Source organism: Motacilla alba, chromosome 1A, assembly GCF_015832195.1.
Source record: "Motacilla alba alba isolate MOTALB_02 chromosome 1A, Motacilla_alba_V1.0_pri, whole genome shotgun sequence".
NCBI lineage: Eukaryota > Metazoa > Chordata > Aves > Passeriformes > Motacillidae > Motacilla > Motacilla alba.
Genome location: NC_052031.1, coordinates 65,405,483 through 65,549,661, shown reverse-complemented (window position 1 = coordinate 65,549,661; position 144,179 = coordinate 65,405,483). Strand labels below are relative to the sequence as shown.

General features: G+C 41.3%; 4 protein-coding genes across 13 annotated transcripts in view; 2 read left to right on the top strand and 2 right to left on the bottom strand.

The window, feature by feature from the left end:
• The window catches only part of KIAA0930 (KIAA0930 ortholog), a 59,086-nt gene extending 9,122 nt beyond the window's left edge, over positions 1-49,964 (bottom strand). Inside the window, exons 1-8 of one of the 2 annotated variants that reach the window (XM_038153348.1) lie at positions 49,635-49,964; positions 23,472-23,620; positions 12,210-12,314; positions 10,829-10,906; positions 6,026-6,127; positions 5,456-5,596; positions 3,121-3,315; positions 349-511 (exon numbers count right to left, since the gene is read on the bottom strand). In XM_038153348.1, coding sequence (XP_038009276.1) covers positions 349-511; positions 3,121-3,315; positions 5,456-5,596; positions 6,026-6,127; positions 10,829-10,906; positions 12,210-12,314; positions 23,472-23,620; positions 49,635-49,758 — 1,057 coding nt within the window. In that variant the 5' untranslated portion in view covers positions 49,759-49,964. Of the gene's footprint in view, positions 1-348; positions 512-3,120; positions 3,316-5,455; positions 5,597-6,025; positions 6,128-10,828; positions 10,907-12,209; positions 12,318-23,471; positions 23,621-49,634 lie in introns of both variants that reach the window. The other variant, XM_038153347.1, reaches the window with a different exon arrangement.
• A 31,587-nt stretch (positions 49,965-81,551) lies between these two features.
• On the top strand, positions 81,552-92,513 carry FAM118A (family with sequence similarity 118 member A). Of its 6 annotated transcripts, none has more exons than XM_038153281.1 (9): positions 82,197-83,194; positions 84,488-84,554; positions 84,653-84,708; positions 85,927-86,179; positions 87,582-87,803; positions 88,415-88,543; positions 89,278-89,563; positions 90,852-90,884; positions 92,288-92,513. In XM_038153281.1, coding segments are annotated over exons 1-9 (1,146 nt in total). In that variant the 5' UTR covers positions 82,197-83,192; the 3' UTR covers positions 92,386-92,513. The 6 variants fall into 6 exon arrangements, with proteins under 6 accessions (XP_038009210.1, XP_038009209.1, XP_038009213.1 ...); XM_038153285.1 differs by having other exon boundaries at positions 82,197-83,217; XM_038153282.1 differs by lacking the exons at positions 82,197-83,194; positions 84,488-84,554 and adding an exon at positions 81,552-81,778.
• Positions 92,514-93,530: 1,017 nt separating this feature from the next.
• On the bottom strand, positions 93,531-124,436 carry SMC1B (structural maintenance of chromosomes 1B). 2 transcript variants are annotated; one of them, XM_038153271.1, is made up of 25 exons: positions 124,301-124,436; positions 122,312-122,500; positions 121,667-121,779; positions 120,736-120,939; positions 120,098-120,336; positions 119,366-119,624; positions 118,258-118,398; positions 116,406-116,488; positions 115,696-115,903; positions 113,322-113,507; positions 111,559-111,738; positions 110,644-110,790; positions 109,921-110,058; positions 109,319-109,435; positions 106,739-106,845; positions 105,858-105,999; positions 104,957-105,102; positions 103,311-103,464; positions 101,852-101,950; positions 100,801-100,957; positions 99,916-100,070; positions 98,396-98,547; positions 97,925-97,994; positions 95,310-95,420; positions 93,531-95,070 (listed from the first exon to the last, which is right to left on the bottom strand). In XM_038153271.1, exons 1-25 carry the CDS (start codon positions 124,407-124,409, stop codon positions 94,960-94,962), a joined length of 3,717 nt encoding a protein of 1,238 aa, XP_038009199.1. In that variant the 5' UTR covers positions 124,410-124,436; the 3' UTR covers positions 93,531-94,959. The 2 variants fall into 2 exon arrangements, with proteins under 2 accessions (XP_038009199.1, XP_038009200.1); XM_038153272.1 differs by lacking the exons at positions 97,925-97,994; positions 98,396-98,547.
• Positions 124,437-124,818: 382 nt separating this feature from the next.
• RIBC2 (RIB43A domain with coiled-coils 2) lies at positions 124,819-139,340 on the top strand. Of its 3 annotated transcripts, none has more exons than XM_038153280.1 (7): positions 124,819-125,201; positions 128,576-128,657; positions 130,066-130,410; positions 130,982-131,100; positions 134,703-134,930; positions 136,285-136,451; positions 137,565-139,340. In XM_038153280.1, exons 1-7 carry the CDS (start codon positions 125,085-125,087, stop codon positions 137,644-137,646), a joined length of 1,140 nt encoding a protein of 379 aa, XP_038009208.1. In that variant the 5' UTR covers positions 124,819-125,084; the 3' UTR covers positions 137,647-139,340. The 3 variants fall into 3 exon arrangements, with proteins under 3 accessions (XP_038009208.1, XP_038009206.1, XP_038009207.1); XM_038153278.1 differs by lacking the exon at positions 124,819-125,201 and adding an exon at positions 125,261-125,555; XM_038153279.1 differs by lacking the exons at positions 124,819-125,201; positions 134,703-134,930; positions 136,285-136,451; positions 137,565-139,340 and adding exons at positions 125,261-125,555; positions 131,547-132,110.
• The last annotated feature ends 4,839 nt before the right edge of the window (positions 139,341-144,179 follow it).

Here is a 144,179-nt window from a genome sequence, read left to right as displayed (position 1 = left end):
ACTCAAAGAACTTGTTCCTGAGAACATGCCCAGCCCCACTATACCTGGAGAAGTGCCCCCAGAGACTGTGGCATCTGGGAAAGGGGGAGGATTTCAGCTGCTCCAGTTTCTCTCAAATGGGTCCACATAAAAGAAACAAGTTTTAATGTATTCAGGAGTTGTGGGCTCCAGCCTTCAAAGAGATGCTTAAGCCTATGAAAAATCTCACTTTCAGAGAGGCACTGGCTGTATGTGGAGCTCATGCTTTTCCACCCTGCAAACCTTCTTGAAAACCCCACACTGGGATCCCTTTCCACAGCTCTGTACCCTGTCCAGACAAGTCTGTTTGGCTGTCACTACTTCTCTCACCTCCACCATCATCATCTCTGAAGAACTCCTCGCTGTCATTTGCTGAATGGGACTTTTTCATCTCAGCAATTCGATTTCGGGGCACTTTTCTCTTGAGGGATGGGGAGAAGAAGGACGGGCGGTTGTTGCGCTCTGGGGTTGGTGGTGTGCTGAAAGAAGTTACCTGAAAGGGAAATAAAAGAAATGCTGGGGAAGGTCTTGGTTTTCCCTCCATGTGCCACAAGGCGATCACGTGTGTAAAAATCAGAATGATAACTGGTATCTAGCTCCATTTTATCAAAGTGGCTACAGAATTTAAGCTGAACAATCACCTCAAGATGCTCATCAAGGGGAAAATATTTTGATATATCACAAACCTCAACTGTTACATGAAAAATGAAAAATCTCTCTCTTCAGATGGTCACTTTTAACAAGGATCTACAGTCATAACAGCACAAAATTAGAAGTTTAGGCACCAAGAATGTCAATCTTATTTTTGCATGTTGAAATGCAAAAGACTTAATAAGAATGTACTGTATTGAACACACTCAAAATGTGCATCTTCATTTCTTTGGCATGCACAAGGCAGCAGTTTCCCTGAGAAATGGGAAGGCTGTCCCATGGGATCCTTGTGGAAGGTCAGGGTCACAAATTCCTGAGCCCAGCCCACTGATGCAGAAGTTAAGTCAACGTTCTCATTTATGTGTGTCGTGTTTCAATACTGGAAGGAGAAAGTGAAGCTGTGATGCCTCAGAAGATTTGGCTGGTCCAAGTGATGACAAATACAGGGATGGAACTGTCTGTGGTGAAACTCAAGCTAGAGACAAAACTCAAGTTAGAGACAAAACACCCTTCCTTCAGAGCAGTAGTTGCCATTGAGTAAACTACAATTAAAGCCAAGTACACTTGTTTTGGAGAGAACTGAAACATAGTGCTGATGTACTGGCTTTGACTATTTTAATAGTTTTAAAATGAAACTGTTTTAATAGTTTCATTTAAAAGGGAAGAAAATAGGGATAACTACTTTGCTAATGGATGTGAGTAACTTTGATCTTGCCCTTCTTTCTTCACACAGTCAATTTAACTATCCCATAACCTCCCTGAGCTGGCAAATGACACTGCTCATATCTGTCCAAAGAAATGCAGAGGGAGGTGACCTGGAGTGGTGATGGCAGCCAAACCAGGCTGAGTGCAGAAACACAACTCACTCCATGTTGTACCTCTATCACTAATGCTAAAAAAATAAAAGAAGGACATTGTAACACCCAACAGATCCTCTTCCCAGCACGTTTCATTTCTAATTTGTGCTTGTCTCTGTATTTAATTTGGGAGTAATTTCATATCACACTGTGGAGGGAACCAGAAACAGACATATCACCATTAAATCCATTAGCAAAAAAGCAGTGGTAACACATTAGCAAATCTAATTTTACATTTTCCAGCTGACACTGAAAGCCTTGGAGACAAAAAATAATGTTCTTCCTCCAGGCCTGATTTCTTCTGGTTATGTTTCTGTGGTAGAGAGCAAGAACATCCACTTAATGAGTTCTGTGCTGGTAGCTCATGTTGCCTTTTACCAAGTCAGAAACAAAAACCACACTGCCTGCATGGAGACCTCTAGAAGCTGTTCTGCAGACCTCTAAATGATACAGGTTAGCTGCACTGCACAGAAAACCATGCTAGACTCTATCAGGTACTGACCCAGTCCAGGTTTGTGCAGTTATTTTGAAGACATGTTGCCTAATCCCCATTAACCAGGTAAAATGCCTTAATGGAAAATAAGGCTCAGGATTGAATAAAGGCCAAATCAGCATCTGTGGTCTGATTCTGTTGGCATTTTATTGCACTTGCATTAAAATTAAGCATATATATGGATATGATGCTGCATCTGGATCCATGACCTTTGCTTTAGCATTACACAGGCTTGCTGTTGGCAGTATTCCTCAGTGGCACAACCTAAAAGCACCACTTCCTATGAGGTTTAGCAAGCAACCTATAGAAAACACAAATTCCACATTTCTAGGTAAATCCCACTTTGCACAGAAGTAGAATCTACTTTTTTTTTTTTCTCTAGAAAATAGGCAGAATCATTGGTTTCCCTGGCATCAAGATTGCTGTTGTTTCAACAAAACACTCCTCCAGAAGTATGAATCATCCAGTCATCTCTGTATTCAGCATTTGCTCAGGGGAAAACTGCATTAAAGAACCCATCTCACATACTCAGCACAACCAAATTACGCACAGGCAAACCTAAGTGCAGAGCCTCGATGGGAGTTAACCCCAGCTCCAGCCTGCTGTGGCATTCACACGCTCTGAAAAAATTCCTTCCCCCAGGGTTTTTCTCCTGGGGAGCTGAAAGGCAGCGAGAGAGGCCTCAGAAAAGGAAAACAATTCTTATCTCATTTGCTTCTCCTGTGCTGTGCTCATCTAGAATGTGTTTGGAGATTGTTTACCCACAGGTGATTGCATGATTGGATTCTGGTGTGAGTTGTTTTCGCTCTTTGGCCCACCGGGGCCAAGCTGTGTTGGGACTCTGGAAAGAGTCACGGGTTTCCATTATTATCTCTTTAGCATTCAGTAAGTATCTTTTCTGTATTCTTTAGTATAGTATTCTTTAATATAAAATAGTGTAGTATAACAAAGTAATAAATTAGCCTTCTGATAGGATGGAGTCAGATGCATCATTCTCTCCCCTTGTCGGTGGCCCTGCATTTACAACTTCCTGCCCTCCTGTCTTTGGAACAAAGCATGTTCATGCTTCACCTTAAGAGAGTATTTCTGTCTGCTACTTACTCTCTCATGCACTGGGGAGTCTGGATTTGAATCCTCTTCTGTCCCATAGGGTGAAGTGTCACCGGTGGAAACTCTGCTCACTGCCATCTCTGCATGTCCTTTCCCCTGTGGTCCTTTCATTCGGACAAACTCCATGTTGTTGTATTTATAAAAGCCAAAAGACATTCTCTGAGCCATCTTAGCTGCAACACTCACCTACAATGCATGAAGACAGGAGACAAAAACATGTAATAACAGCTCTACCACTTGAAAATAACATCCTCTGAAAGCAGTTATTTAAGAAAAAGTCAGAACCATAGTGAATAATAATTCCTAAGAAACATTTTAAGCCACAATCTGAAGCAATCTCCAAAAAGAAAGTTATTTTACAGAGACAAAAACAGGTTCTGAGAATAAACAACTCCTTCAGCCACACAAAAGGCAGAGTTAGCAGTGGCACAATGAGAGAAAACTGGAGGTTTTTATTCAGGTCCACACACTGTGGCACATGAGAGCACAGGCAGGTGTGTGCTCAACTCAATGCAGCCTGTGCTGGGGCACTCATTTGAGTCCAAAAAGCAACAGACATACACACAAGATTCCTCAAACCAGCAAAGCACACCCCACAACTGGGTCACTGCTTTGTCCCAAGTAATTTCTGATGTTTTTATGTTCCCACTGTTGTGGCCAAAAAATAAGGAACCAGCCCCATGCACAACTAACCTGCACTGCATGGCTCACCAAGACACCCTGACAGCTTTAAATCCCCTCAACAGACACAGGGGCTCAGTTTCCAGTCAGCACAACTGAACTGAAAATTGAACTGAGAACTGAAAAAAGGAACAGACCAATATGAAAACAGTCGAGGTTTTGCTAAGTGAAAATGATGCCTTACGTTTTCAGCTTTTATCCATAAGTTTAAGTGATTTATTGCAATTTTCACCAGTTTATGAAAAGGCCAAGATGCTCATCAGCTTGTATTGTAGTGAGAATTACAGAATCCTGGAATAATTTAGGTTAGAAACAACCTTTAAGATAATTAAGTCAAATAATTAACCAAACAATGCCAAGCCCACCACTAAATCACGTCCTTATAAGTGTCACATCTACACATCTGATAAATATCTCAGGGGCTGAGGACTCCCCCACTTCCCTGGGCAGCCTGTTCCAGTGTTTGACAACTCTCCCAGTAAAGAGTTGTTTCCAGTAAAGGAATTTTTCAAAATTCCAGTAAAGGAATTTTTCCTAGTATTCAATCTAAACCTTCCCTGAAATGACTGATATAAAATAAGCATAGAGATTACTTCTTCAAAAGCATAGAGAATACTCCTGTTCTGTAAAAGGAATGGTAAAATTTTGAGTTTTGCCTCTGGCCACGATGAAATATTTGAAGAGTTAACAATTTTACTTCATCCAACAAAATAATGTCAAGTAGCTGTGTGGTCAATCAGGACATTCCTAGGCTATGAGGTGACTTTACCACATCAAATCTTGTCTTTCCACTGCAGGGCTTTCTTTTTATGTTGTCTTCAGTGATTCTGCATTCCCACTTATTAAAATAACCCAGCTGCTGACGGTGTGAGGCCACAAGATTATGGTGGGAGAGAAACAACTTTTCTTTCATGTTCTCTCAGAAACCTGCTGGAAGAGTGTAATGGCTCACATTTAAAACAGGGAGATGGGAAATTATTCAGGAACTCTCCTGACAAGGGTAGAAACAAAAAGAAATTCAGAAATACAGTAGATATTGTGAGAATTTCTTTTGTTTGTTCCTAAAAACCTCTCAGGATTGTCTTCATAAAAAACCACTTGAGAAGTTTATTGACTCTTGATTTCAGCACTAAGTACTGGGTTTGAAGGTGAAAGTGCTAGTATTTGATGTCTCTGTAGAAAGCAAAGAAAGCTTCTCTCAGTGGCAGTGAGACTACAGGGTTTTTTTGAATACAGCCAAGTGCAAAATACAATGAAGAAAAATAGACTTGATCACAAGGTAGCTACCAGAGTTTAAAATCTCCCATGAAATCGTACTTTCTTTGAACACAGAAATACCTATGACTTTTCAAGAAAACGAAGGGTCTCCAAGAACTGTTGCTCAGGTCCATTCCTGTGTCATGCTCTTGACTACATATCCCTACCTTCCCTCCTTCTGGCAAAGAGCAGAGGAATATATCCCAGTCTGAATATTCCCAATTATCTGAGCCAAAACCAGCACCTTTCAGCTAACTTGCAAAGCCAAAAAAGACAGACTGTGATGTAGCTGATCTAACAGGACAAAAAGCTGACAGCCTCAGCCACAAAGAAAATCTAATCAGAGCACCACTGCTGCAAAGGATGTTGTCTTTCAGAAGCTCCTTACCCTGTTGTCATAGACCTTCTTGAGTGCTTCATAGCGGATGGACCCCTGGAAAATCACCCCTTGGAAGGTGTTGCTTTTATCACTGGCCACTAGCTCCACACAGACCATTTCTCCTTCTCCCACAGTCATGTCACTGAAAACCTGCCAAAGATGCAAGATGAAACACTTTGATGCAAAGTTGTTCAAATCAAAATACGTTCAGATTCCCATGGCTGTCCTTGCACCCAAGGAAGTTTCAATATAAATTGAAAGGGAGCAGAATGTTCCACCCCAGCCTTTCAAACAAACAGACTCCAGGCAGTGCACACAGCAATTCACTTGTTGAGATGAGCAGCTTTCACATCTGCCTGTCATGCTTTAGCCCATCATCGACACCGATGCCAAAATCCAGCTTTAAGATCAGATTTCAAACATTAAAGAGAGAGGAAAGTTAAATAAAAATAAAATAGGATCTAGCAGAAAATAACCCTCAACTGGCCAAACCCATTTGTTCAAAAGGTACAAGAAAGCAGCTAGTCAGACATAAGACTAGAACAGGACAAAACTTTGCTGCTGCAACAAGGAACTCACCTCCTCAAAGCTGTCAATCATGAAGAATATATTGGGGTAGCTGATCTTTGACTCCTCTCCCTTACTGTCCATCGGGTGTTTGCTCGGAGACGCAAACACTTGCTGAGGAAGATGAAGAAGAAGATGTCACTTCTCAGCTAAACGTGCTTGGGAACAGACACACCACACACTAGGCAAGTAATTACAAAACACTTCAGGCTGGCACAGCTCACTTACACCAGAGGTGCTGGACATCCTGCAAGCACAGCTGAGCTGGTTTCTGACTAAAGCCAGATTTGCAATAACGGCACTTGAGAAATCCTTGGTTTTCACATGCAAGTAATCAAAAAACTTATTGCTTCACAGTAAATGCCCCTGTGTGTACCTGACCTCTCACCATACTACAGTACACCATCGGACCTTTTCATCACCACTTTCAGGTGCCTTTAAGTTGCTGCAATGTGCTGCAAAGTAAAATGCCACAGTGCAAGAAAGTTACCATGAAGCAGCTGACCCAACACCTCTACTTTAATTTGCTGTTGTTTACTTAGTACCACACTAAGATCAACCTCCCTCAGAAAGGGTAGCACGGCTGTCCTGGGGTGATTCATGATATTATTCTATTCCACATCTATCTGCACCCCAAAACTGTTACTGTATCTTTCTGACCCTACAGCTGCAGGCCTTGTTTGTGTGGGTGCTATAGTGGGCATTTTTGAAATTGGTGTGGAGGCAGGTTCCAGGCTCCTGGCTGTGTAGTATTCACTTCGCAGGCTACTCGGTCTTTGTTCAGGCAAAGACTTTCATTCCTGTTTTTCATCCTGTCTTCATTTTGTTTTGTTTTTTTCCCTTGTCTAGGGGAGACTGCAGTTAGCGATACTGGGCTGTCAGGGAACAAATTCCACAGGTGCCCACCTGTAGCAGCCCTCACTGCAGTCCAAGCCATGCCAGGAGAAAAGACAGCGGAGAATCTCTCTCTTTCGTGGCAGCTTTAGGTTTGCAACGATAGCTACTTGCACAAATTGCATTTTGCAACTAGAAACTATTCCAAGTGAACTTTGAGAACTCTCCTGGCAGTGACAAAAACAGTGAGTGATTTTGGGGGGCCAGGCCACCCTGTGCCAGTGCCCACAGGCCGGTTCTTTCCCCACCCCACAGCCGGGTGCAGAGCCCACGAGCAGCACGAGGAAGCGGCTGGCGAGTCTCCATCTGCCCCTGGAACTGCTCTGTGGGCTCCTGCCTTCCTGCTGGGGGTTGCCACTGTCAAAAATAGGTTAGAAACTGTTGTAAAATAGTTAATAATTGTTAAGAATGTGCTGTTAAAAAGTTTGGTTGTTATGTTGTAAAAGGGGTAAAAGGGTAAGAGATACAGCATTCAACATACTGTATTGCACCTAAGTAAAGTGCACCACTGCCCCAAGTGAAAACGAGCCAGCCTGGACAGAACTGTAAAGGGCCAGTCAAGCACCTTAACCTTCATGCAGATGAAGGATCCCTACAGAAACCAATCCAAAAGAATAAAAAACAGGATAAAAAGGGGGCATCCGAGTCGGTGAGACTGTGGAACATGGGGAACATCCCTGCTCAAGGAAGGAAGAAGATCCAGCCCCGGCTCTGCAGCATCCTCGCCTGTCGGGAACGCTGCTGCTCGACCCGCGGGCCCTCTGAGCTTTAGGCCTTATAATAAAAGCTGAAATCACTTTCGTTCCGGGAGTGTGCTCCCATGTACAACCCCACCATCTTGTCACTCTATTCCTGGGACACACGGTCACCTGGGAGGCGCCATCCTGGCAGGGAACAGTGTGACGCCATCTTCCCTTTGTCCCTTGGCCGCATGGCTGCTTCCTGCACGCGCCACTTTGGGACCAGGCGTTTCTGGCATTTTGGGGCTCTCTTTGCTCCCATGGGGTTTTGAGTTGTACCAGTTTGGTATCTAGCAGTTATTTACTTTTCCCCCCTGACTGTTGGTGTCTGTTTCATAATAGAATGTTATTTTTTCACTTTAACCTATGAGTATTTCATTCCTTATTGGGGGAAAGGAATTGGTTGGAACCAAGGGGGAGTTTATTCATTTCAGAGTGCCCAAAATTAATGTCTCAAACTGTTGGAAATGATACCAAGTTTGAAATTTTTTTATATAACTTTAGTCAGGGGTTTTGTTCGCCTTTGCCCTGGGGCAGGGGGGAAGGGAATTGAATTCAGGGGACTGTTTCATCACCCAAGGCCTGAGGAGCTTAACATCTCAACAGACTAGAAAGATACACAGAAGATAACAACCATTAGCCAACATCACCCCTGGTGGGAGATACCTGGTCTGGAAAAAGAGAGATAAGAGAAGGAGAGTCTAATTAACATCTAAGGGGAAGAGATTGATAACCAATAGGGAACCAAATACTAGGAGTTGTGTAATGTGTGACCAATGGACATTGAAATAATTTCCATGGGTTTTGACAGTATACGTATGTGGAAAATCTAGTAAAAATTATGTGTGATGGAATGATTTTTCTCTGCACAATCCAGGCAATGTGTAGGTGAAATTATTTCTGTTGCACATCCTGGCCAGAATAAAGTAATGCTTTGATTCTCTAACACCAAAAAGGTTTTTGAAGAGTTTTTGCTTTCCCCACAGTTTTGGTGACAAAACCAAGACAACGGCTCACAGGAGGACTTGGTTTCTCATCTGCATCTTGTGCTTCTGTTTCTTTTCCTATCACTATGCTTCCCCTCACACATTTCTCTCTCCCAAGCAGGTCCTGAACTCCTTTAGTGACTTTGTTTGTGACTTCGTTTAAACAGATAAAGGCTTTAGATTTTATCATTCCAAAAAGATTAATGAGTAAGTGAGGAGGGAGAAGGAATTCATACCAAGCAGATTTCTTTGCTTCCACATTTGTTTACAAACAAAGCCTTGAATTAAATCAAATCTTAGCCCACTGTGAACATGCCAAAAGCTATGGATCTGACCAGGCTTCCAAGCTCTGACATTCTTGCTACAAACCATTCAACACAAAACATAATTAAGGATATTAGATATTCATGAGAGGGTTGCTTTTCCTTATTTGTACTTATGCAGCCTTTATGCACATTGAATGGAATTAAAAAGAATGGTTTAAGACCAGAAACAACATCATTAGAAAGCAATCAGACTTCTCAAAAATGCTACCTGCACCAATGCCTGAAACAAGAGCCTTTTCCAGGCATACTTGCTCTCACACCAGACAATGAACAACAAATTAAATTAAACAAATTAATCTCCAATCAGGCACACCTGAGGAAAATACAGTTTGTGGAGATCTTATTGTCAAGCCAGCAGTTTGCAAAATAAAGTCATCCTTTTTCATAGTGGCTTCATGCCACAGGCACTCATGTGTGCAAGCACAGTAGATTTGTCCTAGGTCTCAAGTAGGACAGCAAATCTTAGCTCATCAACATCTGGCTGCATATGGGCAGGAGAAGACACATTTTCTAAAGCAAGAACCGTCAGAGCAGAAATGCAGATCCAAACCAGCTGGATGTTCTTCATTCAAAACCAACAGCCTCAATTGTAGATGTGACAAGGAAATGCCCAACTGCAAACATGCTTTCACAGCATATGAAACTGTCTTTCTCTCTCTAAGATGAACATGATGATGCTGAAATGTTACTGGTATGTACTGGCAAGTTTAATGTGGAAAAGGGAAGACTACAATTTATAAGCAGTCCCACAGCAGAAGAGTCTAGAAATGAGGAACAAAAAACTTCCTCTTCGTTCTAAATACTGCTCACATGCAATAAGGGCATATCCCTCGTCTTGCCCTTCCTAGTTCTCAAATCTGCAAATAATATTTACAGATTTTTCTCAAAAACATTTGCAGAAGTTAACTCGTGGCGAAATTTGGACTAGCCAACAGAGAAAAAAGCAATAAGAAATAACAGGCTTAAATCAGCAGTGCAAAGTGGCATCTCAACAGCCTCTAAAGAAAAAATTATGTGTAATCAATGTAAATCACAGAGACAATAATCAGCATTGCTAGTTCTGTTTGTAGGCAAAGCAAAAGTTCTTTTAAAGTGGTTAAACATAATTAAAAACTAAAGAGCGTGGGATTATTTAAGTAAAGTCACACAAGCAGCTGCATGAACTAAGGGAATGGAAAGCCTGGGAGAAACAGCCATTTAAAAACAACAGGAGCTTTTTAAAAGAAGAATTTCTGCTAGCTAGCAGTAGTTGTTGCAAGGCCTTCATTGCAAATTGAAATTGAGTGGGGAAGCCTCAGGTTTCTTGTTCCTATGCCCTTTATGCTTGCTACTCAATCTCTTCCACTGTACTAAACCTTGGATTAACTGCACATAAAAGATAAAAGCCTATGGAAGGAATGAGCAGTTTAAGAGACTAAAAATCCTGTAAAATAATAAAAACCCAAATTGATAATCAGTAAATTGCCTGCCGTTTAGCAGCTCTGCATTAGAGACTTACCCTGAGGGCTTCTCATATTCCAGATCTCATACAATTTCAGGTTTAGTCCCAGACTGGGGAACAGTTGGGCATCATATTCCTTCCTCTCCCTGGCACCTTCCCTCTCTCCCCTAAATCCAGCAGGCAAAGATATACCCCCTGAAGCATGCAGGAGTCTTCACAACTCTTTAAAAGGGGCTAGAAAGGACATTTTGATCTCAAATCTAGATAACTTGCAAGAAATGTCACTATACAAAGACTTGAGATGCTTCGGAGGATGAATCTGTCAGACCACAGCCTGAGAACCACTGCCCCAGTCCTGGAGCAGATTTTAGGATTAGGTAATACTGGATACCAACCTCTGATCCAAAGCAATAAAAAGGGAAGCTCACCTGAGATTTCTTTTTGTGAATATGAATATCTCCTCCATCAGAGCGTGTGCACACAGCACAGGTCACCACATAATCCAGCTGGAACAGGGCACCAGACAGATAAATTAACATTTAGAGTTGGGAAAAGAAAACATTCATGTGCATGAAGCAGAACACATTCTGACTCATTTTTTTAGCTGTCTGTCTAAAAAGTAAGGTATTTTGGTGTTGCCATTTTCTTTACTTTCTTTACTATACTGGACCACATAAAACTTAGTTATTATTTTCACAATAAAATGGTTGGTTTTTTTTCTCTTATACCTATTAGTATTTCATTCCTTATTGGGGGAAAGGAGTTGGTTGGAACCAAGAAGTTTGGAACCAATTGGTTGGAGCCTGTGTTTGTTCATTAACTCAGTGACACCAAAATCTCTTGTACAGCTCCTTTTTGAAATGCACAACTGATGGGTAAGGGAAGTCCTGCCAGTATTGTTTAACATGAGCTTAATTTCAGCTGGGGGAATAAGCAGCACACACACACACACCCCCACAAACCCCTAAGCACACTTTAGGATAGAAATGTTAAAGATTTCTTCCCTTTGAACAGGAAAAAGAGACACTAATGAACACCAGTAACATGTTAGAGAGGTCAGAAAACACTAGCACAGCCTTCCAAACAACCTGAAAAAACTTATAAGGAGCAAGTGCAACAGCTCTGGACAGCAGTACCCAGCTGTGGTAACATCTCTGAATTCTGACTGTGGCAAATGTATCCTGGTTTTATTTGAGCATCAAATAAAGGCAAAAACTGCTCTCTGCAGAGAAGTTCTGCAAAGAGACTTCTGGGAGGAAGGAGAGAGAATGAAAACAATTTATTTTCCAGGATGTGTGCCTGAGCCAACAGCTTCCCATTCTGAGATCATAATGAGCAAAACCTTTAAGGGATCTCAAATGATTACAGCAATATTCAGCTTTCCTAAGCCATAATGTAACACACGCAATAACCAAACAACCTGTAAGTCAATTGAAGAAATAATTAGTTCTAGCTTCATGTTCCTATCCCCAAATATTTGATCAAAGTTCTGTTGTGAAGAGCAGTACCATTTATGACGTTGCGTTTACACTCTTCTCTCTTAGCTGCACCAGTGATATTTACTGGAAATGTTGCTTATCTAAGTCTCATTCATTCTCAAAAAACATTAAACTGGATGAAGCCTTCCTTTTGCAAAACTTTGTTACAGAGCATGAAACTCAGCCTAGCTTCACTGCATACAGTTAAAGTTTTTTGTGGAAAGCTATTCGGACTCTATTAAAAAATAATAAACATCTCAGTTTAGGTTCACTTAGATTCTGAAAGGCCAAACTGCATAAATGGTGCAAATTAGGTAAGCATCACTGTTACCTTCTGCAGGATGAGGTTCAAGTAGACACTCTCTTCCCAGTCAATGTCAGGGTCTCCCAGGCCAGGAAGCTTCTTAGAATCTCTCCGGTAAACTTCAACTTCCACCTGCTACGAAAATACCACATCTCTTTGAAAACTACTATTTAGAGGTACCTATTTCCAACCATCAGACTGGAATCAGAAGCTGTACATCACACAGCTTCCCAGTTTTCTGTCAGGATCAGATTTTGCTGACGATGCAAGGCTTTGAGTGGAAATGTACTGGGGAAACATGGGATGTGTAGGCAAACAGGGAAGAAAGGCAAGAGAATCTCTCTGTGCAGGAGATCCTGTTTTGGACAAGAGCTTAATTTATTTCTTGTAACAGGTATGTTTCAGCAAAAATGAAATTAATAAAATCAGGGATGCATGCACATCCGTATTTGTCTTAACAAAACCCCTCAGAATCAAGCATGTCACTTCACTAACACAGTCCAGACCACAGCTATTGCTTATTTTCCATTGGCATGGGAGTCTCTGGGAAGACAAAATCCAATAATTAAATCTCAGAATAGCCAATTTAGAAAAGAGCCACAAAGATCATCTGGTCCAACTCTTGGCCCTGTACAGGACCACACCCAACAGTCACATCATGTGTCCCTTGGGGATGGTCCTGTGCACTCCATAGAGGATATTTTGGAAACCTCTTTTTACCAGGCTTTTGTGGCCAGGTTTTGGTAGCAAGGGAGCTACAGAGACAGCTCCTGTGAGCAGCTGCCCAAAGTTTCCCTTATGTGTAGCAGAGCCAATGCCAGGCAGCTCCAGGATGGAGCCTGTCCATGAGAGTGGCAGCACCTCAGGAATAAAAGGTTTAAGAAGGGGCAGGTAGATGCCAGAGAGAGTCTGTGACCCTGTGGAGAATCCACAATGGAGCAGGTTCCTGGCAGTATCTGAGAGAGAAGAGCCCAGGCTGGAACAGGTTTGCTGGCAGGACTTGTGACCCTGTGGGGGACCCACATGGAACAGCCTGTGTCTGAAGGACTGACCCTGTGGAACCTGGAGCAGTTCCTGAAGGACTCTCCCATGGGAGGGACCCCACTCTAGATCAGGAAAAGAGTGTGATGAGCCCTCACACTAAGGAAAAAAAGGTGGAAGCAATGTGTGAGGAATTTACCATAACCTCCACTCCCCATGACCCCGAGTTGCCGGAGTGGGGAAGAGGTAGAGAAAACCAGGAAAGAAGGCCAGGAAGAAGGGAGGGGAGAGGAGAAGGTGTTTTTAAGATTTAGTTTCATTTTTCATTGGTAATAAATTAATCTAAATTCCCTAAGTTAAGTCTGTTTTGCCTGTGACAGTAACTGGTGAGGGATCTCTCCCTGCCCTTATCCTGACCCATGAGCCTTCTGTTGTATTCTGCCACCTGCCAGCATCAACATCCTGACACTTCTTCTCAAGGTTTCACACTGCAACTGCCGGGACTCACCCCCGGATTGGGGTGACCCCGAAAGATGGAAAAGTCTCTCCTCCAACCCGTGCCTTCAAAGAAAGACTCAGTAGTCTTCAGTCATCAGGTCTCAAGGTAGTTTATTGTTGGTTATCTAAAAGATTCTTTTCCTGAGCTGCTGTGGCCCGTTCAGCAGCTCAGACAAAGGCACTCTGCCCTCCCAGGGGGCTGGTGCCATCTTTTATATCACACATTACGTGTTACATGTTTATACTTTTTCCCCAATGCCTATTACCTATATTGAATGGTGACTTTCTACTCTAAACCAATCTGTGAGTGCCAACATCACCAAAGACATGGAGGCTAGGAAGGAGAAAGAAGGAGGACAGGGCACACCCAAATCCCTCCATCTTAGAACTTCTGATCCCCTGTACAAAACTTGGACCCCTGCGTACAAGGCCTAAAACCCCCCTGTACAGCACTCAAAAATCCTTCCTTTCACTTTGTGACCACTTCTACTACAATACCTAAACTTTTGTGACTTCTTGTTCTTCCTGCAAGGTTGGTAAATTGTTCCATGGGTCAGATTCAAAGCCACAGGGGTTTCGGTTTCTGGCTGCATGCCAGGGTCTTAGATGCTTCTGACCTGGACCTGGAACATCCAAGAATGTCTGAGGAACATTCTAGGTTCCGACATGCAACTACTGATTGGATGCAACGACCTGCAAGATTTTCAGCTGTACCAAAAAACAAGCAAATGAAAAATCACAACTAATCTCAGAACATAGAAACAACTCCACCTATCCTAACAAACTGAAGCAGCTGAGACAAATATAAAATGATGAGGTGGTACACTGAGCTGACTGTAGTTTGACAATTCCAATACAAACTAGAATAAAAATAAATAAAGCTGGAATTCCAAAACATAGTGAAGAACAGGAAAACAGTAAAATTTCAGGATTGGCACTATCATCAGATACCATGAAAGCTAAACACGCTGTTCTTAACCATTAATTTTTAAACTCAGAAATATTTTTTAAAGGTTTGTAGACATCGTTCCTCTTTTGATTTGTTTTTATTTTTTCCAAGGTTCCCATCCATTATTTTTTTATTGGCAATATAATTACACAAACTAATGACAGTTGCTGCAAAAAACTAAAGATGTGAGCAGATGAGGGAAACAATCTAATTTAGATTAATCTCCAAAGAAAGGTAATAGGTAATATTTGCAGTTCTGTGCCTAAAGGCACAGAAACATGACAAGAACAAAATTCCAGAAATATCCTGTGATAGCCATCCTGTCTCTGAAGGAAAGAAGCTGTGAGAAAACAGGGTGAAGGCAGGACTGAGCAATGGAAGAGTAAAACTCCAGCTCTAAGTAACACCAGGGAAGGCAAAACCAAGTGCACAGTAGACACCTTTTCAGTCTCTCCTGCCTCTGTATCCATGGAGCCTTTATTTCAAGCCAAGAAGCAGTTAATCACCTCATATCACTGAAGTTTAAACCTCTCTCTGCAGAAGTCAGCCACTAATTCTTTCTGCCGGTGAAATTCACTCACACATGAACAACTTCTCCCCAGCAATTACAATGCCAGTGCTCAACAACTCTTTCATGGAATGCCTTGCAAGTCTGTCCCAGATATTGACAGGAAAAGGGCTTTCTTTAACCACTTGTTCCCTGTGCACTAATTCCTTGGTGCACATCCTGTGGGTCAGGGCAGAGTGGATCTCCATGAATCACAGCTCTCCATGGACTGGAGAACATGCTGGATTTCAGGAAAACATGCTGGATTTTTGTTTTCAGGAAAACAAAACTGCCCCAGCCAGGCACCCAGGAGACACTGGGCCTTTTCCAGGTCTGCTGCTGACTCACCTGGCCAAGCCTTATCTTTGTGCTTGCTTACCTGGCTCTACATCAGACATGCCCTCCGTGAAAATAGAAACAACTATGTAAAATACTAATTATTTATTCCCAGTGAAATCCAAAATCCAAGCTATATATTTGCTCATCCAAATCAGTGACCCTTCTGGAGCTGAAATCCATTATGCCACCTTTGTATCAAGTTTTCACAGGGATCCTGAGCTACAGCTGTAAAGGAGAAGGATCTCAGCCAGGCTGACCACCCCGTGCCACGGATATTTTACCACGTTACTTCCTCAACAACCCCAGTTAAATGACCTTTGGCTGGACAGTACCTGGGAAAATACCTTGCTTGGAAAACTCATTCCAATGATTAATCATCCTCTTGGCTCTAAGTGGGCAACTTCATTTAATTCAGCTGCTTTCCTTTTGCCAGCCTCTGGATCTTGTCATACCAATTTATGTATTTATATATATATGAGGAAGATCTTGAATACTCAGTTTTGGGTTTTTTAGTTTCGTGCTCGGGCTTTTGGGGTTTTTTTCTGTCATGTATTAATCTTTGCTAATCTTTTAAATAAAGCAGACAACATACTTTTAGGACACCTCTGAGCCTCTCATTAGGCAGCACCTCAGAACTTGTGCTCCTTTGCCCCCCACCTCCAGCCATGGAGACGCCGGTCATTCCTGGCTTCCCTCTCTATACACATCAACAGCACGATGCAGTTAGGAAAACAAAGACTATCTCACGAGCTGCCTGGACCCTTTGGCAGAGGAAAAAGGCATTTTCTCACACTGAGAAACCTCAACAAACAGCATGTCTAATATCCCAGGACTTGTGCTGCCCGTGTTTTAGCAAGCCAGGAAGCCCCAGACATGCAGAGCCACACTGGGTACCCAGCAGTGCTGCAGAACAGATACTCAACAGGACACAGGCTGGGCTGGCCAGTTGGCCATCAAAATCCATCTGCTCATGCATCTGTTCTCCAGTGACATCCCTAAATGCTAAATGGGAAGGAAATCAAAGGAGCCTGCTATTTTCTGGAGCATGCAGAGAAGCCCTGTGGGAAGGGTGCACTCCCAGTCCTGTCACACAGGGAAGCTGATGTTACAAGCCTCCACTGGAATATTTATATCCAAGATAATATTTCAAAGGGAACAACTGTATTCAACAACACAACAATGTCCTAAAATGAAAAAGAAAGATTCTTTCAGATGTTATATGGGGAAGCTTTCTTAGGATTATGGCTACTGAAATTTTCACTGGTGGTAACAGAAGAGCACAGTGTAAAGAATGGCCTCCGAGACAAAATTCCTGTTCCCTTTTTCTGGATACTATCAATTATTCAGAAGTTGCACCTGATCCTCCTGGAACACACTCTGGAGCCCACATAAAGGCAGCATAATGCCCAGTAGCTATGGAAACTCGACACCCACCATAGCTATAAAGCTGAAACAAAGCAACTGCAATAAAGCAACTGCAAACTGTGCAAGAAGCAAAGTTCAGCTGCAGAAAACCCACCCACTTTGAAAAATTTGCTTCTGTGTCAATTACTTGATTTCTGTGCCCACAACCCCTCTGTACAACCAAATGATCACAAACTTAGAGAACTTCTCCTTGTGCTAGTGTCTTGGTTTAGAGAAAAGTTTAGGAGAACATCACTCTGGAATGAGTGTTTCCACTAACAAAAAAGGGTTCCAACAATCCCTTTCTGCTCATGGATGAAAGTGAAAAAAAACAACTGTTTATTGACAAACAGAGTGCCAATATGGGATGGGAAAAAATGGTGAATAAATGCTAGATACTGAACTGTTAGACCTGTCCCATCAGAACAAAAAAAAAAAAAACCAGAATGCCAGGGACAGAGGGAAAAAAAACTATGACAGCCACAACATGGTGGGGAGGAGGAAAAAAAATTGTATTGGCTTTTGTCTCAGAGAAGGAAAAAAAAAAAGGTCCACACAGCAGCTTGGCCAAAAACAAATCGGAACCTGATGAATCTCTGATGTTGGTCTCCTCTTCCCAGCAGATGAAGCTGGTGAACTTAGGCTCCTTTTGATAGGGAAGGTGTCTTTACAAACAATGTGATGGGTGAAGGTATGGGTATTACCGTCTTTGAAATGGGTCTCAATGTGTCTATTAACTTCAAGCAGCAGGTTTGTTGCACACAGTCTGACTCCTAAAACAGACAGGAGGTTTGGGAAGGCTTCACCTTCAGAGTATGTCAGCTAATGGGGAAAGGAAGAGGGCAGCGTGCGGCCGGGAGTTTAGGATAGAAGAAGGCTCCAAAACCTCAAGAGGGGAAAACCCCACAGGCATGCCCCAGTGGACACTCCCTCCTTTTATTCTAATAAAGTTGCAGGACTCTTCTGTCTCCTTTCTGGCTTTTCATAGTGTGATTTTCCATGTGCTTTCTTTTGCTGGGGGGCTGTTCTGAGGTCGGGGGTGAGATGGAGTGGCCCCTCACTTCCTGCCCGACCCGTCAATTCTCTGATCTCGGACCAAAACCAAACCAAACAGCTCAGGGAAAAATGCTCCATGGATCTGCTAAGTCAGCTTTCCAAAATGAAACTAAAAGACACATGTGTGACCATTTAAGCACTATCAAACGTGGTCCCAGACCATAGAGTAACCTGCATTTTCAGGGCTGAAACAAGTTGCTCACTGTTACCTCATTCCTGTATTGTTATTTTCCAGCCTTTCTGGAGCTCCTAGAGAAGCCACAAGTACCTGAAGCAACACACAATGTGCCTTCTGCAGTATCCAGTCAGCAGGCTTCAGGAGGATATGTTACATCCATAGGCAGCAGACACAGTCATGGGAGGAAGAACATTACAGAATGGTAATAAATCAGTGTGTCTCAAAGCATCTGTTGAATACAGAAATTCATAAACTGGATTAGTGACCAGAAGACAGGGTGGGCGAAACCGTGGTGCAGACATCAAATAATGTAAGTTCTAATTACCAGTGTTACTACAAATGTGATGACGATATTCCAGAGCTCCAATTCAATTGCATATTAATTTCAACACTGAACCCAGACCTTCACATACCTCTAATAAGCAAGTTGACCAGCCTGTAACCCACAGATCAAATCCACTAGGTGCTCTGATAAACCAGTGGCTTCATGAGGCTTTTGGGGAGCTCCAAGCAGACACTTTTAGCTTTTCCAGGATGCCAGCCCAGCCTTGCAGTGCCCTTCTGTCCCTCAAATCCCCAGTGACTCAGACAGATATGATGCATTTCTGATACTGAATTATTCAGCACAATTGATCAGATGGGAAAACTGGGTCTGGGCTTCTTCCCTTCCCAGTGAAGTTGCTCTCTGTAGCAGAGAACAGAGCATCTTCTTGGCAGCCAGGTTTCAGTGTCATTCATATTAAAATCACATCTGATTCTGGCTTTCTTGTCACCCTAATTGACTGCTTAAGAAGAGTTCTTCAGAGACTGGAACCAATATAAAGCAAGTCATTTAAAATGTCCCTGCAGCCCACACCTCTTCCTGAGTGTGGAATTTTGTGACTGTGATACTGTGAAAGTATTTCAGCTGTACACTTGCTCACACATTTAGACAATCAAAACAGCACAAGAAAGCGCAGGGATTTCTAGCAAGGGGAGCTGCAAAAGAAAGGTCTTTACACTAAAGATGTTGAGCTCCTTACAAAAAAAAATAAAAAATCAGAGTATCAATCTGACAACGCCAGGGTTCCTTTTTCATGTTTCAAAATGAAAGCATTGTGTGGATGTTGAACTCTGCAGGAGCCAGTGCTCCTGCTCACTGCAACACCTCAAGTTCAGCACAATGGAAGAGCTGAGGCACAAGAGCTGATTCGGTATCAACTTGGAAGTGTTGGAGTAGTTGTTCCCTCATCCTACCCATGAATGAGGAGAAAATCTATTCAGCAAAAAAAGACTCAATTTTTTGGCCATTTGTTTTCTCTTCAGCATTTGGGTGGTGGCATGGGACTGCCATGAAGTTCAGCACAGAGCTCTTCTGGAGACACTCTGTTTGCTTGCAGTGCTGAAAAAACCCCTAACACTGGAACAGAGCCAGCAATGAAAGATTCTCAAAACTTGCATTTTAATTAGATGCTGAGTTCAGGTTGTTGAATCTTCCAGGCAGCCAGACAGTGATTTAAAGATTCAGTTAGGAAAATCCTGTTATTTTCTGTGCGAGTCATGTGCCTGAAGTAGTTTAGGTTGGGAAACTGACTGGTCACACCACAAGCAGTATTTGTTGAGTCACAGGTAACATGTGAACCACGGCTCTGTTCAGTTCTGTCTCTGAAGCTGCAGTCTCAACATCAATGGCTTAAGCTTTTTGGAGTCTTCACAGGCCTAATGACTATCCTGTGCATTTGGCAGCAACTCTACTCCTCCACATTCATAGGATGCTGAAGAAAATAGGAACCACTCCAATATCCAGGCAAACTCAGAACATATGCCCAGGGTATCTTACATTTATCTTTTTTACTGCTTTGCCCTATAGATACGGCACCTTTTCAGGTGACAAGGCACAATGAAAGGCAGAATACGACTTGCTGGTCTATCACTGAAGTTTTATCTTTCTTTCCCAGCTGTCTGTCTAACGCTGTATACTTGCATCTTTTGGAATCCCAGGAGAAAGTAAAGCTGCTCTCTACAGAAAGATCAGAGATACTCAATCTTGACCTAACAGCATTTTAAAATCATAATCCTAAGTCCAACCATGTTAACCTTTCAAACCTGCACTGTCCATGACCCTTTGGAAGTGAGGATCAAGGCTTACATTTTCCAGTAGGTCACATCAGCTGGCACGAGAGGCAGCAGCAAAGCTGTTTTTGAGTCTTGACTTAATAAAGAACGACAAGTCAAAGGGATTCCACTTTACAAAACCCTGCTAAATTCCTTAACCTAGTGAAAAGCTACACTACACAGTGCCTTGGTCTGCAAAGAACCTGACACAAGGCACCAAGAGAAGACGTATCTTCAAAACTTGGCAAGAAAAACTGTCAGGAGTTACCGTGACATGCCAAGGAAAGACAGAATTAAATGTACTTCTCTGGGATCCAAGAGTCTGTGTAGTGGATATAGCCCAGAATTCAACACGGCAGTTCTGCCCTGGCATTCACATATTAGGAGCTTAATTGCTGTTTCACCCATCTATGCTCAGTTTAGAAATTGGTGGGAAGGAAAAGAGAAGCAAATGGGAAGTCACTTAGACCAGGCAGAGTGCAAAGCAGATAATTTAAAAGGCCTTTTAAAATAGAATTTAGGATGGCAGAGAAGTTTACCACCAGCACCTACTGGACATACCAAATGGTACAATTTATTACTTTAAGCTGTCATGAATCATCCAAAGCCCTTCTCATTCAGTCTTAAAACTGAGCAGAACATCTAATCTCGATCTTATCAGGTTTTTTCTGCTTATCCTCTGTTACACTTCAGTTTAAAATCAAATGTTATTGCCAACACTCTTCCAGCTCCTGTAAGCACAGAAAAACCCAAACCCCCAAGCAGGAGCTACTTTTAATCAGACAGTTCAGGCACCCAAGCCTGGGAACCACTGGATTCATTGACACTTGTTTCCCACTGACACACACCATCACGCCAGGGCATGGAAATGACACAAACAAACACCAGCATTGTCAGCATTCAGACAAACAGCATGTCCCCACTCAACCCCTTTTGTCATTGCCATCACTATGATGACTGCTGTCCTCAAAGCTGCACAGATCTCATTTTCATGAACATAAACTCATGTTCTGAGCTGACATGGCATGGAGTCACCTCTGCCAGCATTCTTCAGCCAAAACCTGCAGCAGCCAGCGAAGCACAGAGCGCACAGGTACGAACTTGCTTCACTGTGCATCCAGACTACAGAGTCACCCCCAATGTGGTCCGTGAAGGAATCATCACCAGACCATTTGACTCAGCCTGGCATAAAGCAGGAGCCAACAGCACAGCTCCAGTTCTAGTCCTAAATGTCCCCAAACAACTCTGAACTCGCCCCTTCATTTACGAGAGCACAGCTTGGTGGGTGGCAGGGAGGCTTGCACTTCTATCCAGCTCCTACAGATACCAGTCTCCATCTCCCTCCCCTTTAACAGGATGACTTTGGCATTTTGGCATCATTTTTCAAAGAAGAAAGTCCAAAACTAGAAAGTAAATTAAAAACCCATGTAGTCATAATTTGATGTGTAGGAGTAGCTGTTTGGTGTCTCACTGCACTGGGCAGGCTCAAAAGATAAAAGAGGAGTTGGAACTAGAAAGCAGTCAAGTGAAATCTAACAGGAGAATAGCTGAACAAGTACCAATGAATCACCAACTATGAAGTTTCACAAAGCAATTGAAGTACTTCAAAGTCACAGGAAAGGTTCAATTCTCAGAAGCCATGCAAAATACAGCCAGCCACAGGAGAGTTACAAAATGCTGAGTGTGCTATTAAAGCCCGCTCCCCATCCCAGCTGTTATCACACACGATTCACTAACGCTGATTTTGTGGTAACCACCACTTATGCAACCTCCTCACAAATAAAAATTATTTATGGTGCTTTTAAAAAGCTTAAATAATGCTCTGAGAGCAAGTACAAGGGTTTATGTCACTGTCACCTACCCACAAGAGCTTCAGACACTGGAAGCTAATGAATCAGTCAGATTGATCAGTGGTCTGTGAATGGATTTAAGCAAGTAGGCTGTCTCTGAGATTCACTTTCCTTGTTGAGAAGGACAAGAGGTTAAACAACCCATGCTTTTACGAGGCTGAATAAAGCCATAATATTATTTGATGTGAAACAGGAATGCTTTTATAGTCACTGAAACAACCATCAGCATGGAAGTTTCCCCTACAAGTCATAAAGCTCCAAACACACTGGCTGAAGACTAAACCACTCATCTGATAGAGAAAGAACCATATTTTTCCATCTTCTCCTTAGTGGTTGTCATGATGGAAGTTGGAGGGCCAGGGAGAAGAGAGAAAATAAGTCTGTCCATTCTCTGTATCTTCATCAAAAGTGTGGGAAAACCTTCTGGAATCTTTTTCTGAAGGGAGCTGACATTCACACCACCACATATGAGCCCAGAGAACTCTCGTATATCTGGTTACAAACACTTTCACAGACACCATGCACATATAGCTGTGATTCAACAACACTGTCAATTATTTGCATGTGTCAGTAAATCAATCCCCATTTTTTCCTCCTCTATTTATCTTCCTACAGCCACCAACCTTAATTCCCAATAAAACCACCCTACCTCGTGCTTCTGTTTCCCCCACCTAAGATGAAAACTGCCATGGAATGCTAAGAAGTTTCTCAGATGTCTCATGGGAAAATACCTGTGCAGCAGCACTAGGATACCTGACTGTGCTTGCAAGGAACAATAGTTCTTTATGAGGAGCACATTGTCTTAAACGTAGACTCTGAGCATACAGGAGTTTCTCTGCTGTTTGTCACTGCTGTATCCCAGCTCCAGGAGGCTGCTTGTGTTCTGCTACTGAGTACACCCAACAGATGTTCATTCCTGATACTCTGGTAATCTCAGCCAGTTTTCATCTAGAAATACCAGCGTGACTTCTCTCTTCTCCTTTTTTTCCTGTCTTCTACAGACTTGTGCTTTGAGTTTATAAAGTATCATCACTGAGAAGCAAAACAAAAGTCAGCTTTCCAAAAAGGCAGGCAAGCTTTCTGGTTGTCTCAAGTCCATAACAGAGCACCTCATTTACATTGCTGCTGATGTTACAGAATCACAGAATCGTTAGGGTTGGAAGAGACCTCTGGAGATCATCCAGTCCAAACCCCTGCCAAGGCAGGGTCACCTGGCATTCACAACCTTAACCATGGTATTTCCTCAGGGATCAATTTAGTATAACCTCTTGTGATGAGCAGAGCTGGAAATTCCTCATCCTTGGTTTGCAATTCTTCTGATGTGTCACGTACCCCACAACACCAAATCCCACGCTACCTCAGGCTTCCCAAGTTAAAACACATCCTTACTCACCTTTTTCCCCTCTGTACTCTCCCCACTGACATAGGACAGCTTCCGGCGGACGTAGAAGAGCATGTCATCCTGCCGGGGGGCCCACTTCTCCATGAAATAGGTTGAAAACATCCAAGTCCAGAACACAATACGGTCATCTTTGAAACACCCTAAGAGACACAGGAGAAAGGAGATAGAAGAGTTGTGAATGAGGATGTCATTTTTGCTTGCGCTCAACACGACACTAGAACTGTAGTGCTACGTTCTTCTGTGGTGCACAGACCCGGTGCTGTCACTTGGCCTGAGCCCACAGGCTGTCTTGGGACATTGTCAAGCACATTCCAGCAACCAATCCGCCCCTCTGCCCCACCAGCAGGGCACAAGGTCAGGGCCCACGAGCAGACCCAGACCCTGGCTTGTGGCATTCACATTCTCTGAAAAATCCCTTCGCCCAGATTTTTCTCCTGGGAAGCTGAGAAGCCTCAGAGAAAAATGAAAACAATAATTATCTCATTTGTTTCTCCTGTGTTTTGCTGCTTTGGGATGTGTTTGGAGATTGTTTACCAACAGGTGATTGTTGCATTGGATTCTGGTGTGAGTTGTTTTCACTCTTTGGCCAGTCAGTGCCAAGCTGTGTCAGGACTCTGGAGAGAGTCACGAATTTTCATTATTATCTTTTTAGCATTCTCAAGTATCCCTACTGTATTCTTTAGTATAGTGTAGTTTAGTATTCTTTAATATAGTATAGTATCATAAAATAATAAATCAGCCTTCTGAGAACACGGAGTCAGATTCATCATTCCTTCCTTCATCGGGGCACCCACAAATACAATACCCGGCTCTGCTTGTGCTATGAAGAAGTGCACTGAGGGAGAACACATCAAAGCCACACTCAAAGCACTTTCAAAGACATGTGGTGACAGTACACGCTCCAGTTAATGACCTGAAGCCACAAGGTGCCTACAGGTTTCTTATAGGGTCTTGGGGATTACAGCCAGTCCTTCAGGAATGAACAGCTGATGCCTTCCTTAAACCAATACCCAGAAACAAGAAAGTACCTGTGACTGTAATTCACCCTCTCTCTGACAAAGGAACAGAATCCAACTCAAGGAAACAATGAGTTCACAAGCCTTGAATCCCAATTACACAACAAAAAGTGGCAGGAGAAGGACAAAATTAGGAAGAGGAAGATGCCACAAAGTCTCACTCAAGGAGATGAATGACATCAGCATCAGCAATAGCACTGCAGTTGGCCTCTCCCCAAGAGAAGGAGGCACAGCAGAGGTGACATCTCATTTTGTGAAACTCTTCAAAGCTCTTAGCTGTAATAAAACAGCAAAGGGTGCTGCACCTTTTGTATTGTTAAAGATAAGAAGAGAACACAGCCCTGTGCCTGGTGATAGGGGAGCTGATTACTGCTCCATGGAGTGATTGCATCCCCTCCCCAAAGCCCACAAAGGCTGTAATAACCAAGCTGCTTTAAACATGCGAGGAGAGAAACACTAAAAAACCACAAATAATTATATTGCTGACAAACAACAAAAACCTGCAATAGTTACTGGGGATAATGGATGGTTATTATGTACAAGACAGCAGGACAGGTGGAGGTGTATGTACACACATGCAACTGCCAACCCCTCCTCCAGAACATCTACCCTTTACAGGACATCCTCAGCACATTTTCCTACTTCACCCCCTGTGCAGTATTTGCCAGACAAATCTTTCTTCCAATCTTTAATTACTGGGGAGGGCAGAAGATTAGACTTTCAAAATTTTTAGGAGATAGATGTGCGACTGAAAGAAAAAGATTGTCTCCAAACTAAATAAAAATGCAATATTGAAACCACAATAAAAATCCACCGATGGACCATGCACAGAATATGTTAATTGACATCAAGCAGGACAGTATTTGAAAATGTGCATATAGCTGATTTAAAAAAAAAATGGAAAGGCTGAGGGAGAACAGAAAAGGGCCAAGGTAGTTAGTTCCCAGTGCAGGTTAATTCCAGGCCACACTGCAATTACTTTATTTGCATGACTGCAGTGAAGTAGTTTCAATTACTTAAGGCAGCATGGAACATAATGTGCAATCCTGAATAAAATCTGCACTAAATACTTGAGTACTTAAGGACTATCCATTTTTTTTTCCAGTGGACAAATGGAATCAAGTGCTGGGGAGATCAGATACAGGATCCTGGGCGTCCTCATCACAGGAATGTCTTCTTAGAGCACAGATGAACAGGACTGTGTACAGCAAATATTTATACCTGAGAGAATGCAAGAGTGGATTCCAATGTGTTCAGACCCACAAAACCAGTGTGAAAAAGGACAGGATTATCACTGGTCTGTATATTCACACAGGAATATCAAAAAGAGAAAAGGAACTCCTCAGGTTTAAGGATAAACCCCGCTGACACAAGGCCAAATGGCTCTAAACTAGCCACTGACACATATGCAGGCTGGAAATTCAAAGCTGATTCCTAAGCATTCAAGCCACAAAGCTCAGGAGCAGCACCCTCAGCTGGAATAGTGAAGGCAAAAATCCCTGCAGCTAAGACAAAGCTCAGCTTGGTTAAGAAAGTTCCTGTGGTACCCGTGACAGCCGAGGACACCATGACCCAGTCCCACCTCTGTATTTAGCAAAGAGCAGAAAATGGCACACATTCATCGTGATTAACTAATAGCCTCAAAGAATCTTTTAAAATCTCATGGGGTTAGAGTACCTGAATTCTCAACCCTTAATTAGACAGGGAAGGAGGAGGAAAGAGGATTGCCCTGAGTTCCTCTGAAGTTCTAAGAAAGACAAAGGAAAAACTAAAAAATGAATGTACATTCTGTAAGAACCATCTCTGAAAGTGCTCTAGGGTTCAAAAATACTTTGCTTTGGTTTGCTCCATAGACAAGGAAACAAAGTAAATCTAGGCAAGGCGCTCCTCGATTTATATGCAAAATCAAGTTACCTAAATCCAGCACTGTAAAAAAGGGTTTATTCATCACTTCTAGATTCTAACAGCACATGCAAAACTCTGAGAAACTGTCCATGAGCTGCTGACACCATCAGGTGTGTTTTAGGCTATAAACCACAGGAATTCACTATGCTCACCTAAGTATTTAGGGGTGGTTATAGCATATATATTTAGCATATATATTTAGCATATACATTTCTGGGTGGTTATACCTGCAGGAGAACAGAACTGGGTAGAATACCAGGACCTTGTGTGTGCTTTTACCCTTGCTGGGGAACACAGAACAAAGTGATTCCACGGATCCAACCTTAGTCTAAACAGAAAACCTGGGAACAAAAGTGCTGCAGCACTGAACCTATTTCAGCACTGCAGCACAATGCAGGGGAAAAACCCTGGAAACCCTTGGAGCCACATTAGATCACCTTCAATTTCAAGCCCACCTGCAGCTGATGAGATGTAAAACTCCTCTCCATGCTTCAGAGATGCTTGCAGATTCTGCTGTAATTGAGACCAGCCTAAGGATGCTGTGGCTGCTGTGACTGCAGTGGCTGAAGGACTCGTCTTGAAGCCAAAAAGAGCCAAACCACAGCAAAAGAGCTGCTTTTTTTTTCAATTCTAGGAGAAGCAGCGAGGATGTGCAACAGCACACAAGAAGAAATAGCCTTTTAAAATCTACTATTAAATTGCATTAACCTGCAAAGGAGACAAAACATTTTTATTTGGGACCAGAACTTCTTAAAACTTGAGAAGGAGAAAATCCATTACAATTTAAAGCCTGAAACGGCCAGATCCAGTATGTCCACTCAGGAATGCCTTCAGCTATTAGATCCCCACATTACAGTAATTTTGGTCATTTACAGTTTCTCATGGGAAGTCTTCCAGCTTTGCTAGGAAGAAGATTGGAAACATCTACAGCTGAGAGCATGCAGCAAGTCAGCTTCCTGAAAATGCCCCTCCCCTAGCAAATCCCACTTCTAAAGGAATAAAATGGAATTAGGAGTTCACACTATAAATCTTAATAAACCCAAAGTTGGTTATATAATTATGAGACCTTTGTCATGAACAAATCCTAACTACAACAATTACTGTAATTATTCATTTACATGTATTTTATCCTCATTAGAAGCAAAATTTATGCCAACTGCTATGCAATAAATGTCTTTCTTTTTACCTATTAGGTTTTTATACTGAACATTCATTTCAGGGAACTGACTTCATATCCACATAGGAAATCATGAATTTATTTTTTAATGCCTTCCAAAAAATCATTGGATAAAAGGAAGTGTCAGGTTATTATTTTCCTTCAAAAGAATAGAATAAAAGACTTCTCATTCAGTGGATAATCATTTTTTTCAGCATGTACCACTCAGAGCTTAGAAGAACAATAATTTCAGCTAGACAAGGTTTCTTGGTATGCTTTTATTCCTTTAGTCTGCTAGGAGATACTCCTCTCCGTGAAACATTATAAAACTCATTTCATCCAACACTGCCACAGTGATCATCTGTAAAATAACTATCCTTAGATGTTTAGGAGTTAATTAAACACTAATGAAGATCTTTACAACCCCAGTATGGTGACAAAATGAGAGTTCTAAGCAATTCACATTGTACTTAATTTTTGTTCCAAGTTTAGCCAAGTATTTTGCAAGGATAATATAAAGCTATATTCATACATATATTAAAGCTACCTTTGATGTTGTAAGGTTGTAATTATGACTGCATAAAATCAGAATGGATGTTCCCTCTCTAGAGATAGCTGCCAGCTAACCAGATCATCAGAAATCTAAAGTTCAGGCTTCTTCCCAAGACTACATACAGGGACACCACTTAATCCCTTCAGCTTGACCTTACAGAAACAGGACTGGAGTGAACTTCCAGAAGTTCAGTGGCAAGCAATAGTTGGAAGGCAGGTGATACAGAAGGAAAAAATTTTACTGGCAGAACTTTGGCTAAAAAAGGAAGGCATTGTGGTAACAGCAGCAACAGGGGCAAGAGAGATGACACAGATAAAACCCTCCTCCTCACCCTTGTGAGAAACGAGGCTCACTTCTAAAATTTCAAAGGTTTATTAAACCTCAACAAAAATACAACAAAGGACCGAAAAAGGAAAAGTTACAGTGCTGAGAGTCTGCGTGACCAGCAGCCACGTGCTCTTCTGCAAAATGGCTGCTCTGCCTTTTACACCCTGAGGCCTCCCAAAGTTTTGCCGGTCAGCTGCTTCTGTGCCGCCCATCGGTGGCCATCGCTCTCTCTCATCTCGGGTGGAGGGCAGCTGTTGGCATGTTGTGCCCCCTGGAAATCAGCTGAGCCTCCCCAAATGCCCTGAGGACCAAGGCTATTCCAAGGGGGAGAGGAAAGAGAACTATGGGAGGACAAATTACAATAACATCACTATACATCTACTGTGGTATTTGTGGGGTCCCCAGGATGAAGGAGGAATTGAGACTCTGACTCCATGTTCTCAGAAGGCTGATTTACTATTTTATGATTTTATAGTATATTAAAGAATACTATAATAAAACCATACAAAAGAATAGAGAAAGGATACAGACAGAAGGCTTAACAAGAATGATAATGAAAAACTTGTGACTGCTTCCAGAGTCCCGACACAGCTGATGGTGATTGGTCATTAAGTAAAAACAATTCCCATGAAACCAATCAAACAATGACCGGTCGGATAAACAATCTCCAGACCACATTCTAAAGCAGCAAAACACAGGAGAAGCAAAATGAGATAATTATTGTTTTCATTTTTCTCTGAGGCCTCTCAGCTTCCCAGGAGAAGAAATCCTGGCAAAGGGATTTTTCAGAAAATATGACAGTGACAATCTACAAAACTTGTCTTAACATACATATAATATTCATCTCTTAAATTTGAGAGCCAACCATCACATCATTCATCTCTAACACCCTAAAGTAAACTATTCTACCCCACCAAGTGTGGCATGCACACATCTATCCATCTAAGATGATGAAGACTCAGTATTACCCCAGTTAGAAAAACTTGAGATCTCTAGCTTGTATGTTTTTTCAGAAAACAGCTGGAGATGAGCAAAAAAATCCATAAAAGTGTGTGGAACCTGCCTGCAGGGAGGCAAGGATTGATTTCAAGGAAATCCATACCTGCACACCAGGCTCCCCAGCTGTGCAGTTACAAATTCAGGAAGTCTCACAGTGCCTGTGCCATCTCACCAGCTTTTTGGTGGGATGCAATCAAATGGTCTGGAGATAACCAGAATGGAAGAAGCTCTCCCCCTTCTCCTAGCTAAACTGAGGGACCACTCAGCCTCCCTTCCTCCACTTGAGTCTGGGAAAATGAGCTGCTTCCCTCTTTCCTCTCCAGCTTCAGAGACTGAAGAAGCCCATTTAGGTGAGCAGAAAGCAGAGCAGCAGAAAGCACCACTACAGAGAAGCAGACAATGAAAAACCTAAAGAGCTTCTGATGCTGCTCCACCCAGCAGCAGAAAAAACCCAAACTGACTGAAAAAGAAGAAATCCTGTCAACAAAAACAGGTATGGATTGTCTTTTCTTCAGCCTTCAAGTGATTTTCAACATGCACACAACCTCTGCCACCCTCCATCTCCTTCTTCCTGAGACAAGAAACCCTGCCAGGTCCCTCCAGCCTCCCAAAGCTCCGCTGGCCAGGAACTGAAGAGGCACCTCATGTCAGCTCCAGGCCCCCAGCTGCCACCACAGATGGGCCAGAGCTCTGCCTCACCAGACAGGAATGACACAGTGCCACATGATGCCACATGACAGCTTTTCTGGCTCCATCACTGGCTCCTCCCAGCACCTGGCAGAGCCCCAAAAGGGGAAACCATCCCAGTCCTCTGGAAAAAACTCCAAAAGAGCCACAGGAACCCCCTGAGCTTGCTGGAACAGCCCTGGCTGCTGCTCTTTGCTGCTCCCTGATTCCTTTCCCCCTCCAGCAGCCAGTTCTCCACCCCCACTGCCCCAGCCAGGGCCCAGTGTGGTACCCAAAGCTGCCCCTTGGTGACACCCTGAACCTCAGGGGATGCCCCAGAAAGTGCTGCTCAATGCAACAGGGGCTGAACTGCCACCAGTAGGACCAGATCTTCTCACGACTCATTTTGACAGGCACCTCCCTTCAAATCCAGGCTGGGCTTGGTCCCACCACTTGCTTCTCCCAGCTCCTTCCCAAGGGGCAGCTGGAAAAGCTCTGCCCTGCCTTCAGCACATGTGCTGCCACCTCCCCTCCAGTGTGACTGAAAAGATTTATCTGGCCAGACTTAGGGCTGATAAATGTCTTTTATCAGTTACACAGCAAAGAGAAGGTAAACTTAAATCCATTAAATTCCCAGACAAAATAAATCTGGACCAAAGCAACACTGAATAGGCTCTGCATAAGGCATTTCCTCCACCCATGGGGCTGTTTCATCCCAAGGGGGTGAACACCCCGGGAGGGGTCTGTACCTCAGGAGAGCTCTCTTCATCTTCACCAGCCCCAACGCCAATGTGCTATGGAGCAAAGGCTTTTGGGAAATGCTGCTGCCACACGGGCTTCCCATGCAAGTGACACTGGCCACTGCCATGGCCTCAGGTCCCAGGAACAGAACCCCGAGGTCACCAGCTGGCCCCTTCCACGTGGCCTCTTCTTGCAGAAGTCTCTGCTTCCTGGGCCCCTGCAAAGGCTCCAAGCACACTCATCCACCACCAGAACAACCCCAACGCCTTCTGAGCCCCTGGGTCACTCCCAGCCATGCCCACCTGGGGAAGGGAAGTCTCAGAGACAACAAATCCCCATAAATGACAGGAAACAGAGGAACAACCAAGGAACTCTGCTCAGCACCTCTGGCTCAGGGCACGGGGAAAACCTGAGCTCCGCTTTACAAAACACAGAATCCATGGGATAAAACGAACCCAAAGAACACAGGAGCGCAAATGCCCATCTTCCTGTCCTTCCTTGCCAGCCATAAGCCAAAGCCAGGACCCGGCAGGTGTCATCCCTTTCCCTGTGGCAGACACTGGTGATGCCCAGCTCCACCTTCGTGCCACTGGCACTATCCCACAGGTGCACAAAATAAAGCTGATGAGAGATTTGGTCAAGCAGCATTACTTTGCCCTTTCATGCAGGGTCACATGGTATTTTACCACACAAATTTCCCTAAGCTGCCATCCCCTAGCAAATCCTGTCTGCTACAAAGACAGTGCTGGCTCTTTCTATAAGCCTTTGCAAAAGTCCTTGGAAGTGATTGGGGCATCACAATGTGAAAAGTGCATATTATATGATTGGCTCTTGGCAGATATTAAAAGGAATATTGTATGTGCTATGCTGTATTAATTAGTAGTACTGTGTTAATCTTTTTTTAAGTAGTGTGGTAAATATAGTTTTAGGTTATAACACAATGTTAATATAGAAACTGTGATGTAAGATACTTTAACTAGCTCAGGAAAGGGATGAGATAATCAAGAAATTCTTTGCACAGAGATAACAGCAAAAAGACACCAAAATCCCCAAGAAAGAATTATTTCCTCCTTATTGGAAAAGACCAATATCCTTCCACCTTCTTCCAGACTTTGAGGAGCCAAGAAGATGAAGTGGAGGGATTTGACAAAAACCAGAAAACACCCTTTGTTTGAAAAGAATTTTTGCATCATGTATGAGATATATGAATATGCAACAGACAATTGCTTTTGAGAGTAAATCCTTTGTTAGCATGTGTGCTTTCGGGGGTTAACTGCCCAGGAAGCATCCAGACAGTCTGTATTTCTTTGCTTTTTATTGTCCTAACTCTGATTGTCCAAATTCTTATTGCTCCAATTTTACTACTATTTTTATAACCATTTCATTACTATTAAACTTTTAAAATTTTAAAACAAGTGATTTGGCACAGCAATCCCTTTCCACAGCCTAACCAGCCTGGCCACCCACGTACGACAAGCAGCTCCTGCAGGAGAACTGCCAAGGCACTGCTCTCCAGCCACACAAACTTCTTGCCCCCAATCCCCTTCCCAAAACAGCCACAAGAATGATGTGGGAACACCAGAGTCCCTACCCCTGGCTGTCTTCCTGTACTCAAGCACTGCACCCGGGGTTTGTGTAAATCTGCCCTGATTAGCAGGAAGTGTGGCTGTAGAACTGAACTATCACAATCAAATAATTAAAGGCGAGGATAGCTGGTGCCAATATAACACAGACTTCCACATAAACATAATTATGGTATTTCTATAATGCCCTTTTGGGTTCTCTACCTTCTAATTAGCCCCTGGCAAGCAAAAGGAAGAGTGCAGACACAGTCAGTGCCTAGAGATCAGAGCAAGGTTCCTCCACGAAGCTGCTCTCATTTGACTGAGGACAGCCGGACAGAGCAAACCTTTGGATTGTTGATCTGTCACTTATTTCTGGTTTATTAACAGTACCTGTAATGATTTATCTAACAGAGACAAACCTTGTACAAAAAAAGTGGCAGTACATTTATTCCACCACCTGCTGATTTTGTCTAAAAGTCCAAATAGTCCAGGCATCTAAATATACACAATTCTTATTAGGTGTAACTACATATTATCCTGACTTCTATAGCATGTTTTTTAAGAGGTTATCATAATTATCCTATTTAAAAATTTATCACTAGAGAAGTATTTCCTACATCTCATCCACCTGGTGGTGTCTTTTGAGTTACTTTGCTGTTTTCCATTTAAATCATGCTTTTACCAAACTCAGCAAAATTGGTCTTGCTATCCTACACCAATCTCTGAAACCTACAATCTGTTTCCCTAGCTTTTCCTGCAGCTCCTACTGTTTTAACCTGCCCCCCTCCAGAAACTGCCTCTTCTCCATGCATCTACCCAGAATGAAAGCCAGACCACAGCTAGATTAATAAATATAATACCAAGCAGTCCTTTTGGGTACTGCTCATTTCTGCTGTGCCCAAGAGCACAGACAGCCCTGCCAGTCAAAGTTACAAACACTTAATGCACGTCTCAAGGACTTAACTTGGCCCCAGTGGTATTTATAGACTTTTGGAATGGGGAGAGGAGGGTTCAGGGTGAAGAGAATCCTCAAAAACAACTACCAGTTCTACAATTTGCAGGAAAAGTTTAGGAAAAGGAAGGTCTCAGCTGGTTTGCAAAAGAAAATACAGTACTTTGGGATTAAAAAAAGGCGTAAGAGATGGCTCTAGCTCACCTAGGAAAGGGCTTATGGAAGAAAAAAGAGGCCAGAAGAGGTTCTGGCCTTGCAAACTTCCCCAGCTGGAGAACACAAAGTAGAGGGCAAAGAACAGAGAGTAGGGCTTAACAACTCATCACCTGAAGGGTCTTTTTCAACATTTATTTTAGGGCCCAAAAGTTTAATTACTTCCTCAACAAAGGAGAGTTGGGGCAGGCAAACAAAGGAGAGTTGGGGCAGGCAAAAGGGTGGTGAGGCACAACACTTCTGCACACTTAAATCATCAGAGAAAGAGAGTCTAATCATGAGATAAAACAGTGAGAGCCCACTCAGACAGCTCTAACCATAGTACCTGCCCATTTTGAAGGAACTCTTTCACATATTTAGACACTGAATTAAAAAAGAAGCATTCACAAATGATCCAGGTTGTACAGAAGGCATGAAAATTCAAGTCAAAAAACCACCAGAAGAGGGTTGGTTGTCTGCCCCCATCACCAACTCTTTTGGTTTGAGTAAGTCACTTAGCAGCCCTGCCTGACTATTCCATCTGTCAGGATAAGGCAATATTGCCATCCTGTCACAGAGACAGATCAGTTAAATAAATAAATACCTTCCAAATATTTCATTAGTACTTAATGATAAACATGCTTTAAGCTATTCTTGGTCAAAAATGCTCTCAGATAAGTAGATTATGACTCTAGCATAAGCAGGTATGAGCCTAAGAGCATCCATGGAAACATAGGAAAGATACCAAGGACCTATTTAGACACCAATTATCAATGTAAGCATCATCAAGTGTCTGGAACTACCCCTTGGAATGTCTTGACAGGCCACCACAGAACTGCAGTTTAGCCTCTTCCTAAACCATCTCCCTGCCAGCACTTTGATCTGCCTCGGTTAATTCAACAGTGACACAAAGAGCTTATTTTTCTCATCTCTTAGGAGTTTCTTGGGATTAACACTGGGGTATTTTTCTGCAGCACAATGTCTTACATCAGGTTTAATGATCAAAGTTATATATCCAGTAACTCCACAGAGTTACTAAAAGATCAGCATACAAATACCACAAAGCAGCTAAATTCAGAGAATCAAAAACTGCATAGTATGAAATTAAAGAAGAAATATTTTTAATTCTCTCTGTATTACACCTCATAGAGAAACACTACTACTGGGCATTCCTGATGAGGAAATCCCTTGAAGAACACTTTCCTTTTAATTCCAAGGAATACAAAAACATCATGTAAGAACAGTGAGTCAAGCCCAAAGGTTGTTTACCCCAGAATTGTGCCCTGGAGATGGACAGGAAGGAGCAGAGGATGTGCATCACCTTTCTCCTCAGCACTCTCACAGCCCCCAGTGTTTCTGTGCCAGAGAGCAGTGAACACGGCATCTCCTGCTGGACGGCCATTCTAGTCACCTGTTCATCATCTCCTTGGGCACACCTAGCCTCTCACAACCTGTTTGTGACCATGAAACCCACAGTTTTTATCATACAGGAGCTGGTTTTGCTTGGTTTGGGAGTATTTTAGGGGCTTGGGAGTTTGTTGAGATATTGGGACACAAGAGAGATGATGGACTTTGGACCTGGTTAGCATAAGAGGTTTGTTAACAGGATGCCTTGGCAAGAGCAAACAGAATTTGAGGATTAAAAGAAGATTCGATCAGACTGGTTTACCAGAAAAAGAAAATTTCATTAAACTCTGCAAGCAAGAGATGTTGTAACATGCATAAGTTTGTGTACGTGATTTTAACCTAATCATTGCAGTAAGCATTACTAGTCTTCCTAAAACAGTATATACGCACTGGTAATCCACAGTAAATTCGGATTCTGGTCACCCAATCAGTCTTCACTGTCTTCATCACCAACAGGGGTTTTCTTTCCTACCAATTTTTTACTTTAAGTAATGGTTTTATTCACAGAAAGGCACAGTGAGCAAGACTCTGTATTCACACCATCTACTTCCCAAGTATCTTGTGGCACACAGGACCTGAAGCATCCCTTTGCCAGGCTGACAAGTCCTACCCTACTAGTAAAGTATCCCCTGTACAAAAGTCATCCCCATAGCACCTCTACTGCCCTTCTCTGAACCTTTTCAAGTCTACAATTTCAAAAATGAGCAAATGCCACAGAACCTCTCTGTACTTCTGACTGCACTGAACACAGCAACAATTACAGCTCCCAAACTAGGTAATACCAGCTTGCTCTGTGAAGATGATGTTTGCTCATCAGCTAAACCCAGGGGCAGAGTTTCTTATGCAACAAGTTTTGGGGAACAAACATGCCTTTCCACAAAACTGTTTCCTCTTTTTCCCTGCTCTTCATACCTCATTGCAGAGCTGTAGCACAACCAAAAGGAAGAAGCTTTATGCACAGGCACAAGAACAGTGCAGATTTCAAACGTTGCTTGTGCACAAGGGGACACATTACCAGCCTAGAGGAGGGGACGTTAGAGCTTCTGCAGGCAGCACTTCAAACACAGCCACGTGTGACACTGCACAGCTCTGCATCAAGAAAATTCATCCCAGAGCCCTTCACTTTTAATTCATCTTTAGCAACAATGCCTTACACAGGAAAGCTCAATATTGAATGCGCTTTAATTTTCCAAGATTAAGTTTATAAAAACCCACTGCATCAGCAACGGAAACAATCCCACCCACCTGAGGAACACCCTTGGCACTGAAGAGCAATCAACCAACACAAGTTTCTCAGTTGCCTCCCTTGCTCTCAAGATCTTATACAGCCCTTTTTGAACCCAAACAATTCTTTTCTGCTATTTTCTGTTTCACTGAATTTCACCCAAGAGAGAAGGGATTCACAGAGGTAAACCTGAATGTGGCTTTAGGCACATCTGCAATGCACAACCAAAGGAGAACAATGCACAACACAAAGGGGGTCTGTTAAGGACCAAATTGCTTTTTCTGTGGTGAATTGACCTCCTTACATATAAAACAGCTAAAGGCCAGTAGAACAGCTCCCACAGAGAGCAGTTACCTTAGGAGAGAAGGCACACCATGGTTCAACTACCAGAGTCAACAAGCATTCTCATTCAGCTTTGGTGTTTTATTTTGGTTTTGGGGTTCTCCTCATCCTATTTTCTTACCAAACTAAGATTTTCTGCCCAGTACTCATCTCACTATTCTAGATGTCAGTAAAATATCTTATCTGCATCCTCAACTTGCTTTCTAAAGTACTTGTGGCCGCTTCAAAAAACTTCAGTTTCTGCAATACTTTTAGTTCCACTTTCTGAACTTCACATATAATCTGCCACTTTGGTTACATTCACCATGTTTGTTTTCCCTTTGTTTTGTCTCATGCAGAGGAGCACAGGATGACCTTGTGCAAGTCCAGCACAAGTTCATGGATTATTTAAGTTGAAGACACATGGAGAGAACAACTCAGCTGATCCTGCAACTCATGCTAAGGTTTACACAACAGCCATGCAGTGTCATATATTACAGTCCTGGAGTGCACTTGATGCTGGCCACCAAAATGCAAAGGACACACCAATTTTTCTGTAGTATTTTGAAAGTCCACTAAAAGTGACAGAGAAAAGTATAACTGAACATGACTGAGGTTAAACACTGGCCAAAAGTATAACTGAACATGACTGAGGTTAAACACTGGCCACAAAGTTTGGCTGGGGTTTCAGAGCTTCCTCAAATTTGGACCCTCTGATTCCTCACATCCTGGGAAAAAACCAGTATTGCTTATTTGTCACTTCATTTCACGCAAGTGGTGAGAATATTGAAGGGAAAGAAGTGCTCACTTGCAGAAAAGCATCAAGAAGTCTCAGTGTTGGACTCTGGGCAATGCAGTTTTCTGCTTTATTCTCCATGGGATGGTTTCTGTGCTACTCAGAAGTGGAAGATGAGAGAGAGAGATTACTTTCTTTCATCTACATTTGTTTACATTCTCCATTACCATTTTTACCTGCACTTCTTCCACAGCAGAAAATTGCTTCCTAGCACCATTGCTGAGACGACAAACACAATCTCCTCTAGAAAAAAAAAGATCTGTAAAATGTATTCCTAAAGTTCATACATCTTCCTGCAGGTCTCTTCTTTACTATTACATCATATGCTGAGGAAACCATCTCGTCATTTAACACTCAACATTGAATGAAAGCCTGCATAATTGAAAAGCATTAACTACTGAGCACCATCTACAGATTTACACTTTGAAAAAGCAGAATTCAAATGGAACCATCATAGCATGAGAAATATTTTCCAACAAGAGTAACCCTAGAAGATAAATTTAGAGAAAAATCATCCAATATGACAGGTCAGTATGAAACACCAAATAAAGACAGCATTTTACAGGCATCTGCCAGTTTACTTTGAGTACTAATCCTAGCAAGGGTCAGCACAATTGAAAGGATATGGTTACCTGCTACTGAACTGCAGTGCACAGAAATAATAAATCCATTCTCATCCAACAGTTGTCAGCTCCTTTGCTGTACCTCAGCCTCTCAAAGCATGTGGTAGCTCAGTTCCCTGGAAACAGCACCCAAACCCTCAAACTATGTGCAATTCCCAAAGGACTGCAGCATCACCTCCACAGATTTTATTTACTCATTAGGGAAGCACCAGAGGAATCACCTTGTTATGCCTTTCATAAGAAACTACTGCAGAAAAGCTGCTGTGTTTCAGAGCTGGCCTAACTGGGCATTTAGTTCAGGTGTACACAAAATCTTCTTCAACAGAGGCAGCCCCACCCTCTGCAGACACTTTAAATCCAGTGAAACAGGGACAAATGGTTACATATTTCTTACTGCTGCTTTCAGGATTACCCAGCAACAGTCCCAAACTTTCCAAGACCTGGATCCACCCTGGAAAGGTCACTTGGCAACTTACAAAGCATGCTGGCCCTGCTGGAGTGCAGAAACTTGTCCATAAGAGCACAAATATGTGTTTTCACTGCTAAAATACATGCTATTTCTGTTCTCTGCCAAAGTAATCTGCTGCTTCTGTAAATTTATGACATCCAAGGTCCCTATTTTCACCCTTAATAAATACCACTGTCAAAGCCCTGTCTGAGAGACTACTGTGGTAGGTCAGGTAAAACCAGCAAATTGTATTTTAGAAGTATTCCAGCCTTACAAAACTACCAAGACTGTGGCTATTGCTGATAATTTCATGTATGTACCTCCCCCAGTACCTTATCTTTGCCCAGGCTGCTAGTTAGCAACTTGCTGTCAAGGCAGAAGGAAGGAGCAGCTATCACAACAGCAGCTGGCAGAGCAGCAGAGTTATTTCCTACCCATACTATCACAGACTGGCATTTTCCAAATTCAGTTTCTTTTCTGGTTAGAAACATCGGCAGCATCCTTCGGAGTGAGCACTTGGCAACTTTACAGTGGAAGCCAGAATTCTCACTTACCTTCTACACCACAAACCCACTCACTTTTAGAAGCTGACAACCAACACTTTCACCTATCTGGCAGCCAAGATTTTGAAAAAAAAACTTGTTTGACACTGCCATCTCTTAGCTGGGTGCCCAACCTGATATGCACACATAAGACAATTAGTCTAAAGAAGGATGTATTTCTTAAAAAAAATAAAAGCACTTTAAAAATCCCACTTAGGGTTGTTCAGGGTTGGGTTGTCCAACAAAGTGAGTGTCTTTGCCAGCGCCTGGATATTTCAGCTATTTAGGCAGCACTCCCTTTAGCATTGATATTAGTGTTAATGCAAGTTTCTAAGACAACAAATACAGCTGTTTAGATAGAAATAAAAGTGAACTGCCTGCCCACTCACCTACATCCTAGTGAAATCTCCTGTTATGGCAAAGGCAGGCCACTCTCTTTAAACAAATCACAGTCATGCATGGAAGAAAAATGTTTCCTCTAACAGCTGATCACTTGCCTGTGAAACCATCAAATTGTCAAGGAAGCACAGCCAGGCTGTGAAACCATCAAATTGTCAAGGAAGCACAGCCAGGCTGTGAAACCATCAAATTGTCAAGGAAGCACAGCCAGGCTGTCCTGCAGACGCTGCAGGACTGGGGACCACCAATCCCTCATCAGCATCCCAGGTTTTCATGCCGCAGGCACCTCATCCATGTGAGGAAAGGGATAGTTCTTGACAGTCCCAAGTAAGGCACAAGAATTTCATTTAGTCCACAGCCAAACAACGGGAAACAAGAAAAAACCTGGCTCTCTGTGGAAATGGTCATTACTGGGAGAGGAGAGGGGAGGGAGAGGGAATTTTATTAACAGATGTGACATACTGCCTTCAGTCAGAGAGAACTCAAAAAACTGCCCTAAAGGCAGCACCCTACTCCTTAAGGGAGAGCAACTACTGCAAAGCTGCTGTTCTATTTCATAAAAAGAGGATTAGTCTTCCATTCGTGTTTTAGCTACTGACACCATGCCATCCCTTTCCATTGGTAACCAGCATCACTGCTCCACTTTCTCATCCAAAGGGGAGACTTGCACAGCTGCAAATCCCTACAGCCCTGGAAGGCTTTGTACATGACAGCAGCCTGGCCAAGGGAACAGAATCCTGGGCTGAAGAGTTAAGAGACTTGGAAGCTTTTTGTCTCCAACCTGCAACATGTCTATTGTTCAGCACCCCAGCTCTGCTACTTCCACCCTCCTTCCCCTCCCTGGGTCTCTGCCACCCACCACATCACCCTACAGGCACTCTCTCCAGGCTAAAAAGAGTTACAAGAATGGCTTATAAACAACCAGAGAAAGTCACAGCCTTTATCTTCTGAGAAATCACTCCTGTCTCATGACAGTTACAAGGTCTCAGGAGGGAACATGTGAGCTGAAGAAGAAAAGTCTTCCTTAGAAAACTCCTCAGCACAAGCACCACAAGGCAGTGTCTTTTACTGCCTTTGCCCACCACTGGGCTTACAAACATCCTCCCCTGAGATTTTGGTGACACAGTTTATTGCCTTTTGATGTTGCAGCTACTAGCTTAGAAATAAAGAATATAAATCTTAATATTCTTCTATTCAATGGATCCTGCATTTGAAGAGACACAGCAAGGCTTTAGATACAGCCACAGTAACTCAAATTTCTCCCTATCCTTTTGTTTTCTGTAAATTTTAGGAAATGCCCTCAACCTCAGGTTTCAGAGATAGTGACAGGCAAGTACAAGGTAAGCATTACATTTTCACTTGCTGCATTCTTCACAGCATTTTGCTGAAGAAAAATTTGTGATTCCCTTCAAAGTTTGTTACCAGAAAAGGAGACAGAGGAAGGACATGTCTACACTTGATTTTCCCCTTTTGACCCATTCAGAACAATATAGGCTAAAAAATTCAAACTTGGAGTTTTCTTCATTTCTGCCAGTTGGAGAAAATAATTCAAATTGGAAAGGAACTCACAATTCAAGTTTTGCTGCAAAAAATCACAGACACCTCTGTGTTTATGATTTTTGTTAATAAAGCAGAATTTATGTTATTTACAGGCCAGGTGGTGCTCCTGGCCATGTCACAGGAGGGAACAGAAGACAGCACAGTTTCCAGGAACAGGACACAAGCCTGCTCTGACTGCAACTCTGCTGCCACCATCTACAGCAGCCTCAGAGCAAAACATTAGAGTGAGCTTCAACACAGCAAGTCTAAATTGTTAGTCTCTTTATTTTGAAGATACCTAGAAATGCTAATTTGAAATTAATTCAAGACAGCAAGATTGTAAAAGTGGCAGAGTACTTGGGATCTCACACTTTGCCTGCCTTTCCACTTTTCCATTTGAGACTCACAACCACATGTTCCTTATTGGCTTCTAGCAGCAACTGGATGCTACTCAAGTGTAGAACAAGTGTAAAAGAATCATTCTTCCATTCAAAAGTACTTCTGTTGTGTCACAGGATTAATGCACTGTATTCAATATACACACATATATGACTACTTAGATATCTATCACCAAATGAGTTAGACTGACAGCTGTTGAACAGAAGAAAGTGAAAAATCTCATAATTCTACTCTGGTCATTTTTAAAGCACTTAATGCAAACATTTAAATTGTTGTTCCTTTGTTAACTGAAAGAAAAGAAAAGCCACTGATGAAGAACAATCCAGAATGAATCTGAGGAGTCAGAGCAAAGAACTCAGCATAACGTAATCTGTGCTTTTAATTTCAAAGATCAAAGAGGATGAAATCAGTTCCCCTTTAATCATGTAAAACATGGGCTACTGACCATTGAAATGATGCTTTGAGTAGAGTTTAGTCACCCTTGTTCTGAAAAACAAGGGTCATCTGTTCAGACCTTCATTATTTAGACAGAATTAAACTACTCATTAGAAACAAACAAAGGTACTTCAGCATTCCTACAAAGTATATGAAAAGCTGGATCATCACTATTCAGAAAGACACCTGGGTTTACAGAGCTTTATCTCCAAGTTGTACTGCCATGAACTTGTTGCTTTCCTTCTGAAAGGATGAGGTCAGGCAATCACCAAGCAGGAGTGACCCCCTGAGGCAATAAACTCCTCTCCTCAAGACTGATTATTTCACTCATGCTGAACACCCTGTGTATTGTTATTTTATTACTTTATATTACAGAGCACTGAGTTTTATGGAAATTTGAAACCCACCTCTCAGGGTCCTTTAAGGCAGGTTAGTAAACATATCCCTTATTGGAAATGTAACACTGCTGGACATTCAGCATCTCCTGTATCTGCTCTCCAACAACACAGAGGAATAAATCTCCAGTGAAATCCTTCACAGCTCTTAGCAGAATGTTATAAATCCATTTCAAAACACTTTCCCTCATCTTGATGGTGTTTCAGCATCTCCAGGCAATTAAATCAAGCTCTTCAGAGAGCAAAGACAGCTACAGCTTCACTGGCATTTTAATCCATTTCTCAAGTTCCTGCTGATCACACCAAGGTAGGACCAAGAACTCCCAATACACTTCTGCCTTTTATCCAAGCCTGGCAGTTAAGACATGCAAACAGAGTCTGGAGCTAAAACTACCAATGTTACTTCCAGACACAGATAATCAGAAATAATCTATCTTCCACCTCCATGTGCTCAAAGGAAACCCCACCTCAGTGTTCACCCATACTCCTCCAGAAGACCTGACACAATGCAGTACCAAAAGATTGATAAAGTGAGAGCAACACCTAACACAGAATTCCTGACACTTGAAATCACTCTGAGTGTGGTGACAGGGCAATTCCTGACATGGGGCCTTGGGAGCTTATGAAAAGCTGGGTCACTATTGGGCTATAAAGATTTTCAACACAAACAGCAAAACCAGGAGCAGTCTCAGCCTGACTCACTGAGCACGTCTTGCCTAAAAAGGAGGAACAAGAAGCCCAATGATGTCATTTTCCAGAGGGAAACACGACAAAGTTCAACAGATCAGGCCACCTCAAATGCACTTCTGCACATCCAGCACACTGGTGTACCTGGAAACAACCCAGAGTACCTCAAATGTGAAGGACTGATGATTGCCTGACATCTGCTCTGCATTCTGAGATAAGAAAAGAAAATTATGCAAATAAATATTCTGAAACACCAAATGCAGCCTCAATACCAGCACCAGCAGCAGTCTCCTCACTGCTGTGGCAGGACAGATATGGCTCCAAAATGAACTGCTCTTCTCATCACAACACATTACCTGCCTGCAAAATCCTACATTCACCTAAAGGGACTTGTGGCCCCTATGGAAATATGTCTAGAGAACCCCCAGAGGAGGAAGATAAGGAATATTACTGTTTTCAGTTCAATTTCTGCATAGTATTAGCACACTGTCTATGCTAGAGACCAGACAAACCAAAACCACAAAAACTTCAGTTTTAAAGCCTTGAAATTGCAGCAAACCCTATAAATCTTCACACATATAATTTGTGCCTTAAACAGGAAGAATTCAGGGGAAAAAATTACTTAGGACTGTTGGTGCATGTGATTAACTTCAGCCAACAGAACTCTGCTGCAGTGTGCCCAGGTGGCCACAACTCCACAGCAGCAGCAGCATCATGCTGGATCTGCTGCTCCTGTATCCTGACTGCATTTCATTTCCTGCAGAAAGATAATCAAAACCCTTTTTATGATCACCCACCCCAAAAAAAGAGCCACCTTGCTTCCCTGAAATTCACCCTGCTTAACCCAAGGGACTGGGTTAACAAACAAAACCAGTTTGTTTCACACACTTTTGAAGGCTCCCTGTAAAAAGCAGCTTCTCTATTCAGTGGGCTTCTGACACCAAGAACTGATTTTGTGCAGACTTTCTTGTTCTACCTTTTTGTTCACTTCCAGGTAATATTTTCAATGTCAGTGAGCTGCTACCTGAGCCTACTGAGCCAGTTTACAAGGGTAAGCAGATGCAACAATCATCACTAACTATTTAACTGCAGGGCTTTGGTTTTCCAGAAATGCAGCTGGACATGAGACACTGTGAATTTCGGCTACTGAAAAGCCTGCATCCTCTGAGCTTTCTCTGTTGATCAGCCCCCTGAACACTAACAGTTAGAGGGGAGACCAACACACTTCATTCTTCAGGAAATTCCAGTTTTCATTCCTCGGGAAGAATCCAAACAGATAGAATGTTAAATCTTTAAAAGATCCATCCTGAACCTTATAGGTAAGATGTGTCCCCTAATCCCTAAGACAAACCTCCCATCCATCTCGAGCAGAACTCAGACTTCCAAATGGATTTACAACTTAGTAAAGATTTAGAGCAAACTACTAGAACAACAAAACTAAGCAGCTAAGGTTCCTAGAGCGACAGTATTACATAAATAAGAGATGGGTGTTCTCAAATACCCTGGCTGTTCCCATTATCAGTTTTATGGATTCATAATTCCGCCCAGAGGGACACTAAGCAGGAAAAGAAAAAAGAAAAAAAAAAAAAAAAAAAGAAAAAAAAAAGTGTGGGGGGATGATGATCCAGCAACTTCTGCTAGCCATGCCTTAGAAACTTAACTGCTCATTTTGGTAAGGCAGCAATGTTCTGGAAGGTATTTTGTGGGTGTGTTTTTTGGGTTTTTTTGGGTTTTTTTGTTGGGTTTTTTTTGGGTGGTGGTGTTGGATTTTTTCCTAGTTTTTAAAAAAATCTTGCCTCTCTACTTCAGCATCTTCAGCCTGATTTTGATAATTTGAGAGTGTACACTCCCGAGCAGGACATGAAAAATCCCATAAGGTTTCATCTCTATTAAAATTAGAGAACAAACTAATAACCCAACTGTTCTAAAAAGATGTGAAAGCGGTAACAAAAGAGAGTGTGTGATATTATCCATGTGGCACGGAGCATCTCCACCCTCCAGACAGAAGCTAACCTTCAACAGCCACACGACAAAGCCCTGATACACCAGTGAGGGATGGAAAGCCTGACAGGCCATTAGTGACATCAGCATGAACAAGGTTCTAAGGAACAATCAAAACGGAATTTTAAAATGAATCACCTTTAAAAGACAAAACCAAAGCAATATAAAAACACCTCACAGAAAAAGGTATTAACCCTGGAGAGCTGCAGCCCCAGACTGCTATTCTGCATGGCCTGATCCTACAGGGGCATGCCTAAACTTGACCTGAAGTGACAGGATGGGATCCCAGGACACGAAACCCTTGGACCAGCAGAAATGCATTCCCATCCCCTGGACAAAGCCACTGGATCTAAGACTTTACTCCACCTGTGGCTTCTCCCACACAACCCCATCCAAGTGCTCATACACATCAAATATCTACATAAATCTGATTGCAGAAATGTCTTCCAGACATTTTTCAATGAGAGGCAAAAAAAAAAAGAAAGAAAAAAAAGCCGTTTTAAAATTATCTATCTATCTTTCACACTGGAATTTCTTTGCTATTTGCTCACCTTTATCCAACTACAAATCTGAGGTTCAATACCTCAGGGTATTTACCTAAGGGTAAACTGGTTGAATCACTTTGATTTCAAAGTATCTACTTTAACTCTGATTTAAATAATCTGTTGTGATGCATTGTATTTGCACTTTCTAGAACTCTTCCTGAAAAGACACACAGATTCCTCCTGGTTGGAATGTTGGGGGGGGGAGGGTATTTTTGGTTTTGACTGATTAGGAAGCTACTCTATAAACACTTTTTTTATTTTACTATTTTTAAGTTGCTTACACTAGAATCCTTTTTTTTTTCTCAGTATTTGACTATACATTTTTAGTGAACATTTCATATGCATTAGCTGCAAAACACTTTATAAATATAAATAGGGCAAAAGAAATAAGGTAAGAGTAATAAAAATGTCTTTTTAAGGTGAAATCAAATTGTTCTAAATAAAACCAACTCATTGGTGAATTTGGTTGTATACATGCCTCATGTTTTGTTAGGACAGATGTGATTTTCATACCTTCTTGTTACTGACAGATCAAAAGAAGAAAAAGCTTTACAGCTTTTGTAGTTTCTAGCCTTTGACTCCACAACTCCCTGAACTAACTCCCAGAACCATGGATGAAGAGTGGTTTGTGTCTGCTGGAAAGTGACTCCTGTCAAACCAGTTCTTTGCTGCAGTAAATTCTCTGCAGACACTTCCACCTACTCTCTGGATATACTTGCTTCAAAGTTACAGACACAATTACATCCTTCTTGAATATTATAATTTAATTAAAAGTTACGACACTATGAAAAAGGTAAGGCCTGAATCTTTCAAATCCAAATGAATTCTCCTTTTAATCTTTCATTTTAACCTCTTTTTGTTTTCAAAAAAAATTTCTTCCCCTCTTCTTCATCCCTTTACCCACACCGTGTTTCCATCACGGGGACCAGCATTTACTGTGTGCCACCTCACCTCCCCTCCTCTCAGGAAGGCTAAAGAATTCTCTCCAGGTCTTACTCATCCAGGCAGTGTGGCCCATGAATCACCCTACAGCCTCTTCTCACATGATGAGCCTGAGGTTTGTGCTCTGCTGCGCAAACACGCCCAGGCAACCTCTGGCTTTGAGGATGAACATTCCTGCTGCTGTTGCCCCAGTGCCGAGTACTCCCTCCTCTGCTCTGCTCGAGCCCCAGAACACCCCCAGGACCACCAGGAAAGCAAGCACAAGAAACTCTCCATGACAGGTAAGACCACCGGGCCTCTCTGCAGGCACCTGGAGCAGGTTCCTGTTGCACACCTCAGTTTTCAGCTGCTTGTTAAAGCCCCAAGTGCTGCACTCCACAGGGCAGTCACCTTCTTCTCAGGTCTTTTCAGATCTCTAGGACTTCTCCATTTTTCACCCACTGCATGTCCCCATTACAGACTAGCCACAGTTCAAGAGGTTGTTCAGATCTACCTGTTTATTTTTTCTTACTCATTCTAAATTCCAGTACGAATAAAGTCACGCTCCACCCAAACCCACTCCGCTACTCTAAAAGCAGGGCAAATTGTCTCTGAATGACAGAAGGAAATTAAGTATCTGAGAATGTTACACAGTTGTATCAGGAACCACGGAAAATAAAACACTCCCCAGTTCAGGGATTTGGCCAAAAGGAAACTTCAGAGCCTTACGTGCAGCCTGGCTGGGGAGACACACAGCACATCTGTCGTTCCCTCAGGAGGAGAAGTATTTTGCCACAGAAGTGTTGCAACCAACAGCATTTCAGAGGGGCCTTAGTCACAACACCAGAGCCGTCCAACTGGGTGACACCAACAGCCAGCCAAGAATTCTTGGAGAGACATCACCCTTCCCAGCTTGGTAAATAATGAGTCATTATTTTGAAGTGCTACGTTTTGTGCATTACACAAACAGGACATTGCAGAAAATCCCACCACACAAGGGGATTTACATTTTTGAACAAAGCCTGTCCAAATGCTTATGTGACATTCTTGAAACAAAGCAACGCCTCTCACCAAACCTCAGCGTCAGCAAAAATAGCAATTTCCTCCTCCTTGGGCTCACTTCTAGAAAATACACAAAAGGAGAGGGGATGGCCAAGTTATGACCCAGTGAGTCCCATTTTATGGTTGAGGATTTAGCAGCACTCAGGGAAAAGCCACTGTTGGAGTCTTTGCCAGCTGATTTGAAGGGAACTGAAAACAAGTTTCACCTGCTGCCACAGCTGAGAAGGACATGGCCACTACAAAAAACCCCACCACAAATATAAAACCTTCTGTGGCTGTGCAGGTCCCAAAGCCCCACAGGTGATGTGCTACCCAGGGACAAAAATCTCTGTGTTAACCACCTGAGCCCAGACAGGACTGTGACTACTTTCAGGACTTCTGAACTTGAGGAAAACCCTTTACATCTGCTGCAACAGCATTCATTAGTACAGAGCAGACATGCAGAAGTTTAAGCCACAGAATCACACCTTGGGTTCATCTACAGTTTCTCCTAAAGGAGTAAAGGAGAAGCTGTTCTTCCTAAAGGAGGTGTTTAAACAATTTACCAACCTGGCAACAAATCACAGCAGAGGGGAAAGAGCTCTCATTAGCTGGGAATGATGATGTTAAGGAGCAGGGAGCACACTGCAAAATGCACATCTCCACACGGGGACAGACATACAGGGACAAGTCTCCACTGCCACAAGCAGCCCCTCAGTGCCATGAGCTAAGCAGCTCTCCCAAGGTTTACCTTTCTAATCTTCACTCGGTAGAAAAGAAGTCCACTGTCCTATTTCTTGTGTGACTGTCCCAAACCCACTCAGCAGGACTTCCCATGATGGGCTGTTGTGGATGTGTGCTCAAACACAAGCAGAGAAGAAGTATCTGCATGGTCTTACCAGCTACCAGAGTTTTTCCCCTTTCCTAATTTCAGCAAAAGAAAGCGATGGTGATATTTCTCTTCCTAGCAGTCTTTATCACACATTCAAACATGAGATGGACAAACAGGACCTGATAGAAGCTTTCCAATGAATGCAATCTCACAGGCATTTAAATTTCATTTACAATTTCTTTGCCGCTACATTTTACTTACTTTATTAGGCCCTGTAACATTTCAACACTACACTACATCCCAGAGAGCCAATTCTATCAGAAAAAGGCATAAAGAACCAAGAATCGTTCCTCTTTGTTCATGCAGGATTTCACTCTGTGGCAAAGCAAAAGGGAAGAACAGAGAGCCCGTTCCTTCCCAGGAGAGACCACAGCAAGCACTGGCAGACAAACTGATGCATAAAGGTAGAGAACCAGAGATTCCCCATGTTCATCCAAAACTCACAGCCTGTAAAACCTGAATAAAAACTTATTCTGAGCTTTTTAACAAAGACTCAGAAATGGATCAGACTTTTGGGGCCTTATAAACAAGCTGAGGAGGGAGGAGTCATTAATAAAGGAGGAGTCATTAATAAAGGCACCATGGGAGAAACAAGTGTTGTACATCAGCTTTCATCATTTGAAGCACTGCCCCTGCAAGAACTTCTGGATATTCACCCCCTTAGAACACAGGTCCAGTCCTGGCTATACAAAAGCTTTGATTAAGGTAGACAGAAATTTTGGACGTGGAGAACAATTTCCACGATCTCTACTGCTACATATAAAAATGAGCAATTTCTATTCATTAGCCTGGCCAGAAGAGTTTCCTGACGTGAAGAATTTTGGTTAATGAGCTGCCATACCATTCTGTTGCCTAAAGTCGACCAAATTTCAACCTGAAACTTCTGGTTTGCAGCGCATAAGCTTTGCCAAAAGCTAAATAAAGACTTGCTGTGCGAAATTTGCATCAGCCGAGGTGAAAAATAAACAAGGCAGAAAGCTTAAGAAATGCTCCACGGTTTAAAAAAAATATCCGACCTGCAAGAGCCACAACATCCTGCGCTTACTAGACCATGGCAAGCAGAGTGAAGTCATTTAAACAGAGAAGGGAGGTGTCAGGCTCACAATCTCTAGAGAGCGACTGAGAGCCGCACAAGAGCGAGCACCGGCAAGAGGCACCCCGAATCGTTTGTTTCCATCCCCAAACACACGACAGGCAGTCCACACTTTAAAAAAAACAAAAAAAACCACACACAGCACGGGCCGATGTGCGCGGTGCTGCCGGACCATTTTCCCGCAAGGGCATTGCAGACAATGGAGCAGGGGATGAGCCGCGGGGCCCGGGAGGGCAGGAGGGGCCCGGGCGGCCAGAGGGGCCGTGCCCGTGTGGCGGAACCCAACAGGTGCTGCTGCTGCTGCTGCCGCTGCCGTGCTCCGGCCCGGGGCTGCCGGGGCTGCCGGTGCCTCTGCCCGCCCCGCCCGACTCACCGAGGCCGCTGCTGTCGTGCCGGAGGCCGGCGCGGCTCCGCTCCTCCGCTATCGCCCGCAGCATGTGCCGCAGGGAGCGGTCGGGCTCGCCGTCCGCCTCGCCGTCCCTCCGGGCGCAGGCCATGCCGCCGCCGCCGCCGATGAGCTCATGTCAGGCCGCCGCGGAGGCGGCACCGGGGCTCCGGCTCGGCAACGACCGGCAGCCTCCCGGTCCCGCCGCCCCGGCCGCTTTTCCCTGGGGACGCTTCCCGGGCGCCGCCGCCGGCCCCTCCCCGGCACAGCGCGATCGCTGCCCGGCCGCGCTCCGCCGCTTCCTGCTGCTGCGGCCGCCGGGCGGCACCGGCAGGGCCGGCACCGGCCCGGGCACGCCCACAGGGCGGATCCGCCGCCGACCGTCATCCCGGGCAAGCCATCCTGCATCCCTGACACCATCCTGCATCCTGGGAAACCCGTCCTGCGTCCCTGACAATCAGTCCTGCGTCCCTGACGATCCATCCTGCATCCCTGACATCAGCCAGCATCCTGGGAAACCCATCCTGCATCCCTGACATAAGCCAGCATCCTGGGAAACCCATCCTGCATCCCTGACAATCCATCCTGCATCCCTGACGATCCATCCTGCATCCAGGGAAACCCATCCTGCATCCCTGACATCAACCAGCATCTTGGGAAACCCGTCCTGCATCCCTGACGATTCATCCTGCATCCCTGACATAAGCCAGCATCCTGGGAAACTCATCCTGCATCCCTGACAATCCATCCTGCATCCTGGGAAACCTGTCCTGCGTCCCTGACGATCCATCCTGTATCCCTGACATCAACCAGCATCCTGGGAAACCCGTCCTGCATCCCTGACAATCCATCCTGCACCCCTGACAATCCGTCCTGTATCCCTGACATCAACCAGCATCCTGGGAAACCTGTCCTGCATCCCTGACAATCCATCCTGCACCCCTGACGATCCATCCTGCATTCTGGGAAACCTGCCCTCCATCCCTGGCATCATCCAGCATCCTGGGTAACTCACATAGTCCTGCATCCCTGACATCTGATGACTGTTTCTGGTCACCTCCTTCACTATCCTTCCTTCTCACTGTGCCCCACAGATCTGTCTACTGGCACTGCAGGCAGATGTCTCCTGCCCACCCCACTGATGTCACAGACAAGCTGCTGCTTCCTTCTTGCTCTCCTGTTCCCATGTGTCCTCTGTGGGGACAAAACCCAAGCTAAGGTGTCTGCTGAATTCTCTGCCAAGATCTGTCACCTCTTCCTGAGCATTAGCACCTCTTGTGAAAGTCTGGAATTGGTGATCTCAGGGAATAACCCAGCTTGTGCTGCAGAGATGGGATCCCACATCCTCCTGCAGCTGGGGGTGGTTGTCCACAGCAGATTCCAACAATGGCCAAAACTTCCTCAGAAATTTACAATTTTCTAAGCCTCCGCTGGAGAGCAATACCACCACCTTCTCAGTTCTCCTGCAAACAATTTGTTCAACATTTTCTGTTTATAATATTTCTTTAGTCTCTCCTTCGTTCCTTTACAGTAAAATACTGTAAAGGCTTAGGCAGACTATTCTTCTCCCTGAAGCCCCATTTGAAAGTTGGCAGGCCTTGCAAGTGGTGGTGAGGAGAAGCAAAAGGGTCAGAGGACTTCAAACGTGAGTTGACAGCATTTGAGAGTCGGGCTTTTTGCTACAGCGTAATAACAAAGTTACCAAATATTGCACATCCGTTCTCTGCAATGGCATACATTTAGCCCATGCTGCCCATTTCACTTTCATGTCAGCTTTTGACACCAGTAAGTTAACAAGCCGACTCCTGCTGAAGGCATGTCTTGGTTGAAAAGACAGCTTAGCCCCAGAGCTGCCTCCAGACCCTGGAGGCACCTTTGGACCTGGACTCTGGTTCATCCTGTTCCCTCACTGAGGTTCTGTTACGCTGAGCTGTGGACCACAGAGGCCCTGCCAACCTGGGAGTGTCCCTCCAGGGAGCTTTTAAGCTGCACAGTGCCCTGACAATAGATTCCTGTGCTTTCTTATATAATAATGCACCACATGTCCTGATGTAAAACATGCATATTGATCAACAAGATGGATAGGCTTTGGGGCAGAGGCTGGGCTGAATTATTTTTTGTACCTTAGAATGTGTGTTCTATATAGCAGAAAGGTAAATACAAAGGCCTTAGGCTTATTAAAAATATCTAGCTGGCTGAATGTTGTGTGGTGTGCCTTTTGCACCGGTCAATATCAGTCACCTTTGCTGTGTGAAAGTCATGCAAGTTATTTGTATGAGGCTGTATTTTTCTTTCTACATTTTTTTTAGTAGTAGCTAATAGTGATAGCCTGCAGGGTGAGCTAATAAGAGCACATGGGGTGTAAATATCTAATGGTGAAAATGAGTTTGCAAGTTAGAAAATGTGATCTTGCTGAATGCATTTGAGTGCTGTCTAATGGCTGAGTCCTAGATTGCACACCCCTGACAGTCCTGACCCTGGCAAACCTGTGTGGCTGCTTGCAACCTGTCAGAGACCAGCATCACTTGATCACTTGAATCTCTCTATGTGCATAAACTATTGCAGGAGCAGACTTTGTAACTCAGAAGCTTTGGAAGTTCTATTCAACCAATTATAAGCATGCAAAGTGCCCCCATTTTTCTCATGTGTTCTTTACTAAGGAACTAAGATTCATAGGAGCTGTATGTAGCAAATGAATTTTATATCTAGCTTGAAGACACAGGGCATGAAATGCAGTTTTTTGAGGAAGAGATTAAGCAATTTAAAAAATCAAATCCTATTTTAGTCTCAAATTGGGATATTGCCATCTTTGGCAGTCTGCTGCTCTGCTGAGGGCTTGCCTCTAGGTCAGTGGCCGTCCAGGCAGTTTATATGCAGAGAAGAATTTTGCAGTCTTTACTTAATTGCCTCCGTAACTGCATTAAGGCATTCTGACTTAGGACATGGCAGTTTGGGGCTTCCCATTATAAACTGTGTTAAATTGGCCAGCTTGAAAGGTAATTCAAAGTTACTTCTAGAACTTCAGCACAGGCCTGATTTTGCTTCCAAGACTGAACATACAAATTACTGAAAGTTTTATGTACAGAATGTTACATGATCTTTTTTTCAGCTAAAATAACTCTGAAGTTAGATCTCTGAATGCACAGCAGAATACTTAAGGTCGTGCAATTTTGAAGTTAGAGGTGCTCTATGTTTAGTTTTCTTTTGCTCTTCCCCCTTTCTTTGTCTTGTTACCCCTGCTCCTACTTTCATCTCTTAATTGCTGTAGGTTATACTGAATGGAAGCCAGAAAGGCTCAGCCCAGCACTGTAGGAGTAAAAACACATCTGAACTTGTATGTAGAGCTTTCAGCCCAGACTGATCCCTCTTCTCTTCAGCCAAAACCACTGAGCCTTCTGCATCTGAGCCTTTTATCCCAGGTTGTTCCTGTGCTGTTCCTGAGAGGATAATTATCTCAAAAGGAGTGACATATGAACCATAGCCTTTGTGATAACAGACTTCTGAGATTAATAAGCCGCTTACACAGAATCCATGTTTCATTGTTTTTCTTGAGCTCTACTTGTACCCATCACTTGTGAACCCACCCCAAGCTCTTCACCAGCTCAGCAAGACTGAAATCCATGTAGGAACTCTTTTTTCACATCACTAAACTCTTGGATAATGGGAAGTGGGGAAGTCCCTTGACAAATTCAATTTCCTTTCAGGAAAGAAGCCCCTGCCAGGCTAGGCAGGGCTTTTCACTCAAGGCATGGGATTCTGCTGAAAAAACTGAACTGGCTGGAAGCCACCTCAGAGAGCAGAGGTAATCAGGACTTGGCACAGGCCAAGCATCTGCTGACAAGTCTGTCCCGCAGTATTTCTTTCCACAGGACTCTTACTTGATGCCAGTATATTGCTAAGTTCCTTGTCATGTTACCTTGCCTGTGTCTCACCTTCACACGCCTGCCCTCTCGAGCCCCCGTGCGTCACAGGCTTTGAGCTCATAGCCAGCAGCTGCTGAAGAAATGTTCACCACCCCTTGGACACAGCATTTCGGAACTGTGGATGTGCAAGTCTGCCTAAGTATTGCCTGTGTCCTTTGAGAGGCCAAATCTGGTGGAACACAAGCGGGTGGTGAGGCCACAGGGGCTCAGAGAGGCCAGCCAGGGCTGGGAGCTGCCCTCGTGTCATGCTGAGCTGCGGCTGCCAGGAGAGCACGTGTTTGCCATCCACTCCAGGTGCTGCTCAAGGCTTGTGCAAGACCTGTTTGTAACCACAAAGAACAGGTTTCAGCCTGCTTTAAAGAGGGAATTAAATCCCAACAGACGGTAAAAAAACACTCCTTCAGAGGAGTGATCATTTCATGCAAAGTTGATAAAGAATGCAGTGATTAAGTCTTTAATTCTTTTTTTGGGGAAAAGATATGTGATTACTTTCTAAAAACAAACTGACTTTTCAGAAATAATTTCTAAATAATTAACTTGTAATTTGGAAATTAGGGGTTTTTAAATTCCTGAATTAGTGTGTACACCTCTAGAAGTATAGGGGGAAAATCAAATCTGAGTAACAATTCTATAAATGCAACTAGTAATGATGTAGTCTTTTTTATTATTATTTCTTAGAAATGTCTAAACAATAGAAATACCTGGATAATTTACAAATATCTAACCAAAAGGGTGTTTGAAAAGTTTACAATTTTGGTAACAGTGTGATTTTATTTTACTGGTTTTAATGCTATATTAAGTACACTATACGGTATAGTTGTGTTAGTATTTCAGTATTAATGAACATCTATTAATATTCTTAATAACAGGCAAGATAAGAAAGAATCTACAAGCAGAGAGCAAAAGAAATTGCACTTTCCAGAAGATCTGCTTTTATAAACTGGGTTGCTCTAATAAATGACTCAAGCAGCAGCTCCAGATAAAGAACTCGCTGTGGCAGGGTTTTTAGATTCATTTTTACTTAAGCAAACATTCAGCTGGTCAAATATTCTCAAGACAATTCAGGTAATCTTTGGAGCTCTGAGCAGCCTGGGCTAGTGGAAGGTGTCCCTGATTGAAACAAGACAAGTTTTAAGGTCCTTCCAAGTCAAACCAGTCTGTGATTCTGTGATCTTCAACAATTTACCTCTAAGATTTTTCTCTACAGATTACCTGGCTGAAGTCTGCTCTGACATGCTCTCCCATATAATAAAACTACTTCAACTTTGCAAAATATTTTGGTGCTCGTACCAATACATATAATAAATACAAGAATTAGGGAAGCCAAGTTTCCAATTAGAGAAATGCTTTTTGACATTAAAAAAAACCCCACCAATTTTATTTTCAGGACTATTTGGAATGGAATTTGGCCTTGCTGACTCAATCATGTTAAAGGAAGAGTCAGTGGGTGTCAATAAGGTCAGGAGGTCATCTTGAAGTTTTTTTTTTTAATTAACTCAGTATTTTTTTCTGCCTGTGTAGAATATAGACAGTAAATGTATCTTATGAAGACATCAACTCATTCGCTTGTGCAAGAAACTCAGTCTCTAATTTTGGAAGAGAAGTTGCATTCAAGTTGTAAAGCCAACAAAAGAAATTGAAGGCTAAAAGTACTATTTATGTTTAAATTAAAGTATATGAAATGTTGCCTTTTTCTCTCAGGTCAAAAGACAATAATCTCATTTGGTCAGAGGTGGGGAGAAAGAAAACCTGTGAAACAGGAATTTTTTCCTGAGGATGATTCTCTAAATTTTACAGTGTATTGGTTTGAGGATCTGGGTTGTGATGACATGCGCTTTTCTGCACACTAGCTCAGGGTGAGGTAGCCAGTTTTTCTGCACACTAGCTGAGGCATGAAGCCCAGTCAGTTGTCTCCATGAGATCCTCCTTTTCCACCAGCGATGAACTGAGTAAAGACAGCTAGCTAGGGTAGCTTAAACTGTGAAAATGCTCTCAATTATTTTACGGTTTGTAAAGCATTTATTAGTGCCCAAAGTGATTATTACACTTTCAACAAATGCTTTTATAAATCATGTGACCTCCTATTCTTGCAGAAAGATAGAAGTTAAACCTGTATGTGTAAAACAGGTACCTATCTAATGAGTTCACAACAATTTATGATCACTTCAAATAACCCTTTTTCTTATCCAGTTGAATTACAAACAGTTACCTCCTAAGTTTCAGACCATATACCTTGACAGACACACATTGCCCTTTTTGTATATTTTACAGTGTTTTATGTACAGCAATGCATGAAAATATGTCTTGTATCTGAATCAACTGTGCCTCTGACAATGAACATGTATTTACTAAAACTGAGCAATTGCATCGTGACAAGATAAAGCAATAAAAAATAGATAAGTCTGACTTAAATCCTGGTAAGGCCCAGATACTTCCAGAAGTCCTGGAAGGGTGTTGTGTGTTTTCCTGTATTGTGACACTGTCTCCTGTTTAAAACAATTTATACATGTGTAAATCTTAACTGGGCTTGTGGCATCCTTTGACAATGCCTAAAGAATTCCCCAAATGGTACTTTAGAGGGATTGTGTGTTAGAAGTAAGTTTCTGTACTGCCTGTAGACAAGCTTACTCTGTGCTGTAAGGCATTTGTGTCTCACCAGGAGGAAAAAGTAAGACATTTGAATGCTTGAGGTGTTCAGGTGTCCTGTTAGTGGCAGGTAGTTCCCTGGCCATGCCCCCACACTGTTCTGGGGAATGTTGATCCCATTGGTGCTGGCAGAGCAGGAGGAGATGGAGTCAAGCCAGTCAGCTTCTGGGTGTCCCCAGGCACAACGCTCCTTCATGTAGTGCTGTTCTTCCTTAGCCAAATATTTTATAGATTATAAAAAGTGCTCCCCAGATGAGCTCAAAAAGTATAGACATCTTTCAGATTTAGGGAGCTTATGATGTGCTTATTTCAGGCAGAAGGCTATGAGATTTCCTTTCCTCAAGCAATTCGATGAAGAAGAGGCAGCTAAGGAGCAGCTAAGGAGGTGGGATGTGTCTTTCCACTGAAGAAAGACTGTTCTTAGCATATTTAAGATAAATAAGCTGAAGAACATAAATTTGAATTTCACAGTTCTAATGGCTTAGAGAACACAGAGGATTGATTACTTGATTCCATGATCTTAGGAAGAAACTTTTCACTCTTGAAACACAAATTTGGTTGCTAAGGCCAGAAGAAATGCTGTATTGCAAACATCTCTGCCTTCTCCACACCTGTCTCTGTCAGAACACCCAAAGCGTGGCTGTCAGGAAAATCCTTTCTCTAGTCAGTGCTGCATGTCAGCAGTGCCAAGGGGTGCTGCCCTGCCTGCTCTGAGCTGGAGGGCACACCAATGCACACACCTGATGCTGCCTGCTTACAGGTACTGTGGAACCTTTATGCACATCAGAAGCCAAACTCAGAATTATTTCCTGCATTATTTCCACAAAGTTATTATTTGTGGAATAATATTATTTCCAAAAAATAATATTTCCATATTATTTCCACAAAGAACTGCATTACCAGTTCTTTGTGGAAACATTAAGGCAGAAAAGCCATCTCCTGTCAGGAAGATCTAAAGTCTCTACATGCAAGCACCAAGTCCCTGCAGAGCAGGGGTTCCACAGGCTGTATCTCTGAGCCAGGCACAATCAAGAAAATGGGAAGACTTGGCAAGTAATTTGTGAGTGCATCCCTGTCTGTCCATGGATGCTTGGCTGTGTGTTAGCCCTGGCAAGTGCTTTTATTCAGCAGTGTCACGGACAGCTGCCAGAGTTTCTCTTGATGAGCTAGTTTGATGCCATGCTTTGTTTCAAAGGCTTGCATGTACTGCATGCTCAGGGGAAATACACCTGTAAGGCATTGCAGAGGGTGGAAAGGGACAATTCCACTTGTGAAGACCATATTCTTTTGTTGGGCAGGATGAACAAAATAAGGTTAATATTTTCAAATTAAACTAAAGGAAAAATGCCATGCATTTAGCTTTGAATGCTACAGTATCCCACACATGCAATATCTAGAGGCTCTAAATTATGCTAGGTCTAATTACTGTGCATGGACAAAAGAAAAGAGTCCTCTAAGAGATTAAACACACTAGTGATTGCTTATGAACAAAGTGTGAGAAATTAGATGTCAGAAGTCTTTCAAAAATCACATATGGCAGCAGTCAGATAAAGAAATTATTATAACAAAAGCATCCTGAACTGTCAGGTCTTTTCTTTAACTTGGATGTCACCCAACATTTCATCATCGTAAAAACTGCTTTCTCTATAGCTGACTGCAAGTCTCATTCCTTATTTTGTTTCTTTTTTCCCTTTTTTTTCCCCATCCTCCAACCTTCCATCAAACCTAGATGAATCCTGCAATCCTCGAGGAAAATGAACCCTGTTTTACAGCTCAGACTGCTGACCTTTGAAATGTTTTCACCACATCTTTGCAAGCAAACCAAGCACACCTGAGACTGGCCCTGAACTGTGGCATTGCCTGGGGCTGTTTTGACCCAAGGGCAGGATCCAGAACTTGGTCCTGTTGGCCCTGAGTCCATTTGCCTCAGTCCATAGATCAAGCCTGTCCTGGCCCCTCTGCAGAGCCTCCCTGTGTTCCAGCAGATCCACACTCCCACCTAACTTGGTATCATCCACAAATTTATTAAGGATGCACTTGATCCAGGCATCCAGGTCGTTGATAAAATATTAAATTTATCTGGCCCTAATACTGAGCCCTGCAGCTTTTCCATACTTCTAATACATCTGTATCTTCATTTTAAAGGACAAATCCAGGGACAGAAAATAATCTGGCTTCTCAGTCCAGCAATAGAGTAGAACTTGGCTCCTTCCATTGCCAATAAGAATGTGAAATGGAGCTGCATGATTTAAAGGAGATCAAAAATAGCTTTACCTTACACTAGGTCTTTATGATCTGGTCAAAGGGACAAGTGAAGCTGACAATATTTGGCAACTCCATCCAAATGTCTCACTCCATTTCTAGAGCCAAGAGTGGATCACATTAATGATGTTTCCAAAGCAGTTGATAGAAGTGCTGCGAGCTATTTATCATTCATTAGTATCCATGGCTGTAATGAGGAAGGCTTCAGAAGTGGAAGAAATGAGCACAGCACTTGTGGTGGGAATGGCATTGAAGGGTCTCAGGTATTCAGGAGCAATCCATGATACATGGCTGGTCAGATTTCCTGTGTTGACCCCCTTCTTAGCACTTCATAGTTGAGAGAAGAGAAAGTACTGGTGATTCCAGTGTGGTTATGTTCCAGAAGAAAAGTGATAATGGAATTAATTTCTTTGTGCCATCTATAGTGTGTACTGTAGTTAAGAAATCAAACTAGTCAGAGAACTACTTTTGAAGGCAAGATTAAATAACAGAGAATTTCATGTGGCTCCTGAGGATCTGAAGTTCTGTAGATGGAAACAGTCATCAAATCAACTTGGCCAAAGTAGAATGATGGACCTTTTACAGATTTTGCAGTGTCTTCAATTACATACTTCAGTGTTTTACATGCAGGATTGAACATGTTGAAACCCCTGAAAGTTCAAGGGATAGAGCTTGTTGACTTTGCAAATATGGAATCAGAGAATTCAAGTGATTTGAACCTGTCAACAGGATGACAGTAATTGGGGAAAATAGGGGCAGAAATCCCTTTGAAGAGCAGTCACTTGTTTTTTACCTCATACAGGAAAAAATGGCAGCGACTAGAGTTTACCTGGTTCTAATCCAAGAAAAGTAAAACCCCTTTTGTGTCCTTCACAGTTCCCACCCAAAGTCCTTTGTTAGTGATGGTGATAGACCCTCTTATGCACAACCCTTGTGTGCAAACACACTTTAGAGCTTTTTAAGGACAATGGTTTCTTGATTTCCCCATGTAAAGGGCCAGAGGACACATGTAATAGCACAACACACCTGAAGGTGAGTAGAAATCCTCCTGTGCTTCTCAATTCAAATGTTTGATTTGTATCAAGAAAAATAAACTTATAATGAAATACTTGTCCTAAACTCTGAAAGTTTTGACTCTGGTTCCTTGTTTTATTTTTCTGATTCTAAGCAGGATCATAAAAGGTGGCCCAAAACTTCTTAAGAAGGAAAGCAAACTTGTTAGGTCAAGATGGTTCAACACCCAGGAGAAACATCCAAAATTCTGAATCTGGGCTATGACAGTTTAGAGCCTATTCTCCTCTTAATTTCTGTACATACAAAGACTTATGGGATTTCTGTGCCTGTTCAGTATGTTCCTGTGGAAATACGAAGTGAAGAAGGAGAAGTAAGAATTACGTAGGACAATCAACTTCCTAAACTTAGATAAAAAAATAAAAATCAAGTCTCTGACTTACTGTGGCTTGTACATGAAGTTCACTCCACTACAGAACCCTGTGGCATTGCTTGGCCAGGATGTTTTAAATAATTCAACGCCCACAGATAAGTCTGGGTTCAAAAATATTTCTTTTCAAATTATTTCTTTTGAAAAAGTTATGCTAAGTATTGTGTTAGCTGTGGTGGCTGAACTCTGGAAAATGTTGGGCATTGCTTAATGGTCTTCAGCATTACTGAAAATCTGATTAAATTTTTGGCTGACTGAGACATCTGTTAATTCATAGACATAAGATCCTTTCTGCATAAAAGTAAATAACCTGTGTGCAAAAATATGAAGTGATTTACTTACTTATTTTCAGTTCTTCAGTGGGGTGGTACAGTAGATATGTTTTTTTCTTAGTCTCTATGCTGTAACATACTCAAGTATTTCATTAGAATGATGAAATAAATCAGAGAATTGCTAATAGCTGCCATTAGGTGAATCTTATGTGAAGATTACAGCAAATCTAATAAAATAAAATGGATGTAATAAGAGGCAAAATGAAAGAAAAATGTTTCCTTCTGCGTGGTAGACAGCTGTGTGTAGTGAAAGCTCTGCTGAAGACAAGTTGGGTGGATAGTAGAAAATGTTAAGATACTTTTTAGGAGAGTCTATAGAAAATAGCCTGTCAAAGTCAGCAGGAAGCTTGGGAAGTATTGATAAGAGCATGGGAATACATGGAGAGGCACAATTGATGTTCTTCTTGATCACTGAAATTGTCAACTCTTGTTCCTTTCAGACCTTTAGATGCATTTTTATGAATAAACAAATTCCTTAAAAGAAATATACATTCCTTATGACATCAGTATTTGAGTCAAATAGAAACAAACCCACAACTCTAAATTTTGGGAGACAATAATTTCCTGTATGTTGAGAGACAAATGTATACTACTTGGTGGTTTCCAAACAAGTGAAATAAATTACAGCGCAATTTTTCATCTTTGTGCGTGTTTTTTGTTAAGAAAGGCTGACAGAAAATAGCAACAAACGAAAATGGCTGCAATATTTATTCTGCACTGGTCAAGTAACTGCATAAGAACAGTGTTGGACCTGGCTTAATAATCAAAGCTCCAAGAATTCCCTATGCCTACAGAGTATAACATGTAGAAATACCACAAGTACCTCGAAGTAAGCTGGTTCAGACTTGAGGCACTACAGGAAACTCTACCTATGCAAGTTCAGCTGAACTTATGCTTGGCTGGAAGCTGCTCTCCATGTGTTTCACTGGAAAATGTAGCTCCACTTGTGCAACTGAGAGCTGCTCAGGCTTGGACAGTATTTATTTTGCTGAAGAGAACAATGGCTCTGCACATTTTGTCATATTAGCTGCTTGCAAATCCAGAATTTGCAACTGAGATCAGGACTTGGCCAAAGTTATGATGTGGGTGAGTACATTTTAAAAGGAGAATTTAAATCTTTTTCTATTCTGTAAAAATCAAAGCAAGCTGGGGTTAATGTGCTGTCTTGGTATTGATGCTGAAATGGGAATGCCAGCTCTTCCTTGCTCTCCAGCTTCCAGATGTGGCTGCCTTCCAGGGATGGCTCAGCACTCACATCTTTGCAGGGTATTCTAAGCCCAGCCTGTGGGCAGCACAGGAAATGCTGTTTCCTGCTCTGTTATTCCTCTCATGATATGCAGCCAGGGCAGCAGCAGGGCAGCCTGCTGACAGGCACAGTGCACTCCAAGCATGGCTGGAAAGGAATTACAGCACATGGCTCTGCAGCAGCTCAGCTGCCACTGGCCTACCACAATTAAGAGAGAAAACCAGTCATGGATTTGGATTTGTGTTGGTCTTTTTAATCTCTGTGTGTGTAACAAAGTGAACCTTAACCAAAAAGCCAGAGCTTTTAATTTTTTTTTTTTAATTTTAAAGGTATTACGCTTTTTAGAGCTGAGACCTTCTTGTTATTGACATTTGGTTTAAGTCAACATCTTAGCTGGACAGCAAAAAATGCAATGCTACCCTGTCTTTGAAATTATTTCTTCAAAGTTATAATGCACTTGTAGAGTGATTGGTTTTTAGGAAAAGTCAGTGAAAAGATACAAAAATCTTCTAAACATTCAGACATATACATGCACACTCATGCCTTTTTATTATTCAGGTGATTTAGGATTGTGTAGAGAACTAAACTGAAAGAATATCTCTAGTTTAGAAACTAGATATCCCTGGTTTAGAAATATCTTCCAGGAGAAAAACTCAGCTGAAGCAAATCTCAAATTTTTGTGCCTGGACAAATGACAAAAAATACAATAGGTGTGAAAAATACATAGTTCTTGCTTTACTACACAGATATTCCAGATGAGTGTAAATTTTTTGGTGAGACTTTCTGTGTCTCAGCCTTTTCAACAATGAAATGAGTGAAGGTTTAGAAGGCTGCATTCCCAGCTGGGGTGTATTGGCTATGTACCAATGGAGCTGTGCAAGCCTAAAGTGCTAAGGATATGGCCATGTGTTAGTAAATATCATAAATCATTAATATAACTGCCTTGTACAGATATATCAGATAGTCATACACTATCTGCTTTTCACAGCATGCAGTGCACTTGGGTTTTGGCTGTTAATGAAGGTGGAGTGAAATTTCATAGCTGAATTTCTAAGAGGCTTATGAAAGCGAAACCTGAAAGCACAGCTACGGAACAACACATTATTTCTGAAATGAAATCCATGTTCTATTGCTATCACATTTTTCATTTTGTGGTTCTCTGATTTATGCCACTCCTAGCAGGACCCACTGCACTGCAAAAGAGACAGAAGAGGTCTCAGCAAATACATCAATAAATCCAAATAACATCAACTGTGGAGTCCACATTTGTACACACACATACAGGTTTCAAAAAACAGGTGAGCTCATTTCTCTCCATGCTACATTTCTCTCCAAAGCTACTTCCATGCTTTACATTTTCCCGAAAAGATGATGCAGGACTTGGCACTTTCCTGTTAGCAAAGTGGTCTGTATGATTCTGCCTCCCCACAGGATGCTGCATTCTGTGTGGGAAGCTCTCAGCTCCATGCTGAGCAGAGGGCCCAGGACAGCCAGGTCTCCAGGGCAGCTTGTCCCTGGTTATTCATTCCCAGGGCACAGCTGAATGGACACAGGAATGGGGCCTCTAAGCAGGGAGAAGCTTGGGCCTGAAATGAATAGTTGAATAGTGACTGGGGAGCTGCACAGATTCCTTCTGGTCTGTGGGAGGTCCCAGCACATATCCTTGTGCTGTGCTTTCTCGCTGTTGCAGTCCTGGTTCATTAATGACAAAGTTTCCTCATAGTTGTCACCCTAAGTGGCTCTTTGTGGCTCAGGGAATCCGCGACTGAAAGAGTCACCACAGCAGTGCTTTATCTTCTCACCCCTTTACTCCATGAGTAAAAACCTTCAGACCTTCAACACACCTCACTCCTCACCCCCCTTCAGTCCAGCTTATACCAAGAGTTAAAATCCTCTTTGAACCCTGTCCTTTGAACTGGCGTGAGGACCACAAGTGAAGAAACTGCCCTGAACTCTGGCCAGCACTGAAGGGACATGGTCAAATAATTTCACCCTCTGGGAGTTCCTCCCCTGCTAGACAAAGCTAGTGTATGAAACCAGTCAAAGACAAACTTCAAAACATATCCAGTGCTTGCCTGAAACTACTAAGCCTTTTCTAAAACTAGGAAACACGAGAGGAGCTGATTGTAGGGTGACTTATGTAAGTAGTGCAAGGTACAGAACAGTCAGAACAAAGTGATGTCACTCAGCTTGCACAATGTGTGGTTAAATGTAGGCACTGCACTGATTTATGGATGTACCTGCTGGACTCCAAATTTAGAGTATGTTCTTGGGGTTTTTACAGGGAGCAAACCACGGCTGCAAACACGTCCCGTGATGTTGTCATCACTCCTGCAGGAATCCTGGGTCCGGCCTCTGCCTGGCTGTGTTCAACCCACTAATGATTCAGACTGTGTGTCCGTGTGTGTGTGCAGGAGTTGGTGTGTGTGCTTGCATGGGGACAAGGTCTATTTCATGAACACTCTTTCTCTTAAGTGCCTGTATGATACTGCACAGTATTAGGACAGGATGATTTTTTTTTTAATGTGGGATTTATTGCTTTATCTTCAAAAATATTGATTGCTCTATCACTGCATCAGCTTGTCCCTGTCTAGATGAGATTCAAAGTGCTGTAATGATTTCTCATCACATCCAGTGGAAAATGAAGGATCTGGTTTTCACTTTCACAGCCGTAAAGATGGAATTAAATGACAGGAGAAGTAATAACATAAAACCAGTCAAATCCCCCAGTCCTTTCCAAGAAATAAAAGCAGTGTCTGAGACTCATATTTCGAGATAAGAGCTGGCTGGGTATGTGCTCCCTTTTTATTTGGAAAGAAATTCCCAGATAGTGCTGTTTTTATGCACTTGAGAAGCGTGCTCAGCCTACTGCTGCGCAGCTTTTGGATGATTTCAGTTTCTATAAATAGGAGGTGATCTCATCTTCACTCCTTAAAGATGCATCACCCTATCTTTTCCCCTTGGCCCAGCACAAAGGGGAATTTGAATTTATGGAGCCTAAAGTGGCTATTAAAGGATTGACCTGACTGACAAAGGCATTAGTGTTAACCCCCTCAATTCCAGGCTGTCCAGGCTCGTGCCCTGGCACAGAGAGCAGCTGGGAACAGAGATCCCTGCAGGGCATGTGTGGTGCATTCCCTGTGAGCTCAGGAATCCCTCCTGTGGCAATGCCTGGGGGCAGACAGTGTGTGCATGCTCAGCTCTAGGAAAAGAGATGGGGATAGACCATCCCATGCCTTCCCTGCTTAGACTGAGAGAGAACTGGTAGCCCCCCAGAAGGGAGAAATGCTGTATTACAGGCATTTATCAGCATATTTGCCATTAGCAAAGTAGAGTTTGAACCCTGAAGTTACATTTTGGCATACCCACTAGGATTTGATTTTCAAAAGCACATGTTTAAGTCTGTGAGAAATGCTTCAGGACAAGCTATACATTTGGGGCCACACACTAAAAGTTATTTAGGCTCCAAAAACTTCTTGTTGCTAAATTTAATTTGAGGATTTCAGAATTAAACTCAAAGCATTTGCCCTGAGGTTCTTTTGTCTGTGTGTATGCAACAAGGCAGACTGGTGACAATCTGTTTCATCTTAGCTACCTGCTTGCATTTTCATGACACAACAGTGGGTTTTTGCATGGTCATTTAGTAAATCTGGTTTAATCCCAAATAAATTTTTTTTTAAAACTGTAGAAGGGACACATACTGTGTTGAGAAAAAAAATTGTGCAGAATAGTGCATTTGAGGTATTGGTCTTTGTGTAGTCTACAAAGGTTTCCCATTAAGCCAAAGCCTAAAAGGAGGTGGGCTGGAATGCAGAAATGATCAACAATGCTTACTTACAGCATTTCATAGCTAAATATTCAGCTCTTTCTATCTTACCACTGCTTTGTTCCTGGCTACCACTGACAGCACGCACCTCAAAATGCAATCCAGTCCTGTATTTACATTTCAATCCCTTCTATTGCATTTCCACTTAAGAAACTCCTTAACTTCATCCAATAGTTTTAAAATAAGCTATAACAGATGACAAGTTACTGAACACAACAGGTGTTCGAAGAAGAAAGAAAGGTTTCAAAATCCTTCCAGAGCCTTATAGAATGGTATTACAGATTTGTTTGAGTTGGAAGGGACCTTAAAGATAACTAGTTTCAAACCCCTGTCATGGCAGGGGGCAGGGACAGTCTTTTTTTTTTTTTTTCCTTTGGTTCTGTTGTTGGTTTTTTTTGTTTTTTTTTAAAGCATGAATCTTTCAGACTGATTCTTAGAGGGAAAAAAGTGGAAAAACCTGTTTATTTAACAAGCAAAGCATTCAGCAGCGCAAAAAAAAAAAAAAAAAAAAAAAAGAACAATATTAAACAATAAATCCTCTTGCTGCTCCAAAGAGATGACAAACTCAGGAAGTCCCTTGGTGGGCTGTAGCTCAGCTCACTCAGTCTCTGGTCAGTCCCTCCAGTGCTGGAAATGCCACGGCCCAGGCCCGGCCCGGTGGCCACAGGTGGAGCTGTGGAATCTCCATCCTCAGAGACATTAAAAAAAACCCCAAATGGGTACAATCCTGGGTAACCAGCTCCAGGTGACCTGTCTTGAGCAGAGGGACTAGAAAAGATGATTTCCAGAGGTCCCTGCCACTTCAACCATTTCCTGAGTCTGGGTTAGTGTTGAAGATAAAGCTTTAAAATGTATACTTTTGCATTTCCAGCTCCCTGGCTGATAGTGATTGATCAGTTCCATGGATCCCACAAAACTGATTCCCTCTTCATGAACTGGCTGGCTCCATCTTGAATGGCAAGCAGGATTAGAAGAAGCCATTCTGAGTTTGTATTCCAGGGAAAAACAAGGGGTAAACCCTTAATGAAAGAGGAAATCAAGTATTTTGCTTACTTTCTACCACTGCAAAACTGAATTCTACACTCACCACATAGTGATGTTGACCTAGAAAAAATACTAGTCCACATTCATTATAGGTTAAAATCAGAAGAAGTGGGGAGTACCATGAATTTGACACTTAACCATGAGGCCCAAAGCTGTACTTAATCCAACTCTCCTGTTACCCACACTGTTTGCAAGGAGGAGTCCAAGGATGTTTAGCTCCTCCTGGGGGTTTAATCTCTCCTCCACGTAGTGTCAACAGTTGTGTTTGTAAGTTCATGGAAATACCAAGGGAACAGCTAACATCTTGTTTTTGATATACCTTGTAGACTTACCTATGGCAGTGTGTACAGAATGCATTATTAGGCAAGTAAATAATATCTGCTCACCAAATTAAAGGACATTCCTAAGGTAATCACATGCAAAACTACCTTGCTGCCCAGGTCCTCCTCTAGCCCTTTCTCAGTTACATTTAGCTCAGATTATTTAATCAAGGGATGACTCTTGAGATGGAATGTGTTTCTCAAGCCTGTAATAATTATTTCACTGTGATGAATATGAAACACAAGTTCATCATTCAGGACACAATGCACATATCCTAAGTGTTGCCCAGGGATTAACAGGATTTATGAGCAGATAGAGCTCTGACTGGATACATCCTTTAATATGCCTGCAAGTCCAAGCAGTGATAAACTGCAAGTGTTTAAGCTGGGGAAAGCTCTTGTTGTGTTGCCTAATTAAACCTCTTCTGGTATCACCTTTATTGCTCTTGATATCTTGCAGACAATTTGAACTGCAAATTGGTGAATTCTGGTAATTGCTAATTATTAAAGCTTCTTGGTTCATATTGGAGAAGGTGTTTCATAATCCTGTTGGTAGGGTGGTCACAGTTTCATCAGCAAAATCCAAATCATGCTTGCTGTTGTTAAGCTATCTGGTGCTACATAAGCCAAATGATAAATACTTTCTCATATAATTATCATTATCCCTTCTCATAATGAAGCAGGCAGTGACATAAAGGTGAAACAAGACTTTTTCATTTGACACTCAGTTCTGTTAAACTGTTCCTTGAAGCTATGTTTACCTAAAATATGAAACTATGCCTTGCTAGAAGAGTTTTCACGTCTGTGATTTTTCTTGGATTTCATAAAACTTCAAGATGACATTGACACTAAAGCCTGTCAAGAGCTTTCTTTAAATATGTGTGGCTTTTGCAATTCAATTATCTCTTTGATGACTATTCTTAGGGAAAAAAATCTGGTGGGGCTTTGGTTTTCTGGAAAGAACCATATCTCGATCTTTCTTTACTTCTGCCTTAGTTCATTAATTCTTTTTAAGTCAGTTCTGTCTTTGGAGAAGACTGAAGGGACCCCAAAGCCTTCATAGTTTGTGCATATGCTTAGGTCATCCTTGGCATTTTGAATGAAGTGCTGCTTTCAGGTTGATGAGAAACCTCCCCTGTCCTACAGGGGTTTCAACCTCACAGGGTCAGTCTGATTTTACTCAAAACCTCACCAATTCCAGCTTTTGTGACTGTTTTCTTTTAAAGCTTTTCCTCTTTGCCTGAAACTACAGTGGTTTTACATTGTGTAAAGCTTTTTCACAGCTCTGCTTGTGATGTGAAATGATTTGGCTGCCTAGAAGATCATCTCCTCACACTGGAGCTCCACAAACATTCCAGGCTGGCCTGCACCAGTGCTGTAACTCCAAGTACTGACCTTGCCACCACACAGGTTTTTTTTTGTCTGTGCCATGGCCAGTGCTCTCTACAGCCCTCATCAATTGGTAGCTGCCTTCTGTGTTGGGAACACTTTGCTTTGAGCACCATAATTAATGCTAGTCCTACTGAGTCTTTCTTGCCTTGAAATATACAACTTTATTTCACCTGCCCATGGCTTTTATCAGCCCCTTAACACTCATGGTAATTTTCTCCAACAGTCTTGAAACAACATTCATACTGTTTGTGCCGCCTCACAACTTTGTACAGGGTTTGCACCTCGTAACTTCCACTTTGAACCCAGCTTTCTATAGGCCTCACACCTACTTTAGTTTGGTTTTGAACTGAAGGATTCTTTACTGAATTCCCCAGTAGCTTTTGCAGTCTTTCCAAACTTGCCAAAGAGAAATCCCATTATTTTAGCGAGATGCTTGCCCCAGTGCCTATCATACTGTGTTCCTGCTTCTTTGTTCCTAAGGCATAGTCTGTGAGCTCATGATTGAACTTGATAACCACATATTTGAGGTTCCTAGTCTCAAATAATCCAGTCTGTATGACTTTGACCAAGCCAAACTTCCTGCTATTACAGAAAAGGGTAAGCACCTTCACCGGGACAGTGCATACTTCAAAGAAGGAATCGTGTGTATGGAGCAGCATGACTCCTCTCCTAGAAGGAAATGAGAAGGAGTTTGCAGGTTTGGGCTGGGGTAGAGTTAAATTTCTTTCTTCCCAGTAGCTGGTAGTGGCTGTGTTTTGGATTTGTGCTGGAACAGTGCTGATAACACAGGGATGTTTTAGTTACTGCTGAACAGGGCATGCACGGAGCCAGGGACTTTTCTGCTCCTCTCCCACCCCACCAGTGAGGGACTGGGGGGCACAAGGAGCTGGGAGGGGGCATGGCTGGGACAGCTTTTCCCAAGTGGCCACAGGAACATCCCGTACTATATGGTGTCATGGTCAGCATACAGAGCTGGGGGGAGTGAGGGGAGATGTTTGGAGTGATGATATTTATTTTCCCGAGTCACGGTTGTGTACCACAGAGCCCGACTTTCCTGGGATGGCTGAACACCTGCCCACAAAAAATGGAGAATGAATCCCCTGTTTGGCTTTGCTTGTGTGCATGGCTTTTGCTTTTCAAACTGTCTCTATCTCAACACACCAGATTTCTTACTTTGACCTTTCTAATTCTCTCCTCCATCCCACTGGGGATGGGTGAGCAAGTGGCAGTATGGGTGAGCTGGGATTAAACCATGACAGAATGGCTTCTTCATGACAGAAGGTTACAGCCCTTTTTTAGTGCTCTATCCTATCTGTTTAAAGAAATGAAAATAAACTAAACTTCTTACAATTTCTTTTTTATTTTTTATCAGCAGAGAGAGTTTGGGAAAACTTAAAGATACTTGTTAAACTCAAAATGTCAGACCCAGTTCTGCTGAAAGTTACTGGAAGTATTACATTAATTTGTCAGGGTTAGCCCACCTCCAGGTATGTCCCATTTTCCCTTCCTGGAGTCAAAGATATACTCTACAGCTCCAGACTTCCAATAGGATACAAAATTTTCCATATTTCCTTCTAGAAAATAGATACATGTAATTCACACAGCAAGCTCAGCCAAACTGAATTTTCATCCAGTATGAAAATTAAACCTGCTCATAAAAATACCTTGGGAAGTGTTTTGGAGAAAAAGGATTTGCTGATAATACTGAACACAGAGGATCGAAGCAGCTCTGTAACTTGTCAACAGAAAGGACTTAAACAAAAAATACACCAAACAAACACTTCTCAACAAACAACAATTTTACAGGAAATGTTCAGCAGTCTTTGTGGGGGCCAGTTACAATTCCCACCTCATCTGCTGTCTCCTGCTGGAGAGCCTCTTAGCCTCTGCAAAGCACAGGATGCACAGAGAAGGCACTAGAGGACAAGGGGGCAGCACAGGACTTTCCCTCCTCGGGTGAGGTTCTTTTTACACTGACAATTGTGTTGCTTCAGAAAGGAGAAAGGAGGCAGTGAGGCGTAGAAGACCATGTAATTCCCTCCTGCCCCTCCTGGCATCAACAAAGCTGATCTCAGGAATTTCAGAGACAGGGTAGAAGCAGTCAGTGTAGAATTACAGTGCACTGAAAAAAGTCAAGGTCTGTTTATGGGAGCTGTTGATACATGGGAAACATGCTTACCTGTTCTAGAAGCTGTGAGAGCTATTTTAAGAGGACTTAAGCAGGAGCAGGGAGGTCATTCTCCCCCTCTACTCGGCACTGGTGAGGCTGCATCCTGAGTGCTGTGTCCAGTTCTGGGCCCCCAGTTTAGGAAAGACATTGAGACGCTTGAGCGCATCCAGAGGGGGCAACGAGGCTGGTGAGGGGCTGGGAGCACAAGCCCTGTGAGGAACAGCTGAGGGAGCTGGGGGTGTTTAGCCTGGAGAAAAGGAGACTCAGGAGTGACCTTATCACTCTCCACAACTCCCTGAAAGGTGGGTGTAGTCAGGTGGGGTTGGTCTCTTTCTCCAGGCAGCACTGACAGAACCAAAGAACGCAGTCTCCAGCTGCACCAAATACAGGTTGGCTGTTAGGAAAAAGTTTTTCACAGAAAGAGTGATAAAGTTCTGGAATGGTCTGCCCGGGGAGGTGGTGGAGTCACCATCCCTGGATGTGTTTAAAAAAAGACTGGATGTGGCACTGGGTGCCAGGGTTTAGTTGAGGTGTCAGGGAACAGGTTGGACTCAATGATCTTGAAGGTCTCTTCCAAACTTGTGATTCTGTGATTATGTGACTTTGATTTCCACAGTGCATCTTTATCAGCTGCATAAAACAATGAGGTGCTTTATGTTTTACAAGTGCTTGAGATGAGACCATGGCCAGAAAGGAACCTGTTTATGGGTCCATTCTTCAGGCCTTGTCAGAGGAACTTACTTGTAAATGGCTGTAGGAAAAGCCACAAGCAAGATTCTGCTCAGGAAAATGCTTACCAGGAAACAGTGTGCAGTGTGAGCAATGGCTGAAACCTCCTCACAAACCACACTCATCATTGCTCTTGACATTCATGTGAGAATTAAATGAGGAGGGCAGCGTCTGTGGCAGGAACGCCTCCCTGCAATGACAGAGCGCTTCATCACCCACTTCAGAGAGCAGAGGACAGAAACAGCTTGGCAAGGCACACACACAGAACAGCTACCAAATGCTGACTCAGGCATGAAAACAAGGCAAAAGAAACCCTCCCTGAATTATTTCAGAGAAGCTGACAGAAAATGGCTTTTTTGAGCAACAGCTCAGTCATCCAGCTGTGCCAGAAATACGTGTCTCCACAACAAGACATTGAAGGGCTGGGATGTTCCATTACTGAGATTCCAATTAGCTAAAACAGGGACAAAATTGGTTAATACTTAAGCTGATTCAATCAACAGTCTTTAAATTTAAATGCCAGACTAGTAATCATTTCAAGCATGTTCTCAGCTAGGCACTTGTGACAGCCTGAGGATGAGCCAATTCAGAAGATGCATCCAGTGAAGCTGATCAAGAGCTGGTTGACATACACAATTTAATTTCTGTTTTTGCTTCTCTGTTTTTGTCAATCACTCATGTGTTGAGAATTCACAGCGATTTACCCATCAATGCCAAGACTAACTACAACTAACACACATAAAGACATTTCTTACATACCAGTAGCAAAATCTTTTAATTTGCATTTTCCTAGAAATCTAGGCATGTGACCTCTCTGCTAGTTTTTGTAGCTAGCTCACTGTGGTTATGAACTCCCATAGCTGGAATTGTCCACTCAGTTCATACCATGAGTCACCTTAGTTATTTAGTCTGGCTTTACTGGATGAGCCTGAAAGAACTGGGAAAAGCCCACTGAAAAAATTACAAAAAAAACCTGTCAGCTGTAAGACTTTCTCTAAGTACATGTTCTTATGTTTTGGGGAATATTTGAACCTCAGGATTTGTTAATCCACAGACAGCTCACTTGCTCCTATGTGATTAAAGAAGATTGTAGCAGTTGGGACTGAATACCTCACTAAACCCTTTATTTGTTCCCAAACATGAAATGTTCTCTTCTGCTCTGTCAGTTTAACTTATGCCTTGCCTTCTTTGCCTACAGCCAGAGAAAACTCTGCAGCTGCCACCTCAGCTCCTCTGTCATCCCCTTCTTCTGCACAGTCATGCTTTACACATCACTTGCTATTACTACATCCTCTTCCTTTGGCACAGTAACAGATCTGATTTCATAACCATATGAAATCCTGTGTGAGCTCCAAAACTAAGCTCAGGGAGGAACCTTTTCCATCTGCTGTGGCAAACATAAAGAAAACACAAACATCCCAAAACCTTGCTTGCAACAACATAAAATTTATATGTATACTGAGAAGACATTAAAATGCAATAATCACTATTAATACAACTTTAAATTATTTAACATCTTAACAATACTGATGAAGATTCCTAAAACCATGTAGACAAACTTACATTAGAATACCCAGCCATCCCTCTGAGACCTTTCCAGTTTTGGAAAAATAATTCTTGTTTTAGAAAAAACAGCATTTCATTTACATAAATATGAAGTAACATTTCCTTTACAAGAAATGTGGTGGTAATAAATAAAAGTGTCATTTATACCCATTTTATTAAATAAATAATTATTTAAATTATTATTTTGACTTTTCCACCAAAACAATGCTTTAATGCTTATCAAGCGTCAGTGGTTAAATAAAATAATATTAGGAACAGCTATTAATTTCTGAAGCAGAGTTTTCTTGTTGTAGTCACCGACCTTTGAGATTGTACAAACACAGAAGACTAAGATATCCACAAAGTTCACCTTCAACTTAGCAAGAGCCTTAGTACGAATTGCAAAAGAAGTCTAAGTTGGAAGTGTTTCGGGCCAGGTTGGACAGGGCTTGGAGCAGCCTGATCTAGTTGGTGTCCCTGCTCATGGCAGTAGGTGGATGAGTTCTTCCAACTCAAACCATTCTGGGATTCTACACCACAGTAAATTTTCAACCAGCAATTGCCATCTTTTGCAGAATCCTCTCCTAAATGATGCACTAGAAACGTGGACATTGTTGGAGTTGTCAGTGTCCTGATCAGGAGATGGTAGCAGGAGCTAAAATGGCAGATATTCTTTGCAACTTGGGTTTAAACTCACAGAAGCTGAAAATGGTCAGGGCCTGAGGATGTCCTTGTACTTCCTAGTTTTCCTAGTGGAGACTTCTACCACTTCCTATACTGGGTTCCTGGGATAGTGTTCAGGTAGCTTGTGCTTTCTCTCAGAATCTAATTCCATTACCAGTAGTAACATACTAACACTGATTTTTAATCTTGTAACATGGATTTCCACAGTACTGCATTGATGAAATTTAAAGAAGTGGAATCTGAAATTACCTATGGTTCTTATTATATAAGACAGCAAAGATGAGCACTTAAATTCTCAAACCCTGCTTCAGACCTCCATCAGAGTCACTTTTATAATGCTTATCTTTAATTCTGTTTTTTTAAACTTCAGAAATTGGTAGATGAACTTCTTTTCTCCTTGGGAACTGATCCTACTAGACAATAGTGGAATCAGATTGTTTTTAATATCTGCTTTCCCCAGTTACACAGCACTTCTTCCTGCATGACACACTGCTTCAGCATTTGAAACAGAAAACAGTATCTGCTTTTATGATTACTGTTTTCAAATCTATATTCAGTTTATCATTAAATCTGCTATAATTTATCTCCGCTTGTTCACATTGCTCTTTCTTCGTGCTCTTAAAAACCCACAAGAATTAGTTTTGATTCTACCACCTATAGTCTCAGTTTTCAATTTCTTTTTTATTTTCTTTTTCCATCCAAGAAGGGACAATGTATAGGCATGATTCTAGGATTTGGCATTCATGGCCACCCTAACAATGTTTTTCAGATTATGCACTAAAACTGACTCCTCATTTTAGCTTGTATGACGGAGAGAAATAGGTAAAATACCATTGTGAATGTCAAATGTCATTATCTCACCATTCAATCTTTATATCCCACTTTCCATATAAAACTGATCTAAAACCAGAATAGCCATCATTATAAATACATATATAGGTCAAATGTGTAGGCAGTGTTTCAGTTTGATATTTTAGTTATCAACATGACCTGTAAAACTGATAATAATGGAAAATTCCTATTTTGAAACCTGTGATATCAGAATGAAATACTTTTCCAGGTGGCTGCAAGCATGTATAAAAAAATTCTTGTTATTTCACACCACCAAGATTCTTTCATGTACGTGTCAGAGAGCAAAAAAGAAAAATTTTAGGACTGGTGTATACTTGACCATCATATTAATAAAACCTAATTCCCTTTTATAAAATTCCACTGACAAAGGCAGAAGATTGTATCAATCCAACAAAATCATTGCAAAAAAGTCCAGTATTCATTGAAGAGCATTTTGGATATTATCCAAGTCCATGGGATACAGAAGCAACTATGAGAGCTAGTTATATTTGCTTCTTTTAAAATAATAAAAGGATGACAGCAGAGTAGAGCCTTCCACTGTGGAAGGACATGCTCAGTATCTCCACCATAGCACACAAGGTTTAGATTTTATTTGTGCAAGAAATGCCTGAAGGATCTAAGGGAATGTGAAGTGCATACGTGTAAAATCAATGCTCCACCATGAATGCTTCTCTCCCAACCACTCAATTTCCACAAATACTATATAACCCATCAAACATCAGATTTTTTTAAAAACCTTTTGCAGTTCTTTGATGCTGTATATAATGAGTTTGCAGAATATCAGTGCAGTTACTCACGTTTATGTTTTCAGGCTACTTGGAATGCAAAAGACCAACGTAAATCTATCCTCCAGGTGCACCTGATGTGAAAAAATAAAAAAAATTATAAGGAAGATAAGAAACTTTGCTTTGAGTATTTCTCATTAGAAGTTTTGCTTACTAAATGGTCACATCTCATCATCCTCCTGGTCTTGTTGGTGACGTGGGATGCAGAGTGCTGACTCAGGTGCATGTGCCCCAGATTCTCATGGTGCTCCTTACTGCCTTTTTGCTTCCATGTCATTGCCTGCTTTGCTTCCACCCCAGAGCTTCCAGTGTTACTCAGCACCTCTCTCCTAGTGTGACAAAAATGTTGAAGCAATATGAAGTACAAGAATTCACAGCACAGCAAGTCTTGAGGTGCACTAGGCTGAGCAAGGCAGAGCCAGTACCACACCTCATCCTTGCTGCTCTGGTGCCCTCTGCTGAAGCATCCACCTGCTTGGCTTCTGAGTCACCCTGGGCAGGGGCAGGAGCCTCTGCAAGTGCCATATGCTGCCACCTCTTTATCTTGATATATTTCCACTTCTGTTCTGCCTCAACAGAAAAGCAGAGTATGACTCTACTTCATTTCCTTCCTGCAGTGGTACTCAGGCTTTGTTATTTTTGAAATTGGTTCTTTTCCTTCCTAACATTTCTGCACCACATTGTACAACAGCTTTGGAAGATTACATGTGGGTTGAGATGACAACAACTGTAAGAACTATATTTTATAAGAACTCCTGTGTGTGTGTGTGTGTGTGTGTGTGTATGTGTGTGTCTGTGTGTGTGGGTAAAAGCATTAACCACTTAAATTATAATGTCATTTTTGTTCCTTTCTGGAAGTTTTTCTCATGTGCTGTAAGAATGGGGGAAAACGAGAGACAGGTAAGACAATGCACCCAGCACAGCTTTTCTACACTAAGTCAGTACTTTTGTTTAGCTTTACATAAACAGCCTTATTCTCACTTGGCAGGGATACCTTTAAATTATAAATGTTTTAAAAACAACTTCTCAGGTTCACATAACAAGCAAGATGAGGAGCTGTCTGGTCTGCTGTTCCAACCACTAGAACACTACAGCATGCACCCTCCACACTCATGCAAGTTACAGTGATTACATTAGGACCAAACTGCCATCTAAGAGATTTTTCCAATGGAATTTACCAGGTAAAGCACTCTTACTACATGTAGAAGGTGGGATTGTCTTATATCTCTGCAGTACAGCACATTTCTTCAGTATAGGATGATTTCTTGGAGTTATCCTTGCTTCATATGACCCATAAGGACACCAAGTTTGATACTGGCTTGGTTTGAGAATGCCTGATGAAAGATTTCTCCAGTGCATCTTCCAACAAATAGAACTGTCAATTCCCACAGGAAATTTGAGCATCAACCTTGCCTAATCCTGACACATGAAACAAGTCCTAACTGCATAAAATGAGTTTGGGTGGTTTTATATTAGTCTGGATTTCAAGCAGCAGCTGCTTGTTTAGAAATCAATTTTTAAATTGATTTCAGCAGTTTTTAAAGTGTCTTATTCAGGTAATTGTAGAGGGAAGTGTTTGACACTTCATCCCTCTGTGGCTTTTCAGAAGATACCTGTAAACAAAAGTCAATTTCATAATAGATATATATACATATATATATATATATATATATATATATATATATATATATATATATATATATGTATATATGGCTTCAGCTTATATTAATAAACAGTTCACATAAGATTATTTTCAACTATCAGTGACAACTTGTCCAATTTGTTTAGGTGGGCTGAGATTATTCTTTGGAGATCATAATTATATGGTAATTTCCAATAGTCTTTTACCAGATTCTACATATCATGTTCTCTTTGATAGGCACATTCTCACACACGTAACCCCCTACCTTTTTAACAAGAATTCCCTCTTCTACTTTTAAATTTCTTCTCAGCATAATATTTTCAGTTTATTCTCTCTCTCATTACTGTACTGGTAAAAAGTTGTTATTACACACCATTCCAGCAGTTCAATTTCAGCAGAAAACAATGAAATTTGTGAATTGTAAATGAACATTACAATTTGTTCCTGTTGTGTATGCTCTTCTAGTTGTGGTAAATTTTTATGAAGACTGACATCATTAATCCTAAAATTTAGGGATTAAAAAAAAGGTATATTTCAATCACTAATTTTATTTTTTAACTTGCTTACGAAGAACACAAGTTTTGCAAAAAAGATGTTATCTTTTATTGTTAATTGTTTTTAAACTTGCTTGAAGGCTTTAATAATCTGACATGCCACATGATGCTGCCTACCCTTCTTTGATTCCAACAAGTGAAGGATGCAGTATTTACAGAAAAACAGATAGAAAAAATCTCTAAAAGGAATCAGTAAGTTGAGTGAAAATCAGTAACTACTGCTGGAATTAGCTCTTATTACCAGGCAGAAAGAGATTGTGTTTGTGGTTTGGCTGGCTAATTTTTTGTTAATCTTATTTTTCTATGTAAGCTACTGACATAATTGCTAAATCAACAAAAGTGAAAGGATCAGAACATCCTGTGAGCACAGATGGAGCTTACAGTGTGTATACATTTTTAAGATATTAAATTGATTTAATTTTAGCAAGAGTGCCATCAATCTCTCATAGATGAATAGGTATTTTTTGCATGCTCATTGAGGCACATGGGAGGCTGTGGTACGGGTACAGGTTTTGGTCTGTTAAAAAACCTCAGCTACTTTGAGAAGCACACTTTCTGCTCTGTTAGGGAAATTTCTTATTCTGACACATAAGGTCACAGTGTCTCCAGTTTGTTTCTCCCCAGTGCTTTTGGTTTTCTGGTTCCTTTGCTGGGCAGATGTGCTTCCTGCATGAAAAATTTGAGCCAGAAAATAAGTTATTCATCTTCTTTGTAGTCCTCACTCTTTGTATTTTGAGGGCAGTTGGACTTCAGCAATTTGATGTTAGAAAGTTGTTCATGTGGCAGTCTATCACTGTCTCTCCCAAGGCTGCAATTTTTCTTATTGCTTCCATTAACACATAGTGCTCTGCAAAGAAACCACAACAAAACCAACCAAACAAACAAAAAAGCCAACAACAACAGCAACAACAACAAAACAAACAAAAAACCAGAAGCAGTGTTCTCAATTTTCATACACAGCCACCACCTTCTCTTTGGATTTCCTTCCACAGGATGCACACATGCATGTAGGCACTTACTTGCATGTTAAACAAATGAGATAAAACTGTTTCTACCCTACACAGATGAGTCCAGCATTGAAAACCAGTTCAAGGCAAACACAGTCATTCATTATTCTCTCAGATATAACAGCTATAACTTACAAGGTTTGGGAGGCAGAGGCTGACACAAATTGGCCTTGCCTTGCACTTCTCAATCTTGCAAATTGAAAGGAGAATTCTAGAAATGCAAAATTGAAATTCTGAAACTCTGACCCTCAGTGTCAGTTGCTAAGAGGGCAAAACCAGAGAGCTACAAAGAACAGAACAAAATCAACTAGGCTGGAAAAGATCCGTTGGATCAGCCTGTCTTGTCACTTTGTTGGCTGTCTGTTGTCTGCTGGGTGGAAGATCCTTGTTGGTCTCTCTGGAATGGGTTTCTCCTGCTTTTCTTCAGGGCTCTGGCTGTCTAGGGTTAGTTTCCTGGCCTCTGTGTACTCCACCTCTCTGCCCCAAGTATTTCACAGGGAGAGCTGGTCTGCTGGCAGAGTGGGATTACTGATGCTGTACATCATCAGCTTCTATAAGATCCAGATCTGTGTGGAAGGAGGGGAGGCTTTCATCCTGAATCACTATCAGCACCTGAGGAGGAGACAGTGCTGAAGAATTGGTTTGCACCAGGAAAATTCCTGCCACAGCCAAATAAATCTACGTCCAGCATGATGTACCTTTAACGTTAATGAATCTTGGCAAAGACCTCAACAAATAAAAAAACTGTGTCACAATGAAATACCATGCAGAAGACTGATGCAATTCCCTGGAACTCCAGACAGGTAAGTTTATTAGCAGGAGAATAAACACACAACCTGGTAGATTTTACAAGTTCAAAGTTGTTAAAATGCAGATGGGCCCAGGCAAGCTCATATAACCAGAATCTCCATAAGAGGATCTGCTCCTCTACGATCTAGGGAATTATTATGGGTAAAAGTACAAGAAAGAATAACTCTCCTCCTGGTGAAGGAATAATTTTGGTATCGCTAATTTTCTCAGCAGTAAAGGTAAAAAGAAAATCAAGTTGGATCCACCACTACCATCTGAAATCTGCGTCAGGTCCCTGTAATTCTACATGACTATTAACAGTGAGCTGCAGCACAGCACAATAAATTGCCAATTCTCATGTTTTTGGAAGTTCCATGTAAAAAAAAAATCTACTATTATCAGACAAGAACTGTTTGGTTGCTCTTCATTCTTCAGCTTTTCTCTGAAGCCTGACAGAGGTCTGTGCTCTGTTAACCTTGAATCCCCTGCCCGTCACTACTCAGCTGCCCTTTTGGATGTCAGATCTTACCAGCAGCCAAGTGACGGATATTTTCCTCTGCAAACAATTTCTCACATAACTTGTAATTTTCTTGTTCTTGAGAACTTAAAGATGAAGGAGTTGTGTTTAAGATCAGGGGTTCCATCATGGACACACTATTAAGTATAATGTATATAGACAAACAACAAGAAAGGCTTTATCTCCCCATGGAAACACAGACTTCCCTGTTTGGTACTTTCACCTTTTTAGGGCTCCCCAAATAAAGCCTCCCAATTGCAGCTTATCACAGAAGGGCCTGAAGTTACAGACACTTTGCTGTTGTGAAGATTCAGGAGCACTCTTTTATGGAAGATTTTAGGCAAGTCTTGCATTTTTTCAGGAGGTCAACACATTTGTATTTATGACCACGTGTCACACATTTTTGCACTGACCAAATTTTCTTTCTTACAGATAAAACAAGGTAAGGATCTTCTAACTTAGCAGCATGAAATGTAAATATTGGAACTACGTAAGGGAAAAATATTATTGACACCAATAAAGGTTCTACTTTATTATTTTTTTTCTAGAGACCTATAAACTAAACAATTCAAGGGTAGTGCAGTTATAGCCTGTGTTAATTAACTGATGCATAAATGGCTACAGCATGTGAGCAAGCAGTTCTGATGACAAGTTGTGCACTGTGTGTAACACATAAAACAATTATGCAAAATATATATAGGGAAAATTGATCTGACTTCCCACACTCTATGGTTTGGTAATTTTTATACAGATTTAGATATCATTGTTGCTTTTTTACAGTGCCATACATAAGAAGGATTAAAAGTCACAGTGATAAGACCTCTTTAAAGCATGCATAGTAATGTGAATTTGTATTATGTGCACAATGAAGTGATAGCTTACATGGCATAGCAGGTCTAGAATATCACTATAATCCTAATCAGCTTTTGCATGAAAAAGACTAATCTTTCCAGCCCTATTTAATATAAAAATTCTACCCTGAAATACTTACAAGTGTAAAAATTAGCCTTTCTTTCAGATCATGACATCATATTTCAGCTCAGTAATAATCAAATCATGAGAAACTCCATGTTTCTCAGGAGTTTCACCCATGTTTCTCAGTTCCCTTGGCACCAGTCCTGCTCCTCTCCCCACCCTGAACCAGGAGAAGGGATGCTCCTGTCATCCCACTGACCTTTTACTGAGCTGAGCTCCCCAGTTTAGCAATGCCATTGGAAGCCTGACATTCTGTTCAGATATTGCAGGGCAGGGGCAAGAAGGCCAAGATACTCTTTCCTGGCACAAAGGAAGAATGAGCACAATGTCTGTCCACATTTGGAGTATTTTATGTAGTCACACAGAGTTAGAATTGGCTGAAATACAGTAAAAATAATTAAATTCATTTTGAGAAATCTGAAACTGAAAGGAAACTCTGTTCCCATCAGGAACCTAACAGCCAAAAAAGTGTTTTGCTGAGCCTAATGAGAGACAGGAATGTTGTTTCACATTACACAGGCATGGGACATTGTCAGGACTGGCAGGTCTGGCTGACCACGTCCTCTTCGGGGGCAACTTCTCAGCTGACCTTGAGACACTGAGGTGCTGGGCTTTCCTTCCCATGGAAGAGAGACATCCTTTGCAGCCAGGAACCCCTGCCCAAAAGTGGAATTCTGCCTCCCCAAATCGCAAATGTCTGAGGATTGGTCTCAGATGAAAGCTGCCAGGACTGATGGCTCTGGCTGGCCTTGGCCTCCCAAGCAGCCCCCAAGAGACTGGGGTGGAAAGTTTTCCTCCCTGTGGAAACACATCCACCTGAAACAGTGGGGCTATTTCCTTTCCCTCATATGGAAAAGAACTGACACTCTTTTCCAGCAGCTCACGGAGGAAATTTAGAATCTACTTCCAAAATTCTATACATCCAAGGTTGCTCCCAGACAAGAGCATCCAGGACAGACAAGTCTGGCTGGTCTTGACCTCCGGTGGGCCACCTCACATCTGCACCAGAAACACTGGGGACATACTTTCCCTCCTGTGGAAAAGATCTGTCTTGTACTTCCTGATGTTTGGATTGACCTCTAAAATTTAATACATCAACGGACTGCTCCTAGACAAAACATGCTAGGACAAATGGGTCTGGATGGCCTGGAAGTTTGACACTCTGGCTTTAAGATATTAAAAAAAAAAAAAAAAAAAAAAAAAAAAAAGAGGGAGAGCGAGAGAAGGGTTGGAAGGGGCGGAGGCGCTGTGGGTGTCGGCGCTGTGACTCGCAGCCGAGAGCCGGCTGTGTGCAGCGCCGGGCTGCCCCGCTGTCCCGGCAGGTTGTCGTGCCCAGGTGGCCTGTGCCACCTGCTGTCACTGCTGCCACTGCTGTCACAGCATCGCGCCTCATGCATGATGCCCCGGCCACCCCCGCCAGCCCCGCCGTGCCGTCACTAGAGCCGTCCAAGGTAACGCTGCCGTCTAAGCCTTTTTTTTTTTTTCCTTCATTTTCCTCACCGTAATGTTTTTCATCTCCGACGCCTCTATCGCCGGTACGTTTTCAGAGCGCTAACTGCTTAAATGCGGGTTAGCCAGGTCGCTTTCTGCTGTAAGGAGAGCTGGCCGCGGTGTTTCACACAGACCCGCAGCCGGGCGCTCCTGCCCCTCAGGGCTTTCCAGTGAGAGGAGCCGCTCCCACGCCCGTTCCCGGAGCGGGGCCGAGCGGGCAGACCCGCTCAGCTCCCCGCCGCCCACCCTCCTGGGGGTGTGAGCGGAACGGCCGCGATCTGGGAGCAGATTCTGATGGGAATCTGCCATTTCGGAGCTGCCCGGAACCTCGGCGGCGGGGCGGCTGTTTCCCGGGCGGCGGGAGCCTCGGCTCCGGAGCGCGTCCGGGGCGCTCCCGGAAGCCGCCCGGGAACTGGGAGCGGCAGGAGCGGCTGTCCCGGCCCGGCAGCCGGCAGGGAACTGGGAGCGGCTGTCCCGGCCCGGCTCCTGAACCCGGCAGCCGGCAGGGAACTGGGAGCGGCTGTCCCGGCCCGGCTCCTGAACCCGGCAGCCGGCAGGGAACTGGGAGCGGCTGTCCCGGCCCGGCTCCTGAACCCGGCAGCCGGCAGGGAACTGGGAGCGGCTGTCCCGGCCCGGCTCCTGAACCCAGCAGCCGACAGGGAATTGGGAGCGGCTGTCCCGGCCCGGCTCCTGCTCTCGGCAGGGATTTAGGAGCGGCTGTCCCGCCCCGGTTCCTGAACCCAGCAGCCGACAGGGAACTGGGAGCGGCTGTCCCGGCCCGGCTCCTGCTCTCGGCAGGGATTCGGGAGCGGCTGTCCCGGCCCGGCTCCCGCTCCCGGCGTTGTTCTTCTCAGCGGGAACTGTTGTGCTCGGGACCGGCCATTCCTTTTGCCGCGGCTGCCTTTGGGTTGAAGGTTTTAGGCTGTTTCCAGATATAAAAGTGTCTGGAAACGCTTGCTTCGTCGAGTCAGCCCGCTGACCTGGGGTTTCAGCCGGTGAATAGAACTCTTATTTCACCGATAAACCCGCAGTGTGTTGGGCAGGGAAGATGCGAGATTAGAAGGGGTTCCGATGTCCCCTCGTTGTGTTGGGATTAAGGACCCAGCTCCCACCCCGGGATCACAGCGGGCTCCGCGTCCAGCCTGCCGTGGGGAAGCGTTGTTGGAAGCAGCTGTCCACACCTGCGGTCGGTCAGTCCCGGAGGATGTCCCGGAGCAGCTCCCGGTGCTCGGAGCACGGGGAGATGTGACCTCCATCCCCCTCCATCCCAGCCATTCCTCTGTGAGGAGCGGGGATCTTTGCTCCCGCTCCCTTGCACGGCTGCGCCTTCCAGGAAGAAACTTTAGGAGCTAAAAGGGAATAGCAAGGTCTGAAATGTTGGTATTGACAGCAGCCCGTGGTGAGATGTTTTTGTTAAATGTGGGGAGTTGTAATTAACAAAGCTTTCTTGAATGGAGTTAGAAAATAAGATCTTTTCCACAAAAGTAATTTGCGCTTCCTTCCTGTGTTGTTTTTGCATTGTGCACTCATAATGTTCCCGGGCATGAAGGGGACATGTTTTAGGGGTGGGTATGGTGGCACTGGGGTGGTGGCCTTGGTGATCCGGAAGGTTTCTGCCAGCCCTGATGGTCCTGTGTGATTTTGAAGTGCTTTGCCCTAGGACAGATTATTGTCCTGATTTTTGGATGTGCTAATGCCAACAGTGGGGCACCTCCACAGGATACTGTTGGTGAGGGAAGGGGGTACAGAGAAAGTGAATATTACAGCAAGGAAAGACTTTTCTGCCTTAAAAGACACCCTGGGTGCAATTGCTGAAGACATCTGTGGGTTTTTTTGTTTGGGTTTGTTTGTTTGGTTGGTTTTGTTTTTGGGAGGGAGATTGTTTTGGCTTTTTTTGGGTTGGGTTGGAGTTGGTTGGTTGGTTGGGGTTTTTTTGTGGGTTTTAAAATTTTGGGGGGGAGGGGTTTGGGGTGGTTTTCTTTTTTGTTTGTTTGTGTTTTTTATTTTTTGGTTTGGTTTGGGTTTTTTTGTTAATCAAATCATCTCCAAACTTGGAGCTTCTTGCTTCCAAATTAGCTTCCAGCACATGAATTTGAGAGCTGGCACCTGCCTTAGGAGCCCTAGGCTCTGGCACAATGTTTATTTGAGGGATTAGGGACTGCAGTTTGCCATCGCCATCACCAAAAACTGTGTCTCAAAGCCAAACAAAAATTACATCCTCATAAAAAAAAATAAACCCATGTAATGAAATTTGGGTTTCTAAGTAATGATCCCATTGCCAGTTGTCCTGCCAAGACAGAGTCTTTCTTGTACTTCAGACATAAAGCATAATGGATGATACAGAAATAAGTTATTTTTTTTTTCTCAGCAAGTATTTTAAATAAAATCTCTCATACCCTGCAGTCTGGTCCTGTAGCCAGGTGGCTCTCAGAGGGCTTTTTGTGAGCAGGCTGTCATCTGGAAGTTTCCACAAACTGGATTGAATTAACTGATTATTATGAAAAAAATAAGAAACTCATTAATTGACTTGAAATGACTTGTAGTTTTAGTGGGTATGATAAATTTTACCCTGAATTTAGACACAAGTATTTTTTAGCTGCATCTCTGCTATCTCAGTCCTTTGGCATTTGGAAGCTTAACTGGAGTGTGCTGGGTTTGTCCTTTGGCAGGTTTGTTTCCATCGGGGCCTTGCTTCACTGGGATGTGACACATGGAAACTTGATATTTAAACAGTTGGTAGGAATAAAGAGAAGAAATCAACAGTAATACGTCTAATTTTGGTTTGGGCTTTTTTAGAAGCATTAAGAATTATTTTGCTTTTTTGTTTTATTCAGGGCTCAGAAATGGATTCACCAGAGGGGGCCACCATTAGAAGTGAGCAGAAATTCAGGTAAATGGTATTACAGTTGATACAAAACTGTCTCTTAATGAAAATCTGAAACCCTTGTGGGAATAAACTACTGAATATTGAATACAAGAACAGCATCATGCCAGAAAACTTGAAATTATCCCAGGAGCTAGTTTCTTCACTGACCAAGTACTTCATGCTCACTCAAGTTGTTTATGAGGAGTAAACAATGAGAGGAAACAATTTGGGCTAGATGTAGCAGGAAGGCATGGGGCCATCAAACATATTTTATTTGTGGGCACTAGCTGGCAGCCATACCTGCATGTTAATTGCTTTGCCTGAGGCCATTTCAATTTGAACATTATAGTTTGGCCTACATAGTTTCAGATGATTGTGAATTAAGATGAGTTAATCATCTTTATTACCATGTTACCAGGAACTGAAAATCTGTAAAGGTAGTTTGGAAAGTCAGGGGAGTTCTGAGTTTCTGTACTGCTGAAATCCTTGTTTGTACAGAGTGATTTTGCTGTATGGTTTATATGCATTTTCAGTTATTTGCTGAGTAATCACGAAAGACAGATTTTCCTCACATTCCTCAGTGCTGGTTTATGCAGGGACTGTGGATGTAACACCAACACACATCTGAGAGGGATCTGTGGGTAGTAGTGTCAAAACAGTGAGGTGGATGAACCCTTCATCTGAACCTGCTGTCTTCACATATCCTACAGTGATCATAAATGAGAATAAAATATTCCACTTTTTACCAGAAAAAACCAAAAGTTTGTTTCCTTGGAATAGCGTGGCTTGTCCCTTTGAAATAGTTCTCCTTCTTCTTTATCACATATATATTAGTTCAGTCATTGGGCAATCTTTTGCCTACTTTTTTTCAAAATTTCATTGGAAATGGTGTTTGGCTTGCCCAGTGGCCTGGAAATTGGCGATTGTCAGTTTGGATCTCAGAGATAGCAGTGATTTGAAGCTGTTGCCTTTTTTGGGTGGCATTAACCATGCACATTTATTTGTCTGAAATGCCAAAAAGGCATGAAGGCTGTTTGTTGGTTCGGGGGAGGCCATGAGCTGCTGTGGCTGCCTATCTCATCCTGCTGTGTAGGAACAGAGAACTGTGTTCCTGCTGGTTTGTTGGTGTTTTGCAGAAACTTTAATGGCTCAGGTGAACTTCTGGAGTCAGTCCCTGAGCTCTTCAGACAAGCCAGGAAATGTTCATGTGGACAATGAACACTTTTGTTTTCTGTGTTTAAGAAAATTCTTAAAAAGTCTCATAAGAAAGCAGCCTCGGGACCTTCTCCTGGTGATTGGGACGGGGGTGAGTGCTGCAGTAGCCCCAGGAATCCCAGCTCTGTGCTCCTGGAGAAGCTGCATTGAGGCTGTCCTTGGAGCAGCTGAGCAGCTGGAGGTGCTGCACCCCGGGGATGTCGCTGAATTCCGGAAGAAAGTGATCAAAGAGAGAGACCTGCTTGTGGTTGCACATGATCTCATCAGGAAGATGTCACCAGTGAGTATGTTTATAACCTCTGTTGATTTCTAAGCCTACTTTGTGCTTTTGTTCTGTTACAAGGGAACATTTCCTCCAAAAGTTGGTTTTTTTATGGTGAAAATGGGAATTTTGTGAGTAATCATACTATTGTAAATGCAGGGCCACTGACGAAGGAAGGAATGATGAGGAGGACTTCATCTTATCAGAAGGCTAATTTATTACTTTCCAACACTATATTATATTAAAGAATACTATATTATACTATACTAAAGAATACAGAAAAGATACTTACTGAATGCTGAAGGGATAATAATGAAAACTCGTGACCCTTTCCAGAGTTGACACAGCTTGGCCCCAGTTGGCCAATGAGTCAAAACAACTCACACCAGAATCCAATCAAACAATCACCTGTGGGTAAACAATCTCCAAACACATTCCAGACACAGGAGAAACAAATGAGATAAGAATTGTTTTTCTTTTCTCTGAGGTTTTTCCCTGCCTTTCAGCTTCCCAAGAGAAAAACCCTGGGCAAAGGAATCATGTTCAAAGAATGTGAATGCCACAGTCATACAGCACATTGTACATTGTGGGGAGACTAAAAAATCCCTGAGTTTTAGTATAAGTTAGCAGTCATCAGAATTGATGCAAACAAGAGTCCTGACTATTAAATATTTGCTGTAATGTTTTTGAGATTGAAAGAGGAATTTCTAGATCTGTGGCTGTGAGTGGAGAGACCCTGTAAGCACAGGTAGGCCTTGAGCCTGCTGATGGCCTTGGGCCACACATTGTGAATCACCAGTGCAGATCACACTTCCCTGAGGACAGCCCACGCATGCCCAGTCTCACTCATCCGAGTTTTCAGAGGTTTTCAAATGGGGTTAAGACCTTTGCCAAGTCTTCCTTCTAGTTTAAATAATCTGGGTGACAGACACATTGCTAAGTGTAGGCTGGGGTGAGCCTCTCAACTGCTTCAGTGTGACAATAAGCCTGCATGTGTTCATAACAGATTTAATCATTAATGAAGTTTTCTCAGCCAGGAATGAAAACACAGAAACTGCTGCCCCCCCATCCCTCTTTATTCTATATCCCAGGGATATCCAGGATATACTGAAAAGCTGAATACTGATAAATTACTGGTGTGTCTGAATCCAGGGTAAGCTAATGTTAGTGTTGTTCTATTGTACTTGTGTTACAAGCTCTTGTGAGAAATCCAGACAATTGCTTGGAGCTACACTAAGTAGAGGCAAGAACCCTGGAACAAATTGAGATTAGTTTTGGGTGGTTTTGGTTGGTGTACTGTTCAAGCCCTCTTTTACAGGAATGCTTTGGCATGAAGTAGCCAGGTGGTGTGGGTTCCTGCGGGAGGCAGTTGTAACACAGCACATGAGCCTGATGCAGTGTTCCTCTCCTCTTTCCTCAGCGTACCGGGGACACGAAGCCCAACTTCTTCCAGGATTGCTTAATGGAGGTGTTTGATAATTTAGAGCAACACATTCAGAACCCTGTGGTTCTGCAATCCATCCTGAGGCTCATGGAGAGAGGCACAATGGTTCTGACTACAAACTATGATAATCTGCTCGAAATATTTGGTCAGCAACAGGGTAAACCTATGGAATCTTTAGACCTTAAAGATAAGGATAAGGTACGATGAGAGCAGTAAAATTATTAGACTTAATTTATGACAAGTCAGCACATAAGCTGCACTGAAAGATGTTTTCCTGTTCAAAGAGTCAAGACTAAAAGTTGTTAATTGTTAAAGCATGTCATTAAGCTACAGCACATGCCCAGACATTTCTTTTACATATCTGTTTATTCTGAATAATCTGGTAACAGTTTCCAAGGAGAATTTCAGTGGCGTGTTTGTCAGCCAGTTCCCTGCCATTTACTGGAAAAACCCACTTGTTATTTAACTTGTGTAAAGTCATTGTTAAAATTCCAAGTAGAATTTCACCTGGCTGGTAGTTAATTTGCTGTTCATACCTCTTCTGTCAATACTGCTGGAACTTGCTTCTTGGTTGAGTGGCTGTTTAGCCCAGAAAGCCAGAGACAGCTGGCTATCAGCCATCACCTCTTTGTTATGATTTAAAGCGAGCTGTGCAGTTGGTAATTACAATCACTTGCTGTAGGAAAGTGCAGAAGGAGTTGTTTCTGCTTTAAGTGGTTTTTAAGTCAGTTCAGCTGTATAGTTTTGCAGATTCATGGTGAGTGTGGTATATTATAACAAAAGGATGTCTCTTGCATGATGTGCTTTAGGTTCTGCAGTGGGCAAGGGGCCACGTAAAATATGGAGTTCTCCATATTCACGGCTTATATACAGATCCCTGTGGAATGGTGCTTGATCCCTCGGGATATAAAGATGTTACTCAAGATCCTGAAGTCATGGTTTGTATGATCTTTACAATTTTGACTATGTTTTGCCAAACAGTTTTCTTGTAATCTCTGCAGACAAGATATCTAAGGCTCTGTGGGATCATATAAATTAAATACTTGGGGACCAGAGGAACTGTTCAGAATTATTCAAGAAGATTGCTTTGTTGGCTGTGTAAATCACAAGCAAACCCCTCAGCTGGATGTCACAATTTGTATTTATCTCTGGAAAGAACAGGAGCCTCAAAATACTAGACACCAGGACAAGGATTCATCATTATATGATTGCTAGGTTTCTTAGGGGTTTAAACTGGTACCAGGATCCTGGACTTAATGTCATCTTAGCTGTCATAGGAAATCAAACATTTGGTCAGGAATATTCATTTTCCATATTTAGAGGTTGATTTACAATATTCTGTCACCCCAATTCTTTAAATTTAAATTCCCTTGCTGGCAACACTTACATGCCTATTTAAATTCCATGGAATGGCTTGGGTTGGAAGGCACCTTAAAGATCATCTTGTTCCAACTCCCAGATTTGTATGATAATCTTGCCCTTTTTTTTTTGTGTAGGAACAATGGTTTTTAAATGTCAGTTTGGCCTAGTCCTAAAACATTTGCTTTTTTCAGGTCACTAGTGAGGTTCTGCTCTGCTGGTCCTTTTCTGGCTGATGTGTTTTAAAAGTTCTGACCTTGGCTTTTGGCTGCTGAAGTAAATGTGGCTCTTCTTTCTTCCTGTTCCTTCACAGGAGGTTCTTCAGAACTTGTACCGAACCAAGTCTTTTTTGTTTCTGGGTTGTGGAGAGACTCTGCGTGACCAGATATTCCAAGCTCTTTTTCTTTACACAGTAAAGAACAAAATGGATCTAGAACATTATATGTTGGTGCTTAAAGAAAATGAAGACCACTTTTTTAAGCTCCAGGCAGATATGCTGCTGCATGGAATAAAAGTGGTGTCCTATGGGGACTGCTTCCAACAATTCCCAGAGTATGTCCAGGATCTGACTGCTCAAATCTGCAAACAGAGAAGTCCAGGTAATGTGGCCTCTTCCACAGCACAATCTGGAGCAGGTTCTGGGCAGTTTGCCCTGCCTGAGCACTGCAGCTGATCCAAGGCACTGACCTTGTGTGCAGCTTGTTGCTTGTGAGGGACATGCAGAGTTGGAGCACGTGGCCAAACTGTAACTAGATGGGGATTTTTTTTTGAAATCTGTGGATTTCGGAGGTCTGTGGATTCTTGCAAATTGAATCTTGAATTCTGGATTTATCTCTTTGTTAGTATTTGGTAAAGATGTTTACGTAACATATATTTATGATATGAACCACTTGAGCTTACTGAGTATTACATTGTCAGAAATCTGACTTGTCAGGAAGAGGGACTAAGAGAATTGAAGGGATTAGCTGGTCAGATAAGCTGGTTGAGCCACAATATCTGACTGAGCATAGAATGGGAAATTAAATCAGTGCATCCAGTAAGTGTTTGGTTTAGTACACTTAGGGTTGTGAAGAGAATGACAAGAAACAACAACTGTATGTCTAAGGAAAGAGATCTATTTAATGTTTTCCAAACAAGGACAGTTCGGTTTTGGTTTATCCAGAGAACAGAGGAAAATAACTAAATGACCTTGGGAACAATCACTATTTGACAGGGCTTCTGTTTATCACTTCAGTGAAACTGTTTTGTGTAAAATTATTCCCAGGTGGTGCATAGGAGGAGCCATTCTCTGAAAAGTGCATGTCCAAATTAATATCCTGAGTTTTGTGACTTGATGAATATTCCAATTAGACTGCATTATGTTTTTCTTTCCATGAAGGCTAGAAATTTTTTTTTTTTCATCAGAAGGACATGGAGCTGCTGAAAGTGGGTCCAGAGGTGGGCAACAAAGATTATCAGGGGTGGAGTAACTCTTCTTTGGATACAGGCTGCGAGAACTGGGGATGTTCAGCCTGGAGAAGGCTCTAGGGAGATCTTACAGCAGCCTTCCAGTGCCTAAAGGGCTCCCAGAGAGCTGGAGAGGGACTTTGGGAGATGTTTTTGTGATCAGAATGGTGAGGCCCTGGCACAGGGTGCCCAGAGCAGCTGTGGCTGCCCATCCCTGGAAGCATTCAAGGCCAGGCTGGACAGGGCTTAGAGCAGCCTGGGATAATGGAAGGTGTCCCAGTCCCTGGCAGGAGGGTGGAACTGGATGAGCTTTAACTTCCCTTCCCACCCAGACCATTCTGGGATTCTAAATACAGCCTTGCTGTTTTGGGATGGTGCATAAAAGTATAAAAACTTCCTGGATGCTCACATGTGTTGCTGATGTCTCTTACCCTTCTCTAGATGCTGATCGGGTGGACAGCACAACGCTGTTGGGTAAGTAATGCTTTTATTTTCACAGAAAGTTCCATAATCCTACCAACACAAGAAAAATATCCCTCTTATTTCCAAAGTAATTAAGTAATTACTGTGCAGAGCTCTGATTTAGCTCTGAAAGTTTCCTGAATGCTCTTTTTTACTCTCTGGTTTTCTTTCTGCCTAGCAGCAGGTAACTGGTGGCCTTTTCAGGTCTATCAAATGACAAATGACAGTACCTCAGAGTACTCTGGTGAATAATAACTTCATATACATTTTCTGGAGCTTTAACATGCTAACATCAGTGAGATTTTTGGCTTAGATTTCCGAATGCAGGTTTCCTGTTCCAAAAGCCTTCCTTAACGGGGTCAGGAAGAGTAAATCTCAAGGGTGTGGTACTGAAGGTGAATTTACAGCTGAGCTGTTCAGGTTGCTTTGTGATATTTCTGTGAATAGCCCAAGCAATAATTCATTCCAATTGATGGAGAAGTTATAGTGAAACAACTTGAAAAGATTCCACTCCTGAGAGATCTGTGCTGCTGCAGCCAACATCAAAATTGTAAAGAAGTATATTATTCAGTACTGCATGTAAGGGCCTTGGGCAGTGCAGGTGAAAACCCTGCTCTTTCCCGATCAAAAAGCACACAAGCTCCAAGACACTTGTGTGCAGGTGTAAAGCCAGAGATTAATTTTGTAATTTCCGTGAGATTTTAAACTTACTTTTCTCTCAACGAAGTTCATCAATCCCAACTTCAATCAAGTACAATTAGGCAGAACAGAAACCAAAACCTTCAGTACAATTTATTTCAGTCCCTCTTAACATTGCTTTTCACAGTCTTCTTTTACTAACTTGTTAGCACCATCTTTAGGTAGTTTTAGCACCTGTTTACTTGTAGTTCAGAGTACAGACCAAGAGGTATTATTGCATGTAATATCCCACAAGAGGATTATTGCATTTAATACCCCCCAGCCTTCTGCTTTTGAAGGAGTTTCTATTCCATTCAAGTTACCCTCCAGTTACGCTGTTTACGTACGTCCAACAGCAGCTTACACCAAGGATTTTTGCTGCAGACTTCAGGAGTGGCTCAAGTTAGGACCACTGGGGTGATCTGTTTCAACCCTCCAGCTCAAGCTGGGGCCTCTGAATAAGAGATCCAGACTCACATGTGAACTTCACAGGTGTTGAATTAGCTTTGGCAAAAGGCAGCTGAGTCCCTGTTGTGTCCCTAGAGGTCAGTTTTGGGGAGAGCTTGAGCCCAGACATTTTGCAGGGTTAGTGCTACATGTAATTCAGAATCCAAATATGAGAACCTCAGGGGACCAGGATTGTGTTTATTTTGCTAGCTGGTGCTTAGAATAAAAAGTACACCAAGCACATGGATGTAGCAATATTAATGTGTTTTTTTTCCCCTCTTTCACTCCAGGAACATCATGTGTGGACTGTGCTAAAAGGAAGTTAGGAGAAAGTGGTACCGATTCTCCTAAGAGGATCAAGCAGTCAGATATACCCACTCTTGAATGAAGAGCTGCAGACACCCAAAGCCCACCTCAGAAGCTTTTTAACAGTAGGTGTTTTACATCTGCTGCATGGAAAGTTTTGAGCTGGTATTTTCATGATTTTAAATGGAATAAAATTGTACATACTAGCTTTCTCTCTTCTAAAGCCATAAATGTGTCATGTGTAAAGCTTGAGAGTCAAATGAGTCACTCCCCTGGCACTGCCAGACCACTCAGACAGAACCTGCAGATGCAACTTCTCTTTGCAGCTATGTGAAATCACATGGACCAAACTCTTCCCCAGGTGAAGCCACCCAACATTTGAATCTGTCCAAAATGCCTTTGAAATAGAGGGATTTCAGTTCTCCCATCAGCTGAACTGCAGGTGGGTTTCTGGATTCTTCAGGAGTCTTGCAGGCTTCAGTCTCTGATCCCCAAGTCCTGAAGAAGAGTGCTGTCTGACATTTATGGAAGCCACAGCATGATGACCCCCCTGCTTTCCACTTCTGGCATGAGGATTTGTTTTTTCCTTTGTCTGGTAAGGCACAAGATCACCTGGGGAGGAAAGGCTGGAACAGTGCTGCATCTGCAGGGACAAGACTGCAGGGCTGGCACTCCCTGACCTCTCTGCAGTGGGTTCCTGTGGAAATACTTTAAACATTGCTACACCACAGACTGTGCTGCCTGCTGCCTTGGACAGCAGGTGATTCCTAGTGTGTAAGCTTGCCTTTGGTTGAACTGCTCCCACAGTGAAGGTGAGGCCCAGCAGTGCCTGGTATTTCCCCCACCTGCCTCATGCTGGCAGCAAGGCAGAACTGGCACTGCAGCTGCCAGCACTGGTAAGCACGTGTAGTTTTCCAGTCACCTGGCTCTCACCTCAGTGGCTGCACGAGAGCATGTCCAGGGCTGTTCTTTGTGCTGATGGTGTACCAGCATGGGTGTACCTGGCTGGGCTCAAGGATTGCTCCTGTCAGGTGTCCCTGCCTTCGGAGAGCAGGTCACAGTGTACTGGGGTTTTACAGGAGGGCCAGGGGTGGGTCTGGCAGGTCTTGCTCTCTTGTCACACAACCACCTCCTGCAGCGGCTGGTGAGTGCTGCTTTGGAAAGTGACTAATCAGGCTCTTGTGGAGCCTTATGATCAGCTCAGAAACTTCATGTGTTGTTTCACGCCAAGCAAAATCCATCACTTGCATTGGGTATTTATGACCCTCATTACTACCATCATTTAAACCCCAAAGTCATGCAAATCCTTATCACGTGCTTGAAGCCGGGGCCACAGTAGGAAATCCCAGCCCTCCCCTTGGTAAGGATCAGCTCACACCCAGCACTGGTGATTCTTCCCTTGTAGATATTGCTGAACTGAAGCTTGTCCAGCAGCCTCCTCTCTTGAGGGCCATCTAGAATATCCTCAAAAGCAGAAGAGTGAGGGGTTGTTTTATCTCCTAATTAATCTCTTTCCAGATTCTGAAATAAGGCACTGATACTGACTCATGCCTCAGAGTAAATTATTTTATTCAGTGAAGTGCAGCAATAACACAAGTATTTGATAAACATCTATATTCCTGTGAAACACATTACACTCCTGCCCAGACAAATCTTGCTCCCTGAGGCAGGATCCTCACAGGCCTGGCACAAGACCAGGGCTCACAGCACATGACAAGGCAGGCATGTGTAAGCAACCTCAGGACAAAAAGAACCTGCTCTGTGAACTCAAGATAAAATTATTAACAGCCACAAACCAAGGGAAACTCTTCAGCACACACAGAAGTGGAACATAAGCCAGGTAAAGTGATTCCAGCTTTCAGTTTTCTTTACCCAACTTCATTAACTTCAGATGAAAAATTCATTAACTTCCATCTGCTTAGATTAAAAACAGCCAGCAAAGTAACTTCAGTGTACTGGAACAGCTACATAATAACATTACATTTTATTTTAATTATATATATATGTGTATTTCATTTGCCTTATTGCATGACTCATTCTTTCCACTTCTGTACGAGGTGAAATAGTTCAGAGGTGAATTTTTTCAAGGTTACATCACAGCTTTAGAGCTGCATCCCAAGTTTTTGTAGTTAACTAACACTTGTGTAAGGCTGCAGTGGAGAACTGAAGTCTGATTGTCACAGAAGTCACCCAAGATAATGAACACACTCCAGTACCTTACTGTTTTAGAAATGAGACAATCATCCTATTCTGAAGGCAAATAGAGGCAGCTATAATGCAAAAGGTTCTGACTGGAGCAGTGAGCACCTGAACAGCATGCTGGAACTGTGGACTTTTCCTAAGAAAAACAGGAGGCTTGTTCTTTGGGATACTCAACTTATGGAAATGAACCTGCAGCACTTCTTACATCCAAAATATTTGGAATGAGAGCTGTGGGTACCAGTGTGCACACCACAGAAATAGCCTCGGGCTCTCACTCTTTAACAAAACTGCATCAAGGAGTAGCAGTTGATTTCCTTAATATTTTGCAAAACTGCTTCACTTGAAAAGTGACATTTCCCTGTCAACCTCTAATAGCCCCATTCAAACTCAGGTTTGTAACAGTCAGCTGTAAGCCCAGTTCCTGTTGTCACCTGGCCCTGGTAGCATCCATGCACTACTGGAAGAGAGAACCATGGCTGGGCTTCTCTGCTGCGTCCTGCTCTTCCTCCTCTGGGTACTCGGTAAGATCCAGGGTCAGGACTTGGCTGAACATAATGTCATTGTGCTGAGAAGAGGGAGGATCACACCATGTAACACACTTCTGGTACTTGAAATAAGCATTTCATAACTATGAGATGCAATCATGAGCTGGAGTTCCCCAAAGGATGTTCCCCAAGGCCAGGACCTGCACAGCAGGACACACCCTGCCACCTACTGTGCGCCTGGTTCACTGGAGCAGCACTTCAGGTGTGACCCAGCACTTCAACACCCCCATGTGCATTATTTGCCATGACTAATTGTTACCTCAGGACACACGCCAATCAGTGCATCTGCCTTGCAATAAAACTCTTCCTTCAGGGAAATGACTATCATTTGGAACTGTTCGTGTGCCTGTTCTCTAATGAAACTCGAGACCTTTGGAGAGAAACCAAATATTTCAGTTAGTTCTGGCAACCTGAAACAATGCTGTGATTAGGGAATGGTGAGGGAAGAACTGAACTGTGCGAGCTGCAGAATTCCATCATGATTGCTAAAATGAGAAATAAACCAGTTTTAAAAGCCAGATATTTTGCAAGGTTTTAAGACAACTCCTCAGGTGTGCTGCTTTTTGAAAACATTTAAGAAAATAATGGTTTATTCCAGTGAATAAAGCTATAAAAAGACACCAGTGCCAATGAATAACAATTTTACTTTATGTAACTAGAAAGGAAGGTGGAAATCCCTAAGTAAGTTTTTTTTAAAGCATAAAAAGTTTGCTACTGGCCATATAATAACCTTAAATTAGTTCACTGCAGACAGCAGCAAGTTTCTCAATGATAATGCAACTTAAAGGTACAAAATTCAAGTTATTAACTGGTGAGATTGCTAATTCCCACAATATAAATTAAATGCTGCGTAGAGGAAAACCAGTAGCTTTTTAGTGAGCCCTTTGCCTGCACACTTCTCGATCTACATGACATGGAAATTAATTTTTTACTGGAAGAACTGTTAGTTACAAACTTCACAGTAATTTCAGAGCATAGTTCCAATTAGCGAGAGATCTGCTTTAATACATCATCAATCTGAAAGAATGGAAAGAAACAGATTAATTTCTTAGGATAAAAAATAGTTACCAGTAACAATCTTTCACAGATTAGCTAATATTAAATACTGCAGGTGAGCAAAACTATGTCTGAATTGAGTAATCCAGGTGCATAGAGACAACATCACCTCTTTGTTTCCAGTGTTTTGAGAAGAATGGTGCTCAGCACATCCTCAGGTGTAAAAGGGACCTCTCTACAGCCAGGCAGAATGAGCCTCCTCAGAGAGGCAAAGTGCCTAGTGCACTCTATTAATCATTATCAACATCCCAGAAATCCTCACCTTCACACAATGTGTACAGGATTGGGGCACGTCTAACTGCAACAGGAACTTATTTGGATTAGTAAAGTCATCCAGGTGACAAGCAGGTAAGGGTCCATGCCCAGCTCCAGAGAGAGCCAGGAAACACACCAGCTAGCCACCCCAGACAGCTGCAGAGATGGGCGGTGCTCATCACCTGACACGCCACAGCTTCCACAAAAAGCAGAAAAGTGAACTTCAGGAATAAAAGGTCTTAACAGCAAAGGAACACCTGGAGTCAGCCTGCACTGCACCAAGTCACCAGCCCAGAGACATCTGAGCCCAGAAAAAATAACACATAGAAAACACAATACTCATATTCAACCAGAATACATCATCTTAGAGTGGTCCCAAGTGAGACTCATAAGCAGAGCAGTATCTGATAGAAGCTCAGCTCACAGAGGCACTGTTGATGTGTAATCTTGTTTTTAACCATGTCACTGAGCGCCAAACCCCCAAACTTCCTCAGGAATCTTCATTATAGCCCCACTACATTCCATCTGATGCTGCTGAAACACACTGCACCAAGTTAAAACAACCCTGGGGCCTGGGTAACTCTTGTGGACTTGCATCCCAAGGACTATTTAGAGAATTCAGGTTCAGGAACCTCTCAACAGTGAGTCAGTAATCTCCAAGAAGGAATTTAATTCTATCTAGGAGGCACAAGAACTTTCCACCTATCTATTCCAGAGGTACCCTCCAAGCAAAATCTGGGGTACTTGGCACATCACAGTTAATGCCATCAGTGGAAAAAACAAAATATTTGGTGTTTAAATAACTGCTTTTGTTTGTTAGGCTCTACCAAGACTGACATTAACAGTAATGCTAGTAGAAATACTGTTCTGAAAAAGAATGCTTCCACAGAAGAAAATCCAGGCATATGTGGAGAGCTTTAGGATTCCTCCCTACAAAAAATTCCCCTCTTCTGAGCCTCGTCCTCCCAGGGGCTGCCATCCACAGCTACATCTCTGCTGTTTGTGCTCCAGCCTTGGATGTTGTTACATTGAGCAGTTACTGGCAAAAAGGGAAAGAGAAATTAAGAGGGCAGGAAGGTGTTTTAATCAAAAAAAGTCATGTGACTAAAATGACTGGAGCAACAGCTTAATTGGTGCTAATGTAAAAATAGTTACGAAGCCAATTCCATTAACACTCCAGTGACAGAACGACTTGGTTTCCACATGCAGACACACTCCTTGCTGCTTCTTGGAGCCAAGGGAGCTCCAAGGCCTTACCAATGCCAAGCAGCACAATTCCCAGGTGCCCTTCCAGGTCAGACTGTGCCACATGGGGTTACACAACACACCTGCACACTCCTCACCTCCTGTCACCTTCACATTTTAGAGACCAATCAAACATGGTTGGATTAAGGAATTTAATTTTTTCCTGTATCTCATAGACTCATTACTTCAGTCCTAAATCCATCTAATTTAAAACACATTCAGTCAGGCTAAACAATCTCTGTATCCCAACACCCTGCAATAGATGTAGCCACCCTTTTACAGAAGGTACCAGATATTGTTGGTAAAAGAGCAACTTACTTTATCAATGTTTGTATTGTCCAGTGCAGCATCTATCTCATCCAAAATAAAAAAAGGAGCTGGACGAAAGCTGTAGAAGGCAAGACAGTATTTTGCATTGAGATACCAAAATATTAATCAACATTCTAATTACTTATTGCATAAATAAAGTTGATAGTATTTTGCAATATTATTCTTATATTTATTGTAATTAAATAATTAGGTATCATTTAACATTTAATATTAAATAGATAGGAAACTTAATTAACAGTTAATATTTTTAATTAACATGAAATTCTACATTAAATATGTAAAGTCATGACAGAAAAAGAATAAGAACTTCAGCAATGCTTGAACACTCCCTTAGCAGAATTTTTAACATATGTATAAGCATAACACCGTGTCTTTCTATCACCTACTTGGCCAGACACTTGGAGAATACCCTAACACTTTTTTTTTTCCCCCTGGATAGTTCCAGAACAGTTCTTTTACCTGTGTACAGCAAACACCAGAGCCAGGGCTGCCACTGTTTTTTCCCCTCCTGACAAACTGTCCATGGGCATAAAGCGCTTGCCTGGAGCCACGCAGTGAAAGCCAATGCCTTCCAGATAGGGCTCCTCAGGATTTTCTGGACTAAGGAAGGCCTAGAAACAAATACATTTAATTGTTAATAGTGGGATTTATCAAATTATTTAGATGGGTATTTTTTAGGGTTAAATACTGCTTGAGCTAGAGAGGAAACCAGTGAGTTTGCTTCCCTTTTAGGGAAGCTGTTCATCCATTCTAAGAGCAGCAGTATCCAGTTCCCAGAGAAAACAGCTTTGTTAACAAACCAGGAACCAAGAGGCTCAGTAACAAAACCAGTATGGAAACGATGCCACATATTGGTTATTCCCAGACTTTCAACTACTGAACAAACTTGATTTAATCACCTTTTATGTAACTGCTTTGATTTCTAAAAATTATTAAAATATTAGACTTTAAAAGCAGATTTCTTCTTTTTTGGCCTGGAAGAGAATATATTTGCAAAATTGCCTTTTTTTGGTGAAAGGTTAGCTTTACAGAACCTAGTTTTGAGCTGGACAAAGACTTGCTTGCATTAAAGTCTTTTTTTGTACTTTGATCCTTGGTTCCCAGGGACAAAATTTAAAAGCATTATTTTAAAGGAACCACCATTTTTCCTAACCACTAAAGGTATGATGGGTAAGATCTTCACTAGATGGTTTATTTTTCTCATTGATAGAAGAGACAATAAAATAACACAGACGACTCCTCTGCACAAGTGGAGACAGGCAAGAGAAATTTCCTTACTTAACCTACATTTCAAATGTCTCCTCTCAGATCACAAACATCATGGAAGAAAACCACACCAACACACAACACGCTGAAGAAAACCACAAAGTCTTAAGACAAACAAGAGTTCAATCCTTCAAACATTCCACAGTCTATGGAGTTTGACATAACCAATGCATTTGGGAGTTCCCTCTTGACTTTTGGTAGTAGCACAGGAACGGTAACAATGAAAATTGTGAGACAATTTTTCTACATGTTTCTTGAAAGTTGCAAATATGTCTGTTTATGTTTTCTAAATATGTAAGTGGGGCAGAAGGTGCTTCAAGACCTTGTACAAAACACAAGCACTAATTTATGATTTTCAGTTGTCTGTACTAATGCTTATTAGAGTAACTTGATGTGCAAACCAATGTTATTTTTAACTGAAGTATTCAATTACATTTCACACTTGTGTTCTGATGATTTACAAGTCTGCTAAAAGCAGAGGTAAACTAAGCCAAGCTGAATAGTCCTCAGGTTTGCTCACAAATTACCTCTCTCTGTCTAATGTCAAGCATACTTACCTATTCCTTCCCTGACCCTGAACTTCTGTAAGTCTTTATTTCTGTGATTTTCTTCTTAAGGTCTGAGACTGTCTCTGGAAACCACAATTGCTACTTTATTCTGGGAACAAAGCATCCAGTGTGGCCTTTAAGGCACAGCCCGTGCACACAACCCACCTGGGCACTACTGTTCCTGCAAAGCTTCTTGTAGATCCTGTCAATGGCAATGGAGGCATGCTCAAAGCACCGGCTGAACAGGTCATATCTCCTTTTTTTCACCTCTTCAAATTCCTGTTTGCATATTCTGGCCTCCTTTCTGCTGTTCTCAAAAGCTATGGGAAAAAAATAAAATCACAGGAATTACTCCTTAAGAAGAAACAAATATATACTGGGTACCATGAACAGCATCAAAGAAAATACTTATGGCAGAGAAAGGAACATACCAATATAGTGTGAGTTTCCCTCCAAAATTCAAATGGAAGACCCACAAACCAGCAAAGTTGTGATGTATTCAATCTGCTCTGTGTCACATTTGTCTGGAGCAAGGAACAATACTGTTATCCTAATTCCTTCTGGGAACCAGGCAGCCCTAGGCAGCACCAGTATTGATGTGGTACAGCTCCAGAACCCCTTAAGTTTCTGACATTGTTAATATCCTCAAAACTCTCTGGAGTTATTATTTTGCAGAAATACTGATGTATTTTGCAGACATGCTCATGTATGAGTTTTGGACAACATACACAGTTCCTTCAGTTATGTAACAAAAATGTAAGCAATTTTAACATTAAAGTCAGTACTTCTGAAAGCTAGTAAAAAACCCTTTATGATGTCATGTGGGGAACAAATATCTTCCCAATCAAACTGTATTTTGACAAACTATACTCAAGTATATGTTAACAAATTGTTTACATATAATTAAAAAGATAACTGTGGATAAACACTTGAGCACAAAAAATACCTTAATATCTGAAATGGACAAAGCCAGCAGGACCAACCCCAAGAAGAGGAATTTCAATTAGGGTGGAATCACAAAAGTGACTGACATGAAAGACTCAGTGTTACCGTCTATTGATTCTTGGAACTTGTCCCGAGCTATCAGTAACTTCTCTCCTGCTCTCAGGTTTGGAGCAGCTGTCTTCATTAATGTGACCTCTTTAGATTTGATTTCTTGCTGCATTTGCTTCACTTGATCCTCTATATCTTTATCAGATTCTAGTTCCTAAAGAAAAAAAAAAACAAAAAAACCAGAACAATCTGTTTTTTTGCTTTTAGGCCAAGACATTTCAGTACATGTAGCAAGCACTCATGGTTCCTGAAACAATTATCCCACTCATTAGTAGCTTTAACTTGAAACACAACTGAAAACACCACCCAGGTCTTATTTCTTGCAATGAGTCTACCAGGCCCTCACTCTTCTTCCCCAAGACCTTTAAAAACAGGAAGCCAGTAATTTTCTCTCAATTCCCTTTTTAAAACACAACACAGCAGCAGGATTAGTGCTTCACTCACTGATTTTTAAAGTAGAGGTTCTCAGTGAATTCTCTGAGATAAGTTCTACTGATGACAGATCCATCCTCTGTTCTGTGCTTAGACTCTGACATTTAACTATTTTCCTCAAGATTGAAAAGGAAAAAAAAATTACAAAACCTGCTGAGAAAATGTGACCTAATGGGCTGTTAGACAGGGAATGATGGGAAGCATTGGTCTCCGCAAATACCACAAACAGAAGGTAAGCAACCCCCCACAGCCACCCTTGGGTTCTGGAGTTTTGAGCCTTAACATACAAAGCTGGAACTTCGAGACAGAAGGTGAAAAAGAAAAAAAAAAAATCAAGGTTAAATTAAGTCTCTCTATTCCATTTCAGTGGTTAAGGTAAGCTGTAAGTTAAAGCCAGTTCTATGGGAAACTGACCTATCTAGAAATCCCACACATCAATGCTACATCACGAGTACAAAACCAGAGCACACAGAGACACGCACTTCAGCTTAGCAGTGGTTTTACCAAGTGTCACTTAAAGACTAGGGTGAAGAACAAAATAAACAACAAATGAAATACCTTTCAACAAAATAAAAATCAGACACTCCATCTCTAATAATTTCAGACAAAAGATTACCTTTAAGTCGACGTCTAGGGTGCTGTAGTCTATCTGAATTCCCTCTTCCCTTTCATAGATCCCTGATAGAGTCTGGGTGCCTTCTATTTCAGCTCCTAGCTGTAAGATGAAGGACATTCCAGTTCAGAAGTACAACAATTAACTTTGAAACTGTAAAGCCAATTCATTTAAAGGTTTTAAAATTAAGAGTGGTAATATGGTACGAGGTATACGTAACCCATGGCTCTTGCCCTGGCCCAAATGGAATGAACAGTTAAGATCTCATGAGCCTAATTAACACACACACCTGTTAAATGAAGATGAAACATCTGCTAAACACAGCTTGAAGCTATGTTAAAAGCAGCAGCAACCTGTTTATTACATTTTTAAAACACTACATACTGTAAATCTCCTGACTGGAAAGATGTACACTCACTGATACCTCAATCCCTTCCAAGGGAAGGCTGAACTGTGTAAGCTGAGGCATTTCTTCCACTCAAACTCAATAGAATCAAGGAGCTTCTGTGTAGCACAAGCAGAATCTTGTACTCCCTGTCACCTAAATTTCAAACAGTCATATTCCCTCAAATGAAACATGTCCTATCTCTCATTATTAGACCCCTTTCCCATCAAGATTTTTTTCTCAGCACCAAATCTCGCTGTTCTTCTCTGTGAGGCTAATTAAGAATCCACATTGTCATTCCTTCTGCTCCCTTCCTTGGTTTCCTCTCTTCCTTATTCAGAAACAGTGAGAGCCAAGTTCTTACATCCTCAGATCACTGTTCTTTGCCTTCACAGACTGCCCACCCCCCCTCACTGCCTGCATTTTGTCCACTGCCCAGTTCACACCTATCCTCCAGCAAAAATACTTTTCTAAGGAATGGGTTCAACAAGACTCCTTCCAAATTCACACACTTGTTCTAAGTTCTTCAAAACTCACAGCTCATTTCTTTTGTAACAGTGAAGAAAGTTTATTTCTCCACACAAGAGGTATGTTGGAAAAAGAGAGAAGATGGAGACAAATAATAAGGAGCAGCCATCGGATAGAAGGAATGTTTCTATTTTAGCCTAGCCCTGATTTTCGTGAATATCTACATCCACTGAAGACAAAAGGATGATTTTATATACAGCATTTATATTATGGATGATAGAACAAATATGATCTCAACCCTTGCACTTGCCATATTTATTTACATTTCTGAGCTGACCCCTGTGTATCCTCTTACTTATCTTCATACCAATTTTCTTGTACAACAATTTTATATATTTCACAAGAGTATGTTTCAAGCATAAGCAAAAATACTTGCAAACAGTATTTCTGTCTACAAAAATAAAAATAAATCCTTCTTTTGAATGAAAGAGACCTGATCACACCTGATTTGAACATTACTAGGTAAAAGAAACAGTCCTGTAAGGAAGGAAAAATTAAATTCATGAGTAAGTGCTCCTCCATGATATTTATCTTCTGTAAATTAAGTACCTCTACTTCACTGATGTCATCCAGTGATCCAGACAGTAACTTGATTTTCAAGTCCTGCACCTTGCATTCAAGCAGCAGATTATGTCCCCTTAATCTCATCTCTTCCAGTGAGGTTTCTAAAGCTGTAGCTTCCCTCTGCAACTTTGTGGCTTCTCTACAGGCACAAAAGGCACAAAACAACTCAAGAGTGGAAACATCACTGCTAAGAACATCCACAGAAAAACAGCATGAAAAACACAGCAAAGCAGATTCCAAGCACCAAGAGGCCTGTTTCCTCTTCAATAACCCCCATCATAAAGGAAACATAAAGGAAAATAAATGGTACTTCTGCCATCCCCTCCATTCTCCCAAATTACTCCAGAGGGAGCCTCAGTCTCAGCACATTGCCAAGTTCACTCAAAAGCCCATTCAAATACCCATCTTTCCTAATTACAGACCATCTCTGTTCTGTTCAGCTCTAGTGAACATGTATGGAGATTTGATCCTTTAATATGTAACCAAGTATCTTTTATCATTACTGTCCCTGAAACAGCTTGATTCTTTACAACCAGTTCCTCTGGTAGCATCAAGTTACCATCAGCAAAAACACTTAAAATTATACACAACATAAATTAAGAGGCATACAGTCATGAGTTAATAGAAAATTCCACAAGTTTACATAACCATAGTGTGCCACTGTGATGGGGTTTCTAAACACAGCAATGACTCCTGATTAAGGGACATCAGCAATAAGCAAGCACAACAGAACTGAAGTTCACTGTCCACAAAGGAGCTGATTTAATGCAATAGCAGGAAAAAATATAACCTGAAGTTAGTAAGTCTGGAAAAATAACAATGAAATTGAAAAAATAAAAGTGTTCCCATTAATCAGACCCTCTGTACAACTCAAAATGAACTATGAAACTATGAGAGAGCTTCACATGCTGCCAATCAAGCTGTAAGCTACTACATATTCACCACAACAGATGAGAGATTTGTGGTCAGAGATCACAGTGAGACCCAAAACTAGGTGGATAATAAAATAATTAATTCTGTATGGTTTATGGGATAGCCCTCTTGAAATACTCTCCTTCACACACTGATTTAGAAACACTGTTAAACTAAGGCACACTGTAGATGCAAATCACTATAATAAATCTTTCACAAGAAAACAAAACAAGATAAATCCAAACATGTGATCAACTAAGTCCCTTCTAAATATTAACCTGTCACCATGACATTTTTATGAAAATCCTTTTGTCAGGATTTTCTTCTCCTGACAAGCTGAGGGCCTCAGGAACAAATGTAAACAATTACTATCTGCTAGTGTGGAATGCAACAGCTGCTTCCTTGATTGGTCCATGCTGGATGTTTCTACTTAACAACCAATCAAGGATGCAGCTGGTCTCTGACTCTCTGGGAGTCACAAGCCTTTGTTATACATTCCTTTCTATTCCTGTCTCTCCTTCTGATGCATCTTTCTCTCTGTTCTTTTTAGTATAGTTATAGTATGGTTTTTTAAATATAATATATATCAGAATATAATAAACCAGCCTCCTGAAACATGGAGTCAAGATTTCTCCCTCCCTTCACCCAAGTCCTGGCTGCCCTGAAGACTACATCATTATCCCTTTAATGATCTTCCCAGGAGTAGGAGTAGGAGTTACCTATTAAGAGTTAACATCGTCTTTCTGAACTCCTCAACTTCATTTTGGCTTTTTGCAAGCTCAGCTTTGTGATCACTTAGTCTATCCTTAAGGTGTTGCTGCTCCTCCAAAAGTTCATTCACTTTTTTTAGAAGCTTTTCCTCATCCTGCATAGAAATTTAGATTGTTAACCTCCCACCAAGAATCTAGATCTGGAACCTCTACTATACAGAAAGAAGGAGTTAAACCTGTTTCATTCAGAAGTGTTACAGAGAAGATCTGAAAGGCACTGGGGAGGGGGGTTTCCCCCACTTTGTGGCAGTTTTATACATGTCACTTTTTGTTTTTTGTTCACATATCTTCTCCTTTCCTTGTCTGTGAACAAGCACAAGCCTGTTTCTTTAACAGCCACCATCACTGCAGTACAGGATAAAGAACACTCTGAAGGAGGAACCCATACATATTACTTCAACTAAAAGCCTAAATTGGTTTCATAGCATTATTTTAAATGTATTAGTGGCTGTAGAGTAGCTTAAAGATGTAAAGCACCAGAGTTGCTTGCTCTTACTCATTAAATCCTTGCTGAATCTGAGCCACATGCTGCTGGTTTAATCTACAGTTGCATGTTGCCTTTTCATACGAACAGATTACCTGAACAAAATATAATACCATACAGACAGTAATCCAAAACTTAATTTTTAGTAAGCTTATTTTTAATCATAAATAAGCATCCAAATATGGCAGTTTCTTCCAAGGTTAAAATGCAATATGCATCTGCATTTTTCTAAGCAATTACAAAGTCAACCCTGAATTAACCCCTTGAAAAATTAATCCACAGCATCAACTACATTTATTCACAATTGGAACTGAGAGGAAAGAATGTACTGAATTACAGAGGCAGAGAAATTGTTTTTACTATTACCTTCTGTAGCTTGATAATCTCAGCTTCATCTTTACGAATTGTCTCCCTCAATTTGCTGACTGAGTTTGTTAATTTTTGTAGATGATCACGATTATACTCCAGCTGAATGTTCAGTCGAGTCCTCTGATTTTCAAACTCCAGTCTAGTCAAGGTACAGGATTTAAAACCATTCCTTAATTAACTGTGACTGGACTCTGTTTAGATACCATTACTGTATCTTCTATGTGAACACAAAAATCTGCATTACACTGATTCTACTACACCACATCCTGTGAATATATGGGAAATCACAAAGACACAGTGATACTGGTTAAACAAATACAATATAGAATATAGCCACATCAACATGGAAAGTGACACCTGAACTTCAACTATCAGTTCATTTTAACATTCTCCTTCTAAGATACACATCTGTGGTGCAGTGACATGTGTCTGTGAGAGAAACACTAGCTGAGGTTGCCTGTGAAAAACTAAAGAACCTGTCTTCCTTATGAGAATATGTTCCTATGCCAAACACCTGCATCCTAAGTTTTCCTTAAGATTTATTCACACACGAGTGACCCTTCAAGCTATTCTCTATCTGGGATAGTGCCACTTTTCAATGTGGGTATTAGAAAACTGTTTTTTATTTTTTTACAATAGTGCTACCAAGAGAGTAAATGTTACCTCTCAAGTTTGTTGCAGACTGTCTAACAAACCCAAACCACAGCAGTGATCTAACTAATCCTTGTCTAACTAATCTACAGCAGTGGCCTAACTAACAGTGACAAGGAGAACCTTCTACATTCTCCTACGACTTTGTGTTACTTCCTGTGAGGGAGTTTCTCCAGTGTGCTCAATCTAATTCCAGCCACTGGTTTAATTTTAGTGACATATACCACCTTCTCTTATCAATCTCCTCTTGTTGTCTCACATGCTCTTGTTCATACACACGAATATTTTCTATACCAATTTCTTCACAGAATTCCCGGAAAACAACATCTTCAACCTTCGAAAACAGAAATGGAACAAAAAATGAGTATACTGTTTTGCAACTCACAGATGTTAAATATTCAATCACTTCATGCTTCAGACAAGATTTTTAAGGTATTTCAAGAAAACAGCTGACAAGTACTGAGAAGTAATTTGTACTTGAAATTTTCAAGTAACACTTTCAGTCCAGACATAAGGCATATGTGCCTGTGATCTACCAAGGGTAACTCCAATCTAAGCTCTTCTTGACAGCAGCTCCTCATTCTGAAGACAGAAGTTATCAGAGTGTAACCAGCTTCCCTGGCCTGCTGTTCCCAGACAGCTGAAGAACAGGAAAGCTAGACAGGACACTAATCAGATACACTAGATTTCTTGGACTTGTAGTTCAGTTCTTTATCTGAATCCTTTCAAGAGATCCATAAATATTAATTACTATGCTCTATTTATAGAAAAGTCATAGCAAAAACTCTGTCATGAAATAGCTCATTTCCTAAATATATATAGTATATTAGCATATACTAAGGAAAGCATCAGTCAAAATCAATTCTAAATTTTTTTTATAATTTAAGCAGGTACACTAGGTACAGTGTACATGGCTGGACTGAAGGAAGAAATAGCAACAGTCCATTCCAATAAATTCCTATTTAAAAGGAAACCCAATGGACTAAAGAAAATTTTAGGAGAACTCTATAGGTCAGAGCCTGGTATTATTTATATCATTTTAGTATTCAGAATTTTTTAGCCAGGTATCAAATACTACATTAAACCAAGTGATACCATCCAAGTTACACTACTCTTTGGAAACTGATGATTCGTTCAAATGATAGCCTCTATGTTTTTGTTTTTTCAGAACAAGCAAAAGAAAAGTTCCTGTATCTGGAATTCTTACACAGTAAACCATCAATGACTTCCTCAGTGTTTGCAGATGACAGACATCTGCACTCCCTCATGCCTGCACCCCAAGCAAGACAGAGAACAGGCAGCAATTTTGGCTTGTTCTTACATGTAGAATTCCAGTCATGGATTAATCCCAGACTGACTGATGAGAATGGGTCAGAAGCCAGGAGCTGAATTACAGATGTATGATACAGCCTGAGTTACTGCAGACAGTGCTGAGGAACGTCCCCTTCTCCAACAAAATACATTTGCACCAGCATCTAAGTCCTGGGCTCTGTATTTCCCAGAGAAAACTGCAGTACCATTTTTCCACAGCTTGTACCAGATTTCTTTGTTTGACATGAGTAGGAACAAAGGCAGCTTCAAAACATAGGTAGAGATGAGGAGCCTATTTCCTCAAGAGGTCAATTACTGCCTACTCTAGCAGAACCTAGCAGGAAACCCCTCTTACCATCACATTAGGCTTTACTAACATTCCCTTCACTGAATGCCTTTAGTCTCTTCATGACAACCCTGCTCTGCAATCTGCCCACTGTCTGCATGAACTGCTCTGGGGACCACTGGAAGATTAGTAAATTACAGGGAAACTGAGGGATGAGATGGCCAAAGTGTCCACACAAAAAACCAGCTGAGAAACCTAAGTGATGGGTCACATCATAGAGAACTTTTCCTGCTGCTCATAAGAAGCAGACAGGAGCAGATTCTGAAGACAAAAGCTGTTTAGCACTGTAACAGAAAATTATTTGGTCAGGTGGGGATAAGACAAGAGCTCCATATTCTCCATCACCTACACCTCAAAAGAGAGGGTGAGCAAAGAACACTCAAATTATATCACAGGCCAGCTTCATCTTCCATGAACTGGACTTGAATACAATGGTCTTAAAAAAAAACAACAAAATATCAAAACAAGCCCCAAAAACCACAACCTGCAAAAAACCTGAAAGAACCTCCTTCCCACCCAGCAAAGAAAAAACCAAACAACAAAATCACAAAGAAAACCTCTACAGAAACAAACAACCCCTCCAAAACAGTGAAACAGGAATTTGCTGACAATCATCACACACACCGCAGCCACTCTCTCAGGGTAATCAGAGCACAGAGAAAATCAAGAACAAATACTGGCTACTTCCCAAGAGAAAGGAACCTTCAGACTGTACCATTTTTCATCTACTTTCCAAGCAGACAGGCCATCCCCCAGACATGTCATCTGCAGAGTTCAGAACAATTCCCACTCACAGTGCTGAGGACTGTTTTCAGCTCTAGAAAGCTGTACATATTAACCAAAGCCTCATCTGCTTGAGACATAGATGGATTTGGTTGGTTGGATTTGTGTTTAGCACTCAACAGTCACAGAACTTTGACTCTAAGGAAACTGATTTGCAAAGCCGTGACTCACATAAGCTAACATTCTCTGTTCACAGTTACCTTGGTAAGAAAGGTAGAGGATGTGGAGACATTACTGGAATAATGTACAAACCTTGTCGGCAAAGCAGTTTACAAAGTTAAAAGTTGTCCAGTTCTAAACATCAGTAAAACTTAAGTTTCTGTAGCCTAATAGCATGAGCTCTCACAGCTCTAACAGAAGGCATTACCTCATTAATTTTTTTCTGAAACTCTTCTATTTTTTCTTTTCTTTGCACTATTCCTTCATTCAGCATATCATGCTGAGCCTCAATATTTACCAGTTCACTTTCCAGTTTTGATTTTTCCTAGATAGAAAGGAAAAAGATGGTAATTTTTCTCAATAGGATGATCAACTTTCTAGAAATTAAGGGGCAGCTCTATTCCAGGTTAACTTTTTTCTGATTAAAAACATTAAATATTTTCTTCTCAAATGCCACTTAGCGACTATTACTGCCAATCTGCATGTAACAATTAGAGCTTTAACATGTGGAAAAGCAAACTAAGTACCACATAAAGTGCACTTTGACTTACAGACTTCTGAAGGTTACTAGATGATAAACCAAGCTTACCAGAAACCCAAGCTTTAAACCACAATAGAAAAAGCCTCATGTAAAGTACTTTGCAATCTCTGTTTTTTAGATTTTATCAATTCTTCAGTTGTAACTGCCGTGTGTAAAACTTGAACTGAATTAAAAAAACTATGTAAGGAAGTAGCATTACTTGATCAATAATTGCAGTTTAAAATGATACAATTATTAAACATGAAAATTATAAAGACTTAATATTATACCATGAAGAGATTAGCAAGATGCTTCTTTTTGATAAGGTCTAATTCACTCTGTGAATATTTAAGTCGTGTCTGAGTTCCTTGGCACTGAGCACGCAACTGCTTCAAGTCAGCCTCCTTCCTTCTGATCCTCATTAAGTCCTGGAAAAGTGTTATGATGGGAGAAAAAGCTTTTTAAACAAAAGATGAACTGTTTGAAAATTATTTGTTTTTCAGATGTTAAAGCTAGCCCCACTGACCTAGGCCTCATTCAAGGTACAGGCTGATAGCACGGGTCATATTCAATATTAATATCGTAATGGATTTATTTCACCCAAAAAAGTATCCTCTAGCAGATTAAATTACAACTCCATCTCTCTTAAAAAAAGCTAACTAAAGGTATGAACAATCATTTTATACTGGGAGGTTTTGGTTCATGCCAACATTCCCATGTTAACACAACCATAGTGTCATTTTCATTACAAGTCTTCAGGTACTCTTAATGTTTTCCTGGAGGGAGGTTGGACCAACAGTGTTGTCCTGTATTTCTGCCTGTGAGCTGAGAACCACAGCTAAGAACTGAGATGCAGAGCTCATTGTTAACTAGAAGAGGATGAACAGCTATTATGTCCTGTCTGCATCTTCCAGAAGCTTTGCAAATTATACTTTTAGAAAATCACCTTCCCAGAGCTGAATTAAGTTAGACACAGCATGACTTCTGCAGTTAAGTGCTTTTAAGAGACCTACCTTTAACTCATTAATCAAGCTATCTCTTCTTTCTTTCATTTTAGTAATTTCTTTCTCATCCCAACATCTAGCTTTAAACCTTAAATCACTTGATCCTCCAGAAATCACTCCAGATTTCAAAAATAAAGTTCCATCAAGAGACACTGTCTGGAAGAAAGTAAGTTATATCCAAATAAATCTGAAAAAAAACCAGCCAAAATATCCCGTGCACTAGTGCCCAAGATACAGTAGTAAAACAAGTAACAACCACATTTGAGTTGGACTCAAATTTTTCTTTTCTCTTCCAAACCTGCTAACATGAGGCATTTCAAGCAGAGAGAGTATGTTCCTTCTTAGGAGTAATCACATTTTGGTATTATTACAGCTGATCAGAGAATAAAATGAAACTGTATCATTTCCTTGCATATAGCCCCCCTGTGTATGCACTTGCACTTAAAAGGTGTAGAACAGACAACTTTTAAACTTGGTAGAACAGACCAAGCAACATGGTAACAGAGTAAAGGCAAACAGCTTGTTTGTAAAGTGAAGGTGTACTTTTCTATAAAGAACATGGGTGTTTTTGTGACTCTGTTTCAAGTAAAAATTCAAGTCTGTGTTTTTAAATCAGACAGTTTTAGAAGCATGCTTACCCATCCCTCCTACTCCTCTTAACAAGGACTATACCAAGACCCATATCTGGACACTAACTATCCTTTCATTTGCCTTCTCCTTTTCCCAGGAAACCACTTCAACTTACTATCAGAGGACAAAACAGCCAAGTGAAGTATCTAGGGATTTGTTTCTATGGGATTAGGCAGCAGAGTACCAACTCTGTGTTTATTCTGCAATACTCCAGCATGTTTACAGAAGAATTATTTAATGGCATCAAACACATAATTGCAATTAAAACATATGCAACAAACTTTGGCTTCTCACTTTCAACCTCACTGGTCCATCAAATGCAATGTGTTTCGCTTCCTTAACGGTTTCACAGATCAAGGCATTCCCACTCACAAACTGAATCACTTTTTTCAGTGGAGCAAACTGCGTTTGTACAACATCCACCATCATTTTAGCCTCTTTTATCTCCCTCAGCTTCTCGTTAATTGGTTTAACCTGTAAAGCAAACAAGCAGTGTTGTTAAATGTTGTTTAAGCAAAGCATGTCCAAATCCGAGTAGTCTGGGGACAGGACGTACAGATCAACCCAACAGGGAGCTCAATCACTGCAAGACTAGAAACAGATCTGAGGTTTATGTTCTCTGCACACCACTGTCCTTTAATCTGCATAACCTGCTGCATTACTATTTATGATGGCATTAAGATACAATTGTATAACCCGTGCATCAAATTAAAGGACACCAATGCATGGAGAATAAACAAGAGAGTTCAAGATGTGTGTGTGGTTGCAGGGCTACCACCTTGCCCAGAGAAGCTGTGGCTGCCCTGTCCCTGCAAGCGTTCAAGGCCAGGGGATAGGAACAACCTGGTCGAGTGGAAGGTGTCCTTGCCCGTGGCAAGGGTGGAACTGGATGAGGTTTAAGATCCATTCTAAGCCAAACCAGTCTGTGATTCTATGATTTTTGGGGTCAAGGAGACATGGCTGGATAGCTTCTATAGCTGGAGCAGTGCCATGGAGGGATACAGGCTTTCTGGGAAGGACAGGTGGGGTGGGGATGAGAAGGTGATACAGCATGTAGAATACACTGAGGTACTGAATTCTTTTCACTTCAGTCTTTACTTGCAAGACTAGCCCCTGGGAATCCAGGCAGGAGCCCAAGGGGGAATCTAGAACAAGAAGGACATAGTCTAGCGAGAAGAGGATCAGGTCAGGCAAACTTAAGCAAACTGTATGCATGTAAATGTGCAGGCCCTGGTGTGATGCAACCAGCAGAGCTGAAGGATGCCATTACAAGGCCACTTTCAATGTTATCTTTGAATGATCATGGCAACTGAAAGAGGTGTCTAAGGATTAGGGGAAAACAAACATCACTCCTGTGCTCAAAAAGGGGCAAGGAGGAGAACCTAAGGAACTAGAGAACAGACAACCTCATGTTGACTGTGGTGATAAAGCAACTTATCCTAGAAACAAGTTCCATTCAAACACAAAATCTTGGAGAAGTAGTCAGCATGGATTCACCAAGTCAGTCATGCATGATCAACAACAGCCTGATACAACAGAAATTACAGGCCTGACAGACCAGGGGAGAACAGTCAGTATTATCCACCTAGACTTCTAGGTAGAGGCTTTTAACACTGCCTCCCCTAAGATCATCATGGATCAGCTGATGAAATAGGGTCTAGGTAACAGTGGGGTGAACTGAAAACTGCCTGAACAGATGAGCCCAGGGGGGTGACTGGCAGTAAAAAGTCCAGTTAGAGGCCAGTAGGTGGCCATGCCAATACTGGGACTGATCCTGTTTAATGACTTCATTAATTATCTGGAAGATGGGGAAGAATGTACCCTCAGCATTTGCTGATCACAAAAAACAGTGAGGAATGGCTGATACGCCACACAGTCATGCTGCCAGCCAGAGGGACCTCAGCAGGCTGGCAAAGGGAGCCAAGAGGAGCCGCATGAAATTCACTTCCCAGGTCCTGTGCCTTAACACACCAGCTCATTCTAATTAAACTGAGCCAGTATCAAGACTTACAAGTGTATTAGCTTGCTGGTGACAGGAGAAGGAAAAACATACTTACATCAAGGTAATCCAAAGCAAGAAAAGTTTCAGGTTCAGCTCGTTCTTGTTTCAGGAACCGAATGCAATCTCTTGCTATTTTTTCAGTGGCAACAACAATGGCAGTCATGAATTTGCTGAATACCTTGGTAACAGCAAGCTGGTATTTTTTATGAATAGGATGACACAGGTCAAGCAATCTTCCAAACTGAAGATTAAAATACAGAGAAGTATTAATATTTTGGATATCAAAAATATTTTTGCACGTAAGATGTATTTTCCTCTTACTGCTTCAGTATTATGTATCTACCAGCTGCACTCTCTTCCAAGAGCTGCACATAGCAGTCATCAACCCAACTTATCAAGTGTGGCTTAAGAATCTGAAAGGATCTCTTCTTCTCTAAGGTTACAGGTACATATCAATGTTTTACAGAGAATCTCTTTCATATACTGCTAGAAGCATGACAGAGTGACAAAGTTAGCTAAACATGCTTTTTGGAGAGTAAAAATGTATCTAACGCTAAGTAAGATCTTGAAATGACAACAACATCTCAGATAAATAAACCCGTTACCTGCAAGATGACAGCAAGAGGCACCATTTCAGTTTCAACCCAAAAATGAAGAAACATGAGAATAAAAAAAACTACTTTTCTTGTATGGCATAGTCTAAACAATCAAGCCTCTTTTGCCGTGTGTTGAATTAACACCTCTAGAGAGAAAATTAATTACAGTGCTTTGTTGTTCGTGCTCCCTAAATACTTTTATTTCTTTCCTGTAATTATAGGCAGAGTTGAGCTTTTTCTCAATGACCAAACCTACTGATGCACATTCTGAACATTATCACCTGTGAATTCATGCAAAAACAAGTTTACTACTTCTTTACATGTAGCTACCCATCTCTTCTTACATATCTATGGTTTTATTCTTATCATATTTAGTACCTGCAGTGTTCACCCACCACTATAAGCATGTTTGAACAGAAGCGTAAGATGTAGGACCAGAATATTTAGAAGCTGTCTGCCATGTTTGCCCATGAAATCCAGAAGACCAATACAAAGATTTCTTTATGTGTTTTGACCCTTTTTTCCTAAAACTGTGATCTAGGTTGTGTTCACTCATCTGTTAATTAGTACACCCAAGCACTAAGGAGCAGTTCAGAAACAACTGTATTGCCTCAGTATGCTGGTGTCAGGAAAACTCCTGCAAGGAACAAGGCTGACTGAAGCAGGAAGCACTGAGCCTTCCTGTAACAGGATAGCTTATGTAATGAACTTGACTTCTCATTTCTGTTAGAAGCCATCCCAACTCTAGGTACTCTTAAATTTGCAGTTCCTACTTGGAAATCAGATAATATTCCTCAACACCAACCTTCCCTAAGCCAATAAGGCATCACCATCTGATCCAGTTCTTTTCAAACAGGGATACAAAACAAAGAGTGAGTAAAATCAGATAAGCCAATCAAGCCTTGGATTTTTTTTGCACCACCCTTGCTAACTTGGATGAAAAAATTCTGAAGAGCAGTTGAAAAGCAAATTTCTTACTCTCTGGAGAAAACAACAGGATCAGATGCATGCCATATTCTGAGGAGGTCTTTGCAAAAGACCAAGAAGCAAAAAAAACACCTGAAAACATTTTAGTTTTTATCTTCTGAAGGCAACACTGGAAAGCTGAGTAAACATTAAAAAACACAAAAAAAAAGAAAAGACTGCCAGCTTGTACATCTCAAATGACAATGTACATCAACAGGGACCGATTACACTGAGTCATACTCAGAGGCCAAGTATTTAATTGATTATATTTATTAAAAATTTTCTATTGGTAATGGCTTTCAGTGTTGGAGTATATCTTTTAAATCTCACTAAAAAGATGTAAAGATTTTAATAAACCAGTTAATGTCCACTAACAACCCAGAATCAACAGACAAATCCCTTAATGGCATTACTGAAGTGTAATTTAAGAGAAATATGTAAAATATCCTAACTTATAAGCAAAGACACACCATTTGATAATATAAAAATTGTCTTTCAGAAGCAGCATTTGTTCTGGAATAAATGGTCTCATGGCTAACCTTCCTATTCATTTGTTCAAAATAACAAAGTCAAAAAGAAGGACAGAAGAAAACAAAACTGATTAATGAGAAAATGAATTCATAAACACCACTAAAACACACAATAATCAAAATAACTATTTGATGCAAGCAGTAATCCCTTTATTTTTGGAACCTGTAAAAAACAATGACAGTATATGCTATAATGCTTCCAGTAATACTATACACTCAAGCAAAATTTAAAAAGATATTCCAGGCTGTCCAGTTTCCTCCAGCTGCTTACTCTCTACTGCAGAACTTTTAAGTCTTAACTCTAAAACAAAGCATTTAAATGAGGCCATTCCATTACCACAGAATCTGGATAAAGCCTTTTTAGACTTTCCAGGATCTCTGCTCTCATCTGCTCACGCCTCCCTTCATGGTAATCAATTTTGGCATTCTGCAGCTCACCAACTGTTTTGTTCAAGTCTTCATTCACTTCAGCCATTCGTATTGTTGCACTCTCCATTTCCTTAGCCAGCACTTCCTCCTGCTTTTTTTTTTCTGTTAGTGATCCACTTTGAACAGAAGCAAAAATAAAAAGCAATTCACAATTTCATTCATACACACTTTCAGTATAAGTTAAGGCTATTTTGCAGTCACCTAACTTCACAAGCAGTAAATATCAGGCAGAGGACAAGACCCAGGAGGCAAGCACTGAGCTGTGCTAATACACAAGGTAAATATTGATGCTTTCTAGAGCAGCACAACTGCAAAACTCTCCTGTTTTCTTGCTCAGAATTTGTCCAGTAACAGCCCCATACCCACAGTAACATAACTTGGGAGAAATCAGAATTATAGAACTGATTCAAACAAAATATGGATTAGTCATCATACTTCCTACTTTATTTTGACAGCCGAAGTGACTGAAATATCAAGTAAAATTAGTAAGAGTTAGTAAGAATTCCAGTTCTTATTAGAATTCTAAAGAAAATCATTAGAAGGAAATAGAAACCGGCTATGTTTTGAAAAAGATTAATACCCAAGAAATCCAGTTAGCTTTTAGTTCTTTACACATACATGCATATTTTAGCATATTCTTCCAACTTCTCTATGCGTTTTTCATGCTCTTCTACCTGTTCCACAGTCTGTTTAATGGTTTCCTATGCAGTCACAAACAGAATGTGTTAAAAATAAATCAGAGCAAAATGACAGTTTAAAGATGTACAGCTCTACATTAATAACAAGTACTGAGGATAGATCTTTTCTTCTTTATTGCTATTTCAGGGTGAAATAGCAGCATCTCTTTTCCAACAGCAGGTGCCAAGCAGCACATGAACAAATAAAATAGGGAAATTTTTTCACCAAGGCCATAATGGGATTTTCCACGTTCAGCTACAACTTAGGGAAAGCCTCTTCAGCACAGAGAATCATGACACCAACAAATAAAAAACTTTAAACAAAGCACCAGAAGAGGAAACAGAAGAGGAGCTACTCTTGGCCCTACATCAATAGCTTTTTCCAAAGAAGCTGACACACAGTTTCCAAACTGACACAAAACATTGTAGTAAAAAAAAAATCCCACCAACGGTAAAACAAGAATTTTCAATTACTCAAATTTATTCAAAACATATTAACTGAAGCAAGTGGAGAGGAAAAATAATACTGCTACCTACACAGTTTATTAAGCCTTAATTTAAACCCTGAACTCTTTGTGACCTTTTAAATAGTTCCAGGGATGGAAAGTTAATGTCTTCTTGCACCCACTACAATGTTTGGATATACATATTTCATGCACTTTAAGTAATCCTCGTTCTTTTCTCAACAACACAATGGGACTTGCTCAGTTTAAGAAGCACAGGCAATGGAATTTATTTCACTTCTAGATACTAACTACATTTTCCTGGTAACTAGTAATCCAAAAAGCAATAGTATTTTATGAAGAAAAAAAATGGATGTACAAATATTAGCTTAGTTATTATGGTAAGGATAACTTTATATCCTCATAACCATGGAGTAAAATACAGACCTTTCATAGCAGCAAGCTTTTATGTTTAAGAATGAAATCTGTCACTCAATCACTTGCATCCATCACTCTCTATCACTCATAAAGCCTCATATGAAGCATTTTGAAGCTTTCTGAACAGCAGTCTCCCTCAACCTTGACACTGTAACTAAATGCTGAAGAAATGTATGCTGCCTCTCTAACTTCTTAGTAGGTGACAAAAATGCAAGTTAGCAGAGTTAAAAGAAATAATACAGCCAGAAAACCCAAAACACCTAACAGAACAAGGTTTCCAGCAAAACAGAAATGCTACACAGCATTCTGCCCTTTTTACTTCCATCAGAAGCAAACATCAGGCACAGTAACCAAGCCAAAGTGAAAAATGTACGTATTTTATTCTTACATGTTTGGATCTGCAATGATAAAAGATACCACAACCAAAATGACTGCAACTATATTCTCACAAAAAAGCTGCCTCTGAAGTGCAAGAAAAGAGTGGACACTGAGATTTTTCCAACTACAACGCATTCTTACACACAATTGACCTTTAAACCATCTCAGCAAGGAGACTGCTGTGATGAAAATACACCTCTGCAGGGTTTGAGTGTCACACACATACAATGGCAGTGGGACACCTCAGAAAGACTACACTCACACAACCAGAGACTGCTGACGGTGCAGCCCATGTTCTGAGTACTTGTAAAACTCCAGAGTTGAAGCTTTCAAACCCAAATCCTCAGTGTGGGCCCACGCACACGATTTCTGAACAAATTTAGAGGCCATTTTGCTAAACCTGCTGCAACATGGAAAGTGAGTTAACACTTCCAATGTATCTCTTTTCTGCTGAGGATTTGATTACATCAAAGCATTGAACATGTTTATATGTTTTTTTCTCCTAAAAACCTAATTCTAGTTTAATACAGATACCTCAATTTCATTTTTCTTCCTGCGATTAAGTTTCAGCCTTTCTTGATCTCCTTTATCCTCCCAACGAAGTTTTTCTAGCTGCTGGGCTAGTATAGCTACTTTCTTTCTTGCCACTTCTTTTAGCTCTTTGTACCGCTCTAACTGGACAAAAAGAAATAAAATTAAAAATTCACTCCTTGGAAAGTGAGAAAAATCATGTTGTTACAGTGTTAAGTAACTTTACCTACCTAAATTTTATGAAAAATACCCAATTCTCCAGAAGACTCTTCCAGCTCCTGATAGCATTACAACAACCTGAATTTTTTTTACAGTAAGTTTCAATCCAAAGCTTACACCTAACAGTTCTCACAATCTTTTTTTAATTCTTTTTTATTACTCTTACTGTTCAGGGAAGCTTATAGTACTTTCCATTCAATCTGAAGATTAACACTATGTTTTTTAACACATAGCCCAAAATTAGTGCAGTATTTTCAGCATTCTCATGCTATTAAAAAATCTCATATAATAAGTGAAATACAAATATTTTAAACCAATCTGCTAACTGATGACTAATTGACCAAATGCCTCTCAAGTGCAGTGCAGGAAGATTCACAAACTAAGGAAGAATCACTGTCTAAGAACATGCAGGTTCTCCATTAATTGATCAGAAATTATTTTAAAGAGGAGACAGTGGAAAAAAGTTATCACGTAGCTTTACAAACATTTGTGGCCATAAGGTTGCAAAGACAGCTTCTTCTTTGCAAGTGAATTTACTATCAAGGGATGTAGCCCCTTCCTTCTCAAAAGAGCTACCCCAGTTACAGGCCCAGACCCAGAGAAGATGGTATGTATACCACCAGGTCTTCACTGTCTTTCCCTAATTGATACCTCAGATGAAAAGCCAGCTCTCAAAAACCACTCACCCTGAGACCCTGACAAACACTTTCTGTCCTACCCTCCCACAGTGTACCACGTGTCTAAATAAAACTGAGAAATTTGGTTTTGTTTAAGTTCAAGGGCAAAAAGATCACTAAAAATCACAGGTCATTGGTGAAATAACAGTTTTGGTGTAATCAGGAGTATTTTTGGACTTTTCTAGTAAACAGTACTTTTGGGCCTCCTGGTTTACCTGACTTTCTCCCAGCTCAATTTCTGCTGCTCTCAGCATTCTCTCTTCTTCAGTTTTCTCCTCAAACACTCTCCACGCCTTCTCAATATCACTCAATTCCATCTCTAACTCTTTTATGTTCTGCTTTTCCTTATCACAGGCTTTCTCCTTGTCCCTTAGAGATTTTTTAGACATTTCTACTTTCTTGATTTGGTAGGATGTGTTTTCCTTTGCTTTTATATAGAGGGGTCTCTGCTGAATCAGTGATGCCTCCAGAGTCCTAAAAAACACAAACAGAAAAAAGCCCAAAACAACCAACCCCAAATCAACCACCACAAGGCACAGCCAAAACTGCAAAGCCACAGGAAAACGAGAGAGAGGGAAGATAGAAAAGACACTCCCTCCCCCCTGCTGACCACCATCAGTTTTAAACTGTAAGGCTGGGGCGTCACTGTGGGTATGCCCACAGAGGATTTTTTTTTTTATATCCAGTGAAAATGGTAATTTAAGAAGTGAAACAACCTCCTAAAATTTAATAGCAAACAAGTATTTTTATAATGAAAAATGTAACTAGGCATGGTATAGGAGGTAAAAACCATTTCTGGATTTTACTTCAGTGAATTGCTAGGAACTGACTTCCACAGCACTGGACTATCAACCAAATTTTTCACCAGGAAATGCACACCTGCCAAGCAACTCCCAGTGCAGATAACACTTTATTCAACTATCACAGAATCTGATTGGAAAACCTACTTCATTTCTTTTTCCATAAGCTGTTGGTCCCTGTTTAGTATCCCAAACATTTTTTTCTTGACTTTAAATGAATCTTCTGCTGTAGAAAGAGCCTCTTTCTTGATATAAGCCTCCGTATTCTTTTCATCCAAACTGTTTTTCAGAAAGCTAATTTGTTTTTCATTGTGATAAAGCTGAAAAAGCTGCAGCTGTATCTTTTCTTCATCCAGTTCCTTGATTAACATCTGGTAATGCTCTGCCTACCAACATTAAAATTTAATTTACAGTTTACAAAAACTATTTTCTATCATTAGCATTCTAATTTAAAGGCCAAAGTCATGTAAGATGGTGTACAAGTAGCTCTACTTCCAGTAATGGTCATTAATCATAAAACTCAAATACTGAAGTCAATACTTTAATTAATTATACTGGCAAGCCTATACTTTCTTTTATTTAGATTACATTTATCCCTCCACCTTTTCAAATGATACTGAATTACTACACAGCATGCCATACTGAAAAAACTACTAGACTAAAACCAGAAAAAGTTTGTGGGTTTGTTTTGTTGGTTTGTTGTGCTTTCTTAAACACTATTGAAGTTCACAAGAGATGCAAAATCTGGCAACTTAGCATGAAAAAACGTAATAACTTCAAGTTACCTCCTCTTTTTCTATCCTTGCTTGTTTGCGTTCTGCTGCCACACTTTTTTTCTTGTTATAATTAAACTGTGCATCCTCTTCTGCTTGCTGCATTTTCTTCTTCTTTTGTTCATAGTCTTCAGCATATTCCCACGAATTACTAATTTGTTCAAAAAGTTGAGTTCTCTCCTTCGGCTTCTTCATCGCAATTGACTCTACTGTTCCCTAAACCAAAATTGAAAATAAATTATGCAGGACCACAGATCATTCTGATGCCTTACGAATTTAGGAACATATAATACAGATTTGACCTCTGTATTTATTTATGGTCAACACAGCTGGTGGAAATGCATCTAGATTCAAACCCAAGGAAAAATTTCATGCCAAAATGAGGATCATCTAGCCACTCAGGTTTCTACAGATGTTTCTGTAAAAGGGAAAAACCTATTCTTCCTTAGGAATTTTTGTCAGCAACTCTAAGATGATTTTGTGAAATGTATTATTCATCAAAAGCTTAAGAGCTATGTCATTCAATCCTTGGAAACTAATAGCTGAATAGAATTTGCAACCCCTCCATCTTAAAAAAAAAATCCTTTACATTTTCACGTGTCTTTACCAACAGGAGTATTTTAAGATGAAATTACTTTTTCCTAGCACTCCTGCAATTAAATACACTAAGCATTTTTACAGACCCATACTCTTCTACATATTGTGAATAACAGAAGCACTCAACTTCTTCCAGATTAGCTTCTTTCTTACTAGTGTATGCATTTACAAACAAACCCCATTAAGAGTATTTTGTAGTCTTGTAGTTCTTGGTAAGGTCATGAAAAATTATGTTGCCCTGTAGTTGGCTAAGGGTGCTCTCATTTCTAGACAATACTTAACTGTGTATTCTATGAAATAACTTAAGAACCTTTTGTTTTCTTTTGAAAGTACCTCGAATGCTCACCTGAAAGATAAGGCAATTCCTGGCCTTGACAAGAATGCCTATTTTCTCAAGCTCAGATATGTAAGCAGACCGGCTGACAGACTTGTCATTGAAAAGAAACTCAGAACAACTACCTGAAGGAGGAAAGAAAAAAAAAATTACTGCTGAAAATGGCTACAAAAAAAAAAACAACAAAAAAAACCAAAACAACAAACCCACTGGAAAAGAGTTAAACTAGTGGAATAATTTACCTGAGCAATTTGCTCAAAGACAACAGATTGCAATTACTCCTTTACTCCTTTCAGTAATTTATTTTTTCTGTTTAAAAACTCTAGTTTCCAGTTTTAGTACTTTCTAAAGGAACTGAGACCTGCAGCAAGGTGTCAGACCCCATTTCTTAGAGCCTACATCACCTTCAGATCCCAAAGAAATATCTAGAGACAGATACTGAGCAAAGAACATACAATAACTTGTTTAATTTTTTAACTAATTAACCCAAATATATTTTTTTTCATTTATATCACTACTAAAATGCTGTCTGAAGGACTGCATACTAATCTGCCCCACTATGAACTAATTGGGCATCTGAAATTCCAAGCTGGGTATTTCTGGTCTCCTCTTCTTTACACATCAGACAATAGACACGCAACAGAATCTACTACCTACCACGAATAACCCTTGAAAATGTTTTTTCTTCCCCATCTTCCTCACAATACACTATCTTCACACTGGCTGTAGAAGAAACAGGTTTTCCAACATGCGCTCCGTGAATAAGTTCTCGAACACTTTTAACTCGCAAATTTGCTGTTTTTTCACACATCACAAAGCTAACAGCATCCATTATGTTAGATTTGCCTTAAAAATTAAAAAAAAATTAAGACATTTTTGTCGTGACGTAAGTGGAATAATTTTATTAAGAATTAAAGAATCTGGAGAATTGCTGAAGTCTTTAAAAATTCTATTTCTAATTATGTATTTTTTATTCTTTTAGGAAGAAATTCTTCTCTCTGAGGGTGGTGAGATAGTGGCACAGGTTGCTCAAAGAAGCTATGGATGCCCGACTCCTGGAAGTGTTCAAGGCTAAGTTGGATGGGGACTGGGACAACCTGGTCTAGTGGAAGGTATGATGACGGGTTAGAACTAGATGAGATATGAGGTCCCTTCCCACTGAAACCATTCCATGATTTTGTGATTTTATCAAGGAAAAGCTGTTGCACATAATAAACACATTTTTAAGATGTAACACACTGGCAGCAGAAAATAAGCCTGTCTGTAATCAAACTTATGACAAAACTGATTTATTTTTTCAGCCTTATTGGAGAATTTTTTTTTTTTTTTTTTACACAGGCTTCTCTAGAGGAGAGCGTGCCACATCACCCTCCTTCCTTGGCAGTGTGCTTTCTGGAGTGACGTGAAGGAGGTTTATTGCATGAGCACTCCATCCCCAACTTTTCCACTGCAACTCCAGTCTCCTGTAGAATACTAGCACCTTCCCAGATCCATTCACCACAGCAACAAAGCTATCTGGTCATAGTCCTTTGACAAAAACCCTCCTAATGGAATCATCCTTGTGTTTTATCCCTTTAGTCTTCAGCATTTCTGCTGACAGCTTAATTATTTTCAGTCTTCACCCTTGCGACTTTGATGATGTTTTAACTTACTCTCCAAAGTATCAGAAAAGCAAGAACACTAGGAGGAAAGCAGAGAAATAAAAATACTCAGTTCGGGCATTACATAATATTCACACCTTTTATTCCCCTGGATTCATCTATAAAATGTATTCAGATTTAACTGAAAGAGTACCTGGAAAAAGTGTCATAGTTCTGAGACTTTACAATACAGAATAGTGGGGATAGGATGATAAAGAACATGATAACAATGCTAAATATATTCAATTTACGTTCATAGATCTTACTTCAATCAGGTGAGGAAAATACAGGGCCTAAAAGCCTAAATTATACACTAAATCATTAAAAGACTAGGGAAACAAAGGTGAAATGCTAAACCCATCACTGTTACTCTGTTAAGACAGCCCTCGCCTCCTATCCCTTCGGCAAGCAGACATAAAATCCCTTTTGTTGAATGGAGCTTTCTGAAGCAGAGGTGGAATTTTAAGAAGTTCCAGCAGCTTGGGATCACCACACGGCGCTGCCCCTTCAGAGCCTCGCTGGTGCGAGCCCCGCCTCACGGCAGCCGCCATTTTGCAGCGCCGCCCTCCCCTGCCCGGAGGGAGCGCAGCAAAACCCACAGGCTCCCCTCAACAAGCAGGTTTCCACTGGTACAGCCCGCAGTATTAAAATAAAACCGTATTTATGTGATCTTTGTACGCTGAGATGGCCAAGATAAGGTGTGCTGTTTGCAAAGTAGGCTTTCTGCTTAAGTTGGAAAGCACCAAGTCAACATAAAATCAAAATTCCATGAACCCCCCTTTCTCCCCCGCAGCCTGCCCCTGCCCTTCCATGCTGGAAAAACCTACACTTTCAGCTAAGAATTACAGAGCAGGCGCTTCCTAGGCTTCATTTATACTGCCACACCTTCAGGTGCGCACGGGGAGATTTGCAGCAGGTCCGTGAGGTTGAATTCCACCAAAACGAGCCCTCAATGCTGGCGGCTCATGGAGCAGCTGCCCCCTACCCACACACCCACCCACAATACCTGATCCATTGGGCCCGATGATGCAGTTGAACCTCATGAAGGGTCCGATAACCTGCTGCCCCCTCCACGACTTGAAGTCCTTCACCACCAGCAGCTTCAGGTAACCCATCCCCGCGGGGAGCTGGGGTCAGGCGCTCCTGAGCGCCACACCTCAACCCCTCCAAACAGTCGACGAGCACACCTCACCAGCTGGTTTACCGACAGAAAACCGCCCCACAACCTTCTTCGACGATTTTATTGCCTCGAAGGGACGGGCGGCCCCGCCCCGCCCTCACAGCCTGCGCGCCTCGTGCGGCGGCTCCCGAGCGGCACCGCGGGGCGGAGCCGCCGATCCCGTTCCCCTTGCGTCCCGGCTGGCCGGCTCCGCTCCCGTTCCCCTTGCGACGGCCCGCCTTGCGTCCCGGCTGGCCGGCGCCGCTCCCGTTCCCATTGCGACGGGCCGCCTTGCGTCCCGGCTGGCCGGCTCCGCTCCCGTTCCCCTTGCGACGGCCCGCCTTCCGTCCCGGCTGGCCGGCGCCGCTCCCGTTCCCATTGCGACGGGCCGCCTTGTGTCCCGGCTGGCCGGCGCCGCTCCCGTTCCCACTGCGACGGGCCGCCTTGTGTTCCGGCTGGGCAGCGCCGGTCCCGTTGTTCCCATCGCGGCCGGCCTCCTTGTGTCCTGGCTGGCCGCCGCCGCTCCCGTTCCCATCGCGACAGCCCGCCTTGTGTCCCGGCTGGCCAGCACCGCTGCTCCCGGCCACCGCTCTCACTCCAGCCCCGCCGTCCCGCTGTTCCCTCCGGCGCCATGAGCGGGCTGGGGCCGCAGCGGGAACTGGAGGAGGCCGCCGCCCTGGAGCGCCGGCGGCGGCGGGAGCTGCTGCGGCGGGGCCGCATCTTCAACCCACGGATCCGCACCATAGGGGTGAGGGCGGGCAGCACGGGAGGGAGGGCGCCGTGTCCCCCCCCGGCGTTCCCAGGAGTTCTGAAGAACTCCTCGGAGGGCGCGGGGAGCGAGTGCAGGGAGGGAAGGGGCGGCTGAGCCGGTCTGAGCGGGCCAGGAGCGGTGCCCCAGTAAGCCCTCCTCCGGTGTGTGTGTGTGAGGGGGAGAAAGCAGGGAGGGAGGGCCCAGATGCAACTTTCAGAGTCGCTTTTAAAGTTACTGGTGAAAGAAATCATAGAGTATTTAGGGTTGGAAGGGACCTCTGAAGATCATCCACTCCAACCCTCCCGGCCACGGCAGGGGCACCCAAAGCAGGTGACCCAGGAACGTGCCCAGGTGGGTTTGGAATATCTGGGTTTGGAATATCTTCGGGGGAAAGACTCTGCAACCAGCCTGGGCAGCTGTTCAGTGCTCTGCTACCCTCGATAGAAAGAGGTTCTTCCTTCTGTTGAGGCAAAACTTCGTGTGTTTTACTTGAAGGGCATTTCCTCTCGTGTGTACCTGTGCCCCACTGCTCTGGATTAAAGGGCAAGGTGCCCCCTAACAGCACAGAGAGATCAAGCCCTGTGTTGTATCTCTGTGTAGTAGTACTTTGATGGAAGCCAAGAGCTTCCAGAATCAGTTCATGTAATGTGGCTGAAACAAGTAATTGTTTTTTACCTCTCTGCTCTGTGATACTGCCCTTTTCTGCCTGGACCTCGCTAGCATTGGTGCTGTGGGAGATTTAGCGCGGTAAATGTCCTGCAATTAGTCCGCATTTTGTATCAGACAAAATAAGACAGATCCATCCTTGTTTATATAGATGTAATTAATTGTTGTGTCTGATTTTTTTGGCGTGGATGTGTAAATGTGAACATGTTTCAGGCTAGTGGATTTTCTCCAGAGTTTACTATGCAGTTTGCATCCTGAACATCAGGAAATAATGTGCTTTTTGCCTATTTCACTTTGGATGCAACAGTATTTTGGATCTCCCCGTGATGTGTCCAGAGGCCCACATTAAGATGTTGTGAGCGTGGAAGGAAAAGTGCTGTGATGTGGTTTCATTGAACTGGTAAAATTACAACAGATGTCAATTGGATCCTCTTTTTTTAGGTACAGAAACGTCTCAAATCAGCGGAAAAACATCTTCACCTTATCTCTGATAGGGCCTTGAATTTATTCTTTTCACTCTTATGCAAGAGTCATTGTATCTGCAGAGCAATTAGCAGTTCCCAATTACTGAACATGACGGGTGTGTCGCCTGGTACAGCATTCCAACACACACCAACAGTACACTTAAGTACCCAACAATATACTTCAGTGGAAGGAGCTAATAACATTTTTCAGCGGTTGTGATATGGGTTAAGATACTTGAAATTTCTTAATCAGAAACACAGACTTTCTCTATAAAGTGGCTTTTCTAGAGCCTTAAAAATGAACAGCAAACCTAAATTCTCAGTCAATGAAATAGCTGACAACTAACATATCCTGGTGCATTTTATTGAGCTGCACTGGAGTACACCATCTGAAGGTTTACCCAAATACTTTTGTAGAATTGACTTGTTTTGTAGTACTGACCGAGGCAGGTTTTGATAGATCTGTTTACATTAGACAAACATCTAAAATAAAAGAGAGTTCATCAGGAGAATTTTGATTAGCAGCTTATTTTGATTTAAAATCATTCAATGTACCTGAACAATGATGCTGACAGAAGGGACTGTTCTTATGGTTTGAAGTTAGGCCAGGTGTGAACCATAAAGAGCCAGGAAATCTATACAGAGATATTCTATATCAGTATTTCTGTGTGGTTTTATTATTCTTTGCTTCAGTTCTCTGACCACTATACCTGAGTGGCAGTCACTGAGAAAATGTAAAAATCATGACAATATTTGACTTAGAAACCAGAAATCCTAAAGCAGGGTTTGAATATTTTAAAAACATGGAGGTAAAATATACTGGAAAGCAGAATGAGAACACAGATTTTATTTTTTTTTCCTTGATTATTACTAGATTTATTATTACTTTGACTTCTGTATCTGTTTTGTCATCTGAGTAATAGAAACATAAGATAATGCCCTCTTCACTTACAGACTGAAGAATCTATCCTCAGTAAATCACTGATTTTTCTAAAGAGTTCAGATGAGTAATCCAAATGAAAAATTACTTTCAATTTACATGTGAACTTTATACATAATTAGAACTAGTTCAGAAATTAGCTGCCTCAAACTGTTAATAGATTGTTTTTCTAAATGCTTAAAAGTGAAACCTGTAGTTTTGTGACTGGGAATGTCAGTTTTAGGGATGTTTTTGTGTCGAGTGAAAGTGTTTTGAAGAGGTCAGAGCCAACAGCGTAACACGAGTCGATTCACTGACCTGCCTCTATTATTGCCAGAGTACTAAGAACTTGTATTGAATTTCTCTTAGCAGTATTTCCTGTAGTTATATTGTCAGCTTGGCTTTCCCAATGTGACCGCTGAAAGAGTTGATATTTAGTGTCCACAGCACCATTGTTTTTGGAGGATAGAATTATTGATGGTTTTACCCTTGCTTACAAACTTACCTCTTTGCTGATGGCTGTTGGCAGTTGTCCTTTACAGCACTAACCCTGTGTATTTTCAGCCGTGATCTGTTTCTGTTTTCATCTGAATAGATTTTAGACAAAGACTATTAAAATTGTTTACCAGATTCTTGATGATTTGTCATTGCATTTTTGATAAAATCTTTAAGGACATTAAGCGACTTGTCAGTTAAAAAAAAAAAAAAAGGAAATAAGTACAATCTTGTTTCTGCCTATGAATTTGCCACAATCTTCTAACAAATGTGGGGCCACATTCTGTTGCCCAACATGGAGGTGTCTGCTCCCATTTGATGATGTGACCTATATTATCCTTTGCTCAGGTCCCACTCACCATGGATGTGGATGTTCTGGAAACATTTCCATTCCTTTTTTATAGCGAACCCTTTGTATTTTTTTCAAATATGAACTATTACAACTTCCTGTCATCTTTACTGTTAAAACACTTACCTGCTTAATAAATTAAAGCAGACCAATAAAACAAAATTGCCAGCTGTAATGGGGAAAACATATTCTGTGTAATACAGCTGAAAATATTTATAGCTCTATGTATCATGTAAATGTGGTGTTTTCATCTGATCAGGTGCAAGAACTTACCTATCATTATTAAAACAAAGCAAACAAACAAGAATATTTCTGTTTCTGGATTTTGTTTTACCTACATTAGTAGTGTATATAAATTCTGTTGCTAGTGAAGTTATATCTGTCTTTTACAACTGTGAGTCAGTGTAGCTTGACAATGTTTTAATTGTTCAAACACAGTATCTCCTAAAGAGCTACTTTTTTTTTTTCATTTTAATAGATTGATAAAGATGCATTGGATGCACAGGTCAAGGAGAGGAAAATTCAAGAAGCAACTGAAAAAGCAGAACATGAAAGATTCGGTATATTCCTAGACACTGTGATATTTCTGTGACTAGTTAAATGTTTTAATCCGTTTCTTGCTTTCTTTTGTCCCTTCATATATTCTCTAAATTCAGCTATCCAATTTATGTCCTATTTATGTTCATACATCTACATTGGCACAGTGTGTATTCTCCTTGTTATCTTAAGATTTATATTGACATGATTAAACTGGGATACATTGCCTAATAGGCCAGAATTTTCAGTGTTTTCTTTTAAAAGGTATTGACAAATAGCGTCATTTAAAAACCTGAATATGCAGCAGGATTTTAAAAAAAATAATTACTTACCACTGTTCTTTGCAGTATGGTAGTGGCTCATCTGTTTTAGTTGCTTTTTTTGTAGAGAGAGCTCATCTTTTGTCTAGCCATTCTTCCATAGAATATACAGATTCTGTGGAATCCTCTCTGGATTGGTATTGCTGGAATCATGAGGCATGTACAGTAAGGTGATAAGAGGAGCCATTGCTGAGTCAGAACTTGCAGCCACACAAATATTTCATGCTGTGCCCCGACCTTAAACTCTTTGTGGTCTTCTGTGCTTGGCATGCTTTCCTGTGCTATCAGATGAAAGGGTCCCACAGCTGAGCTCTCTTGTGTGCCTCAGGAGGAGCTAAAATGGAGCTGCCACTTCCCTGCTGTGCTTCTACAACAGCTGCTTGTGATTTTCCTGGCTGGAAAATACACCTGTTAGGGTGTGACTCTTGGGAAACTACAGCAGCAATGTGGAGTCTGGCAAAAGGGGAAATTATCTTTTCTAGCAAATTATTTTAAATAACTAAAATGGCTAGTTGGGTGGGAGTTTTGTTGTTTGGTTTTGTTTTTTTTTTTTTTAATGCTGGAATTAATTTTGTTCCAATTAAATGGGAGGAGCTCTTAAGCTGTTCAAAACTTAATGCCAGCCAATGATTTTAGTGCTATGGTTAGAAAAATCATTGGAACTATGAAGAGCTACCTGTATTCCTTTCAGTTGCAGCCCAATTTTGGTTTGCTTCCTGGCAAGCAACAACATATTTCAGCTGTAGCTGTAAACTAAGAGTAAATAGGAACATCTGGTTTACTGTACATTTCTTGTGTAGCAGGTTTTCACCAAACGAAACCTCATAGTTCTGGTACTTATTATTGTATTTGTCATGTACATATTTCATTGTAACATTAATAAAACAATTTATACCTAAAAAGCTAAAAATAATTAATAAGTAAATATTACTAACATTAGAGTGTTTGCTGGGCTGGTACTTATGGATCAAATACTGTCCTAAGGCATAACAGTTTGAAGGCTTATATTCTGTGTATTCATCTTGAAAATTTTATTTTCACCTTATGTGTGCACTCCAGTGATTCATGCACCTCTAAGAGTTGTGGTTTCATTGTGTTCATTTTTGTCTAGCTCATGACATGAAGAAAAATGACAAGCTCATGTGTCTGCTAGAAGAACGCCAGAAAAATGAAATCAAAGACCTGAATAAGGCTCTAACTGAATTCCATAAGAATTTTCAGAAGCCGGAAACAAGACGTGAATTTGACCTGAACGATCCACAAGCCCTAAAGAAAGACAGACCTGCTCGAGTTTCAGATGATGATCCTCGGTGTACTATATCTGGCATGCAGAAGTTTATGGGTGAAGACTTAAACCATGATCAGAGGATGAAGTTTCAAAAGGAGCAGTTAAGGGAGTGGTCTCTTCAGCAACAGAAAGACTTGAAAAATGCATTAGCTGACCAAAAACTGGCAGGTAACAAAAAAGATAATGTAGTTTTAATCTTCTTTATCTGAAGTTGGTGTATCTGATGAAAATATGGTATTGTATATTTAACTTAGAAATACTAGACCAGTTAGAAGTACTAGACCAGTTTTTACTTTATAAGCTTTATTGTATTCACTGTTTCTCTTAGAAAAATCTCTATTTCTTAACATGTGATTATAATATCACCCAGGTTTCATCTCTGGTTTGTGCCTCCAGTTGGTATGCTTACTTCATAAGGCCAAACTATCCAATCCATACCGTCCTAGAGCAGAAAAAATAATACTGATTTTTCTCTCCCAGCTTGTCATGAAACATTATTTTCTGCAGTACTTAACCTACTCATTTCATTTTAACACTAAGCGTTTAGACAAGATAGGTTACATATTAAACTGATTCATGAGTCACCTGAAATCCCAAGATGGACAGCTTTGATGGTAGGATTTGGAAATAGTTATTCAGCCTACTGTATCTGTAGCTCCCCCTGCCTCTTCCCCTGGTTAACTCATAGGGCACATCATGTCCATGAATATTGACTACATTTTATTTGAATCTAATTTAGATGATCTTTATGACAAGTTTAGGATTGAACTTGACCGAAAGATTATGGAAGAACAAAGAAAAGAAGAGGAAAGCAGGCGTGCTGTTTGTACAGCTACAAAAAATTTCAATAAAATCCAGGTAAATTAATACTAAGTTGGTTTGTTGGTTTATACAAAATGAGGAGACAGAGAAGGAAAATAAGATGCACAAAATCAGAATGAGTAGTGATGCTTGCAGTGGGGGTTTCTGATCACCTGACTTCCAAGGCTGTTTCAGCTTGGAACAAGATAAATTTTATGCACTTTGCCAAGTGAACAATAGATCCAAGGATTTAGATGTCTTCTACCTAGTTATCCTCTGCCAAAATTGTCCCTCCTGGTTCGCAGCTTGCTGACTCGTGGGCAGAAACAGCTCCCCAGTCATTCAGAGCCTTTGAGCTGGTAAACTGGGGTACAGCAAAAGCCTCCCATGCTTCTTTCTGGGCTTATATCAGACCTCCCATACTCTTATTGTGTCTGTCTGCTTTTCTTTGCACTTGTGTGGAAACATTGCTAACAGTTGCTTTTTGTCCTTATTGTTTACAGTTATTCCCCACAACCACTGGTTTTGGCTCTTCGGCTGCTTCGTGGGTATTTGTGTACAATGGCTCTTGGTTGTTTACTGACCTTGCTTTGGAACCTGTCTTTTACCATTACCTGTCATGCTCTAGTTCTTCATCTTTCTGCAGAGGGTTTTCTTCTTTTCAGCCTCTACACACAACTCAAAGGGCTACGTGGATGCTATTAGCTTGGTTAAACTATGTTTGTTGTGACTTAGCTTTAAATGTATTTATCACATCAAAATAGACCACATTAGAATTACCTACATTAAGTATGGTATCTTTTGGTTTAGCTGTATAAGCATGCAAGTCTTTAATGTTGCTTGAGCCTTTTGGGGGTCATTTGTCATATAATCTTGTTTATAGACAGCCCAAGTTAATTGAAAATCAAAATCTAAAAGTATAGGAGCAAGCTGTCTCCATGCACTGAAAGCCAAGCCAGTGGTGGACACCAGCCTGGCTGAACAGACAGCTTTGGCTGCAACTCAGTGAGAAAAAGAGGGTTTATTACCCTTGGAAGAAGTCTTCTAGAAGGTAGGAAGGCTCTGCAGAGGGATCTGGGCAAGCTGGAATAATGGACCCAGGCCAGTAGTCTGAGTTTCAGCAAGGGCAAGTTCTGGATTTTGCACTTGGGTCACAACAACCCCCTCCAGCTCCAAGATGGAGACAGTGGCTGGGAAGTGCCTGGCAGGAAAGCCTTGAGGTGCTGGTGGCTGAATATGAGCCAGGTGTGCCCAGGTAGGCAGGAGACCGATAGCACCTGGCCTGGATCAGAAATAGTGAAGCCAGCAGGACTTTGACTGGACAAGATAAATCTGATGTGTTTTTGGACTTTAAAATCTTTCTTGTCATTAATCATGGCGCACTAGTGTGACATGCATGGCAATGCATAGGGCTGGGAGTTTCCTCCAGTAAGATTCTCAGGCAGCTTGGAAATTTTTATGCTCTCCCACTTAAAGAGAAATCTGAGTTACAATGTCAAAGGACCTTGTTGCTAGATCACAGTGGAGTGACATTAAGAAAGTAATCTAAATTAAAATTACACATTTTAAGCTTCAAGGGCAGCAATTATGCAAGATTCATTCAAAATTGTTTTCTGTTAAATGCGATTTACTCTGGAGCTTTTTCCAAACTACAAATAATTGCTTGATTCACAGTATTAATAAGAGAAAAGTACATACCCAGATGTTCTGGTTCAGTGTTCCAAAAATATTGGATGATTGAATATCTTTGGGCATTTGGGTCTTAGAAGTTGTCATGTTACAGTTCCTTTCAGGTACTTATTGACTCTTCCTGAGAAAAAAAAAACAAACAAACAATTCAGGGAAATACATTTTGAATCAAAAAAACCTCTTTAACCTTCTGGTAAAAGTCATACTGACTAACATCAGAGATGGAAAAGTAGCCTTTAATTCCTAATGTATTATTCCATGTTATGATGATGATGATTCCTAGGTCTGAAGTTGGTGTTTGTCACATGAAAGTTGACTTGCTTGAGGTTTTTCATTTGTGTAAAAGTAGGCTTTTTTTGTTGTTGTTGTTCTATAGTTGTTGTTCCTGTTAGGTCTAGATGTTTCTAAACCCTAGGCTTTCGCCGTCATCTAAGTTGAATTGTGGCTTAGCTAATGTACAGTTAAAAAAATTAATTTGTCTTTTATTACTTTCTGTGCACATCAAATAGTTATGTTATTTTAATGGAAACCAAAAGGCTGTTTTCAGCCAAGGAATTTATTAATCTGGGATATGGTACTCGGTTGTTGTTTCTTCCGCCCCATCACTGACAGGTGGCTTTGCATGTTTGCTTGGAGCAAACTGAAGTCACTCTCTGGCAGTCTCCTGGCCTGATGCTTGGGACAACCACTGTTATCCAGACTTGAAGTCTATAACTACACATGTAGAGATAATTCCAGTTAGATAGTTTAGCAGTCTCCTCTGGTGGCATAGATCACTCTGCTTGCCCAGTTACGATTATTTTCTTTAATATGTGCAGAGAGACAGGTTCTTACTCGTGTTCAACTTTACACTGTATGGCACAGAAGACTTCACCTGCTCTGACTTTCATAATGGAAAACCCTTCAGTTTTCATTTGTCCTCATCTACTTTGCCAGTGTGTATGTGCCAACCAGTGAGCTACTGATCAGCAAGGAAAGTACGAGCTGTTCTACATAAGTGAATATTCTCAAGGCAGTGATTTTTTTTTAACAGCACACCTTGGTCAAAGTGGAGACAGAATTACCCACTGATCTGTTGCAGTCAAGATAGATGTATAAAGAGAGACTGATCTGGCAGCCTGTGCTCTGTGTGCCCCAGCAAGCAGAAGGTTTCTCTCTGTCCACTGGATGCTGGAAGCAGGCATTGTTCCAGATAGTTTAGTTTATGCACTACAGAAGAATGAGACAGTATTAGAAATGAGAGATGCATAGCATTATCATTCTACTTCAAATTAGTTTATTTAGTCTAATTTTTCTTTGAAAGGTAATTACGTTCAATAAGATCATTGTATTTTATTTCCGGAGTATTGTAAGGGGAAAATTTCCTTTGGATAGTAGACTGTGCCTTGTAATGAACATTAGGAACAGCGATTTCCATAGAAAATGCATACTGTGATCTCCAGTATTTCAGATACATTCATGTAATGATTCAGGTTTGCATTTTGTATCAGCAAAGAGAATCAAGGATTGATCTTCAGACTTTAATTGGACATCCCTTGTCTGTCTGTTTTGAGGGGTTACTCATACTCTTCACCTGGATTCAGTGTGTAATATATAAATCAAGTCTAGTGATTTGAGATTGTAAACTTTTATTTTAAATTTCTTCCATATGGTGTCTGTCTGCCAAATATATACTGGTTATTTACTTGAGGATAATTTTGGAATTATTTTTTTATTTAATTCTGTGCTTTCTTATAAAACAAAGTTATTTTTCCCCAGTTTACTTGCTATATGAGATATGACAACATTAAAGTTAATTATTAGGCTTTTGATCTTGGCCAATAAGATGATGATCACATTTTGTAGGTGATGCTTTTGCCAACTGTATGCAGGTTGAACACACATCCGTTATGATGTATTAACATTTTTTCATCCCTTAGTTCATATTTCTCTTGGAAAAAATATCACTTCTCTCTTTCCATTGAATTTAGGTTGCTGAACTAGATCATAAAAATGAATTGGAAAAGGCTCAAAAAATAAAAGATGACATGGATGAAATTACCTGCCTCCTTCGAGGAGACTTCCTTTCTGAAAACCCTGACCAAGCAATCGGTCCCGGGGGTAAACACAATGTGCTCGTCAATCGATGGAAGGGAATGAATCAGGAGCAGCTGATGGCAATTCGTGAATTTCAAAAGGAACAAGCTCTGGAGAAACAGGTGTTTAAGCTCACGTGCATTTTCATGCATTGTTTGTTTTCTTGGTTGTAATAATATAGACAATGTTTGTAGTACCATTGTTTGCCCTGGACATGCCAATATGAGACTGTGTTTTCCACTGATCTGCATTTTACCCAAACTTTAATCAGTCTGACTGAACATAGTACCTCTGAAGCACCTGGGAGATGTCATGGAGTAGGCTGGAGCCCTGGAGTTGGACTGGGAGAAAGATTGCTGAGGAGCCCAGGGCCACGGGGATCTTAGGGCACAGGCCATGATGGTCCAGCTGAGCAGCAAAGTCCTGCCCAAGACCCAGGCTTCATGGTGCAATTCAGGACCTGAGAGTGCACAAGCTGTCTGCAAGCAGCTGGGCTGCTCCACAGGGGAAGAAGATCCAGGAGCTGAAGGTGAAAGCAGGGCAGGCCAAAGCAGTATTCTCATGCTCAAGAGTGCCCAAGCAAGGCAAACAGAGCAGGTCTGGTGAGCTTGCTAATGCATATTTCAGAGGCCTAAAACTTTATGAATGTAAGAATGTGATGCAGTATCATTTCTACCATTCCACAGGACTATAAGCTATGCTATAAAATAGAATGTCAATGGTAATAGTTGTTGCTCTAGAGGTGTATAGAAGCAGGCAGTTAAAATGAAGACATCTAGGCTCCTATGAAGTCAAGAGTGTCCAGGCCTAGATATTGTGAAGTAGGAATTAACTTGCCTCCCTTGTGCAGAGGCTGCATTTATCACAGCTAAGGAATAGTGTTTGATTTTATCTTTTAGTCCTTACAAAACTGTAGGCTTTACTATATCTTACCTAATACTGTTATTAAAGCTGAAGGTAGAGTTGTCATTTTCCTGCCTCTCCCATTACTCTGAAATGAACCCATTCAAGTCATTAGGCTGGCTGAAAATGACTACAACCAAGAAAAGTAAGTTTTTTGCAGGCCAGATTTTTTGATTCTGTTCAGTGGGGTGTCAGACAAGAAGTGAGGCAGAGGGAATAAGTTTCTACTCATGTGGTGTTTGTGGCTCCCCTGTTCTACCAAGTTAGACATATTGTAAGCCATACTGATGTCTATGCACCTCTTGCTTCAAGAAGTTTCGACTCTTGCTAACAATAATTTAAAAAAAAAAAATTGCTGTTCTGGGTTTTTACAGAGAGAAAAGAACAGCTCTTTCATTGGCCATATCTTGCTACTGCCTGGTTTAGAAATCCTTGCTCCCTTCTCCCCATTTCAAATGCTACCCCTAGTGTTCAAAAAAAGGCAAGTTTGTTTGGATGAACTTACCCATGAGACTTTGTATACACAGTTCCATCTTGGAAAGAGAAAATGAAGCCTTTTTCTCACTCGTGTAGAGAGTAAAAGAGCAGGAACGCCGAAGAGAAGCGGAATGGGACAGGCAGCGTCTGCAGGCTGCGAGAGCCCAGTTGCTTTGGGAGCGGCAGCAGCAGCGGCAGAACCAGGTACAGCGCCGAGATTTGGATGCTGTGAACGCAGAGCTCTCTCAGGAGCAAAAAGCAAAGTAAGTACCAAACCAGCATTGTTCAAATAAAAAAAGCTCTTCATCATTAGTAACCCAATAGCTTGGCTTTCAAAGAGCTCTCTTTACTTGTTCTGTTTGTAACATTTTTAATACACTTGTTACAAGTTCATGCTTTTAAAAAAATCAACAATTTGCCTGAAGTGTGTTTTCCAGTATTGTTTAATCAGTCTTCAGAGAGTAGGTCTTGAATGTTGCTGACTGACGTGAATGAAATAGGATCTGGAATTCTTAAAAGCATTCCACTGACAACAGATTATTTATATAGATGGCAAAATAGTGAGTAAATATAATTATCTATGCAGAAAATTATATTATCAGGTGAAAAACCATTACATGTTTCTTTAATTTATCTTAGTTTTCTGAAACAAGAAAAAGATGAACTGCCGGTAGAGCTGCCAGTTTCTGATAGCTCAGGGTTAAGCTAGCAACACAAACAGCATTTCCATGATGTATGACAGAACTAGATGATTGTTTAACTAACCACTGGATGTATCTTGAAGGGCAGTTCTTGTGTCTGCTCTTATGGGAAAGGAGAAAGATAATACATGCAGGAAAAGAAAAACAAACATAATGATTTGGTATTTTTCCAGTTCTTTTTTTTTTTTTAATTTTTTTTCCTTTGGGCATGAATACAGAAGCACAGAATAGTCAGAGTTGGAAGGACCTAGAAGGATCGTCAAGTCCAGCTCCAAATTAATGGCCTGTATGGGGAATGAACCCTTCACCTTTGCATTATTAGCTCCATGCTCTGACCAACTGAGCCAGTCTCAGGTTCATAGATACCTTTTGCAAATGAACTTCCAATACATGATGCCTTCTTATTATAAAAACAGAAGTTTGGGATTGTGTTAATTCAGGCTTTTTTACTCTTGATATTTCTGGAGGCATATTTCAGGAAGAAAAACCCCAAGTTTTCTATATTGAGATGTGGCATATATTTTGCAGAACAAGTTCTAGTTACATTAAATTCCATTTCTAATAATTTATTAACATTTATGGGTGCTAATACATTATATATTTTTTAGATTTGTCCGGCTACTTCTGAATAGTAGCAAAAAATTACTAATGGCTTTTAAAAAATTTTATTTTTAGGAACACTTATCTTAAAGAGGAAGAATATTCAAATATTCCAACAGAGGAGTTTTATGCACAGTTTAATACAACCACCCGGTGATGATCTGGATAAATCAACCAGAATTACAGAAGTATGTAGACACATTAAAATTTTCAGTTGAGCAATCCCATGTTTTATTGTTTTTATCTGTTCCCTGACCTGTTCAAACATTGCTTTCAAACTAAAGAACAGATCTGTTCTAAGAAAAGGAAAACATTATAATAATTTTTAGACATGATTGTTGTTTTGAAAGGACTAGTAGGTTCAGTAGTAGGTTGTTTGACTCTTGTGTCTTAAGCTTAGCTGTAATATTTACATTATTCATACCTACAGGAATCGATTTCTGGAAAGAAATCTGAATTTTAACTACAGTGCTGCTTTATGCAATTTGGCCAGAGGGGAATGCTGCCTCCCATAGACCACAAGAGATGCGCTTCTCTGGGAGGAGAGGAAGATGACCTAGGCAGAAAATTTTGTGTTGGCTTCTTTGTGGTTTGGTTTTGGGTTTTTTGTTTTGGATTTTCTTAAAACAAAAAACCCAGCCAGACAGAAAGGCAAGGAAGAAGGAAGAAGTGGTCAAGTTGGTCAGAAACATTGTGAAAAGTGGGAATAAGGAGAAAAGAGTTCAATAGTCATCGAGGTGATTAGTGCACTGAGGCATGACACTAAAACAGAATGTGTGTTAGAATTAGTGTGGAAAAGCAGGGGAAAGTATTCCTACATACACCCTCATGCTTTGGAAATAATGGAGGAGGTTTCAGTAATGTGCTGCTGAAGGAGAGTGGGGACAATTCACAGGCGTGATGGAAAAGGGGTGAAAAGGCAGGTGTGCACCAAAGTCAAGGAGAAAAATCTGAGCTTGTGCTGGGTAATTCATGGAACCTGTGTACTTCCTGTCTTCATGGTGACAGTATTGACTTAGCAATTAAAGAGCCAGTTATTGACATTTGAAAATGGGTGAGCACCAGCACAGGGCAGAAAACAAGGAGAAGCAATGTAGAAAACTAACTGCATAAGGGAAAGGGATGGTGGAGCTAACTAGGGAATTGAATCCAGAAGAGAAAGAGCTGAAATGGAAAGGACTGCAAAAAGGGTTAGAATACTAACCTAGGATTCAGTAGATCTGAAAGAGGAGGAAAAAATGAGTCAGATGAGAGATTCAGCTAAGAGTGCAAGACCTCTAATATTGTGAACCTTAAATAAAAATAGAGCCCATTTATAAGGATAGATCTTGAACTGTAATTTGCCAGCACATGGGACATAAATCTGAGGTAAAAACATCCTGATGATGTTGGCATGGAGTCCACTGATTGTTCTTTGCCTCAGCAGTAATGGTAACGTTTGGTAATGAACTTTGTGGTGAAACAGGTTGAAGATGTCTCCGCCAAGTGAGGTTTGACCCTTCACTACTTTTTTTCATCTGTTCACATCAGTAAAATAAGTATCTGAATTGGAATAATCAGAATTAAACCTATTCTATTACTGAATTTATATTTGGTTGGGCAGATGACATTCCATTTGTAGTCATTAACTTCTATGAAAATAAAAATACCTGCTGAAAGAGTTAAAATGTGTATGTGTAAAGTTGTTATAACTGATGGTTTTGAAGGATTTCACCAAGTAAATTCCTGCTGTTATGTTGGCAAGTTGCATGAGCAAGTAATGGGGAGTCAGGTTGAAAATGGCCATTACAAATACTGAAGTTTGATTACAGTATGAGAAAAAATTTCCTTTCTCTATTCTGTTTCATACCTCTGTGAGGATCCTGATATTTCTCTTTTCGAGTCAATTTTTTTTGGACATTTTCTCAGAACCAGTTTTTAGTTCTTCATTTTAAACTGAAGATACTGTTTTGTATCAAATGCAAGTCAGAGAATATTAACCTCGAAATTTGGCAATGCGGGCAGATATGTTACATAACCCTAAATGTAATTTACAAATGAACAAGGCTAACTATTCATGGACCAATGGGCATATAGATTTCAAAATAAGAAAAAAAAATCTGAATGTGGAAAAAATCAGTTTCTGAATGAATACATTTCACTAATTTCCTAGGTTTTCTTCTGCAAGGGCAAAGTTAAGTTTTATTTGCAGGTATTGCTGAAATGTTACTTGTATTTTCAGCTTATCTAGTACAAAAATGCTAAAAAACCAAATAAAAGCACATAATGAAGGAAGCTACATCAGTCCTGGTTTGTCTACTGTAATTTTTTTTTTTAAATTTGCTTCACATACTCTTCCACATTAATTTCCTGAGGATACTGTGTGTGTTCCCAGCCCTGTAGTACCAAACAACTCCTTCAAATTCTCAAATCACAAAAATATCCTGTATGAATTAGGGAGAAAATTAATGTTAAGTCTGTTCCAGTGAATTTTGTGTGTAATTTCTGTCATACCTTGTTGCAGTTATTAGTGAAGGTAAATGCTTTTCAGATGGCAGCACGTGGAACCAGGGAAAATTTGATGTCTAGTAGACATTCTACTCAATTAAAGGCTGATGATACAATGGAAGTATGAGGAATACATCAGGTGATCATTTAATCAGAATAGATACTGCTTTTTGAAGGTAGAGTTTTATCTAAATGTGATTTTTTAAAGAGTTTGGCTTAGCTTACTGGTTTTAGTTAACTTTATTAAATTGATTATTATTACTCTTCTGTTGCCACAGCTATGTCTATGTGTGTATATATACATGTGTCCATTTTTGCATGAATCTTTAAATACTTTTTTAGGACTTCAGCATACTTTGTTGGTTTAAATACTTTTCCAAATATACTGTCCTTTTCTAGATTTATTACAAGAGTTATGAAATGAGGACATTACCTTTGGAATGGTTCTTGCTGTTGATGCTCTAACCAGAAATGTAGTGCTGCTTAGCAGAATTGTACTGAACTCTCACCCTGAGAAATCTAATTCCTGTGGCTTCTCATTAGCAATCCTGATTCTTCACAGAAGAAACCACAAAAATCTTGCCCATACAAGAAACCACAGAAAATAGACAGCAGCCTCTAGATGTCATAGTAGAAATTGCACAATTGCTGTTCACACAGCAAAAAATACTCATGCTAAGCTCCTTAGAAAATAGGGATAAGGGTATTCTTTTTTAATAATACAAAGTCTAATCTAACGATGACATTTTGCAATAATACAAGAGAGTGGAAATACTGAGGATCCAGAGGCATCACTGTCATACCAACTTGAACAAAACATTGTTCCACAGTGTGTGCTGTGGCCTTTCTAATAAGAATATTTGCTATTGCAGTGGTGGTTGAAATACACTAAAAAACAGAGTACTGTAAATACGGTGAGTGTTTGATACAGCATATAAAAATGAAAATTATCTACCTTTGAGCTTTATTAGATTTTCAATGAGCTTTATACATGAATAAAATTTACGAGTTAATTTAGGTTGCTTATTTGGAAATGCTAGGAAGGAAGTGAGGATTGAAAAATACAGCATATACAGGAAAAATTGACAAAAAGAAACAGCCAGCTATATAAAGATGTTAGTATTTTAAAAACAAAAATATTTAATTGGTAGTATTAAGATATTAGTTGCTAGTTTAATGCTGTCACAGGCAATTAAGTGATGAGATGTTTAAACATGATGTCTTGAAAATTGGTTAAAATGCCTGAAACCAATGACACTGCTCTGAAAGCAATGGAGTAATTGGTGAAAATGTAGATGAAAAAATGGTACCACTGCTCAACAGTTTCATAGAATGGTGTAAGAGAAAACTCAGTTAAAAGGACAGGTAGTAATTGGGGTTTGCTGAGTAGCAAAATGGGTAAAATAGTCACTGTCAAGCAAACCTTCTGACTGGAAAATACTGTTTGTCTTTTCACATGCAGAAGGATCCACGGTCATTCCCTGAGTTCATGCTTCTGCTGGAATAACAGCCAGTGTGAAACAATGACAATTTTGAGTTGTGAATTCCTGGGAGATGCAGGTCTGCTTTTATCTGGAGTTACCTAAGTCCAGCTGAGAGATCCAAGTACCAAGCTAGACTCAGTATAGCTGAAATTGCAGTGGATTGATGTTTTTAGCCTCCCACAATATATGTGTGCATGTAATGTGTAAGTATAGATATGTGCACATAGACAGAAATTAAAGTGCAATTTTCAAAACCATCTGTTCAGCTCCTGCTGGCTTAAAAAAAAAAAAAGACAAAATAGTAGTTTTTTGGAAGGATGGCCAGGGCCAGGGTTCATTCCAACAGAGATCATAAGCTTATTTCTACAAAGAAAATGTTTTTGCCTGTAAGCTTAAAGGACTGAAGGATGAGAGGTTCTGCTAAGGCTAGCCAAGTGTTATCCAGCTGGTGTTATCCAGCTGGGAAACAGCTTATTGCTTTGATGAACTGCATTAAAGAAGGGTCTACAGGCTCTTTGCTTTTCTATTTTTGAGACCTCACTAGGATGTGTAACAGTTCTTCCAGAAGTGAGAGCATGAGTCATGTATGGCATAAAGAAGTGAGCTATGGTGGGGTGTGTACCTTTGTATGGTTAAAAGGTACATAACCTGTGTGAACACAACCCCCTAGTGGAACCAAAATTTCATCCCTTATCTCTCCCTGTTGGTTTTAGTTTGGTAAGCTATCATTAGCATCCCGTAGGGAATAGAGCTATAGTTTTTCTTTAAGGCGATGGGATAGAATTTCACTGGTACAAAGGTTAGTGGCAAGTTTTGTCTTAGCCAAGGGAAAATCGATTTCATGCTGGTTAACTGAATCATCTGTGTTTCCAGATATCTAAGCAAGAAACAGATTAGAAAAACAAAAAAAGTAGAAAAATAAGTAAAATATGAATGAAAAGTCAGAAATGCCAAAGCATGGCTGTATAAAAATCTGAGTAAATTATGAAAGTAATATTTCATGCTTCCAATTTTTGCACTTTTGAGCCTCTTTACAGGTAATTTATGAACAAAATAGAGCAGAGGTCACTGAGGTTCTGGTCAGGACTATGGACACTGTTGGCTGCAGCCATGATTTGAAAGTTCAGGTGTGTACTGCTATGTGACCACTCTGCCAGAGCATGGGAAGCAGCATGTACTGAGCTCAGGAAAATGGAAGGTGATAGTTTCAACAAAGCCTCTTCCACTCTGAATTAGGTCTGCCTTTCTTATTCTGTAGTTTACAGGGTGTGTTGATGCATTAGTATTCTGCAAGGAGGTCATGGTTTGCCACATACCTGTTAGAATCTTTTCCTTACACATTTCTGATTTAGTTGTTTATAGTTTGACAAGAAATTGTGCATTCTGCACAGGCTTCCTTAATGCAGAAGGACACTTGGTAGATTTAGTGCCCTTACAGTCTGGATACCTTTTTGGAAACACGGAACATAAAAGTTTTTGAGTTTCTTCCTGCATGATTATAATCACGGTATAGGTTGCATAGAGATGGAAGAATCTCAGGCTACCAGATGGGTATGTATTTCCAATTGCATTCCATGTTGAAAACATTGAAGCACAAAAAGGGAATATTACAGAAAAAGGGAAGTTCTCACTGCACTGTTCTCCTGGCTTGGGATTTTCTTTCCTCCCTTCCTTGTAAAATTCAAATTGTTAATTGCATGCATTGAAGAAGAAAATCTTTTTGCATCCTTACTGAAGATGAAAGCCCTTGCTGTATTGAATCTGGAATACAGCATCAGTTTTCAATTTGACCTGTATATAAATAAGCCATAGAGCTGTGACATAATTCAGTTTATGAGGAAACACATCAGCGTGGAGCAGAAAAAAGCCTTCTGTTAGACATAAGTAAGGCTGAAAAGATTTTAAAGAAATAGTACATATTTTTCTCTTCTGGAAATGTGACTTGTGCTAAAGAGAGTATATTTTTCTTTTCTCTTAGATAAAACCCATGTGCCCTGAAGTTACCAATTATAGCTCAATATACCAAAGGCTTGGGGAAAAAGAAGGGCCTCAGCCTCCTTCTTCAGGGCCTTCCTAGCTGCTAGAAAACTGTTTTATTGTCATATTTCAGTACAAAAGAGCAACTTACTAGAAAAAGTTAATGAACAAAAAATGAGTATAACACGTTTGGCCAGCACAGCTAATTACTTCTATTTATTCTAGTATTATTTGTTAATAAGATGAAGTCTTAAAGATACCTGTATAACAATCATTGTCCCAGGGTCTACAGACCTGTCTTACTATGAATTTAAATATTTATTCAGTTCTGCTGTGTGCATTAATTCATGTTTCAATTTACTGGAAAATTTTGTCGTTCATAACTACCTGAGGTAGGATTGGATTGTTGATGTTGTCATGAAGGTAAATGTCAAGAGCAAGTACTTGAGGGATAGCAACATCTATACTAAAGAAAATCATTTTGTACAGTAGGTGTCTAGCACATGAGACTTGCTGTATTCTGTTATTGTGATGCTTTTGTAGAAAAGCCTTAACTCATAAATGACATGGTGGTATTTTAACTTCTCCTCCACGATGCCATTTTGCAGTAAAATTCTCAGTCTCCTTCCTGTGTCCCCTGCTCACAAGCTGTGCTTTGTTCAGACCTGCAGCTGTGCTGCTGACAAGGCACATGAACAGAAGCCACATGGAACAGAAGTGTCGAACTGCTGCATCCTTTCCC

Coding starts and splice junctions, on each gene's coding strand:
- FAM118A (XM_038153281.1), top strand. Junction 84,709..85,926: donor AGAAGTGAGCAGAAATTCAG/GTAAATGGTATT, acceptor TCTGTGTTTAAG/AAAATTCTTAAAAAGTCTCA. Junction 90,885..92,287: donor GGACAGCACAACGCTGTTGG/GTAAGTAATGCT, acceptor CTTTCACTCCAG/GAACATCATGTGTGGACTGT.
- SMC1B (XM_038153271.1), bottom strand. CDS start 124,409: ATGGGTTACCTGAAGCTGCTGGTGGTGAAGGACTTCAAGTCGTGGAGG. Junction 120,337..120,735: donor CAAGGATAGAAAAAGAGGAG/GTAACTTGAAGT, acceptor TAATGTTGGTAG/GCAGAGCATTACCAGATGTT. Junction 98,548..99,915: donor GCAGGAACAGTAGTGCCCAG/GTGGGTTGTGTG, acceptor ATTTGTTTCTAG/GCCTTCCTTAGTCCAGAAAA.
- RIBC2 (XM_038153278.1), top strand. CDS start 125,409: ATGCAACTTTCAGAGTCGCTTTTAAAGTTACTGGTGAAAGAAATCATA. Junction 125,556..128,575: donor TGACCCAGGAACGTGCCCAG/GTGGGTTTGGAA, acceptor TCATTTTAATAG/ATTGATAAAGATGCATTGGA. Junction 136,452..137,564: donor TCTCAGGAGCAAAAAGCAAA/GTAAGTACCAAA, acceptor TTTTATTTTTAG/GAACACTTATCTTAAAGAGG.